The sequence below is a fragment of the Centruroides vittatus genome, unplaced genomic scaffold (genome assembly GCF_030686945.1).
Source record: "Centruroides vittatus isolate TY-2023 unplaced genomic scaffold, ASM3068694v2 contig_347, whole genome shotgun sequence".
Taxonomy (NCBI): Eukaryota; Metazoa; Arthropoda; class Arachnida; order Scorpiones; family Buthidae; genus Centruroides; species Centruroides vittatus.
In genome coordinates, this window is record NW_027122171.1 from 358,998 (window position 1) to 480,757 (window position 121,760).

At 30.3% G+C, this 121,760-nt stretch overlaps 2 protein-coding genes across 4 annotated transcripts; one reads left to right on the forward strand and one right to left on the reverse strand.

Moving 5' to 3' along the window:
* Positions 1 to 275: 275 nt before the first annotated feature.
* Positions 276 to 30,792, forward strand: spn-A (RAD51 recombinase homolog spn-A). Of its 2 annotated transcripts, none has more exons than XM_067269212.1 (10): positions 276 to 372; positions 16,788 to 16,875; positions 16,954 to 17,091; positions 17,165 to 17,282; positions 17,369 to 17,460; positions 24,412 to 24,506; positions 24,578 to 24,691; positions 24,761 to 24,890; positions 30,340 to 30,461; positions 30,542 to 30,792. In XM_067269212.1, exons 1-10 carry the CDS (start codon positions 284 to 286, stop codon positions 30,663 to 30,665), a joined length of 1,110 nt encoding a protein of 369 aa, XP_067125313.1. In that variant the 5' UTR covers positions 276 to 283; the 3' UTR covers positions 30,666 to 30,792. The 2 variants fall into 2 exon arrangements, with proteins under 2 accessions (XP_067125313.1, XP_067125314.1); XM_067269213.1 differs by having other exon boundaries at positions 279 to 302.
* A 12,860-nt stretch (positions 30,793 to 43,652) lies between these two features.
* LOC136974293 (mitogen-activated protein kinase kinase kinase 10-like) lies at positions 43,653 to 121,478 on the reverse strand. 2 transcript variants are annotated; one of them, XM_067269129.1, is made up of 9 exons: positions 120,520 to 121,478; positions 91,552 to 91,732; positions 87,097 to 87,245; positions 81,277 to 81,452; positions 76,345 to 76,591; positions 74,951 to 75,079; positions 69,319 to 69,513; positions 55,509 to 55,778; positions 43,653 to 51,538 (listed from the first exon to the last, which is right to left on the reverse strand). In XM_067269129.1, exons 1-9 carry the CDS (start codon positions 121,181 to 121,183, stop codon positions 50,325 to 50,327), a joined length of 3,225 nt encoding a protein of 1,074 aa, XP_067125230.1. In that variant the 5' UTR covers positions 121,184 to 121,478; the 3' UTR covers positions 43,653 to 50,324. The 2 variants fall into 2 exon arrangements, with proteins under 2 accessions (XP_067125230.1, XP_067125231.1); XM_067269130.1 differs by lacking the exon at positions 69,319 to 69,513.
* Between the last annotated feature and the right edge of the window lie 282 nt (positions 121,479 to 121,760).

Consider the following 121,760-nt stretch of genomic DNA (forward strand, 5'->3'; position numbering starts at 1 on the left):
TTTTCGTTTTTGATTGCGTTTTAATACGGTTCGTCAAGAGGATGTACACTAAGAAGGGATTTTTTAAAATTCCCTCCACGGGGGAAGTTTTATACATTTATAATAGATACATTTTAAGCCACGACAACGCGTGGCCGGGTCTGCTAGTTTAAAATATATTACATAAGGTTTTCGTTAATAATAATGATAATAATAATAAATACAGTATTTAAAAACATTTTCTAAATATAACTCTTTAAAAAAATAATAATAATAAATTTTAATCGAGAGGGGCGCTTTATCGATGACGTCAATTGGAGCGGGTAAGACGAAAGCGTCGAAAGTTTGTTTTCCACGATATATTTATTTTATTTTATTTATCGATTGCGTAAGGTAAGTAATGCTTAATAACGGATTAGACGTTACTTTTAGGTCGTTCCCTTGTATAAAGATTAAAGCAATTTCTATCAAAGGGCCTACAGCATTACTCATGTTCTGTAATAATATTTTGAGTCGTCGTCTTCTAAATTTTTTTTAAATGAAAATTTTAATATGGATTCGAAGGTGAGAAACCTCCAAGCACATTAATTTCCTTAACTTCATTATAAACGACAGAATAAAAGTATGGCATTTGATTTGCCTTTGCCTTTTCTTAATCAAGGAAAGAAGAAAATGGCATTTGTTCTTTCAAAACATAATTGGTTGCTTGCATTGTAATTGCCTGGAACAGGAATGTGAGGAGTCATTTGTTCTGGGTGATTCTTCGCATTCTGCTCCGTAACTCGTCTCCTGAACGATGAGCAAACTAAGGAACCATTTGGAGTAATTTTCCTACTTTTGAAACTTGCCTACCAAAATGGTAAATGATTAGCAGAATATTAATGAAAATTTAAAATAAAAGAATTGAGACATCCCAAGATGATGATTGACTGTTAATGTTCCTCTCTGTTGCGTGGTTGTATCACTTGAAGGAAGCTTTATTAAAGAAATATATAGTCCTTGTTGTATTTATTTGCTGCCTTTACATTAGTGAAAATGATGGTTTTTACAATGTGATGGTGTTATGAGACTATTACCTGTAATCGACTGCATTTCTCTATCTGTTTGGCAATGTTTTGACCCTTGAAGAAATCGGTGTCTTGTTTGGATCGGAAGAATGCCTCTGCTGCAAAATCGAACGCTTTGTCTGTGGTGAATTTTTCTCTGGAGAAAATTCTTAATAAAAATTACTCCAAAACTGGAAAATTATTGCTGGCGGATGCCAAGATGACCATAATAAATTTGGGAAAATGTTTAATGAAAATTGACAAATGTTTTTGACTTTGGAAAATTCTTTTGGGAAACAAAATAAGTCTGACTTACCGGCTACTAAGTCCTAAAAATAATTTAATATAATATAATTGTTTTGTTATATATTATATTGTTATATTATATTATAATATATTGTTATATTTTTAGGACTTAGTAGCCGGTAAGTCAGATGACAGGTACAGCTGTTTAGGACGGGAGACGGCTGTCTTCTTTTTTTAAAAAAAAAAAAAAGTCGTAGTTTGAAGGAACGATGTCTAGACAAGGTGGACAATTAAATGTGAATCATTGAACAAAGTTTTAATCTTTATTAATTTAAGTCTGCCCACTTACAACTTGTCATATTGTTGCAGATCACTGTTTGAGAAATGCTGTGTTACTGGAGTGGCATTTTTCTATTATATTAGAACTTTATCCAGGAGGAGGCATTAAAATTTACTATTCACAGTGTTGCCATAAGGAGGAACTTCCCAATAAAGTAGACCCTGCATCATCCAGAACAAAATGCATTAATTTCTTGCCATGAGCACCCAGTTTCAGTGTTAGATCTGCCATCTTTTGGCCACTGGACTCATCACATTAATCATTGATAGTGATTTGTAGGACTATTGAGAGGGAAGAACTGGGGAATTTCACAAAGACCCAGTGAAAATTTACAAAATTCAAAGCCAAATTCACTGCTAGTTTAAAATGCAAATCATACCTCAAGATCATTTTGGATTATTCGTTGGGACATAATTCCAGACTTGAGTCTCCAAAAGTGAACCAAAGTCACTGATAACGGTGATAAACGTTGGCTCACTTTTGGCTTGTTGCTTAATACATATGTAGATAAAAATCAAATGGAGAAAACACAAAAGGGGATATGGATTTTTTGTATGAAATTTTAATTTTACATGATTGATAATAATGATGATAATCTGTATGTGTGACAACCTTAAAAAATATATTCCAATTGGAATAAAGAAAATTTAGATGATGACAAAATCTGAAGATATTGATTAAACCGGGATCCCAACCCAATTGTCTTCTGACTTCCATCTTCTTTTATTGCTAATGTACTCAATAGTAATAATAATCAAATAAGTAAATCTGACGAGTGAGTATTTTATTCTATGTATGATTTTCATAGAAAAAAATCTACTTGGTGTGCAAATTTACATCCTGAACTGTCATATACAAAACCCATTGCATTAATAATTTTTAATGGACCATTTTCAATTGACCACTGAAAATGCCTTATTGACTCCTGGGTGTCAATATTAAATGTTATCTAAGGGTTAATGTTTAACTATCCAACAACTACATATTGTTACATTTCTTTGGCTCCTTTTGCATGATATAGTTTGAAACAATGACCGTGTCTAGCCACAGTGCTATAAATTGCTGTCGACCAATGATTTCTATTGAGTCATTCACATTAATAGTCATGGTGAGTTTTGTGTCACTGGAACCTCATGTGATTTTTTTGCCATATAGTCAAGGTTATGTTTATACTCTCTTTCACATGATACGATTTTTTTGCTTTGCCCATGTTCAGCATGGATTAGATAGAGTTGATGGGATAAGGCAATCTGCCTAAAGGGGGTACTTCTCAGGACTTTCTGTTAAACTGGTTTCTATTTAGGTGTTAGAAACGTGAATAAAACTCCATGTGCCCAATCTATTGGTGAGTTGCAAAACTGCAACCAGTTACCAATGTTTAATAGTTTTATCTATATATCTTATATGTAAAATTTTCTTTCGATTAAAATGGGGAATTATTTCTTTAAAAAAAAATATGGCTAATGAATTTACACACTAAAAAAATAATGTAGAAAAGACTAAAATGTCTTCATTTTCATAACATTAAATCACCAGGAAAAGGAGTCTTCCATTGCAGAGACAACCTTTTATTAGAGGCCATGTTTCTGTAAAAGCATGCAAAACAGTCTAAAAAGTTCACATGACAAGCCAACAATTAAAAAATACATGCCTTCATTTTTGTAAGAAGAAATTGTGTATTCTTTTAACTGTTGGCTTGTCACTTGCAAACTTTTTAGACCAGCGATTCTCAACCTTCTTAGTTCCGCGACCCCCCCCCCCCAAATAGTAAATATAAATAAAATTAATATTTTGCGATCCCTCACCCAAAGGAATAACAACAGTAAGCCTTACTATTACTAATTGAATTTTGACTCTAATTATAAATGTAAATTTTTAAAAATATTATATAATCACATTGCACTAATTTTATACATTAAGAAAATACCGACAGTATAAAAGATGTAATACAACTATTTCTATTATTTTATGTTGCCGCGTTTATAGCGATGGGTATGAACATGCATGTATGATGTGTTCATGCTCTTTGTAATTTGATCTCCTATAATACTCGCTGTGAGAGCATGTTTGAACATGCTTATGGATGCATTTGAACAAATCATGCTGTCACTAGTATGAAAGAGGCACTGGCGATTGCACCACTTCAGTTAAGTTTCAAATGCAAAGTGTGTGTCTGGTGCTTTTATTTTAGTGTGCAGTCAACCGTGAAACTGAATTTTTAAAAAAACTTTCTAATGCGAAATGGATAAATTTGTGAAAAAATGAAGTCAGCCATCTACATCCAGTGAATCAGTTGGTAAAAAGACAAGTTTGTACAACGACAGTTATTTAAATTATGGTTTCACCTCATTGGATGGATAGCCACAGTGCGTTGTTTTGCTCTGAAGTTCTCTTTGATGAAAGCATGAAGCCATCAAAATTAGTTTGACACCTGGAAACTAAACATCTGGCTCATAAAGACAAACCCTTTGAATTTTTCAAAAGAAAATTACATACCTTGAGAAATCAACAAACTTCTATTTGAAAGTTAAGCCATACTGATAAAAGTGTACTTGAAGCATCTTATCTTGCAGCATTAAGAGTAGTAGCTAAGATGTCCAAATCTCATACAATTGCCGAAAACCTCATATTGTCTGCTGCAATTGATATGGTCAGTGTTTTAATAGTGTGGAAGAAGCAAAAAAATTGAAAAACATTCCACTTTCTAATGACACAATATCAAGGTGAATCGATGACATGGCTGCCAATGTTTGCGATCAGATAATTCAGCAAGTGAGTTTGAGTGAATTTTTTAGTATTCAATTTGATGAATCAACAGATGTAGCAAACATGTCTGAGTTCTTATGTTCTGTGAAGTATGAATGCAATAGGAACATATCAAAGAAAATATGTTGTTTTGCAAAACAGTACCAGGTCATGCAACAGGACAATGTCTTTTTGATGTTTTTTTATGAAGCTACGAGAAATTATACTAACATAAATTGGACAAACTGTATTGCAGTATGTAGTGATGGTGCAAAGGTGATAACAGGAAAGAACAGTGGATTAATGAAAATATTAAGAGATCATCTTATACCAAGGGCGGAATGGACGCACTGCTTTCTTCACAGACATGCTCTTGTCACAAAAAAATATTCAAGAAAATCTCAATCAAATTCTGTCTGAAGCTGTAAAGTTGGTTAATTTTATTAAAAGCTGACCATTACAGAACAGACTGTTTGCTAAACTATGTGATGAAATGGGCAAAAATAAAAAAATCTCTTCTTTTCCATACAGAAGTTAGATGGTTATCACGAAGGAAAGTGTTAACCTGGGTATTGGAATTGCGAGATGAATTAATAATAATATTCCAGGATTCTCATTGTTTTTACAAGAATAATGAGTGTATGTTGTTGTTGGCTTACTTAGCTGATGTATTTTTGCATTTAAACGACTTGAATGTGAATTTACAAGGACGTGATAAAAACATTTTATTAATTAATGACAGACAAAGTTCATGCGTTCATTAAGAAGCTTGATATCTGGATTATTTGCCTTCAAAGCAAAGATTTGGATATGTTCCCACACACTTCGGATTATATTGAGAAAAATTTGAATGAACAAGACACTATTATTCACCACAATTTGGATTGCATGAAGATGCATTTGCGTGAGCTAAAAACTCAGTTGACGGAGTATTTCCTGGAAGATAAAAATGATTTCTCGAAGAGATGGGTACTGAATCCATTTAGTGAAAATATTGTTGCTGCTGCTAAATTACCAGTTGAGATTCATCCAGCTCATTGAAATGTCTGCCGACAAAATTCTACAACTGCAATTTACATCTGAAGATTTAAATACGTTTTGGCTTGCTCGTCGACATGAATATGGAAATTTAGTCACAGAAGCATTGAAAATATTAATTCCTTTTGCCATGTCTTATCTCTGTGAAAAGGGTTTTTCGTCTATGGTTGTGCTAAAAACTAAATACAGAAATCATCTTTTATCACTCGAAAACAATTTGCTTTTGTGTATTTCTAACGTAGATCCATGTATGGAGAAAATTTTAAATGAAAAACAAATGTAACCATCACATGAATTTTTCTTTACATGTGTACTTATTGTAAGTAAAATGTTTATAAGTTGATAATAAATGAATAATAAATGATTTTTTCTCATAAAATGATTTCATTATTGTTTTGCGACCTCCAGGTTGAGAAATGCTGTTTTAGACTGTTTTGCATGTTTTTGCATTGGCATAACCGCTAATAAAAGGTGGTCTCTGCAATGGAACTGTTTTTTCTAGTGATTTGACGTGATGAAAATGAAAACATCTTAGTCTTTTGTATGGAAATTTTTTAATGAGGGATTATGTTGTGGATGTTGAATTACTAATAAATTTAGTTTAAGAAAAACCTGTTTTGTAGAATATGAGTTTAGAAGAATATAAATTTCAGTTTAACAGCAAATTAGTGGAATGAATCACTCATTTTAGAATTGACATTTCTTAGAATTTAAAATATTTTACAAATGATTTAATAATTTGTCAAGTATTGATATACACACATGAAAATAATTAAAAATATATATAATTGTCCTATCCTGTCTTGTCTTATCTTATTAAATAAGGAAGAAAAGCTTTCAACAAACTTCTTTCGATATTTACCAGATGTATCTAATGAACTATTTGACTATTTTTCATTTATGTAATAAGTATAGATAGATGGCACATTTTGTCTAATCATGAACCACTTCTCCAACCAAGTATAAAAAGCAAATTGAAAATATAGAAAATATTGTATGCTTGGGTGCTGTGAATAAATATGGTTGGCTGCCATTTTTAGGTATGGTTCCTTGGTTGTGATTTTGAACAGCATCATGTGAGAGAGGTTTATTTTTGGGCAGTCTTTAATTCTAATTATTTGACCATTATAGACTGGTAAGAATGTCACAAATATATTACTATGCAATTTGATCAATCTTTAAGTTGATAATATATATATTCCTAGACTACTTTGTCTCACTATTGGACTGCCACCTATAAATTTAAAGTATAGACTGCTATAAATCAAGACAAACAAATAATAACAAATGCATTTTTGGCATTTTAGATCATTATCAGTTCTATATAAATATAACAAAATGTTAACTTATTCTAAAACTGTCTTTTTTTTAATTATTCTTTACTTCACAACTGGGTGCATAGGTAGACAGTGGCATCTTTAATATCACTCTTTATTCAGGAATATCTTACACACTGATACGTGTTTCAGGCATATGTCCCTTTACTGTCAGCTACGTAATAGAATGTGAACATGTATTTTCCATATTACAAAATTTTTTATATAATGGTAAATTACAACGTACCTTTTTCTTTAAGACATTTAACAGTGCATTGAACAGCACTTACCTTCACTGGTATTTTTTTGACTTTTTATAATTTAAAAACTCTCTTTAAATTTTCTATTGTACCAATTTTTTTCTTTGTGTAAAATCCTTACTTTTTCTTTGTTACTATTGCAATTATTTATTGTGTAATGATTGTAAAAGACTTAGTTTACTCTTCTATATTTTAAGTTGGTGACATGTTCTTTAACTCTTTCTCCTACTTTCCTTTTTGTTTCTTCTATGTATCTTTTGGGTTTTCATAAGTACGTGGTATGGAATAAACCACATTTGTTGTGCTATATATATCTTCTATCTTATTACTTTGTTGAAGCTTTATTTTTTGTATTCTCTTTTGCAATTTTTTGTAGGTTAGAGGTAGTTTTATACTTACTTTGTCAAAATCTTTTATTTATTTCTTCAAAAAACATTTAATATAAGGGAAAGCTACACATTTTATTTTGGCATTTTTGTTTTATTGTTTGTTCTGTTAATGTTTATTATTAATTCTACTTTCCCATTTTTGTATTATTCTATTGGGGTAACCATTTAACTTAAATTTTTCTCTTAATTCTTTTATACACTTATTTTTATTCTGCTTTGTACTTGTTCTATTTATAACTTTTTTATATTCCATACTAAATATGTTTTCTTTTATATATAATGGAGTATTTGAATTATAATTTATAACTTTTTGGATTACACCTGGCTTTTTATATGTTTAAATTCCAACTTCTCTTTTCTTCATGTAATTATTGTATCAAGATAGTTTATTCTGCTATTGGTTTCATTTTTTATTTTAAATTTTATTTCATTATTTAGTTTATTTATTTTATCTTCTATTTCTTCTATCATTTGATCATATAATTATGTCATCAATGAATTTTTTTATAGAATTTTATACCTGTAATATCATTGATTTCTTGGTCTATGTATATCATGACTAGCTCTGCCAATTTTGGTCCTCTAACAAACCCAATTCTAATTCCTGTTTGCTGTGTATAAAATTTTTCATTTGTAATGAAATAATTACTTCTGTAGGCCAATTCTATTAGATCTATTTCTTCTTTCGGTACTTCAATTTTTCTTAATGTATCTTGTATTAGTTTCCAGGTTATTGAGGGGTACATATCTACTGTGTCTAAACTAGCTATTTTAAAATTTTTATTTATTTTCATATTTTTCATTTTTTTTATAAGTTCATCTGCTTTTAATTATATATGTAGAATTTTTTTGTAATTTTTGTTTTAGAAATTTTTAAAACTATATAAGACAAGAGTGTTTAAAATCAACAATAAGTCTTACTTGTTCTCCTGGTTTTTGTGTTTTTAAATGTTCAGTTTTGGGGTTCTACTGTTTATATCTAATATGAATTGTTTTTCTTTTTTTTTATTTTATTCATCTTAAACTGTTTATTTACCTTGTTTTTAAGTTCTGTATAGATGACATCTTTTGGGTCTATAGGTAATACTTCAAATTTGTTACTATTAACTATTTCAAATTTCTTAGTTTGAACCCACTGTTTATGTATTATAATGATTTGTTTTGATTTATCTGTCTTTATAATTTCTACATCATTTTTTTAAGGTTTTTAATTTTTCCATTTTAACCTTACATTTGATATATGATTTCTCTGTAATCCTTTTCTATCCTTTTATATTTTTTACATATTTTTTTAACTTATTACTAATTTCAATGTTTGTTTCATTTATTATTTTTTTTCTGGTATTTTTATATTGTTTCACACATGATTTAAGTGTGGTATTATGTCCAATGTGTTCCATTGGTTTGGATCATTGAAATGTAGGCCATCATGAAGAGTTCTTATGAGTTCTTCTGGAATCTCTGTATCAGTTTTGTTTAATACTAAATTTTCTTTCTGTTTTTTAACTTCTGTGAATTCTGGGTAATCAAACTTTTTATTTAGCTTTTTATATTTATTATATTTATATTTTTTCTAATCTCTTCTGTTCTAGTTCTAATTATAAAGGGAAGAAAAAATTATGAGGGATAGGCACACAGTATACAAATTCATTTGTACGGTATGATATGACAAGGTAATCGCATAAATTAGAAGCTAGGTAAAAGAAAAATGCAAAAATTCAGTAAAAAATGTAATATAAATGTAAGTAAAAGTTACAATGTACAATAGATAAATATAAAAAAGAATATTTTATTATCTAAATGTTTTTAGAAAAAAAAAATTTTAAACATGTGAATGAGATTAAGAAAAACTGGTGAAAACCATCACCAACCAGTGAAGGCTAAGTGCTGTTCGGCACACTGTCAGGAAATTTTAATTGTAAATATATGTATTTTTTTTAAAAAATGCATATTAGTTAGCACCTCTTTACTAAGTGTCTTAAAGAAAAGGGTATGTTGTAATTTACCATTATATAGAAAATTTTGTAATATGGAAAATGTTCTTATTCTATTATACAGCCAATGGAAGAGGGCATATGCCCAAAACATGTATTGGTGTGTAAGATATTTTTGAATAAAGTGATGCTAAAGATGCCCAGTGTGTATCTACACACCCAATTGCAAAGTAAAGAATAACAAAATGTATTACATAAATTTCAAACTGTTTTATTGAGAAAGTAACAGTTAGAAAAATAGTTTTGAAGTTTCATGCAATGCAGATAAACAGAATGACTTTAAGTAGGCATCTTTCATCATAAAACATTGAAGTCACACTATAAGCTTTTTTGTCTGGAACATTAAAAACGATGTTCAAGAAGCAATGCTAATAAATTAACATTCCTCAGTTAACGATGCATGTGTTGCATAAATGTTTACAATTTCATGTCTATAAAATTCAAGTTTTTGTGGTTTCTATTCTTTAACCATCAAGCATTTTACATATTTGTTTGTTGTATTCTTTAAGAGAATTTGTCACTCGTGTTTTTTTTGTATCCTCCAAGGCAATGGAGGTTCTCCCCCTTGATATGGGATGTTCATACAGGTTTGTTTATGTGCAGACCCTTTGGCAAAGTAGCTGTTAAGGGCCAGTTCTCCCGGTTTTGGGCTGTTTTTTGTACATACGGTTCTCTTTTGTGTAATGGTGTAAATCAATATTTATTCCAATTCATAAAAAAGGTGCACCAACAGATTGTAGCAATTACAGAACTATTAGTCTAATCAATCATGCCAGTAAAGTAATGCTCCAAATAATTAATAACTATTTGAAACCCTTCCATATTACCTGAAATAGTTGAAGAACAGATGGGGTTTATTCCTGGTAAAGGAACCCGTGAACAAATCTTGAACGTCTGACAAATTATCAAAAATGCCTACGAATTTAATGTCAAAGCTTACCTTTGTTTTGAAGACTATGCTAAAGCCTTTGTGTAAAATGGCAGAAATTATGGCTTGCTCTTCAGAAAATGGGAGTCCCACATTGTCATATCTCAATGATCAGAAATTTATAGGAGAACAACTTTGTAAGAGTAAGAGTTAACAAAACTATGTATAATTCATTTACAACTGAAGTTGGTGTAAGACAAGGATGTATTCTCTCCCTTTTACTTTTTAATGCTTAATCTGAAATAATAACGAGAAGGGTATTAGATGATTGGGATGGAGGCATTTCCATTGGGAGCCGAAAAGTTAACAACCTGAGGTATGCTGATGATACTCTTATTCTAGCATCCAATGAATCAGAACTTGAATATATTATGGAAAGACTTGAAACTGTGAGCAGGGAATATGGATTACTAATTAACAGAAATAAAACGAAAGTCATGATAATCGATCGTTCCTTGACATAGATCAAGGAAATTGCAGACTATAAGGTAGTTAATGAAATTGTTTACCTTGGTTCACTTCTCACAAGTAAAGGAGGGTGTGATAATGAAATAAAACACAGAATTTGCCTTGCTCACAATGCAACCTCTAAATTGTATAGAATTTGGAAAGATTCTGCAATTTCTAAGTTTAATAAACTAAAGCTTTAAGAACACTAATTTTTCCGATTGCTATGTATTCTGCAGAAATCTGGACCATAACTGCCACTCCACGAAGGAAACTTGATTCCTTTGGGATGCAGACATATAGAAGATTGCTAAGAATCTCGTGGACAGAGCACCAAACAAATTATTCCATCCTAAATCAACTGAAAATCACAGCATGCCTTACCACTATAATCTACCAATCCTACCTTTGCTTTTTGTGACATCTTTCCAGACACAAAAATGGATTTAAGAAACAAATTCCAGAAGGGAAGACTAATGGCAAATGCCCTAGAGGCAGTGGTGTAGCGAACATAACTGGCACCCGACACTTTATTGGCACCCCTCTCTCCCTCCAGAAACACATATAGTTTGTCTTGGAGACCATTTGGGCACCCCTCTGCAAGTGGTGCCCAGTGCATGATACACCCCCTTGCACCCCCCTCACTACGCTACTGCCTAGAGGCAGATGTTGGAATAGGTGGGCAGACTAAGAAATGGCAATTACAGGACATACAACACATGAAGCCAATCCAGATAGCCCAACACTGTGAAAAATGGAAGGAAGCAATTAAAGCCGTCAATTCATAATATCACCACACCCTTTGAAAGGGCAAGGGACCAAGAAGTATCCAGTATTAAATATTTTAATTTCAAGTTTACCAATTTTGAAAAATTATATATTTCTACACTATTAATGAATATAAAAATGCAGATAATTTGTAAATTAAAATGATTGAGTGAATGAAAATTACCCTAGAACTAGTAAAATTACCATTTTCCTAGGCTACTCACTTAATATTCAATAGACTTGGTTATCCAGGCTGAATGGAAAAAATGCTCCTCCCGGTTAACCTAGCACTGTTTAAATTGTATGTTTAGTAAATGAAATCATTTTAAATTTTAAAAGAGAACAGTGCATACAACTACCTCAGAGTTGTAATAAACTGGACACTGGCTTAGTATAGTGTTTCCCAAACCGTGCAATGCCATAATGTTGTAAATGCCAAAAAGCAAACTTTTCAGGAGAGAGAAAAAACACTTTTTCTAATGAACAAACTTTAATCAAATGCTATAAAAATTATTTTAACAATTTACACTTTGGAATAAAACATTGGGTTTAATTTCAAACACCTAAGTATGATGGTAAGGAAACAAAAAAAGTTTAAAAACAGGGTTAGAGCCATAACGTTGTAAATGCTAAAATTGTGCAAGTGCATAAAGTTGTAAATGCCAAAAATAATTGCAATCATAAAATTAATGTTTCTACAGCTGAAAAACAGTTTTGAATACCAAAAACTTACATTTAATTATTAAACAATTTACAAATTCAATATCAATTTTAACATTAAAAACTGGCAATAATCTATTAGTGACTGCTTCCTGGTTTCAACAATGTTGGGCCCACAGTTTTGGTACTTGAACTGGGCTGTAATCTTTATCAATTGTAATATAATTATGATAAATAAAGGAAAATATAAACAATAAGGTAATAAACAATAATTTAGTGTAATAAAAGTTAAAATGTATTTAAAAACTTCAAATTTGAAAGATTAATGGAAGTCCGAATATCATTTTGAAATATCAAATAATAAGGTGATACAGGTTAACTATTAATAAACTGGGATTCAGTTATCCAGTTCTGCATAAAAAATTCACTGCGTTACAAACTGGAATAACAAAATGATGTAAATGTAAACTGTAACATTTTACGTGCCAAAAGTCACGTGACTTGCACTTTGGCACTTAAAACGTTATGGCTTGCACATAAATTCATCTTCAAAATATAGCCACTTAGAGCGCCACTATCGCCACAATATTTTTTTGTAGGAAAAAACATTGCATTTAAAATTCATTTCTTCAATAAAATGTATTTTGAGAAAAATGGCATTTACAACCTTATGGCATTGCATGCTTCATATATTTGTTTTCCTTGTCTTCCACCATCCCTCTCACCCTTTGCTTTCCAGCACCCCTTGAGTCTTCTACCATTCTCAAGGGAGTGGATGTATCTATTTTGGGAATTGCTGGCTTAGTGTGTCATTCCCTTTGTATTGACTTGACTCGTTTGTAGGCATTCTTAGCATCATTGTTAATGCAATTGCAGATTAATCATGAGTCTATTATATATTAATTTTAACACTAGTACATTGACTACAGATGAACAAAATGTAGCATTGGAAAAGTCAATTCTCATCTAGTAATAATAAGATTGACAGTTTCTTACATAGTGACAGATAATTACATTACAGCAATGTTAGGTAAATTGAAAATACAGAGTGATTATAAGTAAAGTTTTGTTTTCACAATGGTCTGAAATAAGAACTACTGATCAGATTGACTTGTCATTTTGCATGAATATCCATGAGGCAATGGAATTTTATTTGGTGAAGAAAAAATTTAGTTCAAAAATTTACCATGAGGTGTACTGGTGGTATCAAAAGATGCAAATTACTTATACGTGACATCACAAATGTAATATCATGAACACCAGTGAAGCAGGTATTTTGGAAATGACAGACTAATCAGTCACCATTTTCTGGTAATGTGGCTGGCACATTCACCAGACCTGAACCCAGGTGATTTCTGACTTTGAGGACATCTAAAGAACGTTGTGTTTAATGGATAGACTATAGATTTAACAACTGAAAGCTGGCATCACACATCATCTCTGCAGAAACACACAGATCTGTTGTTGAACATTCTATTTTGTGATTTCAGCTTGTATCAGAATGGAAAGGACATCATATTGAATATTTTTTAATGTCATTTGCAAATGTTTTTTACTTTTGTATTGCACTATAATAAAGCATGAATTGTACCCTAGTGGCAAATATTTAAACTAAATTTTTTCTTCAAACAAAATCCCATTACTTTACAGATGTTTAAACAAAATGTCAAGTCATTTTGACCAATGGTTTTTATTTCAGACCATTGTGAAAGCAGAACTTTAATTATAATCACCCTGTACATCTCTTGCTACAATCTTAAATTTAGAATATTTCTGTGGTCACTGATCTGAACATAACAACAGGATATCCAAGTAATTCCGAATTGTAAGTGAGTGCATTTGGTACAGAGACAACTTTCCAGTTACATAAATTTCATTCCAATTTATTGTAACTTAAAAATATAGCTTACAACAACAATATTCTTTGATCTGTCGGCAGTAACTAAATCTTCAGGTGTCTTTTCTTACTGAGAGAGAGAGTCCTAAGAAAGAGGTTCCTCAGTGTTCTTTTGGGAGTCGATGACTCCATTGACTGTAAGGAAGTCTGTAGAAGAGATGTTTAATCCTGTTTTGAGTTGGGGTGAAGATAATTATTCCAAGAAAGGTGTGGCACAATAGGAAGCAATAGAGAGAAGCTCTCCATGTTTTTGAAATTCTGATTTTTATAACTTTCGGGTCTCAGATCGACCACTTCAATTAGTTGTTTCTACACATATCTGCTTTCTAATTGGTTGTCACTCGTTACTAAGTGTAACGAGATCGGAACCTAGATCTCTGGATGAATCAAAATCATCTGTCCATTCGATCCCAATCGAAGGTGGTTGATCTTAGAACCACCTTCTATTATTCTATTGTTAAAATATGAGAAGTATTTTTTTTTCTTTTTGTTAGATTGAATATTTCCTTGTATGGTCATGATATTTCCACATCTTTTTATCACTGTCTTACATAATTAAAACAAAATTCCTTTATAATTTCATGTAATAATAATAATAATCGGTTTATTAACATAATAGGCAGTCGCCTGTTACAAGGAGGTACATGACGTTTAATATAAGATAGAAAACAGACATTCAATTACAAAGATCAAACATCTCTACAATTTATGAAATCACATATGGTATTTAAGATTTAATTATAAGAAATTATAATTATTAAGAATTATAATTTCATGTAGTTCAGGGGCGTTTTTGGATCCTCACCTTTCTCTCTGTACTGTATTACACATTAAAATTGGATGATGCTAAAAAAGAGTTTGCAATGTGAATAATATTGCATTCATTCATGAGAATTATGTTACAATTTTCACTAGTGACATGGTTATGGTAAATACTCTTAAATAGATGATGCCCATTAAAATACTTGATACATAATTATATAATTGTATTAAATTTAATTAATTTACAGATAGTCATATTTTGCTAATATAGTTAGGTTCCAGACCACTGCCATAAAGCAAATTGCAGGCTTTTTTTCCAGTTACCAGTGTCTAAAAACATTAAAACTACTTTTTATAGAGGATATTATACATATTCAAACCAATTTTAAGTGTAATAGCTCTAATTCTGAAAAAAGAAACAAAATTAAAAGTAATAAAGGAAAATTTTAAATTCTCTTAATAACTAGGGAAGTGCCAAAAATAGTAAACGTTAATAAAATTATATTGGATTGATTCAATACTTGGGTGATCTGCCAAGGAGGGTGTCTCCCGAGAGGATTTTTGGTGGGAAATTGGCTTTCGTTTTGGTGTTAGAAAGGTTCCAAATGAGCAATCTGTTGGTCATGTACAAAACCTTGATAGACTACCAGTGTTCAATGTTTTTATCAACTTGGCAACTGGTGGGCTGATTATATTTGAAAAGGGCCATATTAGCAAAGTGACTTAAAGATAGATATACCCATAATGTATTTTTGTAAAATCATTTGTTAATCTATATACAGGGTGGGGCATAATGGAGTCCCACATTTACAAGGACAATTTTAAAACAACAGTACAAGAATATGGAAAAAAACTTTTTATTTATTCAAAGTAAGAAAGTTATTTTTGGTTAGGTTTTAAAAATGGTGTCGTCCAATTGTTGGCTTTCACAGGCGATGCACATTTGGAGCTGTTCCTTAAAGTTTTTCTTCAACTTTCACTGGCATATCTGGAGAAATTTTGGTGATTTCCTAATGAATGGCCTCCTTGAGTTCTTGTAGGGTTCTCTCCTTGAGATACCCCCATAAGAAAAAGTCACAGGAGCTCAAATCAGGGGAGCAAGGGGGCCATTCAACGGCTTCTCATAAAGAGATTAGTCGACCAGGAAACATCTCTGTCAAAATTGCGTGAGAATGACTGTTTGTATGGACTGGCTCTATCCTGTTGAAACCAAAAGCCACTTGTATCGTATTCTTTCATTTTTGGGCACAAAAAATTCTCCAGCATGTCGCATTATCAGTTAGAAGTAACAATGACGCCATCCTCTTCAAAAAAAAAAGGCCCCATGATGCTGACAGAGGACAAAGCACACCAAACGGTGACTTTCAGGCTGTGAAGAGGTTGTCCATGGAGTTCTTGGGGTTTCCAGCAGCCCAATAATGAAAATTCTGTTTGTTCACTGTGCCAGACACATATGAAAATGCACTTCGTTGCTACTCCACACAATACCTCTAGGAGGCACAGCTGTAAAGATTTAATGACATTATTTTTAAAACCTAACCAAAAATAACTTTCTTACATGAATAAATAAAAAGTTTTTTCCATATTATTGTACCATTTTTTTTTTAAATTTACCTCGTAAATGTGGTACTCCATTATGACCCACCCTGTATATAAAGTGAAGCAGTGCAGACTGTACCATACATTTGTTAATCAATTTATACTATGTGATTAAACATTTCATTCATCTGAACTAAATTAAAATAAATAATTAATCTTGCTATTTACATTTATGATTTTAATACATTATTATTTGTAAATATTAAATTTCAGATTTGCAAAATACCAAGTAACTTGTATTAGTAGGCTGCGTGCAGTTAATTTGCAATTACATTTATGCACATTTTTTTTTTTAATCTTTGTTTCTTTGAAAATACAGTTTCTAATGCATTTAAGGTCTTTATTAATACAATTTTTTAATGCATATTTGTAGATATTTTTGTTCAAAAATGGCCATGCAGCAAGAAGTCGACATTGATGAATGTGACGAATTTGGACCTCAGAAAATTCAGAAATTGGAAGTATGGTCTCGTTTGAAGAAAAAAATATATATGTAATATTTATAAAAAGATTTGTAAAGTTTTATTTATAAAATTTAGGGAAATGGTATTAATGCCTTGGATATTAAGAAATTAGAAACAGCTGGCTTTCATACCGTAGAAGCGGTCGCATTTGCACCAAAAAAACAACTGATTAGCATAAAGGGAATCAGCGAAGTAAAGGCAGATAAAATATTGGTATGTGGTTTGCTCATCATTGTCATTTAAACAAATAATTTTGTTTCTTATAATATATTTTGATTGTTCTTAGATGGAGGCCATGAAAATGGTTCCGATGGGATTTACTACGGCCACGGAATTTCATCAGAAAAGATCAGAAATTATTCAAATCACTACAGGATCTAAAGAATTAGATAAGTTATTAGGAGGTAATACTAACATTTATTTATGTTTTTAATGCATTTTTTTAATTAAATTAGTGACTTGAAATTTTATATGTAATCTTTTTGAATAGGTGGCATCGAAACTGGTTCTATAACAGAAATATTTGGTGAATTTCGGACAGGAAAAACTCAATTGTGTCATACACTTGCGGTTACTTGTCAGGTATGCTTTGTGTTCCTTCAAAATGACATAAATTTTTGCTTATTTTTAGTTATTTGTTCCAAATCTATCAATCATACTTAACCTTTTCACTGTCACTTGATATTTCATCATTTTAGTGATGTGCAAAAATCAGCACTTGACAATACATCAAATTTCTTTAATTTTAATGAAAAATTTTTATCTTAGATTTTTAATTATTTTAAATCTTGTTGTTTGTAATATATATGTAAATATATATATATATATATATCATACATAACATTTGTATAGTTTTGTTTATTTATGATTTATTTAAAACAAAAAAAAAACATGTGCAAAGTTATTTTTGTTATTTTTTAGTATTATTTTAATCTTTTGTTATACTTCTGTTTATTGCTAAATTGGCAAGTCATACTGTATATTATATAAATCACAAATATAAATGTAAGACCCTGCTTAATGCTGATTCAATATAATAGTCTGCTCAAAACCTAAAAAATGCTCAAAATTTACTCTGATCCAAATTAACGCAGCATTTCATTGATTTGTATATAATATGATTCTTCACGAACACAAACCAATCAGCAAAAGGTGGCAATTTGTTGTAGCACTGTTCTTCTCTTAAATGTATGTTTGTTTTGTGCAAGATCGTTGAACAGAGCAGCATCTTGAGCATCTTGAGCAGAGCAGATCCACAAGATCGTTAGCAACACTCAATGGTTGTTTTTTTATCTCACTGCTAATTCTAATATGTTGTCAAGAAAAAAACAAAGAACTTTTGCTTTGCTATGGAAAAAAAGGTGATGAATATGTGAATCCAGAAGTTGAAATTGTATTTCAGGCATTGATGTCATTGAGTGAACCTTCTGTTTCTGAAGTTAAAAAGCCAAAATCTGTACTTTTAAGTAAGTGGTACAATGAATTTTGTATGATTCAGTGAATGGAAAAGCTATCTGTAAAGTATGTAGAGATGAAAGAAGTAAGATGGTTATGGCAGCCGATACAATAAACTTACAACACTCAAATTTTGTCTATCATGAACAGACTAGTAAACATAAAAGGGCACTTTTTGCTTCAAAACAAATAGGACAAATGCAGACTCATATTGATAAATGTGTAGATCAGGTCAGTGAACAGAATCTTGTTTTGTTTTGGACTGTTTATACAGTGGCCAAAGAAGAAATTGCAGACAGGAAATACCAGGCTTACATGATGTTACAAAAAGCCAATGGAGTTCAATGTATAACACAGTCTGATATCAATTTACATTAAAGTACAACAACAAGGATTGAAACCTGCATTTCTGATGTTTTGACACAGCAGCTTGAAAAGGATATAAATAATAGCCGTTTTATTTCATTGTTGATTGATGAATCTACAAATGTAGCTGCATCAAAGAGGCTGATAATTTAACAAAGATTATTTAAACAGCAACCTTAAATACACTTCTGGGCAAATTTAACTATACCACCTTACATGGAATGCAATACTGATAACATCATGAAAATGATTGCCAGTTTTTGGAAGAAGAAAAATTCAATTAACTAATATTTTAGGACTTTGCACAGATGGAGCAGCTGTTATAGCTGCTCCATCTGTGCAAAGGGAAAAGCATTGATGTTATTCTACTCTTAACTTCCATATTCCATCTACTCTGCCACAATGCCAATAATTCTTTATTTATATTATATTTAATAGTTTTAATCTTTGTATTATCAATGTCAATACTAAAATCATATTCAAGGCCTTTAAATACAAAACTTTGTTTTTGCCCAATTTTACTAAAATACCATTTCAATATTTTTTTATCAATTGGTAAACAATTAGTCAATATTTGGAGAGCAGCAGTAGAAATTGTTCCATATCCTTTTGACATCATTATCAATGTAACTCTGAGTCTTCATAAACTTATCTATGATCATCTATTCATAAACTTATCTATCTAATCAGCTATTTTTAGTATATATGTTTGTTTCTGTGTTCTTTATTGTTAAATATACATACAGTCTCTTGTTTATTGTATTTGTTAATATTTGACATTTAAATTGTAAGTTTATAAAATGCTGTTTTGTAACAATAAGGAGATATATCTTGCCGGTAAGCCCTTGGCAGGTATGGCGAGGGGAGTGTGGTGAGACTTCTGGCATGTTTGTTGAATTTTTGGGCAAAAATTTAACAAATATGGTTCCTCAAGCTTCCCATTTTTACCCTATACAGCACTGTGTGACTTTTTACCATTTCCCATACTAAAATCTCCACTTCATGGGAACCGTTTTGAGTTGATCGATGCCATAAAACTAAATTTGCTGCAAATTCCAAAGGGGTTTCACAAAAACTACTTTAAGGCACATTTTGAGAATTGGAAAAATTATAAGTGCATTTGCAGTGGGAGGAGATTACAGTGACTTCTCAGTAATATAACTTTAAAGGGACCAATGATAAAAGCCATATAAGTGAGAGTAGTACAAAAGAGAGATTGATCAACTTGAATGAAAAATGTTAAAAATGTAACCCTTTCAGTATTGATTTCCACAGTTAAAAACATTTCTTTTAAATTCAAAATATCAATACAAGGTTGTCTATGTTACCCAGAAATTAATATGCATATCCAAGTTTTGCTGTAAAAGTGGGTCTGCGGGGCTGAAGTATAGTATTGTATTGTATTTTTCTTTGTGTTAAAATCTCTATAAGGCAGAAACTGGAAATATGTGGATTTTGGAAATTTTGTTGGCTATCCAAAGGTTTCTTTGACATAGTTAGTTAGAATACATGTCATGGAAGCTTCAATTTGTCAAAATTTGAAAAATATGCATGTAAATAATCGTGGCTTGACACAAAATTCATACCAAAGTTATTCGGCTGCTATTTTAAAAAATTGTAGACCTATAAATTCCCACTGTCATCTGTCCATCTGTCCGTTTGTCTTTTCTTCCTTAATCTCGAGAATGGAGTTAGACAGATGAAAGTAGAGACCAGATATGGAAAACGTAGGCACAGGAGGCTCCGATTAACTACACACAGACTTCCAATGCAAATCAGAAGTCATGTTATTTAAATAAATAAAAAGTTTTTCCCAAAAGGCAGTAAATAATGACTGGCAGGACTCTGTGCCAACAGGAAAAGTATGATGTACAGGGGAAAATCAACTTCAAATTTACTCCAGTGATCTCAGACAAATTATAAAAACTTCATATGACACGCTTCCAGACTATCCATGTATTTGTAACTTTTCTAAATTGCTTTGTTGTCATGTTTGAGTGTGGGTATGATCATGTGCATTAAAACAAATATAAATCAACATCACTCAACTTTTAAGGTAGTAATGTTGTTTTTTTTTTTTTTAATTTTATTTGAGTGCACCACTCTGAAGTGAGTATTACTCTAAAACAGCGGTTCCCAACCTTTTTTGACCAGGGACCACTTTGATTTCATTGTTGTTAGCAGGGACCACAAGGTTTAAGAAAAATAAACTGTGTCAATCTAAAAATAAACTTTAATCAAAACTTTTAACATAAGTAATCGTTAAACTCAAGAGTACATTGCTTTAACAGTACTATTATAATAGAAAACATAACATTTTTAGTAAAAATTAAATTCAGTCTGTATCAAAATGGGAATAATAATTTAAAATGAATAAAAGTTTTAAATCTTTCGCGGAACATATTTTAGCTCTTGCGGACTGGTGGTCCAAGGACCACTGCTCTAAAACAATAATTACATACATAAAATGACAAGAGGTAGGTAAGAAAATGAACAATACACATACATTATCAAGCATGGTTAGCTAACACTGGAATTCAAAGAAGCAGTTAACCTTTTTTCATAAAATTATCTTTAATAAAATTAGAAAAATAAGCACACAGTTCCTTAATTTAAACAATACCAAACATTCTAAAAGAAAAAACAATATCTCACATAAACAACAACGTGTTAAATTTCACAACTGTTATAATTAAATCGTACTGAGGTCGGAAGGCATCACTGTACAGATTATAATGCCATTAAATTTCAAAACATATCTTTATAAAGCCTACACGACTAAATCTGTTTTATACATATCGGATAATTTAAAAGAGATTAAAAATTGCAGCCTGACACTGAAACAATGTCACAATAAATAGTTGCGTTGTTTCTTTATTTTCTCACCTCTTGATCTTGCACCATCTTTTGTAATTGTAATTTATCATTCATGTACTGTTTTCTTTAATAGTTATTATTATTTCAAGTATTATAAATTACATTATATATAAATCAGTATTTGAAAAATTATTAATATTAATTCTTTTTTATTCCATTACGTCTTTTTTAAATATCCCAATTAAAATTTTTATGCAAAATTTTTGTTCCATCAAAAGTAAGCGTTTCTCTCTCCCATGTATATGAGTTTTATGTTATTACCAAAAGTTGGTTTGCCTCATTATCTTATGATATTGCAAATTTTATTACTCTAATGGATTACACACACACATCTTTAGAATGCACTAATCAGAGAGATGGAGGAATCCTAGTTATCTTTCTCTAATTTTACAAGTTTTTGGATTTATTGATTCTATTCTTATTTAAATCACTGTCTATGCTCCTCACCCTAAGACGTGATTTTCAACTGGTGCGCCACAAAAATGTTTGAAGGTTATTATTCTCGAAAGAAGCCCAAAGAACAATAAGAGTATGTGTTGAAATTAAAGCCTCTTTAAATTGACCATACAAGTTCTTCATTGTTATAATTTTGCTTATGAATATATATATTTTTAACTACATTATGTGTATGTTTATTTATTATGTGTGCATAACATCAGGCTATTTCATTAAAAAGAAATTTTCTTTAAATCGAAAATGTATCTATAATTGTCCATATTTAGTTCAAATTATTTTAACTTAGAAATAGCGGACCATTGGGCAGATTTCTGAAGGCAATTATAGTGCCACTTTTAAATGCAAATGAAGACTTAATGTTAATTGCTTTTCTTATGTGAATGAAAATCATTCATTTTAATAACTATTGTTGTGAACTGCTGCTATTTTAAGAAACAACAATACTGTTTTATTTAATTTGCAAAAAATGTAGACAAAAAGAATTAGGTTAAGCAGTAATATGGTGATTTAAAGTCATGTTTGTAGACATTCTATCACATCATTTTTCGTGCAGAAATTTGATTATAGGTTCGAGTGTGCCACACACACTAACCTATAATCAAATCCAAAACAGTTGAAAAACACTTGCCCTAAGAGTGTCTGTTTTCCAAATCCTTCAGTTTTTTTATTTTCTTTTATACCTTCTGTTTTTAAATTTGTTGTGTGGCAATTTTAATCTTTCTAATGCTGTTTATTTTTAAAATGGCCAGAGAAATTACATTCTTTGGAAGGATCCATAATGCTTTAAACAAAGATTTTTATTTTTTTAATTTATCTTGGAAAGTATCTTTTCCATCAAGGGAATTCCTACCTTGACCTGGTATTCATTAGGAACTGTCTATCGGACTGCTTATCTATTTGCCTGGATGTTTCTCCCCACATACATTCTGTTAAAACAAAGCATTTCTTTAATGTACTACCCTTGTGGTCTCAAATTAACTGGAAAAAGTTGCCACCCATCTCCATTACATAAATTTTGTCACAAAAATCATTTACTTATCATCATAAAAAAAACTACGTAATTTATTTTGAAAACACTGAAACAAATGGAGAAAATTGGTAACTGCCATGATCTTTATGTATACCGTATCATCCAAAAACAGTAATACCGAGAATACCATATTTCTTTCCGGAAGATAGTGGAATAATTTTTGTCCGACCCCCACACTTTTTAGTCTTATGTACCTAACTTTTCTAAAAGAGTACCAAGTAAATTATTTCTTGTCCGAGACAATAATGTTTATGATGTGTACAATAATTTTAAAAAAAGATTTACCACAATACTTCCTAATGCCATTTTTTCTCCATTATCTCCTCACTTTTATTCATGCCTTTTCCTTTAATGAAGTTCTTGAAGCCATTAAATAACTCATTTAATAGCCCCGATCTAATTCCTGCTGTTATATATAACAGAGGGAAAGTATGGCAATTGGTCAAAAAATGCCCCCAAGATTTTAAATTCTTAACATTTCAAGGTGTCCTGCATCCAAAAATGTAAAAAAAAAAAAAAAAAAAAATGCAGATTTTTTCTGTATAGGATGTTTGTGCGTGAGGGGGCATGACTTTTGTTCACCCTCTTTTCAAGTTCAGAAACTTTTGACAAAAAATTATTATTTTGCAGGGAGGTTTGTGTATTAGGGGACCAATGCTATTAAATTTTGATGGTTAGAGGTCAGAGTGGGGAGATAATGGAGTAGTGTGTATCTCCAATAGGGTCGGACTTGATGATTTTACTGGTTATTAGCATTAACAATTTTTTAATAAAACCATCCCTACCCTCAAAATTAAGCATTTTGACATTTTATAATATTTAAAAAAATTTTTAACTATGATAACAGATGGCACCACCAAATGTTACCAGGAAAGTTAAACAATTCATTGCTGGTTATAAATCCTTTAAACCAATATCTGTAGTTATTCTATCCAGATTATTTTCCAAATTCATTCAAAATAGTTTTATTCACAAACAATGGTTTTAATTGAACATTCCTTTTGGAGTTCTTTGTGGAGAATGGAAATATTTTTCTTTTGCCTTGGAATCAATTTAGACATCATGCTTAATTTTTTTATATGCTTGTAAAATTTATTGTAAAGCAAGAATTCTCTATCTTCTGAAAGAAACTTGCTATCGGACATTCCTTCTGATTTATCACTCCTGCAACAGCTACTTTGAATATTATGTTCCATTTTTGTGAAACACCAGTTTTAAGGTTGTAAAATGGGAAATATAATTACAAAGAAGTTGATTTCAGTTGTGGAAATATTCTTTTAAGTTTTTAAATTCTACTTTGTATTTTATTTTTAGTTAAAGAACACATTTAAATTTTTTCATTCATTCAGTTGCCCATAGACCATAGTGGCGGGGAAGGAAAATGTCTGTATGTAGACACGGAAGGAACTTTTCGACCAGAACGTTTGCTGGCCGTGGCCGAGAGGTATTCCCATGCTCGTTCAACTTTCATTTTATTTTCCTTGGTGGTAAAAAATATACATAAAATTATTTCAGGTACGGATTATCCGGTGGTGACGTTTTGGACAACGTTGCCTATGCACGTGCCTATAACACTGATCATCAGAGCCAGTTACTTCTACAGGCTTCTGCTATGATGGTGGAATCTAGGTAAGTAGATGGACATTGCCAAATTTGATGTCAGCTTTAAGTTAATTGATGCCATTTTATTTTATTCAGATATGCACTACTTATAGTCGACAGTGCAACTGCTCTGTACAGAACGGACTATTCCGGAAGAGGAGAATTGTCAGCGCGACAGATGCACCTGGCGAGATTCTTGCGGATGTTGCTTCACTTGGCTGATGTGGTGAGTCGATAACCAAAAATAATTTATTTTCATAAACTTCTTTCTTGCCAATATTTGAATATCAAATACTTTTATTAAATTCTTTCTGATTGTGCAAAGGTTCAAGGCATAAAATGCTTACCAATCTTTCAACATCAATATACAGTAAAGCATTGTTTATCCGAATCAATTGAGGACTGGGGTTGTTCAGATAACCGATTATGTACGAAAAAATATATTAACCTATCTGATGTTGAAATTTTTCTCCGTTGCATGTCACTTCGTGTTGAATTTTTGTCGATTTTAAGCCTAACGAAAATTTTTATACTACTAATCGAGGCTATTGTATCATTAAAAATTATTTCTTTATTTTGTACAAACAAAATAAATATATTGAAAAATATAAAAACAAAAAAATTATACTTTAGAAGTTAATCTAGTATCAAAAACATTTGATTCAGCACAACACAGTCCGACTGGAAAGCTTTTGGTTAACCGGCTTTCGGATAAACGATGCTCTACTGTATTAGAGTTAAATACCACTACATAAAAATACAACCCCACTCCCAATGAACAAAGTTCATTGTTTAAACTTTCAAAAATTTACATACATATTAAACAGTGTGCTGTAAATAAACAAATCCTTTCCAGTTTATTTGGTCTAGCCAATGAGACTGTCTGTTTCCTTTCCCTCCACTCTGAAAGTGACGTTAACACATTAAATAAGCTAATCAGTGATGCAGTGCATCCCTGATTACCTTATTTAACATGGGTCTTTCGGATAGTGTTAGTTAATTGGAAAAGGAATTTTCTGAGCTGGATGATTGATGCTAAAATCAACAAACTGATAAACTAGGAGGTGTTTTTTGTAGTGTTGACCAATCTCCTCTTATGCAAATATTACTAGAGTTGCCACTAAAAACACCACAATTATACAGAAAACTGTTCAGAAACAAACTGGTACTAGTGCCGCTATGTCTTGTCTACCCAAAGTAAAAAAGCTTTTCTCAAACTGATTAGACAGGCACTAATGGACAATATCAAGCCAAGTTAGCTCAGGATGTCTGTTAAGTCTTTGCATTCAGTTGTAACTTCACTGTCACCCTTTGTGTTCAACACTAAAAGATAGGATATGTTGCATGGCTGCAGAGTATCTAATATCTAAGGTTATTATTTTCAATATTCTGGGTGATGCTGTCACCAGCACCTTCATTTAGGAATTCTACCATCAGAACACAGCAATTAACACTGTTACAGTTTGCAGGAATTTGGGGAGTTGCTGTATTCTTAATAAAATCAATCACCACTTATCAGGCACTTCTAGAATGGATGTCGTTTTGCAAATTAATCCCAGTTTAAGAAACGTGCTGATTCAACAACACGCAAGTGTGCAATGAATAACAATTAATGTCAATGACTATTTGTAACAGCAGGTCAGAGGAATATACTGTGGTTATGGCCAGTTAGCAATAGCCTAGTAAATACTGTACATAGAAAAACAACACTAGCTTCTGTATGAGTAATGGAGTGCACAGTGAGGAACCATGCTGCATCAACTGTGCAAATGCCAACAATACTTTACCTGATGGGAACAAACATAAGACTGACCACAATGCTTGCTCTTGACAATGTCCCATTAATGGATGAAAACACAAGCAGCCATTAGGACTAGCTATGAATAATACACCCATTCACACTACTAACACAGGCAGCTATAACATCATACAGATTAATGTATAGAAATGCAAAGCTGCTTGCTCCATCCTTGTTCACACTTCCACTACACAATGCCAACATCATTATTCTTCAAGAATTGTACTCCATACTCAACCTGACATTGACAAGATAGTCAGAAGATTGGATGGTCTTAGCAGGGATCATCACTACCTGCCTTGTTATCCAACACAACTGATTAATGATATAGTAAAATAATAAAATTAGTTTTTTTTATTATTTATGTAACAGTTAATATAAAGTCACAATGGAGCTACATGATATGGCTTCAATCCTGTCATTTCTAGCATAGATAGAACTCTAGACTTATAAGCTAAACACTCAATTTTCAGAAGCCCATTTTTTGGAAACACTTGAAAAGTAGGAACTATTTGTGTATAGGGCTATATGCTCGCCAAGTTTTGTTCAAATCAGAGATATGAACACCTGACAGTCTCATTGTAAGTCTGTTACTTGGCATAGTCCTCTCGATGACCCTAGGAACATCATAGTCAATGAATTCATGGCCCAACATAACCTCACCTCTCTAAACACAAGCATTCTTCTAAAGTATAAGTAAGCATATAGCAGGAGAAAGTTGGATTGATTTAACATTAGAGGTGTAACAGTGGTCAAGCCTATAGGCCAGTTATCTGACTTAGATTCTGCCAGTAACTTTAGGTACATGTTCATAAATATTCTTACTTCTAGTGATATTTCTGCTGATAGTTACACTATACAAGGTGGGCCAATGAAAATGAAACGGCAGAGTTATTTTATTCTCAAGGGGGACATCTTTTGCAATAAAGTCTGTTGTATTCAGAACTGCAAAAACAACAGAAAATTTTAAAAACTCATTTATTTTTTATTAACTAAACAAACATTTATTTTGGAAAAAAGTAACACAAACTATTAACAAACATAAAAAAAATCTTTTAAACTAGACCGCATATGCAAGGAAAAAAAATTAATAATAGTTCCTTTTTAAACTCAATGGTTAATTGTCACAATTGTCGATATTGGTCAGATAATAACCCAAGCATATTTCATGAAGTTCATAGCCAAACTCCGCAAAGACTAAGTGTGGGCCGGAATCTTTGGAGATCGACTACTTGGCCCCATTTTCCTAGATGGTAATCAAACAGGAGAAAGTTATTTAGATTTGCTTGTAATGTAGCTACTTAGATTTACTGCACTGTACATCCATTACTTGTTGATATCGTCGAATATGACGACCGATACTTAGAAGACCACCTTACTTTCCAACAAGATGGAGCTCCCCCCATTATGCAAGACCAGTTAGAGTTTTTGAACACTGCTTTTTCTGGGCATTGGATCAGACGTAGAGGTCCTTTAGAATGACCGGCTAGATCTTAGTCCTCTTGATATTTTTCTTTGGGGACATTTAAAAAGTAAGATCTATGCAACTGAACCAGGATCTCTTGAAGAATTACGACGAAGAATTATAGATGAGTGTTGTCAAATAACACCTGAAACTTTCCGAAGTGTAAGAAACCGTTTTGAGTATTATTGTATGGAGGCTAGTGGTGCTCAATTTGAACATTTATTGAATACTTGATAACTCTTTCTTATGTTTGTTACTTTATTTGAAATAAATGTTTGTTTAGTTAATAAAAAATAAATGAGTTTTTAAAATTTTTTGTTATCTGTTGTATTCAGAATAGCAAAAACTTTATTTGAAAAGATGTCCCCTTGAGAATAAAATCGACCTGTCCGAGCGATTTGCTTGGACGAACACAATAATTCTGCTGTTTTGTTTTTGTTGGCCCACCCTGTATATGCTCTAACTGGCAGAACTTTTGTGACATTTTTAGTAACCTGGGTTAATACCCTCACCAGAATCACTACTGTCAGGAAACATTAGACCATCTTGTCACTAGATTCACTGAAACAATAACTTATTCTTACGTCACTGCCTCTGAGCTCAGACAAAGAATGCACAAAAAGGTCCCTTGGTGATTGCCAAGCTGGACAGGAATAATCTAGTTAGAAGAATGAGGTGGCATGACTACTGTACCAACACCTGTGGTCAAATCCTTAGTAGTAAGTTTGCAAGGAAAAATGCCAGTTCCAGTTTCCTGACAGCTACCACTTGGACACGACAATACTCAATGGCTGTCAGAAGTTTGTGACACACTCCTCCTAACAACAACCACAACTTCACTTACATTGATGTTCATAAGACTATCTGTTTACTTATTGACAACAAAGCTCCAGGTTGTTGGTATAACCACTAGGATGATGGAATGGCCTTGAATGCATGTTTTAACAGTGTTTGTTACTCTCTTCAAAATCTGTCTGAACACATTGCTCTATCTTTCTTGTAAGTTTGGCCTTTTTCCTACTTAGTGGAAAGGGTTAATCAGTCTCATCATGCATAGATGCCAAGTGATCCTATTAAAGTTTAGGGCCCTGCATGAGAATCAGTTTACTGTACTTTTTGCTTTTAGAGAAGTCAGCTGCCATTAAATGATGAACACACCGCTGTAATCAGACCTGGTGTCCTTGCGTACCTTACACGATCATCACTGTCCTCGAAATTTTTACAAACTATTTCAGTCCTATTTTGGAATGACAAACACTACATTGTGCTGTATAATCATTCAGGGGTGTCCACGGGGATCCAGATCTGGTCCTGGACTCTTAACATTGGCTATGGGTATGACACTATAATTTTAACTTTTCATGGGGAACAGCAAACGCTTACAGGATATGTGAAACAACATTGTTCCACTAGCAAATAGTTTTGAAATTGTGCAAAGGCAGCTCATTAACACAGATAATTGTGAAAGAATGATTGTTGGTAGGCACAATCCTCTCATAAAGCAGATGAAAGAAATTAACTTCACATCCCATTCAAAACTAAAAAGACAGCAAATGCCCTCACTAGTATTTCCAGGCACACTTGAGTTTTGGTAGTGCTGGGTCCTAAGTCCCATTTATAGAAAGACCATTCAACCTTAATCCGTTGTGGGGTCACATCTGACCTCTAACAAATTAAGAAAATCATTTGGAAGAAGAACCTCATCAATTTGCCCTGATGAAATTATAGAAACTTGGGATGCTGCCAAAATTCCCTCTAGTCTAGCTCTGTTTGCCAACATAAGGAAATTGGCATAGGTAAAAGAATCCTCTCTACTTACGACTGCTTGCGCTTGACATTTATACTGACTTCTCCAAAACAGGTGAAGATGTGGATGCCACATTCATAATTTACTCTGATCCAGACCAGGAACTCACAAATGTGTGCTTCATATTAGGTCCCCACACACTTACATTTTCAGTGAGTCTCAGGTCACTCTAATGTTGTCTAATTCTCTGACAAGACAGCTAGGATCATGCCCACTACCAGTAAGCTCCCCTGCACTTTCCCCTAGTTTCACCCTCACTCTGTCTCTTACTGCTTGAAATTGCCATGACTGATGTCTGTTTAAGTTTGGCCTTGGATGATCTTCACTGCAAGAACAGGCTACACCAGGAACAGACTCCACTTAATTTTCCATTGCAATAGGTTACAAACATTACGGAAAGTGCCAATTTTGGTGCAGTGTGCAGGAAGGCCCAGATGATGCATAATTTTACTGGTTTGGACACTATAGATAAGGTTAGTTTCAAATTGTTGTGTAATGGTTCAGTTTTTGTCTCCAGACAAAGTGGAAATGAACATTAAAGAAAAAAGATGTTTTACTCTTTTGTCATCATTGTTCTGACTGATGGACAATTTATGCATTTACAGTTTGGTGTAGCCGTTGTCATAACTAATCAGGTGGTGGCCCAGGTGGATGGAGCAGCCATGTTTGCAGCAGATCCAAAGAAACCCATAGGAGGAAACATCATAGCTCATGCTTCCACCACCAGGTCAGAGAGATTCCTTGCCAATGATTTCCACCATATTTGTGAGTTCTTTTGTTAATGGATGTTTATTTGTATTTTTACAGACTGTATCTGAGAAAAGGCAGAGGAGAAACACGAATATGCAAGATCTATGACTCCCCCTGTCTGCCCGAGGCGGAGGCTATGTTTGCCATCAATGCCGACGGTGTGGGCGATGCCAAAGACTGATGGTGTTTTTTTTATGATTGTATTTCTAAATCTAATTTGAGTATGCATAAGGTAGAGCCTGAAAATATAACTATAAAATTTGTATTATTTTTTCCCAAAGAATAAAAGACATTTGTTTTTCTATGAATTTTAATCTGTCAGTGGTTCTCAGCCTGAAGATCCACCACACACACAAGCAAAAGGACTAATCGAAACTGTTCTGACATTGACCTTCAGTGAGGTGGAAATATCTTTGTGATCCAAAGTGTCACAAGTTATATTCGTCTTCCCTTCTTTTATGACAATTTCTGCGTGGAGAACCAGTAAACTGGTAGCATTTTGCCCATTGACCTTATACTCTAAGCTATACATCCACCAAAGCCGAATTATCGGGCTAGAGTCGGCTATAATAAATAAATAAATAGATCGGACCAAAGGTCCAGGTAGCGTAACTGGTAACGTGTCTGCACGGATAGCAGAAGTTGCGGGTTCGAGTCCCACTTCAAGCCGATTTCTTTTCCTCCAGTTCCAAATTATTATTATTATTTATTAAGTTTAGTAAGAGATGGCGCCTAACGCCAAGCTCTAGTGCCAAATTGTCATATTTATTATTTATTATAGCCGACTCTAGCCCGATAATTCGGCTTTGGTGGATGTATAGCTTTGTAACGGGTTAGTCGTTATTTATTTATACTTATACTCCAAGGCAAATTGAGATACTTTATTGGAAATGCTTCAGATTCTGTGACAGATCTTAGAATCAAGCAGAAAACCCTAATGTTAAAAATTGAAATACAAAGAAAGCCTCCACTTTTGGATCAATTAGTCTAAGGACCAAAAAAAATCTTGCCTCACTAACTCTAACATTCATATTGACATCCTTCTTCAGTCACATTTGTAGTGTTCTTGTATTGGATCAATCATTCTCTCTACTGCTTTTTTAATGTATTTGTCCCATTTGGCACTACGTTCAAATCCATCATTTTATTTTATGTATTTATAATAATAATAATTTCTTGTTCCTTTTCTTCCCCTATAAATTGATGATATGTATTTTTTGCATCACAAAAGATAATGTATTTGTAATTCAGTATATTATTTTGTCACATTTTCTTAAAATATTATTATTGTGGACAACTTTATTTTCTACTTCTAGACTGACTAAAGATTAGGTAATAGAATTTATTACCACAAAAGCAGAAAAAAAATAGGAAGATCAATTACTTATGTTCTAGATGTTTATTATTGTAATATCTAAGCATTTTTTTAAAAAGTAAAAATAGAAAATTCATTTTATGTCAGCTATCCCTTTTAATTATTGTTTATGTTTGAAGAAGATAATATTGGTATCTTAAAATTGAATAATATTTTTCACATGTTGTACATTATTAAGTACATAAAAGAAACACATTTAAGTTGATGATTTATTATCTATATCAGTATGGGTTGCTACTTGTACAAGGAACTTATCATATAGGACCAGGGTGACTCATAATGTATCCTCCATTATTATTTTGATTGTGTTGAGGCTCATGTTGTAGCCAGTTTGATATAAACATATTTTTATTTAATACGGTGAAACCTCCATTAACAGACATCTCTAATATTTACTACCGTATATCTCAGCAGATAAGACAATAGTTGAATCATAAGACAACCCTGGATTTTCGGGGCCTTTTTTTTATAGGACAGGTATATAAATTTCAATCTAATGGTTTTTAATTTACAAAAAAAATTAAACGGACAAACCATAATTATTTACAAGTAGAGTATGTTCACAAAATAGGATAGCCCATATGATGTTTTTGTGAATAGTCAAGGTCATTACCCGAATGCCCGAATCAGTGTGAATGTTTGCAACAATTGCAAGAAAATAAAATTTGATGTTCTTTCAAAAATTACAAATAGGACATAATTCTGTATATGCTATACAGTGTTATTATCCAGATGATGATCACTGATCTAAACTAAATTCATAAGCCGTTTTATAGGACAGATATACAGTCGAGTCCGCATAAGTTGACATCATCGGTTAAGTAGACAGTTTTCTGTGGTCCCGGCTGACTTACATAGGCATTAATGTTAAAAAACTCCAGTTTACTCGACACCACTGGATAAGTCAACATACTTTTGCTGTCCCACACTCCGATAAGTCGTCACTCCCTCCAGAAAAAATGAATTCACTCCGCACATGTGGTGTGAACTCATTTTTTTTTTTTTTTTTCCTTCCGGAGGGGGAGTTGATTTATTTATTAATATGTATATAACATTGTATATTTTGTAGATTTTGTGTGTAAAATAATAACAGATACAATACAATCTACATCAACATCACACCAGAATCCAATTTTGCATTTTTCTCATGCCATAGGCATTAAGAATCTTTAGACGTTACTTGCTAACGATTCACAATTGCAAAGATGATGTTTTCAAGGCGTTCACGATTGTTGAAAAAGAAAGTTGAGACAGTTAAGTGCTCAAAACCAACAACACGAAACAAATTTTTCAGTTTTTCATCTACAGAGTAATTGTAAATGGAGGACACAATGTATTGTAAACCTATACTACTGTATAATGCACTACTGTATTTTATTAATTGTAGTTTTGTGAGTTTTTTTCCAACTTTGCTTTAGTCATCACATCGGATAACTCGACACACTTCCACTTCAACCTTGGGGTGTCGACTGTACATATGCTAAAACTATAAAACTTTGACGAAAATTTATACCTCGTCTTATCTACTGAGATATACAGTAAATAGTGGACACATTATGGATGATGGCATCCATTATTTAACCTACCTTCAATATTCCAAAAAAATTAATTACATATGAAATATTTTAAAACTAAAACTAAAAATTAGTTCAAATATTTTCTGACCATAGGCATCGGATAAAGACTGGCTTTAAAAAAATATGGGAGGAGGGCAGGTTGTAAAAAGCCAAACAATACTCAACCACATTAGTCTTCTATAACAAAGTTGTCAATCAATATTGTCATACATATATCAATGTTGATACCAGAAGCTTAATAAGAAGGCATAAACTTTGCTGAAGTTATTCATTCAACAACAACTGTAGCACAGCAGTAATGAAAAAGAGACAGTTTTAAGGTTAAGACAATGACCTTTATTTGGTGAAAGTTCAAAGATCATGTTACGAAGGCAACTTGCCAACCACTTTAACGTATAGGAAGATATTTGGGTTTCTCACATTTGTTAAAAAAGCATAAATGTTCAAAAAATTACACAAATCACTTTAACGAGTTTTATTAGTCACTTAGATCATAAATGACGTTATAAATGCCAGAATACCAAATACATTTCTTACCCCTTGAAGTGGCTAGCAAATCACCTTTGTAACATAACAGACCTTTGTCTACCCTTCTGTTTTTCATTGAATTCCAAATAGCAATGTGATTTTTTTCAGTTGAAAAGATGATTATTGTCGGAACATAGTGACAACTAATACTTGACTTCGTGCATTCCTTGTCAACAAAATAACTCTGGAATGAGTTGTCCAATCCTGATGAAATTTTCTTGGACGACTCATCATCACTCAAGGATGAACTGATTAAAATTTAAACTTTCAAAAATGATCCGTTTTTGTAGAACTGGAGATAGGGGTTTTTCTTCAGTATGGATCATTTTTGAGAGTTGAAATTTTAATCAGTTCATCCTTGAGTGATGGTGAGTCGTCGTAGAAAATTTCATCAAGATCGGACACCTCATTCTAGAGTTATAATGTTGACAAGGAATGCATGAAGTCAAGTGTTAGTCGCTTCCTGCACGCACGTGTAGAAGCGTCATCTAGTGGTCGGAAAATATGACAAGCATTAAAACAGTAATTTTGAAAGGTAAATGTTATCGCTAACTAGATACAACAAATATAAAGAATCTTTATTGAATAATAAGTTTAAAAAAAGTTTTCTTTTTTTAACTTATTATTCTATAACATGGAGCAGCAGTGATCAATATTGATGGCTTTACGATCCATTCTCTCCTTCGTCTTCCTATCGTTAGTACGAAATTTTGATCTCTAAATGAAGAAGCTGCACAGAAATTCCAGATTGAGATGAAGTTGCTCAAATTCATCATCATCGATGAAATGTCAATGATTGGTGCAAGAATGCTTCACATGATCGAGAGAAGATTGAGGGAGATAAACCCCGAGAAAGATGAGCCGTTTGGTGGATTCTTTATCTATTTGTTTGGTGATTTTCGTCAGCTTCCTCCTGTTAAACATACTCCTCTCTACTCAAGTGTTTTTTACAATGTACATTACATTTGCATTTGATTCTTTTGAGAAGTTCATTAAACTTAGTAATTCTCATAGACAAAATAGCGCAGATAGTTCCTTCACAGATGTCTTACAACATCTAGCTTCGGGTGATTTCTCTGATACAGATCTGAACACTCTGACGACAAAAAATCGAGCCTCTTTATCCAGAGATGAACTTGTCAGTTCTAAACAGCTATATCCAACAAACGAGCAAGTTAAACAAAGCAACGAAGACTACTTGCAGTCAACTGGGTACCCTCTTGCTTATATAGCATCTGAAAACACTCCAGATATTGCCCTGCCTTCGTTCAAAGATGACTCGGCTTTTGGTCTCTCCAAGTATTTTAATCTCTCAGTTAATGCCAGCATCATGCCGAGAGACAACTTATGGGTGCAAGGAGGTCTCGTCAATGGTTCACTAGGAACTATACGCTACATTATACATGCTCCTAATGCTTGCCCTGCAACTCTTCCTCTGTTTATTTTAGTGGAATTCATCTATGGTAATCTGTTTCCAATAATCCCATAATACGCTCTTCGAACGATGGCAGTATATTGCGATCTCGTAGATAGTTTCCCCTTACCTTAGCATACTCGATGACTATACATAAAATACAGGGATTAACTCTTCCAAAAATCAAAATAGATACAGAGGAAAAAGAGACAGCTGTCGGTCTTACCTATGTTACATTGAGTCGAGTGAAAAAAATAAAGTATTTTTAAATAGTTACAATAAAGAACTCACTCAGTATTTTTAAAGAGTTACAATAAAGATCGCTAAGAGTCAATCTGTAAGTCCAAGGCCCGTAGTGAAAGACAGGATTTCGTGAGACGTTGGCATAGCAATTAATTAATGGCTTATTCTGACCTTATATTTGTACCTTTAAATGATCCAACAAAATCAAATATATTGTTGAGAACGAATGATTCTTTGTTTCTTTTTTCCCTCATAATCTAGAAAATAAAGGTGCGAGCAGTTTTGTTCTGACTACACGCTGATACAGCATTACTTAAAAAATATATACAGTATAATTAAACTAGTTATTTTCACATTCCTAATGCAAATTTGACGTTTTCATAATCCATTGTATTCTTTGCTTTATAATGATCGGGGTAAAATACTCATACAATATGGCTGTCGGCACATACCTCCGAATAGCGGACAAACTTCTTGGTCCCGACAGTCTCCGCTATACTGTATTTATCCGTGTCCTTCCTCCAATGCTTTTTGATTTAAAAAAAAAAACTTTTTTACAGAACTTTATAATTACATGTAAAAATTGATTGCCAAGGGATATGCAAATCAAAAAGAGCTATTAAGCTAAAAACTTGGCAATATCAGAACATTGTGAAAAATATAACTGTAATAGGTTTTATTTTCATATCTCTATTGGTATTATAAATAGACAAAATATAATGGATTTAAATGACAGATTTGAACTTAGCACAACATAAGACCTGGGACAAATACATTAAGAAAAAGTAGATGATAGCTGGCAAATATCCAAAAAAGGCAGAGAAATTGAACCAATACAAAAACACTACAAATGTGACTTTTGAAATGCATTTCATCAAATAGAAGACAGCAAGGCGAGAATTTTTGGTCCTTAGACACAGATCAATTAGTTTTTAGAATTTTTAAACAAAATTCCTGCAAGTTATAAAGAATGCTTTCTTGTAAATTTTTCATCATCATGAAAAGTACTCATAATGGACAATGAGACTGACATAATGATGAACTTTTACATTCCAGTGGACCCAAATGATGCAACAGTTAAATTTATAATCTGCAATGCATTTCAGAAAGCACATTTAACTCAAAGAATGTTTGAAAAAATGGCTAGTTCAAAATTGTCTTCCATTTTATCATGTTGAAAGGGTTCTGGCCTGATATGGCAAGTACTGTACATTATGCAAAAAATATGCAGCAACTACTTTCAGGCAAATATTATCAAACTTATGACAAAGTTAATCTGCCCAAACAGTGGCAGCCAGAGGAATAATTTGATTTCAACACATTTGGAAAAATGAGGAGGAAGTGGCACTAGGGTTGGAAATTTGTGTGACAAAAAGTGTGAACCAATTTTTTAAAGTATTCTTTTATGCTGGAGTGTGGGGTGCTAACTAATATGGATAAACATAGTATGAGACTTGTCCTAATCATTAAAAACTTTACATATTGAACTAAAGTCTGAACAATTACTAATCAAACATACCTTACATATTGTTGAAATGTTAATAATGAAATTTTTTTAAATTTGACAAGTATTTAAACAATGTATGTGATGCAATTTTTTGGGTAAAGTAAAGATTTCAAAGCTTCTTATTTGCAAGATACACCATCTTAGAATTCATCTAAATTTTTGTAGCATTCGTAGGAATTCAGAGGAAAGAATCAATATCCAAGCACATACCACTTTGTGCAGCAGAGGACTTCAATTTGGCCACACAATTATTCATTCCATTTGATAACTTGTATATCAGTCGTGTCAAAAAATGAACTAACAAAACCATTCTCTCTCCAACAAATTCCATTTCATTATAAATTCATTCTTATTTGTCATTGTTGACAAATTTGAACTTAAAAATCAAAATATTTGTTAATGTCAGGTGTCAGACATAAAAATCTGATACCCATTGGCAAGAAATCAATCTTTTAAATTACAAAATTGATCACTGTGCATCCAAGCCGAGAAACAGTGGTAGAACTCAAAAGGATTTTTCCATTTAAATAATATCAAATTATTTCCAAAAACTTTTTGCCCACAAATTGATTCCCATATGTCGAGACTTACGGTTACTCTAAATTTGGCAGTTGGTGGGAGTCGGGCTATCGAACTGCTCACCAAGTTTTGCATTGGCATCTAGAATAATTTTATCAGTTTTCACATCCTCTAAGACAGTGGTATGCAAATTTGCATGAGAAAATTTTTTGGGGTCACCGAATTCAAAGAAATTCATTTGATAATAAAAAATATAAGGCTTATCTTCAACAAGTATCAGGTACCAGTAAAATAGTGAAATGAAATGAAATTATATTTTTATTACAAAAACAATTGTCTGTATTAGAAGGTAATCAATATTTTGATTCAGTTTGCATCAACCTACTTATGTGAAGCCGGCTTTTCAAAATTAGTTGCCATTAAAACAAAATATCGATCTTGATTGGATCCAGAGGATGACTTACAGCTTGCGATTTCCAATACGGATTTGAACATAGAAGCAATCATGAGCTCTTTGCAAGAACATACTTTACATCATAAGAATTCAATGTGAGGTATTTTTCATTAATTATATCCATATGCACAAATAAAACCATTGTTTCATAAAACTGTGTTTTTTATTCAGATCTCTAATAAGATAGAAACATAAGCTCAAATCCCAGAAAGAATTTCACTTTAACTACATTTACAATTAAAAAAATGTCTACTGTCTATCCAGGGGTCGTGATAAAATTTTACACAAAATGGGGGGATCGGAAATGAAAATAGTTTGCACACCACTACTCTAAGAGAATCATATTAATAAAAACTTGAGAATATTAATAATTGATAAATTTTTGTAGTTAAGTTCTAATTTTATATTCTTGACACTACAAGATTTCTTGACCGGTACGTAAGGTTTAATTAACGTAGGACATCCAAATGGCCAAATCGTTTACTATGATGTTGCAGCTACTGCACTTCTCAAAATAGTGTAATTGAAAACTCGAAGAGGAAAGCAAGCAAATATGCATTAGAAATGAGAAGAAATAAAATTGTCATACAAAAGTTTGCCTTAACACAACAGCCTTTTAACTCCTATAAAAAAAGAAACTTTTAACTTAAAACCAAACAATCCATTTCAAGATTACAAGTATCTTCAATTCTTAAGATATCACAGCTCTTGAAGATATTCTCTTTTCCTTTTTTGTCTCAAGTGAAGACAAAAAGATTCAGATTAATTTAGAACCAGATCTCTTTTTTCACAATAATATAACAACATAATGGAATTTAGCTCTAAATCAAAGCTAGCAACAGAAATCAGCAAAGACAAACCTATTAACAGATTTTAAGGATCTAAGAATAAGCACTCTTGAATAGCATTAATAATTTTGGGTGTACAAACTAATAATAATAATTTCTTAGCTGATGTATCTATGAAGTAATGAAATATCATGAGATAAATTTATTTAAATATGACTCATTTTTCTGAAGAGATGCATTGAATGTGAGTGTAGGATCATTTGCATAATGATGTATCCAATTTCTGTTCTGTAGGTTATAGTTGGTTGACGATCGGTTTGAATTTTCAGTCCGGATACTGTGCTGCATCCTGAGATAATTTGGAGCCGGTTCTTCCATCATTAGTTTAAAAAATTGCCCGACCTCAAATGCTTCAACCCAGGATTGCTTGGCGACCGATGCTGTTTCCCAGAGCACGTTCCCGAATCCACTAATGGAGTAAAAGGAGCAATTCTTGATGCTGGACTGGGATTTTCTTCGATCCCTCTTCTAAGTAAAAGAATTAATGACACTAGCAACAAAAACATTAAATGCAGAAAAAATTTTAGTCATTATTTATTGGTGTTTGATACTCGCAAAGAAGTCACCAGCACCGCTTGCAGTTCAAAGCACCCTCCCAAAACTTTTCATAAAATAGTGACTATTACATCATCCAAAGATGTAGTTTCCATTATTTAACAACCAAGTATTACTAAAAGAGATCTACTATTTGAGATATCTATTGACTTTCTGGAACATTCCCTCGTTCCAAGGTACAGCAGGTAAACTTCAACATTTTTAAGTTCCCTCTACTATGCTATATTTTCCCAGCTCTGTTATATAATCAGTTAAAAATGATCTCTCCAGGATTTTTACATTTTTGGAGGACTTAGGACCTTGAAATGTCAAAAAATGCAAAAAAAGATTGGGAGTTTTTCTCTCTGTGTGGATGGGGGCACAATTTTGTTCCACCCTCTTTGAAATTTAATAACTCCTGTGCTTTTTGCTGAGAATTTCTGAAATTTTGCAGGGAGGTTTATGTATTAGGGGATCAATGCTATTAAAATTTGGTGGTTAAAGGTAGAGGTGTGGGGAGCTAAAGGGGGGGATTGTGTCATATCTCGAGTAGGGTCAGACTTTATGAATATTTTACTCATTATTAACATTTATAATCTTTTATAAAACCCATCCCTACCCTCAAAATTTATATTTTTAAACTATTATAAAAGCTTAAGTTTTTTAATAAAATATCATAATGCATGGCACCAACAAATGTTGCTGGAAAGTTAAGAAACTTGTTGCTGGAACTTTTTGGATCTTTATGAAGGATTATTTGTTAAAAGGTACACAATTTTGAATAGTTCTGCAGAAGGTCTAACAACTGAAGTTGTACTGACCAATACACAAATGCATGCATTCAAGTCTGGCAACATGTGATCCACACAAAGCATGGTGGGAAATCTGCCTCAATTTTGCTAGGATAGTAGTGTAAGAGCATTGTCAGAAAAGTGCCTTGGAGCAGAGAGCAAATATCAAAAATTCTGTTTTAAACCTATATCATTGTCTCAGATGCATTTTCATGTGTTGGTCTCTTGCAAATATTCAGATGGTTCAATCATTTCAAATGTGGTTGGGAAACCCTTGATGATGATGATAATGATGGGCCGGAATGTCCAACTTCAGTTAAAATGGATTCAAGAGGATCATCAAAAACTGCAAGAATATTGACATATGACTGGTGTCAGTAGGGAGACAGTTTGCAATATCTTAGTGAAAGATTTGAGCCACCCTGTTTGGCCACATTCCTCGTCAGATGGTCAAAGACATCCAGCTCTGTTATATATAGCAGAGCTGGATGTCTATCATATAGATGTATGATGATATAGATGTATTATATGGCTCCATTTTTTCAATAAATAGCACTTAAATTATTATATAGAATTTTTTTTTATTTTTCCATACTAATTTGTCTCTATGTGCTTGTTAATTTAAGTTTGTTTAACATTAAATTCCAAAATACATTTTTCATTTTAAATATGTAATGTTCCTTTTTTAAAATTGTATTGTTCTAAAACTATACACTTTACTGAAGATGACATTGATAAAAAGTCGAAAGTGCTTGTGTTAATAAAAAGTGCCTTAATGCTGATATAAGTTTTTTTTTTAGTATTTTAATGGATGTTATCTTGGTGTGGTGATCTAATCATTTTTATAATAGATTAAATTCTTTGTCTGTTACCAGGCTTTTTTGGAGTAGTAGTAGTATAATATCTGAGAAAAAGAATATTTTTTGTTGAATTTCATTCAAAAGATAGACAAGGATGAAGAAATTTTTACAATAGAAAAATAAATTGCTTCAAAAATACAACACAGTGTATATCTTAAAATATTACAAATTTACAAAATTATCTTTTGTAGAAGTTTACAATTTATAGAAGTATCAATAAAATCCATTGAATCCAATACTGATGAAATCATTAGCACCACAAAAGAAATAATCAAGTTTTCTTAGTAGGACATGGGACTTTACTGAATATAGACAACTCTCTGTCAGTTGTCTATATAGTCTGCCAGAGAACTGTTTATGACTCAACATTCCTATTAAAGTGAAGCATGTTTTGATCTGCACATGCTGTAATGTTATATTGAAAACTTTAAAGTACATTTTCTACAAATGTCCATTGTATAATTTCTGTGGGAAGGAACATGACAAATTTGGTGGGGAAAAATATATTTTATTTTATTTTATTACAATAACAAGTTGCCATTTATAATTATGTTGTTAATATTCTTAAACTTCATAACATTATCCTAAAAGTTTAATTTGGTTTGTTTGTCATTAATTCCTCTTCACAAATTGGCCAACATCTAATGCAATAAAGATCGATCGATCAGATAAAATCCCAAGCCATGTCTGCCAATCTAGGTGACTACATGATGGAATAATATCAGGAGTAGGAGTCAACTAACTTGTAGAATTAAATGGGTTAAAGTAATTGCAGAAAGCTTGTAGCTGGCTAAAAGGGGAACAGTTAGCCTACTGAAGATCTTTGTCTTAAGACTATTTCTACAAGAATGTGCAAAAAACTTGCAGTTGGCTATGTTGGTGGGTACAGCTCTGTTAAAGTAAATGAGAGAATTGCTTTCTTTCAATTTAGAAATATTTAATATTAGCGTTTTAAAAATATTCAAATATTGATATTAAACACAAACAATTTGTTTAATTTTATTTGTGAAAGCGTATTATATTTTTAACCCGTGATCATGTGCAGCAACAATCACTTTCTGCAACAACATATCGACTTAGTTTTGCTTCCATATCCTCATGCTATATGATATCCATCTAACTGTAAAATTTTTGGTTGAAAAAAATTTTCTGCTTATCACAGGTCCTCACAAACAACTGCTGTAGAAAAATGTTGCCTTACACATGCAATTTTTTTTGTTAGTGTCATGTGTAATGTGGTGATTTTCTGCTCTGACAAAATTAAAAGATTTGAGAGCTCTTAATTTAATGCCTTGATTTTGTTATCATTGCATATCTTGCATTTATTAGAATTTCATGTAATTTATTATTATGTAATGGCTTAATATTTATTTATTTAACCTATACATATTTTTTATATTTCTTTGTTATTTATAATTATTTTTTACTTTATTATATGTATATTTCATCTGTTATTTTATCTGTATTTAAATTTTTGTTCCATTTTGTTTGCATTCGAATATGTTTAACCTGATGATGGCCAACAGGTTTTGCTGAAAACATCTGTTATGTTATTTATTAAATTTTTTCTCAGCAACTTAAAGTGTTGGTTTTTTTTGATTTACATATTGCTGAGTGAGTTCACTTCAATATTAAAAATGACACCATGGAGGTCTTACACGATCGCCACAAGTAGTAGTTATGACATTGTGGGATCTGAGTCCTTTGACTTTCCTTATGGCATATTGAAGACACTTGTGGGGTCAGCTTGTAATTCTTTGATGGCAAGAGGAGATTGTTTGTCATGATTTAATGAGGTAGCAGTCTGCAACTCACTATGACCTTAAACACATCTTTGTAAGACAGTCTGGAGTGCTATGTCCTTCAGCAATTTAAATGCTTTAAAGGCTTTATTTCGTGCCCAAGATATCATTCTGTGGTCCTGAGAAACACCTCAGCCTTCCTGTCATTTATTTCCAGCTGAAATCCTTTCACATAAGTCCAAGCTGTCACAGCTCCCTATGAGAGCCTAGCCAAGGACATCGTTCTGTAAACAAAACAATATTCCATAAACTAGACAACACATGATGTTGAAATTTGATATGTGCAGAGAAGTCATATAATAGGATTTTTTGGAATCATCCAATTTGAGGAATAACAATTACATGCAGCATAATTATGCATGAAAAACCACCAGAAAATCATTGTGTTTTGTGTATGATCACAGGTTAACTCCTGCTAAGCTTTATTATAGAAATCACAATAAGTTTTTAACTAAACTTCTTGTCATCAACACACCTAATTTTTGAAAATCAAAAATTTTCAAATAATCATCTCTTAGAATAACACAGTTCAAAAATCGCAATTTGTTTGTCTGGTTTCTTGAAGCTATTTATTAAAAAGAATTCATATGATTCTTATGATAAAGCTTAACAAGATTCTACAAGTAAAATTATTTTAGATCATTTGGTAAATTCATTTAGATCAATATTTATAAAAATTGAAGAAATAATTCAAAGAAACAACTCTGACACAATAATTGATAGATATGAAATCTTTACTCAGCTAGGTAATATCTCAATGACATTGTGTTATCAGCTGGTAAATACTGCCTCACAACCTTGTTATGATAATCTTACAAAAGCATGACAATTCTTACATTCTTGTGCCAGTCTTGTAATTTTTATCTGACACTTGTTATTTACAAGCATTTTTATTAATATTGGTATAATTTGTAAATCATAACTTAATTACATATAACAAAAAAATTAAAAACAATAAAAAAAACAACATAATCGATCGTACAGTATCATCGAAAACATAAATCGGAAACAAATCGGAACAAACCAATGTCTTTTGTCGTAGAACTACGGTAAGAAAACTAATGATTTCGATGCTAGTTTTCCGTATTCTTGCTAGACCGGTCTACAAAAATGTTACAATGATTTTTCTCTTTTATCACGTACAAGTTACAAATATAAACTATTTTTAAAGATGTATGTATAATAAACAAATTTACAAAATGTGCATACTAATTATGTACATATTACTCAAATGGATTAAATTCTAAATTAATGTTAAGTACATACATGGATGAATGACTAAAGTCAATTGGAAAAATAACATAAAACGAACAAACGAACGTAATTAAAAAAAACATAAACAAACAAACAAACAAAAAATTTACATCACAGTGATTAATCTGGAATGGTTAGGTTAAGTTTTCTTTTATAAAATAAGTTAGAAACAAACTATACAATATTACCTTTTTTTTTTAATAAGGGTTATTAAAATAGTTACACAGATCTAACAAGCTTACCATATGAAACTGGAAGGCATTTAATGAAGCTCTCCATTGTATTGCTTTGCAAAGAATACATATTTTCTTGATTTTCTTCAACTAAAAATTTTTGTTTTTCTTATTTTAATATCTCTAAAATAAATCTATTATTAAATCAGCCAAATCTATTATTACTATTATGATTAACAATAAATTGTAATTTGATTTACTTCTGTCGTTTTAGGGATAATAAAACTTAAAATGGCATTAAAATAAATATATAAATATCACTGATAATAATGTTTTTAGAGTTTAAATATTAAAGAAAAGCAGTTATGCTGTTTCTTTTTCCCTTTTTTTTTTTTTTTTAAACTTGTAAGTTGCCAATTTAGTTGATCTTTGTTCACAACTTGGTAAGACTCGATTGTTATGGCACGAGAGTTTTACTTTATCGTTGGAGAAACTGCCTTACGAGTGTTGCGATCACATTTCTTAATGCAAGTCAGAAACTACAAATCAAGAAACTACACATTTAAACAAAGAGTTTTTGATTTCGGCCACAAACAAATTCCTGATGATGACATTTAGTTCAAAGTAAGTTTCTGTTAAGTACAATATATTGTTATTTATAATATAAACACAATAATCTCTATTCAAAGTAAACATGGAAAATGATTATGTTAATGTTTAAATATTATCAACAACACAGGATACATTCTCATCCTTTGGACAGTTTTGAAAGTAATAAAGTTATTTTTGAGCTTTCAATTAGATCATAAAAATTTCCAAAGTATAGACTGAGGACTATTTTAATATATGATCCAAAGCTAAATGAATTTAATTTTTCTTTGGAAATGTCAGTAAATTTTTTTATATTACAGAAATGAATAAATGCCACAAAGAATATTTCTTTGTGGCATTTATTACCTTATCTAATGTAACCTTTAAAATAACAATACACTAAACCAAGAATAGTTACATCTCACTCCTTACGTATCCTAAATGTTATACATAATTACCTATAATTTTCCATTTTCAACTCAAATTAATCTCATATACAATAATCATAAAATTAAAAATGTAAAATTTAAGTCTTTTGCATATCGTTCCCAAGTAAGGATTTTAAATTTTTTCCCCCCTAAAGTAATCTCTGTTAATTTCTTTTTAGCAGCGACAAAAAGATGTCAACATTTAGCATCTATTACTTATCGGCATATTGTGTATCAAGAATTTGGGAGTCTTTTCCTAGTGAGAATTTTGGCACAACTTTTATTGGTGTAACTTATTTTTTTTTCTTTTTGTTATGAAATGAGAAATTCAATACACTGTATGAAAAATTGTAATATAAAAAAATGTGTGGGGTTTCATCTCAGCATATTGCTTTTCTAGTTTATTTTTACTCTATTGAACACTTTCATATAAAAATTAATTGTTTTTTTATATTCAAGTTAGTAATTAACTGGTATTCTTATATTTCATATACATACATATATATATATATAAATTATCAAGGAAATCAAATTACAAATTAGTTTTGAGCATGTAAACTGCTAATGCAAGCAATGTCAAAAACATTTTTTTCTCCTTTTTTTACATGCACAACAAAAGTTTATCAAGGCACAAAATCTGTGTGCATAAGATGTGATAATTAGCATTTTATTCTGTCACAAACAATAAATGAAAATCAATATCAGCTAATTTGTTAAATCATTAAAAAGCTAAATTATGTTACATCAATATTAAACAAACAAGGAGTTAATAATAATAATAATTTTTAAATTATTATGAAAGTAAATTAATGCTAAAGCAATTGTAAATTTGTACATTAGTTCATTTTTTTTAACAATGTTCCCTTTTACAATATTATGAAAATACCTATCAATGAAGAGAGCTTATGTAAAGTATTCTGTTGATGCTTGAACACTCAAAATTACTTAAATTTTACAAATGTTTTTTGGTTTACTTAATGCATCTTTGAACTATAAAGACGTGGAAGATTTTCATATAAATTAGGTTTCGTATTAAATAAATATAAAATACATTAATGCCACACAACAAACCTCTAACATATAAGAAAAAGTATTTCTATTTCCTTCACATTTAATGTATCTGAAGCTTAGACACTTCATCTTCTGATGCTCTTAGACTAAGTTCTAAACAGTTCTTTACTATTCTGTTCAATGAACAATCTCAGAGCATCAGAAGATGAAGCTCTGAAAGCATTAATATGAAATAAATAAGTTGCCCAAACATGTTCAAGGCTAATTATGTATCTGTCATTTATAAAATATGTCATATTAAACCACAAATATAATCAAAATATAATTGATTTTATTTTATGTTAAAAATATTAGCATAATTGTAATTCATATGCTATTATATATCAAAGGCTATTCTTTCATTTTGACACAAGAAGATGGATTAAATAAATCTAAAACATTTGTAAAATATAAGTGACTTTGTTTAAAAACTGAGTATTACTTTTAACAAATTTCAATAATTAAAATAAATGAGTGGAAGACAAATCAATTATACTAAACTAAAACCTTGTAATTTAATAAATGGCAGCTTAGTGTGCATAGTTATTTCAGTGCAAGTGAACCGAAGCTGTTTATATGGTTATCAGACGGTCAGAAAATATAGGAAATCTGCATCATTGCTATGATTAATCAAAAAAGATTTTTAAAATTTAAACAATAATCTACTTGATATCTTTAGAAGCAAGTTTTCGTTTCGCATTTAAGTTATGAATGAATATCCAGCTTTAAATCTATTGATAAGCATTTATTTGTACAAGGATTGCAGTGTATTTGTTTTTTTTTTTTTGCTTGCAATTTTAAAAAAGTTTTATGAAAATGGTTGGTATTGTATGGGCATATCTAAGGAAATTGCACCGATACAGTATTAATAAATTAAAATAGCACAGAAATTTAATCTAAGAGTGAAAGTAATAAAGGATTTTTTTATGACTATCAGTCTCAAAATATCATGCTATCAAATTCTATTAATCAATGATTCTTATTATTTTAATCATTGTTTTATTTTAAACTTTCTTAGTTTTGAGTCAGTCAAATTAATTTTTTTGCCTTAATTCTATGTTACAAACACTTATTAATACTTACAAATTATTAATTTTTATTGTTATTGTTTATAAATTAATTTTTAGTTTTTATTAATGAAATAACAATTCCAAAATATCATTTTTTTTCTTTTGTAATAAATATCTAAGCATATGGATGACATAAAATAATGAAATATATCTTATGCAAAAGTCTTTGATTTATTAAAGGCTATATATAATTCAGTTTAGTACTGATATGTTATTGCTGTTTAAAAAAATACTTAAAATGTGTAATTTCAAAGTTCTGATTGTGCCAAATGGTTGCAATTTTGTAATCTACAGCTGTAGAAAAATCAATTTAACAAGCATAAGCAGCAGTTTAAGGGGGGAAGAGAGAGCAAACTCTTACTGCATTCTTATGGGGGGAAATTCTAAGTTTCTCAAGAGAGTATTTTGAGCATTATTACTTATTCCAATTAAGTAATAATTAACATGATAAAAAATTTATTATAATCATGAAATTCTCATTATATAATAGCTTTTGTGCTAACTTATCATTCTGTACTAACAAGTTATATCTATTTACAGCTTTTTTCCAACTTCCTCTATTTTATTTTTTTAATTTCAACTGTTTAAAAAAATTAATTATAACAAAACGAAAAATATTTACCAAAATCAAACGAATATGCGTGCAAGCGTTGCTAACGGTAAATTTATGATGTAAATTTTTTGACAAATGAGAAACGTTTAGGAACTTTCTTGGAATTTTTGCATCATCAAAAAATGATTTCGTTCTCTTTTCAATAGAGAAAGTTGGAATTAGTGCCAGGTTCAAAAATTATTCTATTAGATGATAACTGTTTAAAAGTAGGCACTTCCCATGTCTTCAAATTAAGTTTAAAATATTTCCCTAATGAAATATTTTGTGCTGAGAAATTCCATAATATATATATATATACATATACACATGATATATCTAATTATTTGCAGATGTTCATTTTTTGAGCCTGTATTTACTTACACATCACAAAGTAAAGCATACTTTTTGCTTATCTTATATTCTTTTTTGCTGTGTATTATTCTGATCACTTTAAAGAATCTTTTTTTTTTCTTTTCTTAAGAGATTCTTCTATTCCCTGATAATCAAAATTATAAATAAAAATGAAAGACAGTCAATCAATCATGATACAACAAAACATATATATGTATATATATTAAAGTTAATTATAATTTTGCTATAAAATAATTACCAAATATGCACAATTAATAAGCATCCAAGCCACAAGATACAAATAAAAATTAGATGATGTTTTAAAGTAGTTTTTTTATTAAATTTCTGTAAGGGTTGAGCCACCAGTTTTGATCAACTTTTAATCTGCTGTTGATTTTTCATTGTTTATTATGACCAAAATAGCCATTATGCACTTACATTACACAATATAAACTAAGTAAAAAGAAAATTTAATTTATAAATGCACCCAAATGGAGTGTTTTGATAGTGCTAAAGGCAACAAAATCTGCTAAAAGGATCAAAACTGATAACCTAACCCTGTGTGTCAAATTTTAAATTATTTGTTTAGAAATAATTAAAATAAATTTTTGAAATTCCTTAATTATACAAACTTCACTTATCTGTATACCAAAGGAAAATATGGCTTGGTTCTCGAAATAGATTAAAAACACAGTATTAATAACAAAGTAATTTTTTAAATACTGCAATTTTATATTTACTTGTCATCACAAAAGAAAAATATGGTATATATATATATAAAACCAAACTGGAATGTTAATTATTACAGATTAAAAAAATATTCATGATTTCAACTTAATAATAAACCAATATACAGTCAAAATAATATATAACTATAACAAACATAAATTGAAATTATCACCCATTTTAACTGAATCAAATTTTCCCCCTTCTTTTCTTTTAAAACATTATTCAGTTTTTAGTTTATTTGAATATGGAATGTTTCGAAATGACAATGTGACCAGCACACTACACAAAGCAAATCAATATTACGTCCCACCTGAGTACTATATTAAGTTTCCGTCAGGAACTTAATTCATCTGCATACTTTTTACTTATAAATTTTAAATATAAAATTATGACATTGTACAATTAAATTTTTTAAGATAAGAAATACTTTGAATTAAAATTTAATTATGCAGAATATGCATAAACAATAACATAGAGTTTACAGATAACTGCAAAAAAATTTTTTTTTTCTTAAAAAGGCAACGTTCCAGGAAACGAGAGAAACATTCGATTTAAAATTAAGTGTTTCAAGCTGCACGTCAATTTTTTTTAATAATATATATAAAAATTTTTAAAATAAATAGTTGTAAAAGCATTGCCTCTAAGTTCCTTGGACTTAAGAATGCAAAGATGTCCAATAGATAAGAAAAAAGTTCACTATTTACAGTCATTTGTTAGTTGCTCCCTTAATTTGCTATAATTATTTTATCAAGTCACAGAAAATAGAAAAAGAATTGTTTAAATTGGAATGTTAGAATAAATTTCAAATACCATATAACATTTTTTTTTAAATAAATGTCATTCTGTTGGCATTTAAATTTGTAACAAGATGGCAGCTTAATTTTTTAAAATAATGGTTTTTTTTAAATAATAATAATAATAACTGCTTAAATAAAAAGCTTAACTAATTTTTAGTACATGCATCATTTCAGATAGCTGTCACTCCTTAACAAATTACAATGACATCAGCATGACATTTACATAAAAAGTTATTGTTGTTTTTTTTCTTTCTTTTCTTTTCAAATTGGGCAATTATGAGAAGAATTTTAATTCACAATTTTTCGATCAATTCTTAAAATGTATCAATTTACCACTAACATCCATATGCTTGCTACAAAAGAAATTCTTTTTCTAAATCTTGGACAGTGGGTCTACCTTGCTTATTTTGTGATAATTGCATCATTGCTGTTAGAGGAATAGTACCATCTTGAGATTGACCTTCTGCAGGTAAATCAAGCAATGTCTTTTCTTCGTCTGTTTTACCTAAAGTTTTGTTGACATTCCCTGATGTTTTATCAAAGTTGAAGCGTACCCGTGAAACATGGGAACTGTCGTCACTAGCCGAAACCGATATACTGTCGGGTGGAGTCGTGTTTGTTGGTGTTCCACTTGAATTAGAAGAGATACCCCAACCTTTAGGTGACGTCCTTCCCATGTTTGTCTGTAGTCGGCATAGAGCAGAAGACCGGTAACGTCCAGGAATGTCGAGAGTCAGTGGTCTATCCGGTAGAGGTTCGTGATTATTTTGCCTCCAAGGTGAACCTAAATGATGTGGAGGCAATGGCGAACCAGGAGGCAAATAATGAGATGACAGAGAATATGGAGGTAGACGTTCGGAATCATCGGGATGGAAGGAAGGGTTTACATTTGATGATGCACTCGAAGCATTTGATACATTTGAAGGAGTACGGCGATGTGCATAAATTTTGCGTTGTGGAGTACGTGGTTGGGCAAGGCTCACAGCGGGAACGTTCACAGAAGCTACCGTCGAACTAGGATTATCATAAGCATGATATCCATCTTGGTGACGAATGTAATCGGGATAAATCCTTTCCACATGATAAATGTCAGGTCTAGCATAATCTGAGTAATAACGTTCAATGTAGTAAGTACCATCCACAGATCCACGATATTCCTGAAAGCAATGATACTGAACTTCAGGCAATCTACTACCATATTCTGGATAATGAAGGTGAGGATGCTGATTATCCTGTCTATTATATTCTATATATGAAGTTCTTTCTGTTAATGGTGGTGGTAATCCCAAAGGTGAAGGTCCAATTCCTGAACTAGAACTAGTATATCCATGTTCACTTTCATTGCTGGCACTTGAAGACTTACGACGTGGACTCTGTACATGTGGTGTGTAAGAACCACCAGAACCAATACTAGGATTATGCTGAGGAGAATCACAGAAACGACTGGGAGAACCAAACTCTATATTTAAGCTTGGTCGATAATGTCTAGTTTGGCCATGATAGGTATTGTGAGGATAACCAGAAACTGATGAAAATTCATACTCAGAACCAATACAAAATGGTGAACCTAATGAAAAAATTCATCATCATCATCTATTAAGAGATTTATGAAATAATTTTATTTACACACCAAATATAAAATTATATAAATATTTTAATGTTCAATATTTTATTATTATTATTATTATTATTATTATTATTATTATTATTATTATTATTATTATATCATCTGATAGTCAAGAGAGACATTAGTGAGGTTGCGGCCAAAGTTTACCATCGAACGTCAAGCGCTGCTTACAAGAGAGAGACTTTTGATGTTCACATTTTAGAGATGAACACTTCAGTCACAACCTCACTATTTACCACAATGTGTAACTTCAGAACATAATCTAAATTAATCTGTTCACTGCCAAGGCTTCTCGTCCACCTCAATACACAAAACGTTAAAAAATCATCCCTCTAAGTTTATACTTAATATCCTGGTCATTTTATCAAATATTTTTTAAAAAAACTTTAATTTGAACTAAATATTTAAAAAAAACTTAATTTTTATAAAGATTTATATATAAAATTTGTTCATTCAGAATTAATTTTCCATCTGTATTTTTCAAATAATGACTATCACTCTTTATTACAATTTAAGATATAGTTTTACATAATAATTTTATTTTAATAAATGTTCTGCTAAGTTCTACATTATTTTATTTCTTATTAATAAACCTAGAACTTACAGCTTAAGAATCCGCATACATTACAGACTAAACCATCATACAATAGTTTAGTCAAATTGGAGTGCATCCCTGCACACTTCTACAACTGTTTAGCCATATTCCATTTGCTAACTGTTGAGTTTGAAGGGAATCGTACTGTCCATTAAACTTTATTATTGGCTGATTTCAAATTGTTTGAATATGCGCTCTCACATGTCTTCATGTAATTTAAAGACTGATCAAACTATCAGCCAATCAAAAAGTCTGTAATGTGCATGGGCTCTAAATCAATTCAATGAACATCAACTTATAGTTAAATCAATTTATAAGACTTATGTTCCAAATTTAATTTCATTCATATACTATTATATTCAGATTGTTTCCAGAGTATACAACTGATTGCTAGAGTTGCCACATTAGTCCATTTTTAGAAACAAAGTGTAAAAACTTCCAACTTCTAAGAATTTTTCTTACAAGTTAGAAGTTAATGCAATTTTTTATAATTTTATATAGTTTATAATTTTTTCCTTGTAATTTTTATTAATATTTAATATTTTCATTAATACACTTGTTATTAATATTTTAATGCTTGATTTTACATAATTTTATCAATGGCTTCTTTGATGGCCTCTGTATTTCATCTGTTTCCCCAGATATTGGACTCTGGCTACATCTATGATTTCTGTCGCCCCCAAAAAAGAAATTAATTCCTATCATCTGATTACATTAGCTCCAACAATGTTAAAATTATTTGAAACTTGTTTGCACAAAATTATGTATTTTCCAATTACTTCCCATTTATGCCCCATTCAACATTCAGGTTTAGACCACCATTCTACAACAAATGGCACTTCGTTTTATTGAACTTTAAGCTAAAACTCCCGACTTATGTAATATATATTAAGATTGCAAAAACTTGTGATTCTGTTGTTCCAAACATCCTATTGGATAAATTATGTTCAGAATTTGAAACTGATAATAAAACACTATCCTGGATTAATAACTTTTTTTACATCGCTCTTATCAAATAAAAATTTCTGATTTTTACTTTACACATTTTACTCCATTGATCAGCATTCCACAGGAATCTGTACTTAGTAACTTATTGCTTACAGTCTACATTAATAAGTCCCTTTTTGAATTTCCTCCTCTTTTGTAACAAAACTTACTAACACTTGTCACAACTTATTGCAAAATGATATTAATGAACTTATTTAAGAAACTTAATTTACAAATTAATACTAATAAAACCAAAATCATGATTTATAGACTGGTTAGAGTTCATTGTTACAGAACTTTTTATATTGATGACTACATTTTAGATGTAGTTGATGCTGTTCAGGATCTTGGCATTGTCTTTGATTCAAAGATTTCTTTTAAATATAATATTGAACAATTAACAAAAAATCTCAATCCATATGGGGTATGTTGGTGAGAAATTTCAAGTAAAAGTACACTTCAAGCTTAATTTTTGCTAATGTACAAACCTTAATAGATTAGGCTTTACCTATATGGGGTATCAGCCTCTGCTTCCACTCTGCATAAATTCGGAGTTGGCCAAAATCTCTCTTTTTTTAAATAAGCTTGCAAACCTCCCCTCAACTAATTCTCCCAAGGTTGCCTGTGTGCACTTGGTTCTTCCTTGTTCTTTTACATGAATTAATTATTTTGACAGAATATATTCTTATAAATATTTTAAAGGTCTCCTCCTCCCTTCTAAATTTTTTCTTTTACGGGTTCCTTCTTTTACATCTAGAGATTCTATCTATATTCTTCGTTTTCCCATCATAACATTACACTTAAATCATTTTTCTACAGGTATCAAAAGACTGCTGTAACCATTGAAGATCTACTCTTCCTTGATTTTTTAAAATTTAAATTCAGTTGTAAAAAAACTTCTTTACAACCGTTTCCCCCACATTAAGAATTTTTTTATTAAAATTTTTTTAACACGTATGTTTTTATTAATTGTATTGTTAGTCCTATTTTTAACTTTATGGGTTTGTTCTTTGTTTGTTATTGGAAAATCAGTCATTATTGTCGTTGTGACATCACCGTAACTTTTGGTAAATTAAATTAAATTAATAAATGAGAACTATGAAATTATCTACAAAATTAATTTTAAAAAAAGAGATCAAGTAGAAGCCTGCTAATCATCATAATTTTGCAAAAATCAATATATTTCAATATATTTACAATCATCTAATTTTGTTATAGAAATTTAAAATGATTGACTGAGTTTGGATGGTAAATATATTGAATAATCCATTTGAAGTACATAATAAACACATTAAATAAAATTGGAGAGCACGAAAAGAACTTCTGGGATTTTTGCAGCAACATTTGAATTTTTTGGGGGGCAGGAAAAAAGATACTTTTTAGGGACTTTCTTTAAAAAAAGGGACTAGTACTTTAAAAAGGAATGGAGTGACAGCCCTGTATTTATTAATTTATTAGTAAATGATTGTCTAGGATTAGCTGAATAATATAAAGCAATATTTCTCTTAAGAAACAATGTAATTTCAATATATGAATTCATTTTAGTCTATGTCTACATTTTTAAATTTTAATTTTGTTGGCATCACAATACTATACTAAGTTAACAATCTGACTGTCTTTATGAATTAGAAATATTTATTTAACTGGTTTAGAAAAATAATCTTTTTGAAATAAGTTATGGCTTCAAATCAGGATTTACAATCAACAGCACAGGTGAGGTGAAGATCTAACAATGTATGTGAAATGAATCTCCATTATTAAATCAATTTCTACATTTCTGCAAACATTAGCTAATACATATGTGAATATTTATTTCAAACTAGTCCTATTAATACTTTATTCCAACATAACTGTGCATGAAACCATGCTAGCAATTCTTCCATTTATAAAAAGTGAAAAATCTGAGAAAATGTGAAAACTTATAAGTTATTAAGTATTTACAGTAACAACTACAGTATGTAAGCATAACAAAATGTTTTAGTGATTTGATGAACATACTTTATATTTATCTTACTTATTGTGAAATTATAATATTTGCTCTACAAATCAAAAAGGTTTCGGTCACCAATCTATAGTCTTTGATCAGATAATAATATTAATTCTGAATATATAAAATGTTCAGCAAGTAATTTAGAAAATTCAAAAGTTATATGAGAAGTTGAATTACAAAGTTATAGTTAAAAAGGTACAGTTAATCAGTTACTCAGTGCACAATCTTTCTGCAACCAAGAAATTTATATCACTAGTTAATGGATTAGCACTTTTCAAAAATACTAGGTTGTCAGATATAATTAAAATTGCTCTACATAAATAAATAGAGATGCATACCTGGTTCTCGAAACCAAAGCTTTCTTTCCTCTTCATCGTCATCTGCCCAAGCAGGTGTCAAACGAGGATGAATGTGTGACTGAGCAGCGACACGTATGTCAAAACCTGCAGCAATTCCTGCTAACATGGCACCAATATTGTATAACACTATATCAAACATGTGCTGATGTAGTGTCACTGATTTTAAAGATGCAGAATCACTATTTACACCTGCTCCATTAAAAAAACTATGTCTGGGTGAGCCCGTGCTATCCGGCCATTCATCTGCTCCTATTAAATAGTACAAATTTAATAATTAATTATGTTATTACACTTTTGAATCACTTATATTTGTGATCTAAACAAATAAGTATGCAACAGAAAGTAAGGATTTAAGCATTCAGCTACAGAAAGTGCATTTCTGAATGTGAAACAAATTAGTAATTTTTTGAAGCAAATCTCAATATTTATACATTATACTTACTCAAATCTAGAAATAATTTCATTGGAGTCATTATATCAATCATGTTTACGTCATGCTTTACACTGCTGTGATCCATTCCTAAATATCTAAATCCTGCATAATTTTTCATAATTTCATTTATGAAATTATAAAAAATTATGTTTTCATAAATAAAATTATGAAAACATGATTTTTGGAAAATATTTCATATTACCTTAAATTTATGCACTTTTAAAATAAACACAGTATAGCTTACTTCTTACAAGCATATGTACTCCAATAAATAAACAAGTAGTTACCTAAAATCAGCATTAATTCTCTTCAGAAACAAATGTTTTCTTCTGTTTTAGAACCTGATAATGACCATTAAAAACGGAAGAAAACATTTGTTTTTGAAGAGAATTAATGCTGGTTTTAGGTATTATAATTACTTGTTTATTTATTGAATTCTACACCAGTAATTTCATGGAGATTTCATAGGCACTCCATTAGAGTATAAAACTAAATTTTGGAATGGTAAAAATATTATAAGCCACTCTAAAATTCACAAATGAATAGATGTGTTTGTAATAATTCTTAGTGTGATTATCAATCTACACACAAGTACAGTCAAAACCTCAGTTTCTGTTATATAATTGGTTCCTAAAATTTGTTCTAAAACCAAAATAAATTCTCTCATAAGAAACAATACGAAATGGATTAATCCATTCCTGACCCCGAAAATAAAGCCTTTTTTTTTTTTTTTTACCTTTTTAGCTGTACTCATTACCTTTCTAAAAGATGTTCATTAAAAGTTCTTGCATTTAATTAATACTGTTAAATATAATGCTGAACAGCAGTTATGTACTAATGAGAAATAATAGAAAAATTATATTTAATAATAAATTTTTGTTATTTAATTTAACTTAAGCATATTTAAACACAAATTCTTGGATACCATTTATATTACAAGAATATCAATTAATGCAGCTTTATTAATTAATTTCATTTAAATTCAACTGTGGCACCCACTGAAAAACGGTAGTAGTATCTTTCCAACGTGTGTTGAATTCTAATTTAAATAGCAACATCATCAATGATTCGTGTAATGACATCTAATGATGTGATCTCAGTGCTACTAACTTCTGAATCAGTAGTCAGTGATTGGTTGAGCCATCCATCAACTTTCTTTAACATAGGAAGTTGACCATCTATGTCTCTAATCTGTTGCCGGCCTTGCCAAGTAACTTGTTTGGCAACTGCTGCAATTATGAGTTTGAAATTCTATTAGTGAGCCAATTTGTTAGAAAAGTGAGTCATTCAAAAACCAAGGCTTACTGTGTGATACATTTAATAAAGTATAACTGATAAAAGAAACCATTTAGGACTAATTTAAAAAAATTGACTCTCAGATAAATACAATTTATCCTTCTTCCATCAACCCAAATTGTCTAAAAATATTCTTACTTTTTACATTTATTTTGTTTATTAGAATAACTTATATGACATCACCCTGCATTTAATATTATAACATATTTTTAATCCAAGTGTAACTACACAGACTGATGATTATTCACTACAGAAGTAATTTTTGTGAAAATACATTAAAACATTTAACTGATAATTCATATCATTATGATTCTATGTTCATATTCATTTACCATCATTAAAAGGCATAAAATGGTATCTTCAACAATTAAATCAAACTTTCACATTGGCAGAAACAAAAAATATATTTTTCATTGTTAAATTAAACAGTGTAAAATCCACCATATATAATATATGAACTTCACACTAACATGCTCTTATAGATAGGACAAAATTGCACTATATTTCACAAAATACCTAAAAAAAATTTCATGGTATCAACTTTTTTTAATTTTGGAGTTTTACTTTTAATAATGGTTACCACAGAGATGTCACTGAATAGTTTACATTTACATTTCTTCACTTTTCTCACCAGGTTTGTTATTGCTATCTTAACTCTGGTTGCTAGCCTCATTTTTCCAAGCCTCTACTTCAGACTTGCAAGTATCACTACTAGTATTGAAATCTGTGTCTACATCACCCTCGTCGCCAATATCTCTAGGTATATCATTTAACAAATTTTTTGGCTGTTGTAGCCTCTTGATCATCAGTGTATCCAATGAGTTGGAGTTAAATTTAAAAGAAAATACAAGATATTTTCCAAGCACTACTCCAGACACACAAATTTCATATATTCTGTAAGTACCATATATGTAACAAGAGTTACTAAAATTTCCTAGATTATTCCATTTACTACAGGAAAAACATACATATCCTAAACATTAACACAGAAAATCTGACTCTGACAATGGTAAAAAAAATCCACCTAGATTTAGGATAAAATCCCTACATTGGTAGGGATTTTATCCTAAATCTAGGTGGTATTGGGCTATACAAAATTACAATCTAGGTCAGTGTTTCCCAACCTTTTCTGTGCTATGCCCCACCTAAGCCTTTCTAAAATTCTTATGGTCCCCCAACATATATGTTGAACTCTTTTGGAAAGTCTCTCGTTGTCATGTTCGTTGATGTTTTTTCTTGCACTTAATTGCTACACTGTTTTATCGTAACCACGATAAAACCCAATCCTTTCATCAAAGTCTCTTGCACTTTCCAATCATTGCCAAACGTGGCCTGGAACACCACAACTCACATCTGCCCACCTTGAGGTCTGGGCAAAGAATGTTCTTTCTCCTCTTTCACCGGCCTCAGGGCCTCGTTCATCTTTTTGTTCTCAGTGGTTCCCAGAATTGTTAATCTCACCCTAAGGGAAAAGGGTTATAAAGGAAAGTTCTAGAAAATTAAAACTAACTTAAATCAATATTTACAATAAATACGGCGTACAGCGGCTATACGGCTAACTTAAACTCTGGACGAGTTTCAAATTGCCCCCGTGGGGCGTGGGCCCCACGTTGGGAAACACTGATTTAGCTGGTATTGGGCTATACAAGATTGGGCTATACAGATAAATGACAGGATCTCTTTACCGTATAAATAAAATTACGAGATCTGACCAGCAGTAAGCAAAACAAACTGGAAACACATAAGCAGAGAGAGCTTGATCTTATGTGCAAGATATGCTCTTATTTGCACAGAAATATAGTCTAATTATTATTATTAATATCAAATAAATAATTTATTTATTGTGACATCATCACAATGTCAGACTGCAATTTTTAATCATACTCTTAATTTATTCAATTTAAAATATATGTTCTCCATCTCAAATTTGAAGTGTCTTATCCCTGCACATCATACTTTTCCTGGTAACAACAGAGTCATTTTGGTCATCTATGTAACTCCATTCAGGGGAAACTTTTTGAACTGAACTCACATGAATTCTAGTCTATTCTACAAGTTCATATATAGTTAATCGGGGCCTCCTGCACCTAAGCTTTCCATTTCTGGTCTTGAATTTAATCCATCTAACATCATTCTCAAGATTAAGGAAAGACAGACACCAGACAGTCAACAGTAGGGATTTATAGGTCTACAATTTTTTCAAACTGCAGCCCAATAAAATCCATTTGCTTTAAAAATTTAGAGATAATCTTATTACATAAAAAAATTATATTTCTGTTGTAAATTTTTATTGCCTCTAAACTGTAAGTATCCTGGAAAAAGCTGCTTGTAACTGAAGTTTTTTTAATTAAAATAATATGAAAACTAATAAAAAATTTTAAGTTCATTAATAAAAAAATTATCTTTAATTAATTTCCATTATAATATGCAAACTGAATTATTAACAATCTAAAATTTTTTAAATTGCAATTCACTTTTTTTGTAGAAATATGTAAAGAAATTAACATGTGCAAACGGAAATAAATGTTTACATAATTACAAATCGTAGATTACCCTGTTTATATTCTCTTAAACATTAATGCCATAGACACATTTCCAGCTTTTTGAAATTTTCCTTTTTTGTCTTTTTGACATATAATTATTAAATATGGCATTATTCTAATTTGTACACTTCTCTTCTAATTTGTTCACTTCAAAAAATATACAAATCAGAGATATATTCTTAATACATTATTGTCAATAGTTATCCAATTTATTTAGTTAGTAAAGCCAGTGGATTTATTTATAACAAGAAAATTGAACTGTTACAAAATATACCACTTCCAAAACTTTAAAATCATGCTCAAATCAAGTCGGTTACTTAAAATTTCTACAATATTTGATAATTATCTTTTATTAATATCTATAATAGATATAATCTATCAAAATCAAAAGCAATCTTTATAATATATAATTTCCTTGAAATATCCAAATTACTTTGGGTTTTCATTTAGGTTCATTTGTTTATTTTGCATTTTATGTTATATTAAGTTTTGTATAAAACCAAATGAAATTAATAATAAAAAAAATTCAGGTTGTTTTGAACAGTTTTCTGTAAAAGTAGTCTTTCAAAATACCCATTCATACATTACCATTCATATATTAATATAAAAATAAGTCATTATATAAAAATCAAAGAGCATTTTGATATTTTTTCTCCCTCATTCTCTCTCTCTCTGCTTTGTGAGTACTAAAGGGTTAATAATTGGAAAGAAATGAATTTAAATTTAGAATATTCTGAAAGAAGAGATCATGTTGGAGAGGGACTCGAACTCACAACTCCCACTTAGCATGCAGATGTGTTGCCAATTATGCTATCTGGACCTCTCTCTAATCTTCACTTCCAGACCAATTCTAAATTTACATTAACTTATTTCTAATTATTAAATATAATACAAGACAGCAACTTTGCCACCTACCTCTAGCCAATTGCTTAATTCCTTAATAATTAATTAGCCCAATAAAGATACCACCTTTCATTTGACATTTAAGTAATTATGGTTGTTGTATTTATTCTTATGAAAACAATATATCATTAGGCTAATTAACTAATAATATTTATAGAATATAAATTAATTCTTGTTTAATCTTCAGTATACCAAATGTTTTCAATATTATGTTATATTAAAAAAAAATTCTTCAAAGACAAGCAACCATAACACTTATGAAAAGTAAAATTATGTATAATATACAGTAGAGAGATTTGCAAAAATTATAAACCTAATTTTATTTAAAAATTATGTAAAGCATATAAAATATTTTGTTGTAAATTATCATTAATTTAATAAATTTTCTTCACTTAAGTATCAATTATTTTGCTATTCAAGCAAAATAATTCTACAGAATATTTTATTGAAACAAATGGTTTTGGCTGACTTTATCAACCATCTTCAGGTTCTGATTTCAGAACAAACTAAATGAATTGTTTATTTAATTTATGTTCAGAAGTTATAACCTAAATTGTAATTGGACTTGGTTCTTGAATTATAACAGCAACTGACTCCAGCATGCACAATTGTAAGCTTAACAGTTATGTTACCAAATTGTATAAATATGCTTATAAATAATAATTCCTATTATTTATTTTCATATATAATAGGAATATTTCAATATATAATCAGGTATATATTATTTTTAATCAATTAGCTTAAAAATAATTGACATTCATATTGAGTAAAATAAATTGGAAAGTTAGGATTATCACAATACTAACGATCATCACGATCAAGACAGCACATATTGCTAGTATTTTTATTAATTAATAAATATTCGCGCTGAATTTTTTAGTTTTAACATAAATTTCTTCTTCGAATATCTGCAGAATTAACAACAAAATATGTATTTTGTTATCAGTAAGGAAGATAAGATGTTTGCATGTTGTTTCCCATACTTATAACACATCATTGGGTTTAGCCAGTTTATTTAGGAAATATGGATATTCTCTTCCCATTAAACCATAAGCATCTTTATGTAGGATGTTATGTAATAACAGAGACCACTATTCTTTGCTGGACAAGTTTAGTATTTATAAAATTCCCATTAGACATGATTCAAAACTCTAATCTTTTCACATAGGGTCACACCTAAAATGCTAGTCAATGGGTTACTGAACACAGGGAAGATATTTTGCATGGGAGGTACCAAGGAATTGGTTAAAAAAAAAAAAAGAGTTCAATTTTAATTGTAAATGTTTGTGGTCAGATAGCAGCTTGCTCCATCAGTGCAATAATTAAAATAATAATAAATTGATGTTTTATTTTCTTTTTTCCCCACAAAAAATAGGTTTATTGCTATGATGATTGCAATATTCTTATCCATCATTGATTTATTCTCCTTTATTTACAACAAATAGTATACAAATAAAATGTGGTAAATATCAGCAGTGGAATTCACATGGAAGTCAAATGATTTATATGTTAGCTCAGAGTGGTGAAACTATTCAAGTGGATACCTAGCTTCACAAAATTTAGTTTATTTATTATCATCATCAATTTAAATAACTTACTTTGGGTGATCAAACAAAAGTAGAACTCAAATATTAGTGCAAAATTTGACAATGGTATAAATCAGATTTGTCATCATCATGATCTAGTCAAGTTTGTTCTAAATGCATCATACTTCTTGCAGGTTTTACTTTCATTTGGTCATCAACAAACTCATGTCTATTTAATCTAAAATAAGAATAAACTATTCAGAATTATTATTTCTGGTAATTTTGTGGATTCTTCATCAAATATAAACACCAACAGAAACCCAATACACAGCAAATAAACACCTACACTACCGTAAATAATCGGGCTAAATAAAATTTGGAAATAATAATTACGAATTACAAAGGAATTTAGCACTAGCCAAATTCATTTGTAATCCATAATTATTATTTCCAAATCCCACTTTTACTATTATTCTCAGACCAAAAAATTACTGAGAAATAACTCTTTCATTAAAAAAGCAATTAGATAATTCTTAGAATTAAAACAAACAAAAGTATTTCAATAACCATAATAATATTAAAATTTTAATTTACTTTCTAATAATGTAACTAAATAAATAAAATCTAAAATGTTTATAACACTAAACTAAATTGAGTTATATTTGGCAAACAATAGGGAAAAACTATTGGGACATCCCTAATTTGCAAGAATGGAATATTCCAAAAAATATGCATACAACCAAATGCAAATACATTTTTCAAGGTTCATCAGGGGAAAACAAATCAAACTTGCACTTCATGCCTTGAGTCCAGAGTTTGTTTGAGATCATATAATTGGATGCCATCTTTATAAACTTGAGTTATTGGTGAAAAGCTGTGGCTCCCAAAATCAAGTGTACTTAACATTATCAAGCAATGGAGGCAGGAGGTACAAATAAGCAAAAAACACCCAGGTAGACCTACCTCAACGACCCAGGGTGTAGAAAAGGGCTGTAAAAGAAAACCACATGAAAAGTGCAGAGACGATCACTCAGGAGTTTAATTCCTCAACTAGACTGACCATATGCAACAGAACTCTGCTTACAGAGCTGCATATGTTGGATTACATTGGCAGATCTTAGTTGTGTAGTTGCTTTTAAGCTGAAAATAACATCAGGAAATGCAAAACATCATTTGCAATAGTGATGCATGGATCATCATAACTGGATGACAGAGCAGTGGAGGCAGGTTGTACAGAGAAATGAATTCTGTTATTTGGTTCACCAGTTTGGCAGCTGTGTTTGGGTATGGTGGATGCTAAGTGATCATCATCTTGTTGTCTGTGTCATACTTACAATGAAATTTGGTGGAAAAAGCCTAATGATTTGTTGTTGACCTCCTCACTGTTGTGATTGCAGCAATGTATCACAACATAGTGGCCAATTCCCTGCTTATGACAATGGGGTAGTCCTTTGGTAAATGTCCTTACATCATTCAACAGGATAATTTCTTACTTATTCTATATTTAAATTTTAAAATTTTCTTTTTGCTATATTGTAGAACATTAATGATTGTTAACCATGAATTTTTTATCTATCATAAATCTTCATGATTATTGGCCATAGTTCTTATTTATCATAATTTCAAAGATTCAACAATACAATACATTTATATTTGTCCTACATTTGAAGGGTAATTTTGCAACTTAAGTGAATTTAATTATGATTACTTTCTAGTTACACTTGTTACTTACATTAATATATGAAATTTTCTTTTGTTTCATGATGAATCAATTATTTTAATTTTAAAATAATCTAAATTAATTACTAGATTTATATCTATTTTAATGGAAATTAATTAATAATTAGTTATAAATAAATTCATATAACATATAAATGGCTTTGATAAACGCTATTTTTAGTAAAAAGAAGGGAGGAAAAAGCATCTTTATTTATCTTCATTTAATTGTAGAATAACTGCAAACTTTCATTCTGAAAATTTTCCTTACGGGGTAATAAATAGGATTTATCAACTAATAATAATTATAAATAACAAAAATAAAATTTTATATAATCTTAAGCTAAAAATCATTGTTATAACCAAACTTGTCACTACTAAATTATTGATCAGTTTCTTCATAAATTTATAAAACTATGCAGCAATTAAAGATGATGACATTTAGTTAGTAAAAAAAATTCAAATCATATATTGTACTTGTATCAATTCCATGTGCATGCAGAGCACAGTCTTATCTTAATTTTTAATCGATGAAAATCAATTAAAAATTACATGAATGACAGTAATAAATAAGTTTTCATGACACTGTTCAAAAATAACACTGTCAATGAGTATTTTGAATAATAAATTACACTTGAGCTTACAAACTGTTTAAACCTGTAAGCTTAAATATAATTTAAGTATTCTGCGAGAAGCATATGGCATACAAGTTGCTATTTCAGTAACCCTGGCCCAAATAAATTTTATAAATTATACAGAATTAAAATTTTAAAAATTTTAATTTATTTGACTAAAAAAAATAATGGATGGTATGCATAATAATTAATTATTTTTCCTGACAGAAAATAAAAGTTTCATATACATGCAACAAAGTAAACTGAAGCTTCACTCATTTTGAATATAACAAAATAAAGTAGTATTCTTTTTCTTATACATGTCATCCAATGATGTAGCTCAATTTTTGCTTTTATGTGAATACATAAATTGTGCGCAGTTTGTTAAAAGCATACACAAAAAAGTTTTGTCATAATTGTTAAAACAGAAAAAATGCAATAAACTAACTTATTTTTTTTAATTAATTTTTTGATTTTTTAAACGTAGGCCATACCCTGTTAATATAATCTTTCAACTCAATTTATTCAAAATTGCAATAGTTAATCATTCAATCATTTTTATTAAATACCACATATTTAAAATAATTAATGCAAAACTTTCTTATGCATTTAATATCAATTTAAATTCTTACATTGAGGTTTCAATCAGAAACTTGTTATTTAAAAAAAATAATCAAAATAAAGAAAAGTTAAATAAACATAAATATAATAAATTAATAGAACAGTACCATTTTTAGTGACTCTAAAATTTCATGTAATCAAATGGTTTTCAATGATCATTTTTTTACAACTTTCATTTAAAAATTTATAATTAATTAGATTTTAAATTGTAATCAATCTTAATTTGCAGCAGTTAAAATTTGCAAAGATTATAAGTGTATCTTCATCCAAAAAGATTGTGTAATGCCAGCAATTGGTTATAGATAAGTTTTCGAATATAATTGATAATTTTCTGTTCTAAAGACTGCCACTATTACATAATCTGTGTTTATCTTTAATTTTAAAAATTAAAAAATGTAATAAGTATACTGTATATTTCACTATGTACCATTTACATATACAGTAGAAGTTTGTTAATCTGGCACCACTAAGACCAAAGTGGTGGTGGATTATTAAACATTTTGTGTTTTCATAAAATTCTGAAGTTATATGTGATCCAGATATTGTTGTATGTTTTGTGTCAGCATTTTCTGCTGTATGCTTCTAATTTGTTTATACACACTCTTTAATTAGACCAAAGATAATAGATGCATGACTATTCTGTGTTAAAATTGAAAAATCTGCAAAAATGTTAATGAACACATTATTGCATAAGCTCAATATTCATAATGATTCATATGCATGTAATATTTATTTTTCAGACATGTACTATAAATATTTACTCTTAGTGTGAGAAACTTATTTTTATGTGAACTCTTCTCACATTGGCTTGTGGGAAAGAAAATTCATCATTCATATAGTTACTGAACGCAAAACATGAACCAGTATGTTAACTCTAATAAAGCAATGCTTGCTCTGCACAATCAAATGAGAGTATATATAGTTTATAGAATTATATTGCATAGGCATTTAAGGTCTTCTAACTATTCTTGAGACAACATTGATGGAACTGTTTTATTTGTAAAAACTGGGTCATTGCTGTCATCTTCAGACTCCACAAGGAAGTGTCCTGACTCTTCAATTTGCACCCTTTCAAATGTATGCAATGTATAAATGTTTGTAGCTTTCTGCTTTCTTTGCAAAGTGAATCTTTAGCACACAACATATCAAAAAGTTTATGATTTGTGGAATACTAGCATGCCAGATGATTCTGGATTATCAGCTACTTTTCACAGTGTGATGATAATTTGGAATGTCTAATAATCTAAGCTGGACAAACAAACTTCTATTGTAATATCGTGTCTAGATATATGTATTTAACTAAATAACTATTAAATTAATTTTGAAAATCTATGTTATTTTTAAATTTCAAATATATTTAATTTTTAATGTACAGAATGTCTATAATTGAAGTTCATGTATCAGAATACCTAAACTTTAAATGAGTAGTCTGTAGCAAAAACTGCTTAATGAAATTGCACAAAAGTTTCAATATGTCTTAATGAGGCCATGGAAATGAAATTCATAGCAAAAAAATTTAATTCAAAAAAAATCACCACCAGAGGCATTTTGTGGACAAACAAGCCACATTTCCAGCTGCTTAGTGCAATTAAGTTGTAAAATTGTTGAGTTTGGGCTAGAGAAAAACCCCTTGCATCTGGAAGTTCCTTTATATTCCCCAAAAGTAACAGTTTGGTGCAGTTTTTTCTTATTGCTCATTCATTATTGGACCAATTTTGTTTGATGAGCTCAGGCCCACAGTTTTATTACAAGTTGTGCTACAGCCAGCAATATGCATTGTTATTGACCAATACCATGATTTCAGCACTCCAACAATGTCAATATCTTGAATCAACAGTGTTCATGCAAAATGGCATCTCTTCACAGAACAAATTGTGTTAAACAATGCTTAGAAATCATATTTCTGATGAACACATCATCAGCTAGCACTTAACTGCTTAGTCTACACCCTCACAAGATCTGAATACATGCTAAACAATTTAAGAGAGACATTGCATTCAACAAACATGCTATTCCAAAATTTCGGATGATAGTAGATAATGGTAGTCAACGTACCAAACATGTTTTGAACTAACCAACCAACCCCCACTATACTGCACTGTAATGCCAAAATAAAATTTTAAATTATCCACTTGTGATTTTTGAACTAATTTTTTTTGTAGTGAATTTCCTTCCCATGGTTTCATTAAACCTTCTTTTGGTATCACTGAGTCATAAAACTCCCTGCAAAATGCATTTTGGGTTTTTACAAAATAATCCCTCTTCTATTGTCTATTGAGATATCATTCAAATTAGAAATACAATAATTATATCAAATGACATACCTTTCTAGCAAATTAATGCCTATTTAAAAAAGTTAACATCTGAACAATACGCTCACATTCTGCTTATACATTGATATCTAATTTACATATCAATACTGCAATTACAAGCATTTCATCAATTTTACAAACAAATTATAATTTATTATTCAATATAAAGATTAAGAGACATAATTTATATATATTATTTGCTAGTGTTATTTGAAGATGAGGAACACTAGGAGTAATTTCTAGCTTGATCCAATCTGCATAATTTTGATTTCTGTTGAGAAATTTAATTTTTTTCTTTTAATATTAAAAAGAAAACAAATAAAATCCTCAAAAATCCAGCATTGAGTTGCCTAACTTTTCTGGCAACATTTGGTAGTGCCATCTGTTATCATATGTTATTATTAAAAACATTTTATATTTTTAACTATAATAAAATGCCAAAAAAATTAATTTTCAGGATAGGGATTGGTTTTATAAAAACTTGTAAATGCTAATTACAAGTAAAATTTCATTAAGTCCGACCCTACTGCAGACACACACAACCCCTTTATCTCCCCTACCCCCTCAACCTTTAACCACCAAAATTTAATAGTATTTATCCCCCTAATACACAAAGCACCTTGCAAAATTTCAGAAATTTTCAAGAAAAAGCACAGGAGTTATTAAGCTTCAAAGAGGGTGAACAAAATCTTTTTGTATTTTGTATCTTTTTGTAATTTCTTTTCATGTCCCCCTCACAAAAAGAAATTACCCCTGAATGTTTTTGCATTTCTCAACATTTCAAGGTATCCCAAATTCAAAAATGTACAAATCTTGGGGTGTCATTTTTTGACTGATCATCATACCCTCTGTTATATATTACAGCCTAGAAAGTAATAGAATGAAAAAGGTTTGTCATTTGATATTTTAAGTTAATTTGGATATCTTGATAGGCAACTGAAGAGGGGTTATTTTGTAAAAACCTTAAATACATTTCACGTGGAATTTTATAACTCAAACATGCCAAAAGAAAGTTTAAATAAAATGGATGTTTGTGTAAGTCTAGTGTCTGTTTTGTAAAATTGCAATGCAATTATTGGATAATATAAACTATAGTCTATCACTGAATTTGTCAAAAATGAATTCTACATTAATTTGGAAAAAAACAAATTTACTATCCATAAAAAAAAAACATTGTAATAGCCTCTAATCTAAAAACATGCATTTTGGAATTTATTAACCTTTAGATATAAACTTTATTTTTTAATAATTATCAAATAGAAAAAAATTTAAAAAAATAATTATTACTGTGTTTCCAAATATTATATTTCATCTAATTTATTAATCTTTATAGATAATATAAAAGTAATAAATTTTAGTTTTTTTAAATTTATTTAATAATATCATATAGTAAAAATTAAACATTCCTAAAAAATTTTGACAAACATCCAAGAATAATAATAATTAAAAATATTTCTATTAACAACAAAAATTCAAATACTTAACTACATCATTTTAAGTTGATTATGGTTAAATTTCGGGCAAAATTTCTATCATTAATTTATAACATTTAGCAGTTTGTGATTGTTTATTTGGTTTACAATTCCAATTTTTAATATCTCTTATGTATTAAAATTTGTATATTTAGAATAAAGGCCTATATTCATAAATGGATAACTCCAAAATGAAAATTCATAAATAACTATTGATTTATTTGAATTTTATCATTCTTTGATTATATTTTCTATCTACATGGTACTTAAATAATATCAAAATTAAAAAAATAACTTAAGAAATTAACAAAATAAAAATTAAACAAAACAAAACAAAATTAAAAAAAACTAACCAAGTTCTGATAAAGCACCAATATTTGATACACCTCCAAGAGTTAAAGAAACCCGTTGTGATTTCTCTAAGTTTGGAGCACTTTTGGACCATCGTTTATTACCATCAAACAACATCCTATGCCTGCAATGACCATGCTCTTTTTGATGAACAGTACTAGGACCCCAAGTTTTTCCTTTAATGCTGTCAGTTGGCACTAAAAAATATATAAATGTATCATTGCAACATTTACTTACAATATTTATACTTTTACTTATGATAAATTATCTAAACTAAATGTCAGTTTTATCTGATAAATAAAAAATATTAATTAGTAAAAGTGTATATATTTATAAAGCATACTATATTATTTATACAACTATAAATAATTTTAACGTTGTATCATTATTTTATTCTAAATTATGGCACAAGCTAATCTGTAATCATATCTTCTAAGTAATAGTTGATAATTGTAAGGCTAAAGAATATGACAAATAAAAAGTTAATTTTACTATTTTAATTAAATTCAGGTTTTGCAAAAATAAGCAGCTTTAAATCTGTATTTTACTACTTCAAGTTATACTAATGAATGCAAATATATTATTTTACTATATATTTTTTGCCGATCAGTGACCAAGCAGTTCTGTCACTAAACACTGGAAGTTTGGTCACGGGTTCATGCCGCACTTGGACGGGCTGGTCACGTGGATTTTCCAGGTTTTCTCCATGTTAGTAACACCTGAATAGGGGCCAGTTTCCCTTACAAGACATCCCGGAAGGCATTCTTTTCCCTTGTGTAACACCATGCTAAAGAGAAGGCAACGGGGAACCACTCTAGATGTAACTTTCCCCAGGATACACCTTGGCGCATTACTAGCCACTTATTAACCTGTGCCAGGTGGTCACCAACGTCAGAATGTTCTGGTCTGGCACGCAGTGAGATATATTTTTTAAATGCAATATACTTTTGAAGTAAGTGTTTACTTCATTAATATATTCATTAGCAACAAGACTACCATAAAGCAAACAAAAACATTAAGAATAAAAATTTTTTCAGTTAATTTCAAGTAACTGCTTTTACAAATATTGATGTACAGTACCATACAATTGTAATATTGATTGCACTGTCAAATATGCCATCATTTTTATGTTTTTGAAGATAAAATAGAGAGAAAAATAACAGATAAGTGACAAAAATTGTAAGAAAAATTACTGACACAAATTTTCATATCAGAAGGCTGAATTAGGAATTATATATATATATATATATATATTATTTTATTTATCCTTAATTTGGCCTTGTGAAACACAAATTTATATATGTAATTTTTTATTATTTAACTATTTAACTCTGATTTCATATTTCTAAAACATTTGTAAACCTTACACTTTTATATCATTAAATAATTAAATAAATGAGAAATATTTAAAATTAAAAGTACAATTTAATTATTTAAATTAACAGGTTTTAAAAAGTCTGATTATCAATTAATAAAAATAACATTGTCTTCAAAAATGGAATTTTTAGGGGAAGGCAGCTTAGTTGGCTACTGGAGTGAGTGAATTTTTTAGTGGCTAGTATAAAAACTAATTGCAAATGGATTCCTAGAATCTAAGAGAAATGGAATATAGTAGTAAATTAATTTTGTTACTTATTGCTGGAATGGATTTGAATCCAGGCTCTTTAACAAAATCATGTATTGGATGACTTCCATTGACTAGAAACATATCTACTGTTTAAAGATGTATATCAGAAAAACTAAACTTTATGCTTTCTAATGATTCAAGAACAACAGAATCTCAGAGAGACAACAGGTTTAACTCCATGTATAATACAATAGTTAGGTTCTGAAAAAGTGCCATGTTATGCAAATATAAGTTATACAAAAGAAAGAACTGATACAAAACAAAGAGTTAGGTTCCAAAGTTAGTAAACATATACTACTATCTTTTCATAATTAACAGCAAATATGTTTATTAAAGCAATCAATAATTAACTAACAATCACAACCGTTAGGATAGGTAGTACAAATTAATATTAAATTTTTCTTCACTGATTAACACCATTAAATGGAAACACTTTCTTTTTAGCAAAATATAGTCGTCATCTGAGTTTTCCTGTTGACCTTAATCTAAAGTATTGCCATCATCTTGGGTTTGCTCTACTTTTCTCATAAAAAACATATTTTCATGCTGGCAACTGCCTAAGAGATCTTTATAAATTTAATCTTTTTATATAGTAACTTTTAATTTAATCTACAAAAACAAAACAAATGCAGAGTGAGTCTTTTGGGTTCATTTGGAGCACTATCACCAATGACAATAACACCTGGCTTACAGGAAATCTAAATTAGAATGAAGAAAAACTGTACAACCAATTTTCATTTTTAAAAAACCAAATGAAAGGCCTGAAACAGCACTGAAAATTTCAATATTCTAAAATCACGGGAAATATGAGACAACACACATGCTTGCTTGGATGAAAAAATGTTAAATAATGATGCCCTTAAATTGTGATGTTTCATATGGGAATGCCTCCAATTCTTGAGTGAAACCGTGTTGTAGGAATGCCATGTTGTATGACAAAAACCTGTACTTCAGAAGATCATATACTTAACACTTTAATTTCCAGCAAAATTGTTTTATTTTAACTAATATTTTTGGCCTAAGCTATCTTTATAATTCTGAATTAAAAGATGGTTATTAACAATGTTCAAAAATAGAACAAAATTGAGAAATATTACATTTAAATAACATTATTTACACAACATGCCAGAAAAAAGAACAAATTCAAATGTAAATTCTAAATGGAAATCTTGTAATTCAAATTACTTTTAAATGACGTTCCATTCAAATAACACATTAAAGATATATATATATCCTATATCCTTATACATACAAATATACACAAGTAAATAATCAACTGACCCCTTTGATCCCTCCAGAATCCAGCTGTCAATGTAAATGGGACTATACTTAGTTAAATTAATAAAAAATGTCTGAAAATACAAAACTGGATGAGAGAGTAAATCAAATCTCAAACTTAATGGAAATCAAGTGTAAATATGGCATTATATATATATTAATAATTATTCAATTGAAAGAATAATTTTTTTCTCTCTCTCTCTCTTCACTTATTATGTTTCTCAGATAATAAAATTAGGTAAAGGGAAATAACACAAACACAGCATGTAAAATATAAATATAATTCATTAGTGTAGATACACAAATAAACCTTATCTGATATAAATGGGATTTGGTAGTAGCTAATGCACTAATAGACAAATCAACACTGAGAAAAAGCAAAATAATATACTGGTACACAGCCTACACTACCTAACACATCAGATAGCAAAATGCATATAACAAAATATTATATAGTCATGACTCTACTATATAATTAAAACATCTGTATAATGAAAATTCAACCTGTAGTAATAATATTTTTCCAACATAAGAAAGTGCAAATTTCCATTATAATTAATATATTTACAAATTTATATGTTTTTAATTACACTTTTAAAAAATGTAAACATATTATATAATAATAGAACTGATTGGAAATAATTTTATGTTTTTTTTTTTTTACACTTCTACATGAAATTGTCATTAGCATCAAAATAATATATTACATATATTGAAAATTAAAAAAAAAATATCACTTTGAAATTCTACTGCAGCTTATTACTTGTTTGTTAACATATTCATTTACTGTAACCTACTTTCTTACACATTAATAAGTAACTTAAGATAAAACTAAAATCTCAATTTATATTTTATGATATAGAATAAGAGTTTATTTTATTCTAATCTAAAAAAGTAATTATTTAAGCTTTTATAAATAAGATAGTATCCAATATAAAAATAAGCATGAGCTGTTTAACTAAAATACATCAAAACATGCCAAACTCTTTATCCCTAGTTTATCCAGACTGTTTTCAAGCTGGCTAGAAATAAATCACAAATAAATTTGGCAGTAAGCATATGCAATGTTCTTGTGATAATAAAATAATGATTTACATATAAAGAAATATTAATTTGAGCATTCACACCCAAGGTTCATATGTCAAATGGATATGGTATTAGTTCCCCAGATAAATAAGAATTTAGAATAAGTTATATATTATAAGTATATAGAGTATGCTTTGTTTCAATACATATTTGACTTTTGTAGAATCCAGGCTTATGATAATTAACCAATTAAAAAATTTATATTAGAACAAAAAAACAAATTAGAAACTACTACACAACTAAAAGGTAAAATGCCAATAAAATTATGATAAAAAAATACAAGCAAAATCTAAAAATCTATTTGCATTTCATTAAACTGAATAATAGATATCATAGAAAACTCTTTAAAATTAACTTTTATACTGTATTCTAGTTACTAATCAAAGTTTTTCAGTTTATCTTCTAATCTTCTATACTTAGCTTCAAATTCTTAAAATTAAATATAATTTTAAAAACTAATTACATGCAAAAAACAATTTCCTTTTTTAATAAATGGATCTTTTTTCTTTATTTTTCATTAAACTTTATATATTTCAAATAAAAGATTATCAAAGATAACTTCAATATTACTGATAATCTTCTACATAAAATTGCTCAGTCAATTAACATATATTACTGATGAAAAACAAAATCAAGACTAAATTAAAACAATTACATGTATGTTGTACAAATATGTTATTTTTTAAAAATATGAGAGGAAATTACAAAGCTTCTAATATGTCAACAGTTATACCACACACAAACCATAGAATTTAATTTTTGAAAGTAATGTTTAAAAATTGAAAAATCATTGATGATAGATATACAGTATCAATATTTTTCAAAGAAATTATTTTTTTACAATAAGACAGTTTTGTATAATTAAAGATGCAATATATCATTTTGCAAATAAGATTTGATTAATTACAGGCAACCCTTCTATAATGCAATTATGAGGATTTTATAAAGTAATACTAAGGTTTGAAAACCTTAGTATTACTTTTGTCTCTGATCAAATGCAGTTACAAATGAAAAAAAACAATGGTTATCTATATAGTTTTTTTACCTTTAAAGTTTTAATATTTATTAAAAGTTTTTTAAAAAATAAGACAGTAACTACTGGCTAACTAAGTATCAAAGTATCAAATAAAGCAGGGGAAAAAAATAACAACAAAAAAAATATTCAATTTTTCATTTTTGTTCATCGCTATATATTTTAATCATTATAGCTGTATTAGTATATATAGCACTTTAATAAAATCATATGAATACAATTATGGCAGGAATATAAATTTTAAGTCATATAATATAGGCATCAATGACATTTTGCTTGATAAAATAAAGTAATTCTGTGAAAATACATCTGATTATAATCAAAAACTGCTACACAAAATCCTAGACTTTTTATATAAAGACTTATCAGTTAATTATTGTTTTGTCTCATTATTTACTTTCACTATCACATATATTGTAGAATATTGCATATAATAAAATTATAATCTAACTATAACCAGATTATATTTGGGGGTATCATATAGCTAATTAGTTGTTTGAATACTCAAAAGGATCAAGTTGGCTCAAACATAATTATCAGATTTATTCAATTAAAATTTTAACTTTTCAAGTTATATTCAATATACAATTTTATAAATCTCGATACATACGTGCATAAGCTCGCAAGCGAGGTAGATTAGGTGAAGCAGGAGGACTTTCTGGACTAGATGACATTCTTAAGCCTTTAATCTCTGGCCTAATAGCAAGTGAAGGTTGGACAGTGATGTTATGACGAAAATCTAAAAAAAAAAAATAATAATAATAAGAATTTTATTGCAATAAAATTGTAACAGTAATTTCGAAAGAAAAAAAAATTATTATAAAGCTTACAATTTTTATAAATATACATATATACAGACTAGATAAGCGATATTAAGTGAAACCATATATAAAAGCAGGATATTAAAGAAATGTAAATTAAATAAAAAAAAATTAACATATAAAAAGAATTAGGTAGAAACATATTTCCTGACTCCAATAAAATTCTTTATTCAGTGATACAAATATTTAAGAATTAATACATAAAAATAATCAATTTCATGAAAGTATAAGTGAACCTGTCTAGAAGAGTGTTATTGTATAAATTTTTACAATAACACTCTTATAGACAGGTTGACTTGTGTTAATAAAGAATATTTGGCTCATCAAATAAAAGATTTTGTAATCAAAAGGTATTTTTCTGCTTAACTTCTAAACTTCTTATATATATATCAAACTAAAACAAATTACAAAAAACATTTATGCTTATAATAAGAAATTATAATAAGATACACACAGGAGAAGTATTCTTTGTAAAAATCATATTAAACAAGACATTGTACATACAAAAAATCTGTATTTCTATTAAGTTTTATGGAGAATATAACAGAATCATTCACTTGTGCAAGCTTTACCAAAACATAAATTTTTCAAAACAAATATTTTTCACAAACATCACAATATATAAAGTTACTTAACAGACTGAAGAAGACAATTCACAAAAGCTGAAATAAATTTCATTTTTAAATAACTAAATCATAACTTTTTCAATTTAATCTTAACAAAAAGAAAAATCATCTTATGAGATAATATATTAAGTAGTTATTAGCACATTTCTATATTAATTGGTAAAATGTCTTTTTAATTATAAATAGCTAAATCTTACTAAATATTCAGTTGCTATACATCAGAAAAAAAAATCATCTTATATACAGTTTATTTTTACTCTTTTTGCCTGTGGGCACTAAGAAAGCCTTTTTATCAAGCCTATTATAAGTTTAATCAGGCCCACAATGAGACAGACAAGTGATGAGGGATGGGGCTCAACCACTAGGATGAACCACCCCACCAAAAACTTCTTGGAGTTTTTTTGACCAGTCCAAATTCATTCCCAAGTATCCTAGAGTAGTCAGTAGGCTGCCCCCTTAACTGCTCAGCAATTGGCAGTCACTCAACTATAGTCATCAAAAAGGACTAAAACTCTACCAGATTAATTAAGTGAATCAAATTAAAATATTATAATTACCTGAAGGCATACTAATTTGTTGTCCACCATATTTCAATAGTTTCAGTCGACTTTTTTTAAATTTGCCTTTGCGCTTTTTTGGAGTTGGACGACCTTGCTGTTGTTGCAAGATCATGATATTTAACTCCCTTTCCAAAAGATCTATTTCTCTTTCTGCTAATTCTTGTTCTCTTTTCTTCAAAAATTCTTCCTGAATCTTTTGTTGTAGCAAAGCCTTTGTTAATTCTTCTTCTCGACAACGCAATTCCTAAAAATTACAATTGATTCCTTTTATTTTCAATATTAAATAAAATATGAAAGTATACATATCATTCAATAACTTATGTATTTATAATCAATGCATCAAAATCCCATGGCACTTAATTAAATAATTTATTCTATAATTTAGCTATAGAATAAAGTAAAAAGGAAGTTTGTAAATTAAAAAATATTTATTTATATATTATTGAGTGTAAAAGCTTGTTTATTTTTAAATTTTTATTTGTATAAATCAATTTCTTTAAAAATAATTTAATTGTACAATAAATTTTACATCATAAAGTGAAGAATGAAAATGACTGAAATACAATATAAAATTATTTTAAAAAATTATGATTAGCCAGTGTTCATTACAAAATAATATGCAAAAATGTGTTATTTACTTTATTATTATTATTACAAAATTTATAATTTTAATTAAATATTAAATTTAGTTTTATGTTGCAATAAATGACTTTATATGAAAAACTCTGGATTCATTTATATATATCTAATAAATTTTTAATACACTTTAAGTTTAATTTTACAAATTTTATATTTTTGGAACCTTTAAAATGTTGAATTGCATGTTAAAATATTTATATGATAACTTTAAATTCTGCCCTTCTAACTTAATGGCATCATAATTAATAAATACAGGCAGCTCTCATATAATGCAATTATGAGGTTTCTATAAAGTTTTGTGTTGTTCAAAACTCTGTTATGTAAACATTAAGAACTAATAGAAAAAAACAGTGTTACATTTGAAAAGCTAATAAAAATACACTAGCTTACTTTTTTAACTATCAGAAATTTAATTTTCAATGAAAATAGAAATAACTAAATAATTGTCTTACAAACTATGATAGATACCAGAACATAACCATAGAACATAAACACTCCATTTATTTGGTTTAAGTAAGTCAATTTAATATTGATGTCTTTACTTCCATAAGTGACAAGACCATGCTTCTGGCACAATCAAGAATTACAAAAAGTTTTTATGCTTCCATCACTTCAATATATTCAGACTCATTTTTTCTAAAAGCTATTGTAACAATTTTTCTGATGTAATGAGTTTTAAAAGTGAATATAACAAATTCACAAAAAATAAAAATGTTAAAATATTACATCCAATGTAATAGCAAGGAGCATTATCTACACAAAATTTCAAAAATACAAAATGTTTACTTTTGAAATGCCACAATTTTAATTCTTAATAACTTAAGCCATATACTCTTTTTACTATAAACAACTATATATTATTAATATACAAACTTTAGTGTTTCTGGCAACACTACTGTTGTTGCTGTTGCTTTGGTTATACAGTGGAACTTCTCTTAACAAGCACCTTGCATAACAAGTAATTTGCATAACGAGCAAAACAAGTTATAAAAAAATAACTCATTTAACAGAGATGTTTCGCATAACAAGTGATGAGGAGAAGGGAAGTCCCAAATTGTGTGCATGCTCCATCAGTCTGTGTTTAGCACTCGTTCCGCTAGCATCTCAGATCAAGTTATAAACTCCATAACGTAACTGTATCCATATTCATAAATGTTTGCTACACTGAGTATATATAGCAATAGTTATAAAATACCGTAAGGCCATTTCCGTATCCTTTAAGGAACAACCTTTTTTTTTATGGCTTACAAAGCAGTCTATCATGAGAATGCACAAAATCATCGGCTGATGTTGCCAGATCTAACACTATAATTATTATTTCATTTTATCATCTTTCTATTTTTTTATGACCAAAGTAACTCTTATCTTAAAATTTTATATTGCTCAAAAGTAGCATTGTCAGTCAAAAGACAAGTTTTGACCAATTTGTTGCTTCCAGCACAACTTCCAATTGTATAGTGACTGACTTAGTACATGCACAGTTCGTCAATTCGCCATATCCCTACCCTAAGTTTGGTCGATCCAAACTTTTCTTAATGAATACAGTACAACCATACAGTTACATTATGGAGTTTAAAACTCAACCCTTAGTGATCACACATTTTTCAAAACTTGTGGTCAGACATATTATGTATAAACATCAACAACCATAGCCCATTATATAATAAACATGCCAAACAATATGCCAAATTCTTGGGCTACGTAAAGGCTATAATTAAATATAGTATAATTTTCTTTGAATACACATTATACATAAAATATTTGAGTATTTTTTCAGCGTGGAATGCATTATCGTATTTTACATTCATTTATGTGGAAAAAATTGTTTTGCTTAATGAGTGTTTTGCGTTACGAGTAAGATTCTGGAATGAGTTATGCTCATTACGCGAGGTTTCACTGTATATTAAAAATGGCTGCTACTAAACCCCTCAAACTAGCAATAAATAGATACTGTTATGTGATACGTTGAGTTAAGATCAATCATAAGTGTGCAGCAAAAGTTCAGAAATGAATGTGGAACTTCTTGGTACTAGATATAAAGGTATTTGATGACTATACAAATAGTTAAAAAAACCAGAAATGTCTATGATAAAACTCTTCTTCAAAAATTTACATTATAAAATAATTACCTGAAAGTGTTGAAAGCCCATTTTTTTATCTGAATTTCCTCAAAGAAAGATTCCAAATAAAAAACAATAGTTCAAATGACTCTGACCAATTGCAACACCCAATGCTTTAATTTCTTCACAACAATGTTCCAAAATCACATAATTTAAAATCAAATTCTAGAAGTTTATGATTGCAGACTCTCAGAGCCATAAAATCACTACCTTTAAATCTTTGATTTTTTACTTGTGGGGACATTTAAAGGAACTTGTCTACAAAATTTCTTTGCATATAGAGAAACTTCAGGAGTCCATTACCCTCTGTGTGAAGTCAATAAACAAATTCTCAATTGTTAAAAATACATAGAAGAAACTAAAATGTCTTCATAGCTCCATCATGTCCAATCACCAGGAACAGAATTTTTGTCATCTCAGCAATGGATACGTTGCTGGGATTACAAAGGTATCTGTTTTTGTTTGCACCAGAAAATATGTATTTTTAATATAAAATACAATCTGCCATTTTAATTGAAACTATGTATTTTTCATTTTTGGCTTATCACTAGCAAACATTTTTATTAATAAAACTGTTTTGCATAAATCAATCATCTTCACACACCAGGATGAAATACAAAAAACAAACTTACGTAAACCTGATAACCAAAGTGGTAGAATTACAAGGAATACTAACGTTTTCGAAGCCCCATCTGGGCTCTTCTTCAGGCTTTATAGATAATACGAGAAGCTGTATGTCAAGAATCAGAATAGTTTCCTTTTGAAAAAAAAAAAGCGGTCATTCGAATCCTGCCACGTGGAAACCTTCCAATATATTTAAATGAAATGAGTGATGATTTGTAAAGAGCATGCACCACTTAATGATGTTAATGGTAATATTTTTAAAAATTATCCTCTAGCAGGATCTGCCACTAAGGAAGAGATGGTACTTTCAACAGCGTGGCAGATTCTGCTAGAGGATAATTTTTAAAAATATTACCATCAACATCGTTAAGTGGTGCATGCTCTTTACAAATAATCGCTCATTTCATTTAAATACCGTATTTTACAGACTATAAGACGCACTTTTTTCTTCGAAAAATTGCCTCCAAAATTCAGGTACGTCTTATAGTCCGTAGCGTCTTATAGGTATTTTTTTTTAAAATTGTTTTAAAATTAAGGTGCGTCTTATAGTCCGTAAAATACGGTATATTAGAAGGTTTCCACGTGGCAGGATTTGAATGACCTTTTTTTTCTTTTTTCTTCAAAAGGAAACTATTCGATTCTTGACATACAGCTTCTCCTATTACTATAAAGTGTGAAGAGCAGCCCAGACGGGGCTTTGAAAACATTAGCATTCCTTGTAATTCTACCACTCCAGTTATCGGGTTTACATAAGTTTGTTTTTTGTAAGAAAATGTATTTTTAATGTGAAATACCATCAGCCATTTTAATTGAAATTCTCAATTTTATTTTCAACAATATATGTATTCAAATACACTATGTGCAAAGTAAGCATGGCAGCTATGCTGAACAGATACTGAAATAAACTTTGATGTTTGTGTATTACTATTACATATGCATTTATAATAAAAAGGTTATACAGTTTAAGTTATTAAAAATTAAAATTGTGGCATTTCATAGTAAACACCCTGTACCAAGTTGGTCAAGGATTGCTTCAATTCTCTAACTGTATTACAGCAAAATAATGTTAGACTAAAAATGTATTGCAAACATACAGTGTTATAGTGTTATCTGTATAAGATGGAAAAATTCATGACTTCATTGCATAAAAGTTCTCAAATTTCTAAGCAATAAATCAACAATACTAAACTAAAGTTAAAAAATGATTATATGATTATAGTTGAATTTTTAATACTTTAAAATAATAGATAAGATCTTGAAAGAAACATTTTCAGATCCAATTCTAGAAAAACTTCACATTATGAAAATATTAATTAAGAATAAATTTTGTGCAAAGTATACAAGCATTTCAATAAAAAATTGAGATTGTAAAATAACAAAAACAAGCATTCAAATTATTTTTAATTTAAAAAAGTTTTAAATAAAATACTAGAATGAAAACAAAATGAAAGTAAAATTGAAAGTGATAATTGTTATATTTAAGTAGCACATAAAACAATCAGTTAATTAAATATCAAATCCTTCAGTTTTAATTAAAACTTCATACCTTTTCTTTGCATCTGAGTTCATGAAACATTTCTGCTATTTCATGTTTCCAATCTTCTTGTAAAGTATGGAATGATTCTTGGGGTGTATTCATGAAAGGTGATCTAGAAATATCTTCCAGTTCCCTGAGGATATCCACAAATGTTGGTCTGCCATGAGGATCAGGATTCCAACAGGCTAAAAATTTAAACATTAACAATATCTATAAATAATCAATTAATTAATTATTTGTTATTTATGTTCTATTAATGAGAAAATTAATTAGGTATAATATTTCTCCAAATAACATTTTTATTACAATTAACTTTATAGAACATTCTTCAAATGTATAAAAATAATAATTACTCATAAGATAACAGTAACATACACTTTCTTAATAAATGATTTAGTATGAAAAATAAAACAATTTTTTTTTGTATTTCTTAATTCTTTTGTGTTACCAAAAATAATTTTTTTTATGTTTATGGAAACTTTTATATATTTATTTGTATTTATTTTACTAGTATTTATATTAAATCATGTAATAAATCTCATTATTAACCTTTATTGTTTATTCATGATGTGTTAAATTAAAAATAACGTAAATTAAAACAATCAAAAATTATCAACAAAATAATCAAAAAAATGGACTATGCTTTTGTTACAAAATAATTAATTTACATAAAAGAAACAAATTTAATAACCACAAAAATACTTTGTTTTAATAGAGTTTAAAAAACAAAATATAATATAGATTCCAATGCTTTTGTATTTGTATCCATCATCAGGATGAAAATAATCAGATTTCTGATGATGGATAACCTCCAAAAGCACTAGTATTTATGTTTTTATGTTCTATTTTGTTTTTTAAAATCCATTAAAGTAAACATTTCTCTATTAATTAATTAAATTATTAAAAAATTTAACACTAAATGTAAGTGGTGTTTATCATCTTTCAGTGTCAAATTTGTAAGACTTGAACTCACAACCATTTCCAAAGGATTGCAATTCTTCAACGTTTTCTTCCAGATGTTTATAAATTATTAATTATACTAATTTAAAAAATTTAGCTTTATTACATTTGTTACAAAATGATGGTACTATTTACTTCAATATCAAATCTGTTTCTATTTAAATTAGTTTATGTCAATAATATAGCATATAATTTTGATCAGAATAATTAACTCAATATTTTAAAATTAAAAAAAATAAAACTTGTTCCATTTTACAAATCAGAAATAATAACCCAAACAATTGCCATAATAAATCTGGTTATTTTACTACTACTATTAATACAGCAATTGTTTTGCTTATTATTATAAACATTGGGCTTTAAGATGTTTATAGATGAATTTAAATCAGAAATACAATATACTCAACAAAATTTGCACAGATTTGTCATTTAAACTGTTGTCCTGACAACATGCAGACATTCAAACATTTAAATTTAAAAAGTTTTCAAAACTTTTCATCTTATGTTAAAAAGAGCAAATCTCCAAGAATGTTTATGAATAAAAGGAATGGGCCTTCTAATTTACAGAATTACAGTTTTCTGTTTTAGTTTTATAGCATGCTATTTCAAGTTGTTTAATTATATCTCTTTACTGTTTTAGGAAATTTCATTTCCATGAAAAATTTTGTAAATTATTAGTTATGGAATACTCAACTGAATTACGGTCCTTATTTTTAAATGTCTGTAAAAGAAATTCAAAACTTAAATGTGTAAAATGTCTACATCTGTTTTGGAAAAGTTTAGCTTTTTCAATCACAGATCATTTAAGCACAAATATTTCAAAATTTATCACATGATATAAATATTTATTTGTGAGAAATTATGAAATAAGTCACTGTATATGCAGCATAAATAAAACAATAACTTGCAGTTAAAATTCATATTTAAACATCAAAATATTTATGAAATTTAGCTTTAACTTGTTAATTACTTCAAGATATTAAAATCTTAAAAACTTAAAAAAATATCTTAACTTACTCAATCACTTACTTACTTATTAACTTATTCAATATTTATATACAGTAATCCCTTCATTTATGCAGTCTCCATTTATGCAAATACAGCTGAAAAATTTTTAAATTTTAAATAATTACATAGATACTAGAAGTCACCACAATGCATAAGATTAAATGCATTAAAGTAAATTAACTTTACATGCATCATATGTATACTAATTTATATATATTGTATACACATTGTATTTATACAAGTTTGAGAGTTCTCGAATTAATTTATTCCATAATCTTATCTACAGTTATGTAGCAGGCATATGTAATGTAGTAAAAAGTGACAGTGGAACTACAGTTCTGAGATATTGACATAAATGTGTCTGTACATTTATCTTGAAATGACAGTAGTGTTTTTATAGATTGCAATGCTTGTATTTTTTTCTATGTATTATGCTATATTTAACATATAATATAGTATTTCATAAGCAATATCTCTAGATCTATCTCTTATAGCTTGAGAAATAAAAGCAGTTTAACATTTCTGTTGTGTCAAAATACAAATAACCTTCTATTACAAAACATTTCTACAAATATATCAATAGGAATAAAATAAATTACAAATTCTACAAGTTTATTAAATATACTTCATTTTACTTATAGGGTTTATTATTCTGCCACTTACAGGTCTCATGTTATTAAGCATTAAAGTAAAGTTATGTATTTTGTGCCACAAATCTGTGGATCCATTTATGCAGTTTTCATGGAACAAACTACTCACATAAATGGAAGGATTACTGTATTAGGTCAGATTTATTGTAACACACACATAAATTAAGATTTATCTTGGTATTTGTGAAACCATGCCAGTAATTATTTAGTAATTCAGACACAAATCATTCATTGTATTCATTCAGACACTTGGCAAATCTCATCATTAATATTTATTTAGTTGATACATGTTCATCGTATGTGTACACGTTTCGGGCAGTTCATGCCCCTCTTCAGCCAACTAAAAATAGAAGTTACAAGTTACACAACACAAACACACATATATATAAGGTTATGTTTTTTAAACATACCTTTAGATTACAGATCACTGAAAGTTAAAACCGTAAAAATCTCTTTTCACATTCGCTTCATGTTATCTAAAAACATTGGCCATCTAAGAAAATTTACAGTCTGAATAAATGGGATGTTTTAAATATACTACCGAATTTGGACAAAATATGTAATAATCTTTCAGATATAGATTCAAGTATTATGCAAATGAAATCAGGTAATAAAAATTAAAAAATATGTAACCAAAGAAGGAAGAAAATCAATAGTTAAGGATAGGAACTACTTTCAATATACAAATCAAATTAAAAAATTACATAATTTTTTAAAGGAAAACGAAATAGAAATCACAAAAGCTGACAAATCTAAACGAATCATAATAGTTACCCAAAAATGGCTTAGAAATAAGAATCAAGAAGTAATAAATAATACAAAATTCAAAAAACTCCCTATAAACTCTATTGAAGTTATATATTTAGAACTTAAACAAATTACAAAATTAGAACAACTAAGGGAAATTAATAAAAATGAAAAATGGTTTATTTTAAATGAAAGAAATGATCATATGCCAAAATTAAATATACAACTAAAAACTCATAAGATAGGAGAGAAAGTTTGACCAATAATAGACTTTAAGTACTCAATGCTATATAACTTGAAAAAATTTTAAAGCAGCAACTTAGGCAATATCAAAACTCACAATTTGCAATTAAAAATACAGATGAACTTCTATATAAGCTAAATAAAATCAGTATTGAAGAAAAGTTTAAGACAGCAAGTTTTGACATTATAGATATGTATCCGTCAATAACATGGGATTTAATAAAAGATAAATTAAAAAATCTAAAAGTTAAAAATGAAATAATAAATTCAATAGAATTTACATACACAAGTAATTCATTTGAGGCTGGTAAAGATTTTTATAACACAGACAAGTGAAATAAGCATGGGATCAGTAATAGGACTGAAATTGGCCGAACTAATAATGATAGATATAATAATAAAATTAGCAATATAAATGGTGGTGTAAAATTTTATAGAAGATACATAGATGATATTCTAATAATATACAATGAAACAGAAATCAAGATGGAAAAGATGCAACAAGCAAGTTAATAATATACAAGAAGCAATAAAATTTAAAATGGAAATAGAAGATACAACCAGTAAAGAAATTAACTATTTGGACATTACGATAAAAAGACTAAAACAAAGCTTAGAATTTAGAACATTTAGAAAGCCAGGTTCAGGCCAGATAACAATAATATACCAGTCTAACGTACCACTTCATGTCAAATATAATATATTTAAAATGGAATATTCTAAGATAAAGAACAGAACAAGTCAAGAAATACACATATCTATAGATTTAGCTGAATTAAAAAAGAAATTCCTCTTGGCAGGTTACCCGCAACAACTGTTAAAAAAATGGGAACTTAAAATAAATAATCTAAAAATACCACATGAAAATAAACAAACAAACAATATAAAGTATACTGGTTTTCCATATATCAAAGGGTTATATGAACGAAGTGATAATGAAATGAAGAACATAAACTTTAAGTTAGCACTGTCATACCAAAAAAATATATACCAGACTAAAACACCTCAACTCTGAGAAAAAACAACAAACACCAATCGAAATTAAGAATGTGGTATATAAAATTCCTTGTACATGCAGCGATAATAAATTTCTTTTAGTTTCTCTGCTACTACATCAGAGAAACTAAAAGGAAGTTACAAATCAGATTAAAAGAACACATAGCAGATCTGAAATACAATAGAATAAGCTCTGCCTTTCACGATCATTGCACTTTGAATAATTGTAAAATTGATAAAGATAACATACAAATACTTCATAAAGAAAAAGAAACATATCATAGAAAATTCAAATAAAGCGTTGAGATTATAAAAAGTAAAAAATGTATAAATAAAAACCTTAGTATTAACATAAACAACAATTGGCTCAGTATATTATAAAATTAATTTTTTTTAAAATAATGTAAAAAGAAGAAAAAATAATTTCAACATATTGCCACAAGGTGGCCTACTTACCATATAATTATGTAAATGACAAAAAGTAAACTCAATTAAAAGTGTTAAAAAAGGGTGAAAAGCCAATGTGATCTGTTTGAATGCATATTGAAATTTCAAATAGTTTAACTTTACAATGATCCATGATTCAAGGGAATATGTTTGTGTGGAGAAGTCTCTTCAATTTTGATAAAAAACAAATAACTAGGTACATGACTTATAGTATTGTTATTAAAGTGGATTTATACGGGATAATTAATGTAGAAATTTTTTGGATAACAAGATGTTAAATGTATAATGTGGTTTTAATAGTTTAAATCTTACAAAGATCTGTAATTTAAAAGGAATCTGTTTGTATGAAATAACTAAGTATGTAAATTATAGTATTATTATAAAAAATATAGATTCAAACATGATGATTAATGTATAAAAAAATTTTTTGGATGGCCAATGTTTTTAGATAACATGAAGCTGAATGTGAAAAGAGATTTTTACGGTTTTAACTTTCAGTGATTGTAATCTAAAGGTATGTTTAAAAAACATAACCTTTATATATATATGTGTTTGTGTTGTGTAACTTGTAACTTCTACTTTTAGTTGGCTGAAGAGGGGCATGAACTGCCAAAACATGTACACACATGATGAACACATATCAACTAAATAAATATTAATAATCAGATTTGCCAAGTGTCTGAATGAATACAATGAATGATTTGTGTCCGAATTACTAAGATTTATCTTATTTATTGTAGTTATTATATTAAAAATTTTGTTAATTGTATATACAAACCTTCCATAAGGCATGAAAATGGGGTAGGACAAGTGGAAGGAATAGGAAGAGTTAATTTGTTGACTGCAACACCATAAGCTACTGCTAATGCATCGATACCCTTATACGGAGTTTCTCCTGTTAGAAGTTCCCATAGCAATACACCATAACTATAAAGAATAAAATATATTAAAATATATTTTCAATAACATTTAAGAAATCAAACTGAAATCACATAATAATATTTAAAAAAAATCAAGTTTACTTTTTAGTATGTGCTTTAATTTAATTTGCTATCATTATTGAATTTATCATTAACTTTGTTTTTCCTCTCCCTGCTGATCCAAGATATTCAGTTGTTTGCCACTTTTTTACATTCCACAAGAACATTTTCCATATCCTTATTCAGCATCTGGAGACCAACTATTCAGACTAATATTAGTATGAATAGTTCACAACTTTTAATTCATCTTTTCTAAATTAGAAGGGACTTTTCTAATTTAGGCTTTTTAATTTATTAATCACAAGTGTTTGTGAATGCTTTTCAACTCAGGTCAATGAAGAGAGAGTTGGAACAGGCCATAGAATGAGCTCAGCAACAACAAATAGAGGAAGATGACCTTGCCTGAGCCGAACAACAAGAAGGAGAAGATGAAGAGTTGGACGAGTTGGTTGTCTTCCGTCCTCAAAGATCACAAGTGGAACGTGGCTTCTCGCAAGTGGATGCACCCCCACCAAATCCCGATGATCACCGACACCAGATCACTTTCCAAATGCTGAGGCAGATTCGCAATGATGTCTTTCTCGATTATATTGCCAATCTGAATCGGGGACAATGAAAGATTTTCCTGGAGGCCCTGAATCGCATCAAGTGCAATGAGAGGTTTCACCTTTATATTTCTGGGGGTGCTGGTGTTGGCAAGTCTTTTCTGATCAACACGCTGTACCAGGCGGCAATTAGGTACTGCAATCATCTGCCTGGTGGCTCCCCTGACAGTGTCAAGGTTTTTCTCTGTGCTCCAACTGGTAAAGCCACATTCAATATCCGTGGAATGACCTTGCACTTGGCCCTCTCATTGCCAACAGATCAGTCCTATGGTGAGATGCTTTCCCTGCCACCAGATGTTCTCCGCATATTCCAAGCCAAGCTGAGAGACCTAAAGTTGATCATAATTAACGAAATAAGTATGGTTGGCTACTAGCAAAGGTAAAGGTGGACGCTCATCTCAGGCACATCTTCCAGTCTGATCTACCATTCAGCGGCATAGCAGTCATCGCAGTGGGAAATTTCAACCAACTTCAGTCAGTGCTTGACTCGTACGTTAACAAAATTTTTAATATAATAACTACAATAAATAAGATAAATCTTAGTAATGAACTCAAACCCAATCCAACTTTATTAATATTTCCTCTCTTTACAAGTGGGCTTTCCTCCCGATTCGCCAGGGAGCGGCTATCATGACTGAAAACATGCTCTGGGAAGGCTTCTGCATCTTTGATCTCACCAAAATCAGGCGCCAATGCAAAGATGCTCAATTTGTCAGGGCTCTCAACAACATGGCAGTTGGCCAGATGACCGCAGAAGACATCACTTTGGTACAGAGTAGACACAGACTGAACGACTTTGAAGCCCCACAAGGTGCCATCCACCTGTTCTGAATGAGAGCCGAAGTGGCCTATTACAACGATAGCATGATTGCCCAATCTGAACCAGTTGCACCGAACTGCCATGCTGAAGACCAAGCAATTGGTGGCACTGCAGTGACAATGCAAACGGCTCAAAGAAATGCAGCAAAAGCTTCAATCAATAACACCACTGGCCTACCAAAAACCCTCAAGTTTCAAATTGGAGTTTGTTACATGGTGACCAGCAACATCAGCACCGAGGATGGCCTAGTGAACGGTTCTACTGGCTACCTTCGTGAGGTCACCTTGAATAAGCAAAAGCAAGCAATAACTTCCTGGATCGACTTTGGCAATCCCGAAGTTGGTGCCCAGGTGTGCCACCAAAGAACTATCCATTACCACAATTTCACACCAATCAACAAGATAACCAGAAAGATCACACTGCCAGGCCAGAGAAGGGACAAAACTCTGCAGGTGATGAGGAAGCAATTTCCACTGATGCCAGCCGAAACACTCACATTCCACAAATCACAAGGTGGAACTTATGAAAACATAGTGGTGCATCTTTCTGGTGGCCTAACCAGAAGCAAAATCGACATTGGCTGCTCGAGGGCCACCACAGCTTCAGGCCTAATCATCGTCGGCAACTTCAAACCATCTACGCCAAAGCCTGTTACTGACTCAATTGAGATCGAGATGTGGCGGCTGAGGGCAGAAGCACGTTTCAAATTACAACTACCAGTCTGGCCACAACAGCCCACAGAAGTTTGGAAGATCTTCCTCCACAATGTGGAGCACCTGAGCAAGAAATCCCAAGGGATGTTTGCAGACCAGACCTACAGAGAGGCTGATGAACTTCTTTTGGAGGGAACATGTGGTCGCACTGATGCCATTTATAACTTCCAGCAATTTGGCTTTCACGAACTTGTCCGTATCCGCAGCCCTCATGGCTATAATGGCATGGGAAGTCTTGTTGTGGTGCAAGAGTCATTTCTTGGAAGATCTCAATCTGGTCACATTCATAATAAGATCTAATAGAATTGTGTGTTTCCACACTGGGCGACATCACCATCATTTCAGGATATGCATCCCCTCGGGCAAGTCAACACACCCTCTTCAATGCTCTCAACCATTGCATCCTGATTTTCACCCCAACCTCCTTGCTTATAGTCAGAGACTTCAAAATCAACTTGAAGAATGATGATGATGTTGGCCCTCTAATTGCCCTTATGACTGGCCTTGGCCTTCGTAATCTCTTCGATCCAACAGTCAGCACCCCCTATCAAAACACAAAATTCGATGTGGCCTTCAGAAACATCAACTGCACTCAGGCCGCCGTTTATGAATGTGCCACCTCTTACCACAAGCCACTCTTCATTACAATTTAGATGGCCTTTCAATCTAATAAATTAATTCAAGTAACATTCTATATTCTCTTAATATTTCTATACACAATAAATTTCATTAGACTTCTTTTCCTCACTGGAGAGTGCTCATTTTTCTCTTTTTCTTAGAAAATGGTGCAGTCAAGCCCTAGGTCTCCAAGACATAGTCTTGTCCCAAATATGGCTTTGCTGTTTTACTTGTTGGAGGTTATAATAATATCTTTTTACATATCAAACAGAATCTTGCAGATATGCAGTTCTTTATTCTTTAAATCATTTTATTCTATTTCTAATGAAATATGAAAGATTATTTTATTTTTCAGATTTCTAGGATATATACTATATTCCAATTCATTATATAAATAACAAATCTGTGATTTACTTGTTTAACAAATTTCAAAATAAAATTTTTTTTAAATTCAACTATGCAAAAAGATGCAACACAATAAACTTCTTGAAGTATATGGTCTTCTAAAATGAAATCTATCATTTTACATTACTGTAATTATGTTAATTATTATCCAAGAAATAAGCAACAAACACTTATCAACAGAGTAACGGTCCAATTTTCTTCTTCCATCTTCATTCAAACATCTTGTTATCGACACTCTCTAGAAAGTTTTCTAGGAGATATAGAATTCAGATGCTTTGAGAGAAGTGACAACAGATATGCTTTGGTGAGTGTAGAAAGAATTTGAGTATTGGCCAGATGTGTGCATGTGACACAAGGTGTACACATTGAGAAAATGTAATTGCCAAATGTGAAGCTTGGACAGTTTTCCAATGTTTAATATACATTACAACAGCACTGTCCAACTTATCATAGCCCGTGGGCCATATTTTCTTCACCAAACATTTCGGGGGCCAAGAAGGTTGATAAATGAAAAATCAGTTTATGTTAATTAAAAAAATATTTTATTTATACTAAAAAGAAAACTTTAAAATATTTGTAATATATTAATGAGAACATTGTGGCCATAATTTTCACATAGTAAAATAATTTTAATATTAATAATAATAATTTAGTAACATAAATTTATTCATAGTAAAATGTACTCGCGGGCCGTAAAAATAATTTAGCGGGCCGTATACGGCCCGCGGGCCGCCAGTTGGACAGCCCTGCATTACAACATTCTGAGATAATAATTAACATTAATTACAGTAATTTAAAGTGGTAGCGTTTTTCTTGGAAAACCTTCAGCAAAAAAGCCAAACCTTCTTTACCGTCAGTTGCCTTAAACAAGCAATACAGAATTACATTCTTACATAATGGTGCATGATGATGCCAAGGTTTGGTTCATTTTAATAATTTATGAAAACTTACTTTAATGGAATTTTCTGATCTTTAAAAATTTTGAAAAGCAGCTAATTATTTTTATAAAAATAAATAATTTCTGCACAACCAAGTAGTATTTTGAAAATTTTGTACACCTATTTAAAAGCAAATATGAAATTAAAACATTACCTCCAAACATCACTAGCTTTAGAAAATGTAGATGATTTGATCACTTCTGGAGCCATCCAAGCATAAGTACCAGCTGCAGACATTCTAGTTGTCTTATAGAGTTCACGGGCCAAACCAAAATCTGTTATCTTTAAAGTTTTATTCTTCAAGGCACCATTTTCCATAGGTTCACTAAGTAATACTGAAATTACATTTTATATTACTATTTATTTCAAAAACATCATGCATGAACTAATTTTCTTATAATATAATCCATAACAAAATAATTATTTATTTCTTTATTCTATTTGACAGAAAAGAAAGTATCTCTTATACTTTAGAGCAGTGATTCTCAAAGTGGGGGTCGCAACCCCCACGGGGGTCGTAAAAATATTTGGGGGGGTCACTGAAAAATTGATGCCAGATCAATTTTTTCAAATATTTTATAAATTTACTATGGATTCATGTTTAGAAATAATAGAAATAAAAAATATATAAAATAATTTTTACTTAAATAAATTGCACACACAAATAATAAAAATAATATAAATATTTAAATACGAGCCTAACCCCCTCTCTCCGGGATGTTTTTTGACACACACTTATTCTTCGGGGGTCCTTTGAAATTTTTAAGTGCAGAAGGGGGGTCGCGGTCCAAAAAGTTTGAGGAACACTGCTTTAGAGCAACAGTCGGCGACCGGTGGTCCACGGACCATTGATGGTCCACGAGAAAATTTGGGTGGTCCGTGGAGAAATTTTGACATTGATCAACTGAAGGTTATGTGAAGGATTACAAAAGAAATGCAAAATTCTTAGTTGTTTTTTTTTTCACTCATTAGGGGTTTTTATTCAAATCTAAAACCAAATACAAAGTGATTGTTATTAATAAATAATGAACAATAAACAATATTGTGAGTGTGATTGTCGTCCTTCGTGGAAAAGCGCTAAGAATCCGTTTCAAACAAGCAGCAATGAACTTTAGGCTTGCATTAATTTGTTATAATTAAACATGCGAGTTTCACATTAATATAGTAAAATTGAACTTTTATGATCGTTATTCTACAGATTTGGTATCGTTTAAAAAAATTCATGATAGTGGTCCGCAGAATTCAAAATTGTGAATTTAGTGGTCTGTGAGGTGAGAAAGGTTACCAACCGCTGGTTTAGAGTCACAGCAATTCTAAACTTGGTCCTGATTTCTACTATACACATACATACATTAAATGCAAATAAATAATGTAGTCCTAAATATAAATGTAAATCTTTAAATGGCCAGATGTTTTGCATAAACATACTTCACTCACATTTATGCTCTATGCTTTCAAGAATCATGTTGACCAGCACCAAAATCACCAATGGGTGATATTTTTATTAAAGTAGCAATAAAAATATAATACTGGCAATAAAATCCCTACTCTGATTATTTTGACATTCAGCATGAAATTGAGTCACAAAGCACGCTTCAGGAAAAACAGCAGAATGTCGAACTCCTGTGAGATGAAGTCTCATGCACCACTCACACTTAATGTCATAGCATCATGTAAACAAGTTCAGACAGGAAAGCACGAAGTGACGTTGAGAACTGAAGGCAGTTTACGTTCAGTGCCATTCACTGTTTGGGAATTTTTTTTTATCAACTGACAGAAACTTTGGGAAACTTTTGGAGTGACACTTTTTCCACTTTGATCCACATATAACAAGTAGCTGAGCAATATACCTAAAGTAATAATGAAAATAACAAGCGATAACATTGTTTATAAAAAACCCTGACAATTTTTCAATTGATCCATAATGACAAGGACAATCTAAAACCAGCATAGAGGTCAGACACATACAGCATACCAATATATGACAGCAGATATGAGATTCCAAGAGAGTACTGTCATAATAGAAAATAATTTAATCATCAAGATGAAAGAACATATGTTCATTGTAAATAAGGGACTATGTCCAATGGCTTTAGCTATCTTTGCATCAGAACCAGGTATAAAGTCCAATGGAGTAAAGCTAAATTAACACATTGGTACAGTACATAATGTTAATACATAATTGGTATTTAAGAACTCTAGAAAAGATTGAAATTTGCCAATCCTCTATGAAATGTGCTTTAGAGAATTTACTTAGATTCCTTAAAATTAATAATGCATTTAAATCTTTCTACGAAGTGTAAAAGGGATAATCCAATGACATGTGATGAACAAAACACAGGGTACAATAATGGGTAACCATTAATGAGCAGTGATTCTTTTTTGTGACATAATTATTTTAAATATGGATGGTGGTTTAATTATTTTAGCCCATTTATTTCTTCCAAAAAAAAAAAAATATGAAATTTGTAATATTTATTAAGTTTACAATACCTGTAGTTTAATTTGATTTCAAATAAGTTTAAAGTATTCTATTTGTTGACATTCTAAGTAATGGATGTTTTCTAAATGGTTGAAGTATTCTACTCTGCAGTTTAGAACCTTTGTTTTATAATTACATTTAAATCTATGGAATGTTCCAGTGAAGATCCTTATGTAATCCGTTACGATATTTACGATGATCCGTCTCGAGTTGGTTTTTATGACTCGAGAATGTCCGTACGATGGTTCGAGGAAAGCTACACCTCCACACTCAGTCCAGTGAATATTTACTGTTTATTTACAAAACAAATATTTACAGGATGTACAAGTTCAACAACATTACATACACTATGCAACAAAGGTGTGGTGTCTCACGTCGGCTTGTCTATTGGGGACTATTAGACGCTGGGGAAACTCAGGTCGCTTTGCAGAGTTGGCTCAACCGCGTGGCCATCCGGTCTCTACACTAACCCTTCTCAGAGGAATTCCTAAGAGGAGAACGCTCTCTCTACACCTCCCGGGCTTCCTAAGTGTCAGAGACTACCACGTATCCGGTCTCTCGCCCTTCTCTCCGTTCCCCTCGCCACTCTTACAATTTAAAGAGTTTCACAGCGACCACTTGCGACCAATCGGGTCCTTTCCCCTGGGAGCTTCCAAAGACGTCCGCCCTACTCCCAACGACGTAGCTTACAGTCACGTCTGTCCCTTGTTTACATTTTTTCCCAAGACGACCAACACGTGGCAAACACATTGACGTGTACTCATAAACGGAGACGCTACTCCTTTTGTTGTTCCCGGCCGTTTATAGCCCCAACACCAGGTGGGACTAATTATCTCGGTCGCGCGAAAGCGCTAAAAGCGGACCTTTACAGTTCCACTGGTGTAAATTCATTCTATTGTATTTGGTAAACATTTTTAGTGAACAAGAGTAGATGAAAAATATCAATTTCATAAGTATTAAAATTTATTTAATATTAAAAACTCTCTTAATTACAAATCATATTGTCTGCTACAATTAAGAAAAATGAATTTATAATGAAAATAAAAAAAAAATATTATTGAGAACTACATTTAAAAAAATGTACAGTAGACCCCTCTATAACACAGTAGATATGTTCCATGTTATATGAATCCATGTTGTATGAGTCACTTAAATACATGAGCCAATCATAGCCTGGCATGTGTGCAGTTTAGAAGCTATGGCTGTTTGAAAGGTTTTCTTCCATAAAATTAGCTGATTCTAGACTAATTTGACTCAACATTTCCAAAACATGTATAATTTTTTGGAAATAATCCATATGAACTATGCTATAAACAAAAAATTGTAGGATTACTTACTGAGTGTGCACTGTTCGACAATGCCATTGCTTAAGCTTGTTTTCATTGCGGAGTGGCTCATCAAACGGCGGCCATGTTTCTGATAAGTTAATTTTCTGCAAAAAATTCACTGAACTTTGGAGACATCATTAATATAAATATAATTTTTATGGCCGCTTAAATAATAAATGGTTTTTAGTAGGTCAGCTGCTCGTTTAACTCAACAGTTTGTGCAATGTCCGCTATTTGTCCAGATTTGACCAATCCTGTCGCAACACGAGTCGGCAATGATGTTTTACCGTGTTATACGAGTCTCTTTTAGCGTGTTATATGAACACAATCGCAATTTTTTCACCGTGTTATACGAATCCATGTTATAGGGGTCTACTGTATAGAGAATGAAATATAATAAACATTTAATAAATATTTTTTAAATGGATATCCTAAGAACCTTCTAAAACAGTGTTCTGTAACCGGTGTGCCGTCACAATGTGAAAGGTGTGACATGACTTTTACAATTGTCAAGTTTTATTTATATATTTGTATCACAGTTGCTGTGTTTCTTACGCTTGTATTTCATTCTCTGCCGCAGCACTGATGAAATAAGATAATGTTTGTTTATTTTTTATTATAAGCCATGCATTTTTATGTATTCTAAGAAATTAAATGTAAAATAAATTTGCTCACAGGTGTTGATGTCTGTTTAATAATAATAATAATAATAATAATAAAAAGAAGAATGATGATGATGATGATAATAATAATAGATTAGTGGCTTTACATAATTCCATTACTAGTATCATATCATATATGTTTTTGAGGAAAATAACATTTTGGTGTGCCGTGTTGAGTCATGGGTGTGACACAAGTAGAAAAAGATTGCGAAACACTGTTCTAGAAAATGGTATGATAAATACGTTTTATATAGATTTAAAGTTAAAATGAAACCACAGTCTTCTCAATATTTCCAGTTTCTACATATAAAAAGTTTATTCAAAAAATATGAGTAAATTTAATAAATTTTCTATAGCATTGGCTCCTCCTCAAAAGAACAGAGTTTCAAGATTACTATATGAAAAAGAAACAAAAAACTTTAAAACAGCTGGAGATATTTTGTACTTGTGAAAATCAAACTAAATATTATATAGGAGAAATGAAAAGATTATGTGAAAAACGAGTAAAAGAGTGTCAACCAGCTATCAGATTGGGTATTATGATGTCACCATGGTATATACATTGCATTGAAGTAAATTATAATATCAATACTGATAAATGTAAAAATTCTGTTTAAAGAAAAGAATACAATTAAAAGTAAAATTAAATAACATTTTTCAATAAAAAATAAAGATAATATAAATAATATTAATTTAAATAATGACATTAATGTTGATGCATAGTAGAAAAGATTTATAAAATATAAATACACTGCACACAGATTGAATTGTATTGTCACCGAAGAGGCAAAGAATCATCTTTTTGACAAAATGCATTTTATAGATAACATAATTCTATGATAAAGTGTAAGAATTAAAATAATCCTTTCTTGATTTAAGTGTTGTTAAAATGTTTTAATCACCCCTGAAGTTGGAATAGGCTAAGGTTTTTCTTATTAGTTGTATAGTTTTATATATTTTAAATTACATGAATTTATTCTAAAAATACCAATATGAATAAAATCTGTTTGATTATTGATGCATATTCCTCACACATGCTATTTGTAGAAATTTATTCCTATTGTTTATGAATTTAAAAAAACCACAAATTACATTAAAATTAATAATTAAATTTAATTGAATGTATTAAAATGAAGAAACATTACAATGTAGCAAATCAGCACATTACAACCACCTTTGGGACAACAACAAAAAAAAACACGTAAGTTATACTAGAATAAACTAAGGCTTTCATTCATTTTTTAGACTGTAATTTCATGCGGAAGATTGGTTAAGACCAAAAATGTTTGAAAAATAAATGTTTACTGCACAATAAAGGCAGTTGTACTGTGGTTATTAATAATGCAGTTACTAATAGAAAGAACGTAGCAAATATTAGTAATGATTAAAATATACTGTAATAATTTTTACATTCAATATTTTATATTTATATTAGTGAAAGCAACACCCCATGAAAAATTCATAATAGTAGAAAGTATGTCAACAAAGTCAGCTGTTTTGAACACTTTACAACAACAACAACAACAGATGGGGAATATTGTGTATGTCAGTGTATTATAGATGACGATGAATGTGAAAAAGCACGTGATACAAAAATGAGTAGTTTTATAAACTGTAACAAAAATGCACCTACAAGAGCATCAAATTTAAAAAGATGCAATGTTTTCTTCCTAGTGTCAGTAGCTGTTAATGAAAAAGATAGCAATAAGAACATTTGCCTACTTCAGGGCTAAAGAACAATCAGAAATCTACTGGAAGCCAAACACATAGACACCCACAATTGCCATAAATAATCAGGCTATATTTTGGAAATAATAATTATGAATTACAAATAAATTTGGCACAAATTTGTAACTCATAATTATTATTTCCAAAATGTAGCCTGATTATTTATGGCAAATTGTGGGTGTCTATTTGCTATGCATTGGGTTTCGGTTGATGATTATATTTGTATAGCCAAACACAACTATTAAATTAGAAAATTCTTGGGAATTCCATAATCCCGTGTCTGCAGGTGTACAGGAATGCTACTGATAAGTCAACGATTCAAAACTACAGTTTAATTATGTATATTTCGATTACGTACCTCTAAAAGCCTGTTACCAGTGCATATTTAATCATCAAAAATGAAAAAATTAGATTTGACGAACATTTTCGAACCTTCCAAGGCTCTTCATCAGGTCGCAATGAATTTCTGTTAGAATGTCGTTAAAATTGAATATTAGTTGAAATTCAAATATTTGAATTAATATTCGATTCTAACAACATTCTAACAGAAATTCATTGCGACCTGATGAAGAGCCTTGGAAGGTTCGAAAATGTTCGTCAAATCTAATTTTTTCATTTTTGATGATTAAATACACACCGGTAACAGGCTTTTAGAGGTGCATAATTGACTATCTTCCGGTGTTGAGTAAAGGGAAGTTATGTATATTTCGGTTGATTACATACATAACTAGATGCATTTCAGGCCAACTTACGATTTACAGACAATACATCTACAAAGTTATACATCTGAGTAAAGAGCCTCATCTGACAAAGTTACCATAACCAATGACTGCAAAAAGATTCAAAAAACCTCATTATTGAAATGGCAGTGAAGAATAGTGTACCTGTACATCTTTTTTTCCATGACCAACCTTTTTAGGCTTAAAAAAAGAAACAGCTAGAAAAATTAGGAGTTTCTTCTTATGCTTTCTCTTTCCTTAAAGCATAAAGAGACTGATAATTGAAAAGGCCAAATGTAAAAAAAAAAAAAAGGCTGGGACTTTATATACTAACTAGTTTATTAGAAATTACATGACAAGAACAACTAGAGGTAGACGTTAGGTGCCATCTCTTAATGAAAGCAGTAACTGTAATTTAATTTTAAATTTAGAATAATCTGGAATCTGGAAGAAAAGAATTGGTCCAGAGCAGGAATCGAACCTGCAACCTCTGCTTACCATGCAGTGTGCTGACCAGTTACACCACCTGATCCTCCAAGCAATTCTTCCCTTCCAGACACATTTAAATTTTTAGATATAACCATCTAACAGTTACCTACAGTACTGCCTGGGTTGTATTCAATGCCCACTGACCTACTCCAACATGGCACTCAGATGGCTATTGCTTTACCCGGCATGGTATATTGGTATATATATATATAAAACATCCTAAGAATCCAATGTATTAATCAACCATCAGCCATCGATTATTTTGTCTGATTGTTGGTTGATTAATACATTGGTTTTTGGGATGTTTATAACTATTTTATATATTACCTTTACCTTTCACCTGAAGAAAACCTGTGAATGAAGCCAAAAACATCTGTGAGTGAGTACTCAACATGTTGGAAGCTGTATGGTAAGCATAAACTAGTTAGTAAGAAAAGAGAGTTTTGTAAAGTCTGAAGAGACATAAGACTGTTATTTCCTGAGGTGTGAGAAAGGGCATAAGACTCTTTATTGTATAGTCTTTTATATCATATACTTTTTGTGAATTTACAATTATTGTCCTGGCAATTTTTTTAAGAGACGTTTTATCTTTATTAAAATGAATGCATACAAATGTCACAGAATCAGTCATTTTGCTATTAATGTTAGCTTTGTTGATAAAAAAATTAAATTATAACTCAAATTTTGGGAGTAAAGGCCATCCAGGCACATCATACCAGTATCGTCAGAAGTTAGTGAATAATGTTTTAAAAGATTTTGAATCATGTTAAGACAATTGAAAAAATAAATAAAGCTGATGAAGAAAGTACATAAATATTAAATGATGATATTCCTGCAAGAACTCTTCTGTTTCAGTTGTGTGTGTTAATACACAGACAATTTAAACAAAAGAGAGCAATGAAATTTTAGATGATATTGCTAATGAATCACATAAAATAATTAGAATTGAACATATGCATTGTATAGTTCATACTATGAAACTACTAATAACAGACAGATTGAGATAGTCACTCAGCAACTATTCTCTGGCAAGTTGAGGCAAATAGCTCTTGAATCCAAGACCCATAAAACAGATGCTATTCTGCAAAGATATTCTAGAAAAGGAGCCATTTTGAATGAAACAACACGCTGGAAAGAACTTATTTGGTGAGAAAGCATTTGCTTCAACTAAAAAACATTTTTGAAAATTTGGACATGTTTCACTAACTAAAAGCCAGTGGTAGGTGCAAGTAATAAAATTAGAAAATATACCTTCTCATCCTTTTACTGTCATCAATAAGTTTCAATCTGAGGATTTATCACACTGTAAATGTAAATTCTTCTTGGAATGGAAGAGCTTGGGGTATCACCTGAACAAAAGTGAAGAATTAACTGCTATGGAAAATGGCATTGTAATTTTTTTTAATGTCATTGTACCTTCAATGAATAAAAGAGGTATTTTTCTAGATAATCGAATACTATTAGCTGCTATTGATCCAATGAACTACATAACTATATTTTGTTAATGACCAAATTGCTGTAGGACAGACATGGGCAAATGCGACTCCGAGAGCCACATGCGGCTCTTTTTGAGTTACATGCGGCTCTTGCTGAAAGTGTTAATTTCTGGTTTTTATTATTATTTTTACAATTTTACTTTTATAATTTTGTGAAAATATGTTTTTTAAAAAAATTCAATATTTGTTTTATATTATACAGTAATACCTCGACTTACGCTACCCCAACTTACGTGAACCCGGAGTTATGCGATTTTCAAATCTCGTCAATTCGTCTTTTGTTTGAGTGCCACACAACTCTTGATTACTCACTCCCCCCACACTATTGTTTAGCTTACATGTTCAGACGTGTTGCGCAGAATCAACGCATAGCTACAATTTATTTTGTGTTATTTATTTCTGTGTTTGTTATATCTACGGAGACTTGAGAGACTCTACTATGTCATCTAAATGAAGTAGAACTGATTCTTCTGCATTCAACAAAAGAAAAACTTTATCTTTGGAATGTAAAGTTAGCATTATTAAAGATTTCGATATAAAAATGAAAATTTGTGAATTGGCAAAGAAGTTTGATCTACCGGAATCGACAGTCAGAACAATTATAAAAGGTAAAGAAAAAATTTTCAAAGCTGTGAAAACTTGACAGAACCCCTCAGTTCAATTGAAAAGGGGTTACAAATTTTAGAAAATATAGACTCCAACAAAGAGCGCATTTCTTCTACAAAATGAGAAAAAAAAAAATTGTTAGCATGCTACAAGGAAATTTTGCGGGAGAGAAAAAATCTTTGAGCCATCAGACGAATTTGTTAGATTTTATGAAGCCTCCTACATCAAAATAACTTTGGTTTACGATTTTAATATAATTTGTTATACATATGTATTATCTAAGATTTTATTAAACATTTTTTTCTAAATTATTGTTTTCTTTAGTCTCTGGCTCCAATTAAAAATAATTTGTATGTATTTATATGCAAAGTTATACCCCATCTTACGCAAATTTGACTTACCTGGTTATCGCTCGATCCCACCTATTGCGTAAGTTCGGAGTATTACTGTATTTATATTATATAATAAAATCGCGTGACTTACCATACTATCTGCCACGACAGTACAGAACTGTGGCTCCCATGCATTTTGCAAAACCTACATTTCGGCTTCCACTGAACTCTTGCTTGCCCACCCTTGTATAGAATAACAGGTACTCTATGAAGTAGCTGTTTGGATTAAAAGTTTATCAATGCTATCTGAAACAGCCATATGATGAATTGGTATTAATAACTCAGAATCATCTTCAGCTTCAAATGAAGAATTACACTCTGAAGTCCACTTGGACAAAAATGGAATACTCAAAAGTAAAGCAATGCCACTTAAGCATGGAAAAACCAGTAAATGTACAAATAAAAACATCTCCGCAAAGCTTTTTTTAAAGGGTTAAAAGTGGAAAAATATAAACACTCATTAAAACTGACTATAAAAGAAGCCATTCTGGACCTGGATTCACAAACACCTTGTATCCTAAGTTACAATGAAATTCCTAAGTTGCCATATGCAAAATGTCTCGTATTCATAACGCACATCATAAGCTACAATTAGGGATTGCAATCCAGCAGTGTTTTGAATCCAGCTGGATTTTTGCTGGATTGAAATCATTCCAGCTGGATCCAGCACAGATGTATTTTTGGTGCAATAAAGTGTTATCTGTCTATCTATCTATCCTGCAATTTATGTTTTTTTTAATGAAATAAAACATTTTTAAGAAATACTTAAGAAACTTTTATTATTTAGACTGGTCACTATAAACCAGTAAAACTTACACATTTAGGTAGTAAACTTAACTTTGGTTTGGTTTAACACTTGAGATAGAGATAATTAATTTCAAATGTTTAGTTAGATTATAATTATAATGTAATCTTTAAATTAAATAATAGCAAAGGTAATTCTACTGATTAATTTATATTAATATATTATAATTATGTAAGGACGGATAATCAGCGGCTAAGTGGCTATCAGTCTTACCAGTTTTCATATATAGGCTCTACATATTAGTCTGTAGTTATTTATAAGTATATAAAACTATGTACTGGAAGTAGAATAAGTTAAATAAACTACACCTTTATCAATCCAACAAAATTTAATAAAATAATAATGTTTTCAATTTAAACTGACGGTACTCAGAAACATCTGTAGAGCAATCTAACAGCCGGACTGTCACCAAATTTGGGAGAGTGACTAAGGATGACATAGAAAGGAGATAGAATTTAGGTACTACTTTTTTTCTTCGCGGAAGATTCTGCGAAGAAAAAAAGTAGTACCTAAATTTGCCGGTAGAGGAGGATTTGGTGCTGTTGCAGCAAAAAAGCTACCAGCATTTCACTGAAGAAAGGGTCATCAGTCGCTTTTTTCCACTTGCATGGCCGCCTCGCTCCCCGGATCTAACCCCATGTTACTTTTTCCTGTGGGGTTACTTAAAGTTCAAGGTCTATCTTGGTAGTGTCCCAAACTTGATGACTTTGAAGGACAACATTTCTTGAACTGTGATGAACATTCCTGCAGACATGTTACGTTCGGCCATAGAGAACACGGTGTTCAGGATGCAATGAGTTGTCCAGCAGGACGATGATCACATTGAAGAAGGGAGAAGGTTATTTGCTGATTAATTAAACTTTTGTTATTACACTGAAACTGATGTCCGATTATTCATTTGTGTGTTTGTTAATTGCAGCTGGATTTTATGCAGATTCTTAGCTGTTTTGCTGCAACAGCGCCAAATCCACCCCTACCGGCAAATTTGGGTACTACTTTTTTCTTCGCAGAATCTCTTTCCCATGTCGTCCTTAATCACTCTCCCAAATTTGGCAACAGTCCGGCTGTTAGATTGCTCTACAGATGTCTCTGAGTACCGTCAGTTTAAAAAAAACACCCTGTATATAAGATCCAACGAAACCAGCATTGTCCGTTAATAACATTAATTAATGTAAAAGGATCTCCACATGGTAGACAATGAGTACGCATCTCTATGGTTTATACAACCAGTTGTCATGTGCACCTTGCAGATTTCCAATCTCTCAAGATGTTTGACCATTTGCCTATTCGTCGTCGTTTTTATAATTGCCGCTTGATCCTATTGGATGTTAACATCCTTCTATCTTTCATATGATGCCAGTGCAGTGTCGTCAAGGTTCTTACTGATTGTATATTTGTGCTCTTGAGCCTTTGTTTTAAACTGCAAATCGTTGCACCCACATAAAGAAGCTTGGAACTGAAACGTTGGTTGTGTAAAGGCACTGAATATATACCCATTGTTGAATTCTGATCCTCTTTCTTTTTATCGTTTCTCAAAAGTTTTAAAACAGTGGGATTACGTCGGTATACAATACGAAAATTATCAGACCTGGCAGTACATCTATGTATCTTGTTTAAAAAAAATGGGATGTAATTAAGCACTATTCACTATTCTTTTTATATCTATTCCAAACACATTTTACGTTCTATAGTTAATGTTGTATTTTTTTGTAACTGAGGAAGATCGTTAAAAGCGATTGAATACGTTATTATTTTATTAAATTTTGCTGGATTGATTAAAGTATAGTTTATTTATAAGTAATTTAATTATTAGTGTTAGTAAAGTAGTGAGTAAGTAATTAGTAGCAGTCTAGTAGTTAGCAAAGTGGCAACGCAACGACATAGACTTTCTAAATAATTACACAAAGTCTAATTGAGTATTTGCAAATCCGCAGCGCTGGATCCAGCTGGATTGCTGGATGAGGGATCCAGCAATTGCAATCCCTAGCTACGATATTGTACGAACTCCCATAACTACTATATCTAAGAGTTCTCATAAGTCTAGGTACTGGTGGTCAAGTATTTGGTTCTATCAATAGATAATCAAGTCAATAATTTTTTCTGATTGCTTCTTCTAAACTTTTCTGATTCAAAACTTCTGAGATGTTATCAAATGACAAAAAACTGATAGAACTCTAATGGTGGAATAAAACTGTTTATAGAATGCCATCCAAAAATTCTGATTCATTATAATTTCATGTTATCTTCTTTTTACAAAAAAACCATTAGTTTATCAATTCCTTTAACTTAAACTTAAACTTCTTCAATATTTCTATTAATATAACTACAAGTATGAATTTTGGGTAGATTTCATTCTACACCTAAATCATTTACACTTTTAGTTATCATCTATTACTATAAATAAATGTGTAAATATCATTTACACATTTAAATAAAAGTGTAAATATCATTTACACTTTTAGTTATCATCTATCTTACATATAAATACTTAATGTAAAAGTAACTAATTCCTATCCATTTTAATTCTAAAGAGTAGCTACCTTTCCAGTGTTGATTCAGAAGGTTTCTGACTTTGATACCAAGGAAGACAATGGTATTTATTATACAGTAAGAGATACTGGCTGGCAGATATGAGGATAGCCTCTTTTGTGCTGGCAAGTGCAAAGTTTGCCAGTTTGCAACTGTTAGGTGCAAGGATCTCCTCTTTTACACCTAACAAGTGCATGGATTTTTTCTCTCTTTCTAGTTCCACCTCAATTCTATCATGATATGACAAAGTCACACAATGTCTAGTTAACTTACCACTTACCGTATCCAAACATCCCCCACTACTCATTTTGTTCTGGCTTTTCCATATCATGATACCCAAGGAATAAACTGCATTTATGCAGTGTCACGTACAAATTATAGATATGGTTAGCAAAATATTGCAAATTGAGTCACCTGATCTTAAAATGTACTGTTAATTGTTACTTTAACTCAGTAGCCCATGATGAAAAAAAGCCCAGCATCAGAAGAGGCTAGATGATAAATTGGGTTCCAGAGGTTGTCTGTGTTATATCAAGTCACTGCTATACTGTCTTTATCATATATTTTTTTTATGTACTTTCAACTCAAAATTAGAATACTTTGATTTTCAACTTTATTATATTAATTTTATTATATTTTACTGTTAATATTATTCTATTTTACTGTCATTTTTACTCTTATTTTTTTAATATTTTATTTATCTATCTTTCTCAAAAATGTTATATCAGATTTCATTCTTTTTTAAAACATTTTATTACTACAATACTCTGTACTACAAATTACTATTATTTTTTTTATTTGTTTTCTAAATTTACCTAAAAATAGAATATTCTATTTATAGAAAATTTTTAATAGTTTACAGCAATTCAAAACTCTTATTTATTTGTTTATTTTACACAACAGGAAAAGCTATGTAGCAATACAAGTTCCTCTTAATACATATATAATAAAGGTTAAAAAATAAACAAAATAAAAAATAAATACAAATAATGAGAATAAATTAAAATAAACAAAACTCCAACTGTATTTCAAATATATAAACCAAAATCTGTCACCTTTTTTTGAAAATAATGCTAGGCAAATATTACCAATAAAGACAATAAAAAAACAATTGTAGTCTTCTTATCTATTTGTCACAATTACAAAAATACAATTAAAAACGCAGCAGAGTCTACTTTTTACTGTTGCCATTTCTCCACCAAAAACTGTAAAAATTGCCTTGTCCATCCAAATATTTTTCATTTTTGTAATTTTTTTTAAAAAGAATTCTTGCAAGTATCTGACATTGAAATAACTGAAAGCAATTTTTTAAATTTTTTGGCAAAGAGCCATCAACTCCACTATGTTTTAACTGTGTCCCTGAGGTTGTGAAGGATGTATAAAAAGATTACAAATGAAGACAACAGCATAAGAACTGTAAAACTATGAATAATAATGCTCGATTTCAATAAATTATCTACAATATAACTTGAACTAAAACTAGACAATGCACTTCAAACTAATCATTTAAAAATAATTCAACTTTCAAACTGATAATAAAAAAAATCTATATTTAAAAATCATACAATTCTGAATAAAAAATGAATATTTTCTTAAGAATTCTTAGTTAAAAAAATTATTTTACAATTAAGCTTAGGAATTTTAATGGTAAATTATGGTATTAAATTTTAATTGATAATATAAAATGGTATTAAATTTTAAGAGTAAATTATGTATGAAATAAACAGCAAAGAAGCATCTAATAAGCATAATTAAGAAGAAATAAAATGAGCTTGAGAGAAATCTAATTAAAGAAGTGCAAAAAATGTTTTCTTAGGCTTTAATGATAAATTAATTTTAAGTTGTTTTAGGTTTCTACTTTTTGATAGATAATGCTATCAATAAATATAAAATATCAATAATTTAATCATTATAGATAAAACATCTGATAGGTTTATGAATATGGAATAATACTTTTTAAAATCTAAAGAATCAATACACCAACCAAAGCCGAATTAACGGGCTAAATATGGCAATAATAATAATAATAATTTATAAGATAATTTGGTACTAAAGCTAGGTGTTAGGCACCATCTTTTGCTAAATTGCTTAATAATAATCTTATAAATTATTACTATTATTATTGCCATTTCTAGCCCGATAATTCAGCTTTGGTTGGGGTATTGCTTTAATGTATATCGGGTTAGCTGATGAAGTTTGTTTATATCTAAAGAATCTATTATTTCAACAATTCAAACTGGTATATGCAGTGGTGATATTCAAAATATTTAACAAGGGGTTCGCTAGCAGAAAATTTTTCCCTGACAATCACCGACAAACGAAATGGAAGTTTTGGCTAGAAATAAATACAATACCTTTTCTTGCAACCATATATCTAACAATCGGTGGCGTATTTAGAACGTAACAAGCCATGGGAGAAGGCCAGGTAACAATAGTATTTTAGAGCTGTCAACCTTTTTTTTTTCTTTCAGGGCAGAGTATATTGTTATTATGAGTATATTGTATATTGTATATTGTATTCAGGGCAGAGTTGCGGTAAACATATTGCCATATGTTTACCACAATATGGCGCTTCTAGAAATAGGCACGTGTCATCATCTCTCGAGATACTTTATACTTTTTCTTTCACTGTCCATAGCCGGACACGTGTTCCACAGCCATCTTGTATTGTCTCGCACACGTGGCATTCTGGGATCTCTCTTATGACTGGATCTACTTTCAAGAACACTCTTGAATCGATCGCGATTAAACCTCGATTGAAACGGTCGAGAGAGATCGCACCAAGACGTACTCCCTGACCTTGCTCACAATCTAGATTGAAATGCTCGGTGCAAACGGGGTATAAGGCCCTAGTTTAGTAGTATTACAGAGTATAATACGCATATTTTAATATATTTTTTTAAAAAAAACAAACCCACTGAGAAATGTTCCGTGTGTTTAACAAGGTTCGGGAAACTGAAAATTTTAACAACGGGTTCGGGCAAACCCGCTCGGAAAACTGAAAATTTTAACAACGGGTTCGGGCGAACCCGCTCGAGAAAACTGAAAATTTTAACAACGGGTTCGGCCGAACCTGTGCGAACCCGCCAAATATCACCACTGGGTATATGTAAATAAACACTACACACAAAACCAATGTCCAGCAAGAAACTACAAAATCTTCATAAAAGTAAATATTTTCACCTGTGTTGAACAGTTGTCATCTGGCTAAAAATGCTACTCTTTTAACAGAATCAATCTGATGATATAATATGCCCTATAGAAAGTTTACCTTAATGTTGAAGACAATAGTGACAAAATTTAGATCTAGTGTTTCTAAAAGGATAGTATATATAGAGGTAGGAAGTAGAAATAAAACCATTAAAATATTTACACTGTAAGGATTTGTTATAAATATTCTGAGCATGTAATGAATGTAAAAAATTACTGAAGGTTGATATGCAGTGGGAATTAAATTACTTCTTGTCAGATGCACAGATTATCAGTTATTAAATTTAGTTATTGTATTTAGATATTACACATAATTTATTTATATACATTTATATGTATATTAATAAATTTTTTAACATTATTGATAAGTTAACAATTGTAAACAGATTATAGCTTACAGAGCCATATAAGCAAGTTATAGACTACTTTCAATTTGCTTAATGAAAAGTTAGGAAAATTATGAAACAAACAAAAGAAATGAAAATATACTTGTAGAAACCACTAGTTATATTTTTTGCAGAAACATTTTTAGACCTTTCAATTCAACAGTAACATGTTCCAAAAGAACAACTTCCAAATGAAAATGATTAACTGATTTGTTTTGAATAATAATCTATTAGCATGTAGTTGTTATTTAATCAGGAAGTTCATAAATGTTCCTGTTAAAATAAAATAAATAACTTTGTTCTTAATTTTATTTTTTTAAATATTTTTGTTTATACTGTCATAATATAATCTAAATCATTTATAAACTTTCAGAACAAAACAAAAAGTAAGTATCATAACAGCTCTATGAACAAAAAATCTTGAATAATTTAGAAAAATATAAATGGAAAATTTAACTAATAATTAAAGTCAATTCTAAGTCAGTATTATTATTTACAAACTTAGTTTTTAATTTTCTATATTATTAGTGGCCTTACACTTAATACAATAAAACTGTGAAAGATATATCCAATGACCTGATTGGAATATTTCTCTTTAAGTCAATTAATATCCTTATACACTGGTGTGCAAAATTAAGCAACAATTGCTTTTTGCCATAACTCTGCAAGAAACACCTGGGAGACATGAAATTCAGAATATAGAGACAGTATTTTGTACTTAAAGGATGAAGAAAGCATACTAGCACAAAAATGAATATATGCATACAGTATGGAACTAAAGCCTCCTTTTTATTGTAATCTTGCACTGCACGCACTTAGTGCATACATTCTACATGCCCTCATGTCACCTGTGATGTCTTCTTCCTGAATACGAATCACCTTTCTACTGAGTTGGGTGTTTATTGTACTGATCACACCAAGCCCTTTTCTACAATTTCATGGCTGTCTGCTTAAAAATTACATTGTTGCTTAAGTTTTGCACACTAGTGTATATAGTAGTTTTGATTAAATAAAATGATATAAAAATTGTTAGTATTAACATAAAAATACTTCTAAAAGATCCAGGAAAAAAAAATCTTTCTTTACAATATGGAAATTTAGCCAAAGTCACAGAACTTATACTCAATTTACATAGCTGTAGGTGGGGAAGTAGCCTATAAGAAAAGGTCAACTTTGCCAATGTGAATCATGATTCCTGTGATTGTGATAAAAACCATTATAAAAAAGCATGATTATAGCACAACTATGAGGTATTACGTTATAAATTAGTTTGATATCATTTGTACATGCCAAAAATTTACAAAGATAAAAATGTAGAAAAAATAATTTAAATTCCATAGGTTAAATTTCATTTAACCCTTGAAGGAAAAATTATCATTTATTGAAATAACACAACCCTATAAATCAATAAATGTCATAGATTAATTTCCATGTACTGAAATTATCAGCAGCATCCTAAAAGTTAATAGATTTATATATTCTGGCTAATTTGTATATCTCCAGTACCACCACATTCATTAAGAAAAAAACTAAAGTGTCTTTCAGCATTAAAGTTGTTTAGTTTAAAAAGTTTTTAATTACAAACATGTACTTTTGGCATTTCAAAATGTCATTTTCAAGTTGAACATATATAACATTCAAATTACAGTTATTAAAAAAATACATTAAAAGACTCCAAATGTGCAGTTTAAATCTTAGCATGTAGTTTTTACAGAAAATTGAACAGACAGAAGATAAATGTTATAATTTTAACTTAGATGTATTTTAACATATCTATCTTAAAATAAAATGTGTAAATATTCAATTATTTTAAAATAAAATAAATTTAAATATGTAAATGAACATAGTAACCGTTATCTCATTTCAGCATTAGAACATTTTTGAAACTAGATGTCACTAGTTGTTATAATTTTTATATTAAAACTAACTTCCATAGTATAATTTTTTTGTTTTTACATTTATTAATATATTTATTTTGTTTGTGCAAAATAAAAAAATAATTTTGGATGATACAATAGCCACGATTATTTTTTTCAAAAATGTATAATTTTCATTAAGCTTAACATCGAAAAAAATTCAACATGGCGTGACACGCAATGGAGAAAAACATCAACGTTGGATAGGTTAATAAATAATTTAGAATAGCCTGAAAGAAAAAAACAGTAAATATCAACTTTACAAAACCCAATGATTGCTGTAATTAATTGAGCTACTAATATGATTTAATTAATAGCCTAATTAATTACAGTAATCATTTGGCTTAATAAAAAATTATTCTGGAGTAGAACTCAAACCTTCAACCCCTGCTTACCTTGCCAGTTACACTACCCGAACATCTGTCCAATCCTTCCTTCCAGACATTTAATTTATATATAACCATCATCAGTTAACTTACAGCACCAACTGGAGATACCTTCAGTGCCCACATCCTATAATCACCTACTATGGCACTCAGACAGCCATCAATTAACTCTGACATGGTGTATATACACATATATAAGCCCGATATAGTAACATGTAATAATATTATATAGGAAATCCTTGTTAATTCAAATTTGGATAGTTCAAAATCCCATTAGTTCGTAACTATACTTTTGTTCCAGCCAGAGATATAGAGATTTACATGTTAAGAAATTCAGTTAGTTCAAAATACAGCTACTTTGAAATCTGAAGTGAAAATTCTGTATAAGCTGCAATATGTATATGCTAACTCATTCATTTAGATTGACCTCCATGCTATAAGAGAACAATAGACCAAAAATAACTCTTATCTGGTTAATATGGTTTTGCTTTTACAGTAACACATTTTTGGGTGTCACATTACACATGGACCTTTATTTATACCCTTTATTTCTCTTATCTCATAAAATACAGATGAGTTTTAGGATTGCAAGGCTGGCTACGAATAGCAGATTGTGATATTTGTAGGCTCTAGGCCACTAAATTTGGCCACTTTATAAATAATTGTGGTACATTTTGAAGAATTCTGCTTTACATTTTATAAAACCTATCTGGCAACATGTGAGGTTCTCACCGGACATGTGTTGTTTACCAGCAGTTTGTTTATATAATTACTGTTAATAACTAACAAAATAGCATTCTGTATACATAGCCATATTCCATTTCTTCAATAAATTACATCAATTACATGCCATTTGACATATTGTACAGAAATGTGTAAATCTTGGATAATTCGAAACTCAATAATTCAAATTCACCTGTATTTCGAATTAACAAGAATTTCCTGTATTAATATGCCAAATTTATTTGGCATATTAATACAGGAAATCCTATAGCTGTAATATCAGGTATCAGAATGTTTTTATATATATATGAATATTTATATGCACATATACTGAATGTATACACTTATGGATTCTGCAATACAAGATGCAGAACTATAAAATAGAATGCATCCTGATTTGAAGGAAATTTTCCACTTCTGATCTGATCTATAATATCTACCATAGTAATGGTTCTCAAAGTATACTCCATGGACTGTGGCAGTTCACAGATGTCTCAGTTATTTTTCTAAAATGCAATTCTAAATTGTTTAGATCAGTGATTCTCAAACTTTATGTTCACAGACCAGTATTTTTAAAAATTAAATAAAAATAATTATAGATTAAAAAGAAAGAAATATAAACCAGAAAAATGTAAATATTAATCACATTGGTAACTTTTGCTTCATTCCAGTATTATTTTAAAGATGACAAATGTTTTCAAACAGCTCAACTGCCCTGCTTCAGGTCAGTTTGTGTTCCAATTCGAATGCTTGTTCTATAATAGAATAACTGACAACTGACCTGAAGCAGGGCAGTCCAGCTGTTCGAAAACATTTGTCATCTTTAAAATAATACTGGAATAAAGCAAAGGTTACTGATGTGATTAATATAAAATGAAAATGAGAGTTCAAATGCATTTTATTTTTACTTTTAGACCTAATTAGTAATAAAAATACTATAACAAAGTTTGATTCTAATGATTTTGAAAAAATAGGTTTGTGGGTAGTTTTCAAGTAATCCCCAAACCTATTTACAGCATTAAGTTACCGAATATACAAAATTTTTTGGTATGCACCTAAAGATAACTATAGGATAAAGAAGTGGACAGGGACATGGATAATCTGTTGCATCCGTGAATCAGTTTAACCTATGACATAAAACTTTTAGAACCTTTGATCTATAGAATATCACAAAAATTAAATTCTATCTAATTCATCAAAACATTCCAGAAGCTGGAACTGTAAATAATAATTACCTTACGCTTCAAACACTTCTTTCAGCAGTTATCTTTTTATAGATTTGCCTCTTCAGGTATATGAACAATATAATATAAGCTTGATTGAGTTTAAGAAGTTCAAAGAAATTTAAATAGGCTAAGGAACAGTGCAAGATGGTTGAATTTCTACGCATTCAAAAAGTTTAAAGAGGGTGAAGACCAATAAAATTCAATTCAGGTTCTAAGCAGTGGTGATATTCGAAATATTTAACAAAGGGTTCACTAGCAGAAAATTTTTCTCTGACAATCACCAACAAACGAAATGGAAGTTTTGGCTAGAAATAAATACAATACCTTTTCTTGCGATATATCTAATAATCAGTGGCATATTTAAAACGTAACAAGCCCTGGGCGAAGACCAGGTAACAATAGTATATTAGTGCTGTTGACCTTTTTTTTTTAGGCAGAGAAATTTTTCACCCCAAATGGCACTGCTGATAATAGAAAGATGTCATCATCTCTTGAAATACAATATCCTTTTTATTTCGCTGTTTATAGCCCGACACGTGTTCCACAACCATCTTGTATTATCTTGCGCGGGTGGGATTGTGGGATCTCTCTTATGACTGGATCTAGTTTCAAGAACTCTCTTGAATCGATCGCGATTAAACCTCGTTTCGGTCGAGATTGAAACGGTCCAGAGAGATCGCACCAAGACATAGTCCCCGACCTTGCTCACAATCTAAATTGAAATGCTCGGTGCAAACGGGGTATAAGGCTCTAGTTTAGTAGTATTACAGAGTATAATACGTATATTTTAATATATTTTTTAAAAGAAACAAAACCACTGAGAAATGCTGTGTGTGTTTAACAAGGTTTGGAAAAACTGTAAATTTTAACAACGGGTTCGGCCGAACCTGTGTGAACCCACTGAATATCACCACTGATTCTAAGTACAGGTAGGCCTCCTACAATGCAGTAGATATGTTCCTTGAAAATACCACATTGTGGAAAATCGCATTATAGGAGACACCAACTTAATACAAAAACTGGGATTCAGTTCTAAAAAGAGAAAAACTGCCTTTCATGGTATAACATTTTCATCATTTTTAAATTTATGTACATAAAAAGCTTAAATAAAATTCATCATCATATAAAAACTAAAAAGATTATACAAAACAATCTTCACTAGTGACTACCGGTACATATAAGATCAAATACAGCCTCTTCAACCTTCAAAATTCCAGTACACAACAACGAAAGTTAACGAACTAATGTTTTTGATTCTCCACCGAGATCTTCGTCAGGTTCATTGACGCTTGCAAAAATTTGTTCAAGTCAAAATAAAAAAGAAACGTAATGTTATGCTCACAAGTTCAGTCCTCATCGTCACTTATTATAGTTGTTTGAGAATGTTTGACTGGCCTTATTTCAAGATCTGAGCTTGTTTCATCAAGTTCCACTGCACTTAGGTGATCCATTGCAATTTTTCTGTTATGTAAAAGATAATTCATTTCTAAATACCCTAAACTGCGTTGTAAAAGTACCGTGTTGTAAGAAAATTTCCACGTTTTTCCAACTGCATTGGAGCAAAAACGTGTTGTAAAGGTACCGCGTTGTAAGAGGCCTACCTGTATTCAAAAACCTTTCAAACAGTTTTAACTAAACAGTAAAATTGGATTGCACAAAAATGTGTAAAATTAATATAATACATTGCAGCTGCTCAATCATGGGTTTTTGGATCTAGAGATTAAATGTTCAGGTAATAATATCCAAACGAAAGTCTTATGTAAACCCACACATCAATTGGCATTTATATCATACATTTCGTGTTATCCCTAGAGGTATAAAACTGCAGTCTGCATTGCACTTATAAACAGGGCTTATAAATAATTTCTAAATTATTGTATGCTATAGAAGAAAAACAACAAACAGTAGATGGTGATAAAGTTTAAAAAAATGGGCAGACTAAAATTGTTTTAGATTTCAAACCTAAACTGCAAAACCTCTACTTTAAAATAGCCAAAGATATAAATTGCTAAATAGTCTATAATCATCATCCTACAATATTCAAGCTTTTAACTAGTAGTAAGGATATAATAAGCAAACAGAGCTCCTGAAGTATATAAAACTCCACCAACAGCTACTACAATTAACACCCAACTGGTCTATATCAGATCTGTGTAGATCTCTAACATCAAGAGAAAGAACACACTTATAACAGATATTGAGAAGAACTACACAACCACTTTTGCCCAATTAGCCAGTGAACCAGGTGTGTTACCAAGCTGGAATAAAGCTATGCTTTTAAAGATAATTTTTGATAGAGAGAAAAGACATTTGAAGCCATTGAAATTTACAAACAAAAGCATAATGGAGGGTGCATTAACAGTAAAGAGAAGTCAAGTCTTCTTAAAGCTTAGCAAGTATTGCTCAGCATATAGGTTATATAGGGGTGAATGAGTGATTATAGTGTAATATTAATATACTAGGATATTGCATAACTTTTGTTGTATCACAATAGAACTGAGACAGAACTGGAAAAAAACAGGTTTCTTTCCAGTTCTGTCTCAGTTCTATCGTGATACAACAAAAGTTATGCAATGCCCTAGTATCTCATCTCAGTGTCAATTGTGAACTGTTTACAATTGACACTAAGATGCATCCACAACACTTTCCTTACTTACTCCAGCATTATTTATTCTAAATTACAAATGATTTTGGTCAAATTTAGAAACCTTCCTCAAGTTAGGAAGGCCTCTAAATTATTTTTATAAAGGATTTTTTGAAAAAATATCTTTTATTTTATTACAGACTAAATAAATTTTTCTAGAATTTTGGTATCATCCTGAAATTAATCAATAGGACTTTAAAAAAGTGTGTTTAGTGAATCATTGAAGCAAGTGAAAATTTGGTATGATTCTATACATCCAAATTACTAGTATCAAGCTAGGCTTGTAAGTCATTGCTATTTGAACAAAAAAAAGGAAAACAAAAAGAAATAACTCTTAGCAAGATAATCTGCTCCAAAATTAATTCTATTTTTAGAGGTTTCAACTACTGTGAGGAGGAATTTCATAATCAGTGTATTACAGGTATACCTCACCTTACATTGGTAATTGGTTCCAGGAGAGGCGACCTAAATCGAATTTACTTGTCACTAGGCTAAACCAGAAATTACCATTCCCAGTTCTGTATTTTATTTATAAATGCATTTTTAATAATATATGGTTAATAAGAATCTATTTTAAATTTATAAACAAATTTTAGTTTTTAATATAGTACAGAAAAAAGTAATCTAAATTTACAAATACATGTACGTACAGTACATACTTGTAAACATACATGTTTACAATTTGGTTATGTTTACAGTATATTGCGGACTCTTTATTTGTGAATGTGGTTTCTCTAAGACATAAAATAAGATGATTTTTTAAGGTTAAATAACAAATACAGTTTTGAAAATTATTTTGCGATAGTAGAAAATAAACTAATTTATGTTAAATTTACCAATATCGAGTGGCGCTGACAACAATGCCAAATAGCAGATATTGGAACTACTGTGAAAAACACCAATAACGAGCACTTAAAGACCAATAAATAAGATGACAACACAGAAACACAGATGTTTTCATGTTTCATTCTCTAGGATTTATGATCATTACATTAACATTTACTGTAAATGTACAAATTTTAATATGATTTTATGTGCTTTTAATGCTTTTCTAGTGATATTACGACTTCAATATTTGTGGTGGACGGATGTAAAGTTGAATAAAATGACTTGAACTTGATTTTTATTTTTTCACATACCTTTTTGACAAACGATGTATAATCGACAACGACATAACTTGAAATATACCTGTATATGTATTTAATTAGTTTTGATAGGGCATCAATCATATACCCTAACAATTTACTGTACATTTAGTGAACAATAGTGTTTTAGAAAAAATCTTACATTACAAACATTTTAAATTCACAATTATAAAGAGGAAAACATCAATTTTAAATATTGTTTTAAGAAACTATTATATTCTTACAAGTCATTCAAACAATTACAGGAGACAAATCTTAAAAATCATATTTTTGAAGGATCACTGGTCACTAATCATTATTTGAGTCCCCTTTTTTATTATTGTTTTGGATAGACACAGCTTAGACAGATACAAAATTTTTTAATAAAACTGTGAAAAAGTTTGAATAGTTTTTTTAATTCAATTAGCAATTGCTTGCACACTTTATTGATGTATTAAAATATTTGGAAAAATTGTAAAACTTTAATTTAGTACATTCAGAAATAATCAAATTACAGAATCAAATAGTAATAGAGTTTGATAGCATTGAGAGAATATGTATTATGGTGAGTAAATTATTATTATTAAATTTAACAATGTTCAAATGCCTAATTTGATACTTATCTTCAACTAATGAATGAAATAATTATTGATTAATTATAATCAAATACAGATAACCCCTGTATAACACGGCACTTCTATATCATGGATTCACTCTAACACGGTTTGAGAATTGAGAACATCCCCGTATAACATGGGTTCACTCTAACACGGTTAGGGAATAAGGTAAAACACTCGTACTGTACAACATGAAATGTAATAAAAACTGTTACCAGTTGATGATGTTCATGCTGAGATCATCATATAGGATGAATAATCCTCTGGTAAAATATTTATTTAAATAATAAATAAGTATTTTACCCATGAAAAAAATCTACTATATAAAGCTCAAAAATCAGATTCTATCAATGTATGCCAAAAATGGTCACTAGGGTGCCCCTGGCTACTACTTAAATTAATTTAAAATAACAATATAAATTATTTTATATTTTTACAGTATAATATTCAGTACATTATTATTTTTATTTGTAATTTTGTATGCTCCGATGCCTGCCTGCATCCGGCCTTTCGACTTTTGAATAATAAATCCGATTTAAAGAAGGATTTAACAGCGTGTTTTTTTTAATTTTTGGAACCTAACCCCCCCTTTTTGCACTAGTTCTTTGTTTCGTATAACACGGATTCGCATAACACGGCAAGTTTTTGGAATGTAACTTCCGTGTTATACGGGGGTTACCTGTATTCAACTCGCATGTAGCAATATTTAACAGAACCTAAAAAAGTTTTGTTAAAAAAAAATGTTACCTACCCAGCAGTAAGAAAAAAAAAGACTTTTTTATCCGAAGCATAGTTCTGCTTTTTTACAGACTTATCATACATGAGACATTGGATATGACAGGAATAAAATTAGACTTTATTGGAGTAAGTGTTATGAAAATGCATTTCAGATGTCATACTCCTCATCAGTTCATATTTCTTAGGTTTCCTAATATTATAAGTATGCTAGGTTACAATATTACAAAGGAATTGTTTTTACAAAATAATACAACATAATTATTGTTTACATTTACCTGTATTTTGTAGACATTTTTAGTTGTACTATTTCTAACATTTATTTTTTACAAACAAATCCTTTGTAATATTGTAAATTAGAATACTTATAATAATAAAAAACCTAAGAGATACAAACTGACGAGGGGTATGACACCCAAAATGCATTTTCGCAACACTTATTCCAATAAAGCCTAATTTTATTCCCGTTGTCTCCAACATGTCATGTATGATAAGCCCATAAAAAAGTGATGCTGTGCTTCAGACTTTTCATAGGTCACATTTCTTTATGCAGCATTGCTCAATCACTACACAGCAAAGCATTTGTAAATGAAGAACTATAATGTAACAAACCATTTCTAAATGTTTGCTGCAAGGGATAGCTGCAGCAAAGATAAAGCAGTTTTTATGTCCTCTATGTGTGTAAAGCAAAATGAATGCTTGTGTGTATAATACGATACTATGCTGTAAAATAAAAAAGTCAAAGTGACTGTTGCTAAAAAATATTATGAAAAGATTAAGGATTAAATTCTATAAAATGACACTGAAAGTTAGCTAAAGAATAAGAAAATACTATATTTTAAATATAAATGACACCCGAAATGCATTTTGGAACATGACAGGAATAAAATTAGACTTTATTGGAGTAAGTGTTATGAAAATGCATTTCTGGTGTCATACTCCTCTCTAATCTATTATCTGTCTCCTATCTCTTTACTTTGCTTACATTTTTGGAAAGAAATGCTCAATTCTTTATATCTCTTTATTTAAATATTGTAGGTTTTTAACTAAAACACTATTTTTGGCTGTAACTAGAATTAAAGAATAGATTATGACATCCGTGTTTAGCTCAAGTGGAAAGCATTTCTAAACTATAACGCAGCGACATGTAGCGATAGCTGCTCAGAACATCATTTTTGCTACACTCTCACTACATAAAAACATGCAGTCATACTGATATTAAACAAAACAAGAAGCTAGATTATCAATCTTTTTACCTATTTCACAATTCAGAAAAAACACTAAATAACATAAATCTATAATTCATTCTTTCACACCTCAAAATTGGATAAAATAGTTTTCAGGCCAGTTTAAATTCAATCCCAATTTTATCTGACTGCTTTTTTAGTGTTTCTTCCGAATTTATGAAATTTTTATCTTTTATTGCCGTGATTTTGTTTTTCATCAATATACAATATACAATTGTAATTATATCGTCACCAAAAGAATTTTCAACATCTTTTGCTCATAGAGATGAACAAGAGAGAGCCTTAAACTAAAAGTCACTTCTGCTGTGGCCTCCTTCAGACTATTTTATCCAATTTTCTAAAACAGGAGAGAACAAATTATGAAGAAACTTGTGCTTTTTTAAGGTTTCTACTAAATTTTGGCATTTTTGCTACAATTATGATCCTTGTTTTATATTTTTTAGCAATATGCTTTTCTTCTATGTTCACATTTTAATAAAAATTAAGCAAATTTTTTTTTGTTTAAATGTACTGTACAACCAAATAGATTTTGCAACTAAACTGAATAATGAACAATAATCAAGTTTATGTCATTAAAAAGACAATAAAAATATCTTATAACAACAGATTAGCCCAGGAATTCCAAACTTTTTTGACTGTTGACCCATTGACTTATTAACCATCCTCTTTGATAAATAAATCTGGTGAGCCACTATTAATCCACACTCCATTTCCATTGAAAGATCTAGTGTGCAAATTTACATCATCCTGAATATCATATACATAACTCATTGGACTAATATTTTTTTAATGAGCTGTTTTCAATTGACCTCTGAAAGTTCTTTATAAGCACCTGAGAATCAATATAGACAATTTTGGAGATACCTGGAATAGCAAATTTTTACAAATGATATGACAAATACCATTTAATAGCCAAAATACCTTTTTTTTCCATCAAGAGCTGTTAAAAATGGAAAAGTTTTAGTACACTACTCAAACTAAACATGTATTATTTTCAAAATGTCAAGATGAACAAAATCCAGAACAGTTATAAGATGCGCAAATGCAAGAATGAATAAATCTGAAGTTTAAAATTCATAATAGAATCTCCATTATCCAAAAGCAAAGTGCAATCAGTAATAAAAAGAAGAAGGCCATTCAAGAAGTACCTGAAGAAGGCTATTCAAAATGGCCAAAAACATTTGTACTTGGTGATTAAAATGCTAGAAACGAAGTGTGAAAGGTTTTTTTGTCTTACTTATTTTAAGTAGTTCTAGCTTTGAGTGCAGAAAAGATAAAAAGGCAAGAGATTTTGACAGATCTAAGTAAACGATTCTCTTTAAAAAAATAATTTTAAGAATATTTTGGAAATGACAAAAAATATGAATGAAAAATATTTTATATTTATAACAAATTTAAATTTTTCAATTTTTATAAGACAAAGAACCTAGAAATCAATATAAAATTTTTAAAATACTTTAATATCAATTTTTTTATTAAAAGGTAGTAAAACAAAAAATGTTTACCACCAAAATCCAAGATAATTATCTAAATTTTTTAATTAATAAAACTAACTTATGTATAAAATGTGTCATTCAAGCTAAAATGTATATCTTTAAATATTTTAAATGAAACAGACGATAACGATAACAAATGAAATCTATTACAAACATACAGTTTGACAAAAACTTACCATTACTTGATTTTAAATCCCGATGTATGAGTGAAATAGGTGCTTCAGAATGTAAATAATTCATCCCGTGCGCTATCTGTATGGCCCAGTTGACAAGTATATCCGGTGGTATCTTCCTTCCGCTAAGAACTCTGTTAAGTGGGCCACCCCTGGCATATTCCATCACCAAACATAGATTCGGTTCTTGGAGACACACACCTTTCAGTGCCACGATATTGGGATGGTTTAAAAGCCAAAACAATTTGGCTTCCTGTCTGACGTTCTCCGTGGTCACGCTGATGTCCTCGTCGGGATCCTGTCGGGCCGCCTTCACTGCCACCTCCTGGTTTCTCCAGTAACCCCGGTACACCTTGCCAAAGCCTCCGACGCCAATCACCTCTTCCAGTTCCAATTCCGCAAATGCAATTTCGAATGGTCTGTCCTCGTCGCCGACAGGTTCCACCTTGTCCACGTCCTGCTGTGTGACAAAATTGCTGGGAAAGATACCGACCTTATCACCGATTTTACCCGTCCACCAGCCGTCGTCGCCCGAAATTTTCGCATCTTTTGACAAAACCTCCACCTGTTCTCCCCTTCGTAGAGACAACTCGTCTTCGCCTGTGGCTTCATAATCATAAATAGCCGTCCACCTGTCCTCACGACACCCGGACTGTACAGATTCCATGGAATAATCAATTAAAGCATTTCTGATGTCACTTCAGACTCCTAAAAGGTATCTTAATCCAAATAGGAGCATCTCCTAACCATCTCGGGGTTAGGCCTAACATCTCAACTACATCACCGCCCAATAAAACATAATATACAATTATTACCCCCTCTCATCGTGTTAGTTTATAACGTATTTTCAAAACGTAATCTTCTTTTCCGTACATTTTCCCATCTTTTACCTTTATTACTTCTTGGTTGAAATCAAATCTCAGACTCCTAAACAACGGAGGTCCGCCATCTTTGGTACTTTGACCTGCAGACGATCATTGGGTGTGACGTCAGGCCAATGGGTTGAAATATTTGCAGTTATTTGTCAAAATATTCATTTTTTTAAACCTTTTCGCTCTTGAAATTTTATTAATAATGTCTTCGAACATATTTTTGTCGCTATTTTTTCTTTCCGTCCACTATTAATTTTTCATTAAAAGTTCGTCTGATGGAGGTGCGTTAGATATTAATTCGTTTGATAAATAAAAAGTGGAATTTTAAAATTAAAAACAATGCTTTAATAAACTTTAAATGTTTTAAATCTA

What these genes read in the sequence shown, in the direction of transcription:
- LOC136974293 (XM_067269129.1), bottom strand. Translation starts at nt 121,183, where the DNA reads ATGGAATCTGTACAGTCCGGGTGTCGTGAGGACAGGTGGACGGCTATT. An exon ending in GGATTTAAAATCAAGTAATG is followed by an intron (nt 91,733 to 120,519) that starts GTAAGTTTTTGT and finishes ATGTAATTTCAG; the next exon opens with TATTACTTAGTGAACCTATG. An exon ending in AACTCAGATGCAAAGAAAAG is followed by an intron (nt 76,592 to 81,276) that starts GTATGAAGTTTT and finishes TGTAATTTTTAG; the next exon opens with GAATTGCGTTGTCGAGAAGA.
- spn-A (XM_067269212.1), top strand. Translation starts at nt 284, where the DNA reads ATGACGTCAATTGGAGCGGGTAAGACGAAAGCGTCGAAAGTTTGTTTT. An exon ending in AGAAAATTCAGAAATTGGAA is followed by an intron (nt 16,876 to 16,953) that starts GTATGGTCTCGT and finishes TATAAAATTTAG; the next exon opens with GGAAATGGTATTAATGCCTT. An exon ending in TTGCTGGCCGTGGCCGAGAG is followed by an intron (nt 24,507 to 24,577) that starts GTATTCCCATGC and finishes AAATTATTTCAG; the next exon opens with GTACGGATTATCCGGTGGTG.